Genomic DNA, 112,435 nt, shown 5'->3' on the forward strand with positions numbered 1-112,435 from the left:
TAACTCTCCTGTTTTCAATACTCCAGCACCCTCCCACTGTGAGGATAACGACACTGAGCCTTTCTCTCAAATGTTTTATGAGATTGGAGATCACATTGGGAGGGATCTTAGACCAACTTAGTTATCTTTTTGAGATTTGTTGTATTACTTGTTAAACAAAATCTCTTTCTCTGAGCAAATGTATTAGTATAAAATAATATAATTTTCACCCAAACAATTGCATACAATATAGCTCAGGATTGGTATAATTTATTTTATAGTCTTTTTTGCTCATTTTTATCAAGGGAGACAATAATTTGACCTGACTGTATGTCTTTTGATGCAGAAGGAACAAGAATGAATATGTCACGACTTCCTCCGAAACTGCCTCCTCTCCTTGTTCGGGCAGGCTTCGGCGTTCGTCGTCACCGCCCTTCTAGCCACTGCCGCTCCATATCTCATCATTCCATTTGTCTTGTCTTGTCTTGTTACACACACCTACCACATCCCCTCATTAGTACGTGTATAAGTGTTCCCTCTGCCCCCCTTGTCCTTGTGGGTGATTGTTTATTGTGAGGAGTAGTAGCGCGGTTGAGCTCAGTGTATGTTGTATTGCCGGGGTATATTTTCCCTGTGTGCCTGTTTTGTTCCAGTGCGCCTGTTTTGCGCACTGGACTGGTTGACGCTATTCTGCGTAACGCTGTATTACGGAATAAACTCTGTATTCTGTGATTTACCCTCCTGCGCCTGACTCCTTCAACTCACGCATCACAGAATACAGTGATGCAGAATTTGTACCTAAATAATCCAGGTTTTTGGAGTAATGTGTGAAACACATAGTTTCTTTCATTAATTCTTGCTCTACTGTCTTCCTCAGACCAATTTGCATCCCTTGCACCAAGGAAACAAGTGGTGCTTTAAGATTGGTGGGAGAGGAAATCACCTGCAAGCAACAAGGTGCAATTACAGCACACAGCCTATTCATCAAGATACACATAACCTAGAAAGGTTCAATTAGGCACTGTATGTTACCTTGTCTCATATATTTCTCTCCTTGCAGAAGAGCTCTTGTTAAAAAATCATTTTGAAGAAGTCAGTTTCATGTCACATGATAAGGACAGGGAAAGTAGTAAGGATCAGCGGAGCGATGCCAAACTTAAGCTCCAGGATCAGGTGAGTGCTTGTATGATGTCTGACCAAACAGACAGACAGTCAGACAGACAGACAGACCCACCCACCAATGGATGATTCATGTACAGTACCAGTCAAAAGTTTGGACACACCTACTCATTCAAGGGTTTTTCTTTATTTGTACTATTTTCTACATTGTAAAATAATAGTGAAGACATCAAAACTATGAAATAACAAATATGGAATCATGTAGTAACAAACAAAGTGTTCAACAAATGAAAATATACTTTATATTTGAGATTCTTCAAATAGCCACCCTTTGCCTTTATGACAGCTTTGCACACTCTTGGCATTCTCTCAACCAGCTTCACCTGGAATGCTTTTCCAACAGTCTTGAAGGAGTTCCCACATATGCTGAGCACTTGTTGGCTGCTTCTCCTTCACTCTGCCGTCCGACTCATCCCAAACCATCTCAATTTGGTTGAGGTCGGGGGATTGTGGAGGCCAGGTCATCTGATGCAGCACTCCATCACTCTCCTTCTTGGTAAAAATAGTCCTTACACAGCCTGGATATGTGTTGGGTCATTGTCCTGTTGAAAAACAAATGATAGTCCCACTAAGCCCAAACCAGATGGGATGGCGTATCGCTGTAGAATGCTGTGGTGGCCATGCTGGATAAGTGTGCCTTGAATTCTAAATAAATCACAGACAGTGTCACCAGCAAGGCACCCCCACACCATTACACCCCCTCCTCCATGCTTTATGGTGTGAACAACACATGCAGAGATCATCAGTTCACCCACACCTCGTCTCACAAAGACACGGCGGTTGGAACCAAAAATCTCAAATTTGGACTCCAGACCAATGGACAAATTTCCACCGGTCTAATGTCCATTGCTCATGTTTCTTTCCCCAAGCAGGTCTCTTCTTCTTATTGGTGTCCTTTAGCAGTGGTTTCTTTGCAGCAATTCGACCATGAAGGCCTGATTCACACAGTTCCCTCTGAACAATTGATGTTGAGATGTGTCTGTGACCTGAACTCTGTGAAGCATTTATTTGGGCTGCAATTTCTGAGGCTGGTAACTCTAATGAACTTATCCTCTGCAGCAGAGGTAACTCTGGGTCTTCCATTCCTGAGAGCCAGTTTCATCATAGCGCTTGATGGTTTTTGCAACTGCACTTGAAGAAACTTTCAAAGTTCTTGAAATGTTCCGTATTGACTGACCTTCATGTCTTAAAGTAATGATGGACTGTCGTTTCTCTTTGCTTATTTGAGCTGTTCTTGCCATAATATGGACTTGGTCTTTTACCAAATATGGCTATCTTCTGTATACCCCCCCTACCTTGTCACAACACAATTGATTGGCTCAAACGCATTAAGAAGGAAATAAATTCCACAAATTAACTTTTAAGAAGGCACACCTGTTAGTTGAAATGCATTCCAGGTGACTACTTTGTGAAGCTGGTTGAGAGAATGCCAAGTGTGTGCAAAGCTGTCATCAAGGCAAAGGGTGGCTATTTGAAGAATCTCAAATATAAAATAGATTTTGATTTGTTTAACCCACTTTTTGGTTACTAGATGATTCCATGTGTTATTTCATAGTTTTGATGTCTTCACTATTATTCTACAATTTAGAAAATATAAAAAAATAAAGAAAAACCCTGGAATGAGTATGTGTGTCTAAACTTTTGACTGGTACTGTATGTGCCCCTCTCTCTCTAATTTTTTGTCTCTTGCAGAGGGAAAATTGTATTAGCTTGGCTACTAAGGTAGATGGCATAACATCAGATAATCTGAAGGATGTTGTGACTGAAAACTTCCTATGCTCGGGTGGGCGTCAACCTACTAGAGATAATGTTGCCTGTAAAGGTATGTTTAATATATCATGGAACATTGGATGATGCACTCACTGTCTAAGTGTGTCTTTTATCTTTCAATGGATTGAGAAAATCTCTAGTTTTGATATATTTGTTTTTAATTTTCAAAAGGAAAAGGGTCCTATTACTTGGTCTTACATTAACACTTAATTTTGTGTATGTGTATGTGTGCACAGGTGACTCCGGTGGTGCTCTGTTTAAGAACTATGATGATTACCGCACAATCCAGGTTAGAGACATTCAGGGCATCTATTTACATCAGATAAATAGGCACTAGGCACTACCTACAGAGGGGAGCAGTAAGAGAGTGGTAACTTTCTGTGCATTTCCCTCATACTTTTTGCTCTATGCTTTTTTGTACATGGAATTTTACATATTTATTTATGTAAAAATGTATTTGTAAACATCTGGGGTCTTTGTAATCTACAGTTAATGCACATTAATTAGTACTGACACCGCATCCATTCTTCAAAGGTTGGATTGATCAGCTGGGGCACCAAAAATCTGTGCCCTGATGGTAACAACGACGTCAAACAGGAGTCTGACGATGACTCCAGAGATTTCCACATCAACCTTTTTAAAGTTGTGCCATTTCTGAAGAAGTATTTGGGCGATGACACACGAGATTATGCACCTCTTCAGTTTTTAGACAAATAGAGACAGTGATAAAGATGTGTGTTTTAACAAAGTTTTATGATTATGTAATTACTGCGCTGAACATGATCATGTGTCTGAAAAATAGTTTGTTGAACTATAGTGAAAGTGTGTTCTTTACAAGTGCTGATAATAAACTCATTAACTGAATTTGAATCATTTCCTTTCTGTAGTCCTTGAATAACGCCAGCTCTGAAATACCCTTTTCTCTGTATCCCTTCTGTGTTGGCCATACTGCATACATATGGTATTGTCAGTCAGATCTACAAACACCAAAGCAGCAGCAGGATCTGGGTGAAGATTATGGTTTGTAGTTTTACAGGTCAGAAGTTTCCTTATAGCCCTTCCCAGGTCAGGGGGGTTGACATGTTTTTTGTTGTTGTTGTTTTTTGACAGAGAAATCACCATGGTTCCAAAACTAGAGGAGACATCATACTCAAACGTTTAATTAAAGACATGTCAGACTTCCCTCTGTTGAAGGCAACCTTATATTCTGGGTTATATGATGGGATAAACAGTTCAACTAAACTCATGATGCATTTTTTTGTGATATTCTTCATGAAACAATGGGTAATGTATATGCCACCATTATTATGTAAATGTCAAAGATGGAGACATCACAGACGTTGAAGATAACAATACGTGGACCTTTAAAGCAGAACTCTTTATGATAGTCGCGTTTGTTGAGGAATCTTTTCTCCGTTGCTCCTGTAGCCAAAACCACTGCTGTAACAAAAACAAATTGCATCACAGGATGTCATTGCAATATTAATTGAGGAATATTGTACTGGTCATGTCTTAAGTCGCAGAGATGAAAGAAAAGTAAGTAAAGCTAGCTAGCTAACTCAAACCTTAAGCTAACTTGAACATTACCTCAAGCAAGCAAGCCATCACCCAGCCTGGTCTCATAGACTAGACGTAACATAGTAAAAGTAAATCCGGGACACTTAAATTAGTATGATATATTATGTTTGGTATGGTTACATAAGACAGAATGTTACTTAAAAGTGGAATGGAAAGACTTTAGGAAGTACAGCTAAGCAAAGAGATGTATTCAATCCACTAATACTAAACATGTGCATTTCCACTAATACTAAACATGTGCATTTAACATAGAAACATCACTATTTTTAGGATTTTGATCTTGAACAATGTTCATTAGCGGTATGGGTAGTGCCATCTTGAATTGCCATAGTAAAGACTGATGCCAATGTGTCATTGGCAGGATTAAGCAAATTGTGAGTTTTGGTGAAGGGACTGAAAGTGAATCTGCCACCCGGAGCCGCCTTGCCTCTACTGGCCCTGAAAGATTTCTCACAAATTTGACACTGCTCTGTCATTGTGATCAGGACAACAAAACTGTATACAATTCATTTTTATGTTGCTAATTATAATATTGATATTTTAGAGTATTGATGAGTCTGTGAAATGAACTTTTGATAACAAGCTGAATAGACAGTTAGCCAAAACAAGACATGGTAGCTAGCTAGCTAGCCTACTTGATTTAGCTCTTCTCTTGTCTTTTTAATGTTTTAATGTTTTCTTTGAAAGCTGTACAACATAACATTCTTATATTGACAATTTGAAGATCATTTGTCATTAGGCATTATTCAGAGCTAAAACGAACTGGCTAGTGATTTGATATGTAGCTAGTGTGGTATCTGAGGAATTTATGACTTTGCTAATGGTTTCAAATGGTTTTAGAGGATGTTGACTCAGCTTAAAGGGAGCATCTGGGGAGTAGTTCTATAGGGGCACCCTAAAGCCAAGGAAGTCTGTTAGGTGGAGTCCTGGGATTGGTCTGTAGGGAAAACACCCATATTATGTTACATAGGTCATAGGAAATAAATACCACGGTTAAAACAAAGGAGGGGGAGAATAACATATTACAGATTGGGGTCCGGTTATTCTCCAGATGTCTGCAGATATCTGTAAATTGACGCTGGAATACTTTGATATAAATAAACCTTTATAATCAAAGTACAGTGTCAGCGGAATTCTTGTTCTCACAGCATCTCAGCATAGTTTTCTCGACACCACACTAGCCAGCCAGAGAAGGCTGCTGTAGGATTGCTCTATTTTACTAGTAAAATGTAGCTAGCTAGCTATGATCCCCATAGCTATAATTATCTCATTAGGTGTCTGTTTATCTGTGATATGTCATATGATTCCTAGAAAATAATAGCTAAGCCTGCTGCTGTTGATTGTAATAAGCCTGAAGCCTAGCTAGCTAGATAATTACTTTTGAAAGCTTAGGCTGGTAGTCAGCTTGGTAACTAAATCATCCTGGTCTAGCTGGTTTTGTGACGTTGCTACTTACAGGTATACATTGTCACATTTCAGTTATGGACTATCAGATATGAAATTATGTTACATGTTTTCTCAAATGTTAGAGTGAAAGGCCGATTGATAACTAACTACACAATAGCTAGCTACACAATTCCCTTCCATTCATGATTCCCTTTTTTATGTGCTGAAGGTTCATCGCTACTCGGTGAAGACGAGGAAGAACACGATGAGATTGAACTGGGGGAGCCGAGAATGCCAAGTCACAACACAACTGATTGGCTCAAACGCATTAAGAAGGAAAGAAATTCCACAAATTAACTTTTAACAAGGCACACCTGTTAATTGAAATGCATTCCAGGTGACTACCTCATGAAGCTGGTTGAGAGAATGCCAAGAGTGTGCAAAGCTGTCATCAAGGCAAAGGGTGGCTACTTTGAAGAATCTCAAATATAACATATATTTTGATTTGTTTAACACTTTTTTGGTTACTAGATGATTCCATATGTGTTATTTCATAGTTTTGATGTCTTTACTATTATTCTACAATGTAGAAAATAGTAAAAATAAAGAAAAACCCTTGAATGAGTAGGTGTGTCCAAACTTTTGACTGGTCAAAAGTTTGGACCAACATATAAACTACTAGTCAAAAGTTTGGACGCAACTACTCATTCCAGGGTTTTTCTTTATTCTTACTATATAGAATAATAGAGATTCATCAAAGTAGCCACTCTTTGCCTTGATGACAGCTTTGCACACTCTTTTCAAGGTAGGCTATAAAGTACCACAGTATGTGACATAATACCCATAAAAACAGGGAAATAGTTATAATTGTTTTTCCACCATTCATTTTTCCTATAGGGGATTTTAGAAAATAAGGGCTGTGTTTGATGTAGGCTTACCCTTGCGTGATGTTTTGATAACCGTGTAAATCTCTCTTGGACAAGGTGACTTTTATCAACACTCGTTTTTTTACTGTAGAGCCAGCCTGTCAAACTAACAATTACTTTACCATCTATGTAGAGCTCTCTTTCTAGACTGTAAGAGAGACCTTATCCATTACAAGTTCAAGTTAAACAATAGCTGCAGGAACCAGAGTCATCAGGTTTGTCATTCCAGTTAATATTGTCTGCAGGTATGTTATCTTGCATCTCCCAGTATCAGGTTACACACTGTAACCCCAGAGCACAATGATAACAAAGTAGAAGAAATGGCAAGATAACACACCTGCAACTCAATAGCAGCTATAGGTAATAAGACATCTACTGTCATTATGAGCATTGCAAGAGATATACACTGAAAAAAATATAAACACAACATTTAAAGTGTTGATCCCATGTTTCATGAGCTGAAGTAAAAGATCCCAGTGTTCTATATGCACAAAGCTTCTTTCTCTCAAATTTTGTGCACAAATTTGTTTACATACCTGTTAGTGAGCATTTCTCCTTTGCCAAGATAATCCATCCACCTGACAAGTGTGGCATGTCAAGAAGCTGATTAAACAGCATGATCGTTACAGAGGTGCACCGTTACTGGGGACAATAAAAGGCCACTCTAAAATGTGCAGTTTTGTCACACAACACAATGCCACAGATGTCTCAAGTTTTGAGAGCGCGTGCAATTGGCATGCTGACTCCAGGAATGTCCACCAGAGCTGTTGCCAGATAATTGAATGTTCATTTCTCTCCCATAAACTGCCTCTAACGTCGTTTTAGAGAATTTGGCAGTACGTCCAACCGGCCTCACAACCGCAGACCACGTGTAACCATGCCAGCCCAGGACCTCCACATCCAGCTTCTTCACCTGCGGGATCATCTGAGACCAGCCACCCGGACAGCTGATGAAACTGGGGAGTATTTCTGTCTGTAATAAAGCCCCTTTGTGGGGAAAAACTCAGTCTGATTGGCTGGGCCTGGCTCCCCAGTCCAAACGGCCTCACAACCGCAGACCACATGGCGTCGTGTTGGCGAGCGGTTTGCTGATGTCAACGTTGTGAACAGAGTGCCCCATGGTGGCATTGGGCTTATGGTATAAGCTACGGACAATGAACACAATTGCATTTTATCAATGGCAATTTGAATGCACAGAGATACCATGACGAGATCCTGAGGCCCATTGTCGCGCCATAACCTCATGTTTCAGCATGATAATGCACAGCCCCATGTCGCAAGGATCTGTACACAATTCCTGGAAGCTGAAAATGTCCCAGTTCTTCCATGGCCTTCATACTCTCCAGACATGTCACCCATTGAGCATGTTTGGGATGCTCTGGATCGACATGTATGACAACGTGTTCCAGTTTCCACCAATATCCAGGAACTTCGCACAGCCATTGAAGTGTGACAACATTCCACAGGCCACAATCAACAGCCTGATCAACTTTATGCAAAGGAGATGTGATGTGCTGCATGAGGCGAATGGTGGTCACAGCAGATACTGACTGGTTTTCTGATACACGCCTGATCCCTTACCTTGTTTTTAAGGTATCTGTGACCAACAGATGCATATCTGTATTCCCAGTCATGTGAAACCCATAGATTAGAACCTAATGAATGTATTTCAGTTGACTGATTTCCTTATATGAACTGTAACTCAGTAAAATCTTTGAAATAGTTGCATGTTGTGTTTATATTTTTGTTCAGTGTAATAATGAGTAGGATACCTTGATATTCCAAGGGACAACTCTGCTGGTACCTCTGAGAGGCTCGCGTTACAATAATAGCACTCTATCACTGTGTGTGTGTGTGTGTTTGAGTGTTTGAGAGAGGGAGTGGGTGTGACAGACAGAGAGAGAGACAGAGAGAGAGAGAGAGAGAGAGAGAGAGAGAGAGAGAGAGCGAGCACGCACACAACACACCATATGCACCTGCTGTGACGCTCTGACTCTCACATTATTATTGTTGAGAGATTGTACTAGTAAAGAGTGCGTCTTTAACGAGAGGCGTAGCTATTCTCTTGTGCTCCCTGGAGGGCAAGTTCCGCTTCCTGCTATTAAAAACATCGCACTTGAGAGCGTATCACATCAACTGTGGGCTGCAGAACAGAAAAGCATAAATACAAGCAAGAAGGCATGGAATTCTGTGGATATGAAAGCGCAATTTGAAGCTTCAGGGTGTGATGAAAATATCCGCATGCACAAGTCAGGAAGCTGAATGACAGAAGGTATTTTTCTTCCACACCCAAAACACCTACAGTATGTCGGAGAGAGGGGGTCTCCCGCGGACTGGGGGCACACCATCTCCACAAATGCAGCCGTCCAAGACCGTCACCATCGTCCCGAACCGTCCGGTTCAAATGAACCTGTATGCGACCTGGGAAATTGATCGCTCATCTCCAAGCTGTGTGCCCAGGTATGGCCGCCTAAACACCATGGCTAGTTCTGACAGTCGAGGTTTCCAGTCGGGATCAGATCACATTATTATTACGTTTCTACATATAGGCTATCGGCTTCTGCGGTCAGATGTAGGCTTAGGGATGCTATTGAATCAGGGTGAAGAAGTCACCTGTTTTCCCCTCAAGATAAGTTAAATAGGAAGTTAGAATAAAAGGTACAATAAAAGTTCTAAAAATGTATGCGTTAATGAAAAGAACATTCAATAATATTATTAAAGTTGAAATAAATAGCATACTTCTGTATTTGCCTTTGAATAATGCACATTTTGCACTGCTGCAATTTACTGTAAATATGACAGCTATTTTTGTTTTAAACCATCAGGTCAGGTGATTGCAACTGTAAATTACGGTGTGCTAGTCACATAGATAGACTTAGCCTGTAGTGATAGATTAGTGCTGATGGTAGTGAATATTAGGGAGTGTCTTTAAAGGGGCAATCTGTAGTTCAAACAATGATTTCCCCTTTAAAAGGAAGAGATCATTCAACTCTACAATGAAAAACAATATTTGGAGGACCATGGTTATGAAGAAGGAGCATCATGAAGTGCAAGATCATGACTGACCAGGATGTAAAGGTTCCAAATCAACATATCCCTGAGCAGTTGGGGAAACAGGCAGGGTGCCATAGACAGCTGCTCCTAAACCCCACAGGAAAACAACATGCTGTCAGAATAAATAATGATACAGCGCAGTATATACTTAGAAGCAAGAGATTTGCTAATACTTATATGCCGGTATACATACGCCTACGGACTGTTGCTAATCAGGGCCTACTCCTCCATTATGACTTTTAACAGATTATAGCAATGTTACATTTTTTAATATTGTTCAAATGTAGCTGATACTGCTTTTTGTCTTCCTCGGAATTGTTAGGTGTTCGATGTAGGCTAGCAATAGAAAAGAGGGGGCAGGAGTGGGGGTGGGGGTGGATTCTAGAAGGACCCCTGTAAAGGCTGCCTGCGGGGGTGCTCTCTCTGGCAGGGAAAAGGGAGAGAGGACGTGGGTGGATTTGAAGAAGAGCTGGTTGAAAATGATTTGATCCTCTTAAAGTGGTCCACACACTGTGGTGAGCTCTGAAAATAGTATGTTGACAACTTTTTCTTTCTTTCATGTATGGAAAACATGAAGCTGGGCTTTTGGCCTTGACGGTGGGGGATCTCTTGTTTCCTCCCTCTGATTATAATAATGATTTGGTGGGTGCTTAAATTTTTTCTATTTCACACGTTTTTCACCTTGTCAGCGCAGGGATTCAAACTAGCAACCTTTCAATTACTGGCCCAACGATCTAACCGCAAGGCTACCTGCCACCCATTTTTAATTCTCAGAAAAGTCCTTATTTAAAGGAGAATGCACCTCATCATATGTTATCTATTTGTACAAATGCAATTAAAAAGGAGCCTGGTTGGCTTATAATCCCTTTAGATACACTATATACAGTGCATTCGGAAAGTATTCAGACCCCTTGACTTTGTCCACATTTTGTTACGTTACAGCCTTATTCTAAAATTGATTAAATAAAAAATTGTCCTCATCAATCTACACACAATACCCCATAATTACAAAGTGAAAACAGGTTTTTAGAAATATTAGCACATAAATAAAAAATACATTATTTACATAAGTATTCAGACCCTTTGCTATTAGTCGCAAAATTGAGCTCAGGTGCATCCTGTTTCCATTGATCATCCTTGAGATGTTTCTACAACTTGATTGGAGTCCACCTGTGGTAAATCCAAATCATGTCCAATCAATTGAAAAGGCACACACCTGTCTATATAAGGTCCCACAGTTGACAGTGCATGTCAGAGCAAAAACCAAACCATGAGGTCGAAGGAATTGTCCGTAGAGCTCCGAGACAGGATTGTGTCGAGGCACAGATCTGGGGAAGGGTACCAAAAAATGTCTGCAGCATTGAAGGTCCGCAAGAACAGAGTGACCTCCATCATTCTTAAATGGAAGAAGTTTGGAACCACCAAGACTCTTCCTAGAGCTGGCCACCCGGCCAAACTGAGCAATCGGGGGAGAAGGGCCTTGGTCAGGGAGGTGACCAAGAACCCGATGGTCTCTGACAGAAATCTAGAGTTCCTCTGTGGAGATGGGAGAACCTTCCAGAAGGACAACCATCTCTGCAGCACTCCACCAATCAGGGCTTTATGGTAGAGTGGCCAGACGGAAGCCACTCCTCAGTAAAAGGCACATGACAGCCCGCTTGGAGTTTGCCAAAAGGCACTTAAAGACTCTCAGACCATGATAAATAAGATTCTCTGGTCTGATGAAACCAAGATTGAACTCTTTGGCCTGAATGCCAAGTGTCACGTCTGGAGGAAACCTGGCACCATCCCTACGGGGAAGCATGGTGGTGGCAGCATCATGCTGTGGGGATGTTTTTCAGTGGCAGGGACTGGGAGACTAGTCAGGATCGAGGGAAAGATGAACGGAGCAAAGTACAGAGAGATCCTTGATGAAAACCTGCTCCAGAGCGCTCAGGACCTCAGACTGGGTCGAAGGTTCACCTTCCAACAGGACAACGACCCTAAGCACACAGCCAAGACAACACAGGAGTGGCTTCGGGACAAGTCTCTGAATGTCCTTGAATGGCCCAGCCAGAGCCCGGATTTGAACCCGATCTAACATCTCTGGAGAGACCTGAAAATATATGTGCAACCTGACAGAGATTGAGAGGATCTGCAGAGAAGAATGGGAGAAACTCTTGTACTTACAGGTGTGCCAAGCTTGTAGCGTCATACTCAAGAAGACTCGAGGCTGTAATCGCTGCCAAAGGTGCTTCAACAAAGTACTCAGTAAAGGGTCTGAATACCTATGTAAATGTGTAAAAACCTGTTTTTGCTTTGTCATTATTGTGTGTAGATTGATGAGGAGAAAGAAAAAAGTTTTGTCCATTTCAGAATAACAACATGTGGAAAAGGTTAAGGGGTCTGAATACTTTCTGAATGCACTGTTTATATACAAAAGTATGTGGACATATCTTCAAATTAATGAATTTGGCTATTTCAGCCACACCTGTTGCTGACAGATGTATAAAATCAAGCACACAGCCATGCAATCTCCATAGACAAACATTGGCAGTAGAATGGCCTTACTGAAGAGCTCAGTGACTTTCAACGTGGCACTGTTATAAGATGCCACCTTTCCAACAAGTCAGTTCGTCAAATTTCTGCCCTACTAGAGCTGCCCAGGTCAACTGTAAGTGCTGTTATTGTGAAGTGGAAACGTCTAGGAGCAACAACGGCTCAGCCACGAAGTGGTAGGTCACACAAGCTCACAGAACGGGACCGCCGAGTGCTGAAGCGCGTAGCTCATAATAATTGTCTGTCCTCACTACCGAGTTCCAAACTGCCTCTGGAAGCAATGTCAGCACAAGAACTGTTAGTCGGGAGCTTCATGAAATGGGTTTCCATGGCCGAGCAGCCGCACGCAAGCCTAAGATCACCAGGTGCAATGCCAAGCATCGGCTGGAGTGGTGTAAAGCTCACCGCCATTGAACTCTGGAGCAACTGTAAAGTTTGGTGGAGGAGGAATAATGGTTCCAGTGAAGGGAAATCTTAACACTGCAGCATACAATTTACATTCTAGACGATTCTGTGCTTCCAACTTTGTGGCAACAGTTTGGGGAAGGCCCTTTCCTGTTTCAGCCTGACAATGCCCTCGTACACAAAGCGAGGTCCATACAGAAATGGTTTGTCGAGATCGGTGTGGAAGAACTTGACTGGCATGCACAGAGCCCTGACCTCAACCCCATCGAACACCTTTGGGATGAATTGTGACGCCGACTGCGAGCCAGGCCTAATTGCCTAACATCAGTGCCCGACCACACTAATGCTCTTGTGGCTGAATGGAAGCAAGTCCCCGCAGCAATGTTCCAACATCTAGTGGAAAGCCTTCCCAGAAGACTGGAGGCTGTTATAGCAGCAAAGGGGGGACCAACTCCATATTAACGCCCATGATTTTGGATGAGCAGGTGTCTACATACTTTTGGTAATGCAGTGTATTTCTATTTAGCCTATAGTGCCATATCTGTTTGGCATTTGGCTTTTAGTGAGTATATACATTATTACCCAGAAATCTCCTAACCCAATCAGCTGTTCTCTGGTAGCCCTTTCCAGTCCCTCTCTCTCACTAATGGTGTAGTGAGTAGAGAGGCCAAGGTTTGTAGGGAATTTTATATTTAATTAGGGAGGAACAGCAGATAAGGCTTTTGATGAAGGGTCAAAGCGTAGTATATTTTTAACACAAGTCACCCTCTCCTATTACCCAATATTTGTGACTTGAGGCTAAGAATCAACAATGAGGCTGTAGACCTAGTTGTGTGTTTGGAGGCCATAGTGGCTTCTACCTCGAGAGGACGACAATCTTTAGTTTCTCCTTGAATGTTCTGTCTGGCTGGCTCTCATCTACACAGATGAATCCCAGCCAGCCAATCTGTCTCTGCTCTGTCCAAAAAGAAGTACTTCGAACCACTAACGGCCCTGATCTGTGATTTATGTCCAGAGCCTAATATTCCTAAAGTGCTTTTGTTGGCCACAAACCTCACCGAACGATTCCCGCTTACAATTTGCAATACAAATCTAGGGTGATACCCTACCAGTCTCAGCCAACATTTGTAAAAGATTTGTCATTGTCAAGGACTAGACTGATACTTTCTCCGCTCATGTTGTTGGTTCCTATTCACTGAATTCACAGACTAAACAGAGAAATATGAATATCCCCTTTTCTCCCCTTAAACCCAGGCTCTTCACAGTTACTCTGAAGAAGCTGGTGATGCTTCAGGAGCTGGACAGAGACCTAACCTCTGTTGTCATCGCAGTCAAACTCCAGGTGACGCTCTTCACACACACCCTTCCCTCTTCACAAAGTATACATAGATATAGCTAGCTACAGTAGTAGGACGTTTTGCAGAAGTACATTCTTTAGTTTTTATCACTCATTATAAACTGGGTGGTTTGAGCCCTGAATGCTGATTGGCTGAAATGGGTATGACAAAACATTTATTTTTACTGCTCTAATTACGTTGATAACCAGTTTATAATAGCAATAAGGCACCTTGGGGGTTTATGGAATATGGCCAATATACCACGGCTAAGGGCTGTGTCCAGGCACTTCGCGTTGCGTCGTGCATAAGAACAGCCCTTAGCCGTGGTATATTGGCCATATACCACACCCCCTCAGGCCTTATTGCTTAAATACACTAGTGACTAATCAGAACCTTTTTATCTGTAATCCATGGATAATATATGCAGGATATAGATGTATAACGTGTGTGGAATATCCTCTTAGGGATCAAAGCGCATTTTACGGTCCAATGAAATCCTGTTGTCATCGCCTGGACTTACTGAGACTGATCTTCAGCTAACGTTCTCCTTGCAAGTGAGTTACCATGGGGAGTTTGCACAGACAGTTATGTGTATGCAAATGGCCAGTGGATGAGAGGCAGACGCTTTTTAAAATGTTCTAGAGATTCTATTTTTAGTGCATGATTTAAGTGCCTTTCTGATTCTGTCAACCTCGCCATCTCTCATCTTTACTTCCTCCAGTATCCACATTTTTTGAAGCGAGATGCCAACAGACTGCAGATCATGCTGCAGAGGAGGAAGAGGTACAAGAACCGTACCATCCTGGGCTATAAGACCCTGGCACTGGGCCTCATCAACATGGCAGAGGTAAGGCCGTCATTGTAGGCTGTCATTGTAAATAAGAATTTGTTCTTAACTGACTTGCCAAGTTAAATAAAAAATCAAAGTAAGTGGGCGACACCTCACCGCAGCTGTTAACTGCAATGATTACGATCATTCAGGCTTTTGTTTGTATAACACGCCATTCAGCATCTGTACTCCTGTCTCTCTTTTGTCTCCTGTCCTTTCCCTCTCTCTCTCTCTCTCTTGCAATTGTCGCCCCCAATCTCTCTCGCTCCCTTTCTCTCTCTGACCCCCCTTCCTCTCTCTCCTCCCCAGGTGATGCAGCACCCCAGTGAGGGAGCCCGTGTGTTGGGTCTCCACACCACTGTGAAGGACACGGCTGTGCCTGTGGCTGAGATGAGGGTCTACTCGCTCTCCAGCCAGCCCATCGACCACGAGGTGTCCAAGGCCAAGATGTCTGGTAAGTGAGACACAGAGTGAGAGACAAGGGGACAGGCTCGAGGAAGATAAGGCCTTGAACAGGGAATCAGAACAGTTTTTTAAATATTGGGGAATGTGCTTATATGGAATTGTCTGTAAATATCCAGAATATCAGTGTATTGAACAGTTCAACATGTACATGCCACACCATGGTCGGGCAGTGGAATCATCCATGTTTTGAGAGAGTCATCCACTGCTTTGCCCATATGACACAAGGTTTAAATAGTCTTCTCATCATACTGTATCTTCCCCCATCCCACACCAATACATAACACATCTCCTCTCTGGCTCCCTGGAACTCACAGACCGCTCCCCTGACATCGACAACTACTCGGAGGAAGACGAGGAGAGCTATTCATCAGAGCAGGACGGGAGTGATGACCCTGCTCACAGCCAGGTATGGAGGAGGAGGAGAGGGGGAGTGACGCTCAGAAAGATACCACACTGCTTCAATACAAGCATTTGAGCCGGTTTACAGTAGAGTGGATGGAGAGTTTGTCCGGTTTGAGCACGAAGTTGATCCACTCTCTGTTTTCAGTATCTGTTCGACGAAGAGGATGACATGAGGAAGAAGAAGCACAGACACAAACTCACCTCTGCAGCCTCCATCACCAGAGCTCATGTAAGCATTCAGTCTACTGATCTGTCTGTCTCTGTGCCGTTGGGACTACCTGCCTCTCTCCTAGTCAACCGGTTTTATATGTGTGTGTTCCTTTAACTCAGCAGCCCAACATCAAGCAGAAGTTTGTGGCCTTGTTGAAGAGGTTTAAGGTGTCTGATGAGGTGGACTTTGGCCTGGAGCACGTGTCCCAGGAGCACATTCGGGATGTGGAGGAGGATCTGGATGAGCTCTATGACAGTCTGGAGATGTACAACCCCAATGACAGCGGACCAGAGATGGAGGAGACGGACAGCGTCCTCAGCACACCCAAACCCAAACTCAGGTCATGAGAAGTCGGACTTATCTGTAGGTAACAGAAATGTATGTTCTGACAAACATCCACTTAACAGAACTCTGGGCAATCTCTCCTCTCTCTGAATGTTCAGGCCCTTCTTTGAGGGCATGTCCCAGTCCAGCTCGCAGACCGAGTTTGGCAGTCTGAACAGCAGGTGCAGTCTGCCCAGAGACACCCTGAGCCCAGTGAGTAGAGTAGAGTAGAGTACAGTATAGGAGGATGGCTGGCCTTCTAAGTCCAGATGTCCCCCTGCACTCCCTCTGACCACTGTTTTCCTGCTGTCTGACTTGTAGCAAGGAGAGCAGCCCCCATCAGGCAAGATGAAACGCACTCGCTCTCGCAACGTGGACGACTCTGAGACAGACACCCTGGTGAGACCCTCTAACTCCCCCCACACACACACACACGTGTATTTCAGTGTTTTGAGGCCTGTGCAGTGTTAGGATGTGTTTCTGTCTGGCTGTCTGTTGGTGTGTTTAGGAGCTGACTGATCCGGAGATGTTTCTGGACACGACCCCCTGCATCACAGTCTCTGTCCCAGAGCAGCTACCCAGGACCCCAATGAGAGAACTAAGGAGTAGTAAGAGTGAGAGCCACACCAGCATGCCCCACACCACCATGCCCTCCCCCAGGTCAGTCGAACACACACACACACACCTTAAAACACACACACACAAAACCGTGACAAGGCAAAAATCTGTTGTTCTGCCCATGAGCAAGGCAGTTAACCCACTGTTCTCCGGGTACCGATGACGTGGATGTGGATTAAGGCAGCCCCCCCGGCACCTCTCTGATTCAGAGGGGTTGGGTTAAATGTGGAAGACACATTTCAGTTGAATGTATTCAGTTGTATCCCCCTTTCCCGTCCCCTTTCAGTGCTACACATGCACTCCTCCACTTTCTGCCATAGTCATATTTTCTGTGTGGGCACTGACTCAGTCAGTGAGTAGGTGTGTGTGTTTTTTCCAGGTTGGATGGTGGGCACACACCCAGGCAGAGACGTGGGACACCAATGAAGGAGAGGCGAGCGCTGTCCAAACCACTAAGCGAACGCACCAACAGCTCTGACAGTGAAAGGTCACCAGAGCTCAGCCACACCCCACAGGTGACCCCTCACCCTAACCAGAGCTAGTCCGTACCCATACTAACCATGTAGCTGAGACTGGTCTTTAAATGTGGATGCTTTGTTTGCAGAGGGTGATCCTGAGTGGTGGTGATCCTGTTGCAGGTGCCCCCCCCCCATCCCCTCCAGCTTGCGGGCAAAACATTTAGTCGACCCCCTCTTGGCAGTGGAGAAATGAATGTGCAGCTTTAAAGCTAACACACATTTTGCCATGGGGCGAAGAGAAAATGTTGCGGTTTTAAAATACATTTTCTGCAATTTACACATTTTGCCATACGACAGAGAGAAGATTTAGCAGTTTTAAAGCTAATTCCCTGCAATTCTACACATTCAGTCATGGGGGTGGAGATTTCTTTTGCAGTTTTAAAGCTAATTTCCAGCAATTCTACACATTCTGCCATTACATGACAGGTTTATATGATCTCTGAGTGAGACTGACTAACAAAATCAATGGGGGCCCTCAGGAGGTCAGGGCCACTGGCCTCGTGCCTTGCGCGCCCGGTCAGTAATTCAGCCATGACATACTACATACTAACGTTTATATAGCTGGCTAGACTAACTTACCTAGCAATCTTTAAAATGTGAGCTGACATGGGCTAATGGTGTGACTCAGTGACTGACATTACAAGAGGAAAACTATTCTTACTCTCAACAGGAAGTTAAGACCCCCAATTGACTCCTCGCTACAGCTGCGTACAGGCACAGCACTCTCCTGTTGTGTTGATCTATTTCATTGAAGCATGTGTGTGTCCAGTTTGTGACTATGTATGCCAATATTTGACTTGTGTTCGACGCGTGTGTCTGTGTGTGTGCGGGCGTGTTGGTAGGTGCCCAGGAAGGCTGTATATGACCAGCTGAATCAGATCTTCTCCTCAGACACTACCCTCCCAGACAGCCTGGTCCTGGTCAACACCAGCGACTGGCAGGGACAGGTAATCTTCACTCCTCCTTCCTTTCTATCTTCACCACCATTATCTCACTCCTCCACTCCCTGTGTACATATTTACTTGCGTATGTGTGTTAATCTGTGTCTATATGTTTGTGGTAAACATGTGCGTAGTATGTGTCCGAGGTGCTGCTGTCCCAGAAGCAGCCAGTAGTGTGTACCTGCTGTGGGGTGGAGATTCAGGCTGTCCTCACCACCCTCCTCACGCGCATCCAAAAGTTGTGAGTAGCCAAAGACTCAATACTCGCTGGTTGAAGTTATTGTGTAGTAATGAAGGTGACCTATGATGAGCCTGTTCTATTGTGCTCCACTAACCTGCCCTCCCCTCCCCTCAGCTGTAACTGTAACTCGTCCACTCCGCGGCCGGTCAAGGTGGTGGTGGCAGGGGGACAGAGCTACCTGGGGGCCATCCTGCACTTCTTTGTCACTCAGCTGGCCAACAAAACATCTGATTGGCTCAGCCTAATCCGCTTCCTGGTGGTCCCCCTGGGTGAGAGAGAGACAGGTTCAGGTTCCTAGAGCAGTAATATATGCCATTTTACTAGAAGATAAGTATTATACAATGTGACTGCTGTAAGATGCATCCCACTGGGCACACCACGTCATTTCAACGTGGATAATTGGGTAATATTTGGTTGAGATGTTGATCAATGAGATTACAACCTACAGTATATTCACCCACTCAAAATTACAGCCAAAAAGTTAGTTCAATTTCCAATGTGTTATCACTATGATTTCAACCATCTAAAAGCACAACCACATTCCAATGGATAAACAATGTCAGATTTTTGGTTTAGTTGTCACCCAAAGGTCTATCACTTCGCTTTCAACCATTTAAAAGCACAGCAAAGTTCAAATGGGAATACAATGTCAGATATTTTGTTTATTTATACAACAGATTAATGTGTTATCACTGTGCTTCATACAATAGCCGAACCAAATGACCAGGATTGCAGTTGAGATTACATTAAAAGTACATGATGCAAGTGATCAATGCCGTTTGAGATTCTGCACAGATTATTACAGCAATTGTGAAGATCTCCACCGACTGTGATGACCTATATGCATGCTATCTTGGAACATGCACACTATAGGATTACATAAGAAGACATTTATTTTTACAGTCATCTCAGGCCATGGATGTGTTACTCATTTTAAGGTTGAACGTTACATTAGTTTGTAAAATAGCCTTAACTTTAGGCTATTTACTGGATTACAAAAGTAATATTGAATTGTGTTTGGTTGTCAACGCAACCAAATATCAACATTTTAAACTGATGTATCTTCTGCTTGGATAGTTCAATCTGTGCCACTGACTTAGTCTGGCATTAATTCCATTTTGTCTACAAATTAATAATTGATATGTTGTATTCACGTCTCCATCTCAACCAAAAATCACGTAGATTCCACATTCCAATATGTTGACAAATTACGTTGAAACAACCTTGATTCAACCAGTTTGTGCCCAGTGGGATATTATGGGACATATCTAGCATGGTTATGTAATGCTTATATATAAGCCTCTTCAGCTGAAGCATAAACAAAGATTTACAAAAACACCCACTCTCATGTTCTGTTACCTCCTCCTGACAATGAGTTGCTCCAGTCATTACGTCACATGCAGCTGAAGTGAAGTACAGTAGAGCTGCTCTGCTCAGAGCTGCTGTACTGAGTGGGTTGGGTGTGTGTGATCCGTGACTCACTGTGGCTTCCTCTACTCTGCCTCCAGGCTGTCACCCCGTAGCCAAGCACCTGGCTTCCCTGGACCCTCGCTACAGCGCCGTGTTCCTGGACAATGCCTGGAGAGACCTGTTCAGCCGCCTGGAGCCCCCTCACTCTAGTAAACACCACACTGCTCTCTCTCTCTTTCTCTCTCTCGCTCTCTCTCTCTCTCTCTCTCTCTGTGACCATGCGAGCTCTCTACTGCTCTCTCGTCACATCAACCTACCCTTCTCCATTTCCCATGAGCACCAAGTACAAACATTTCCATTTAAACTTATGAGTGCGCAATTCGTTTGTGCTATTAGCGGCAACACAGACTGAAGGACTATTTCATTTCAGTTATTAAAAACAATATTTATTTATTATTTTATTTCACCTTTATTTAACCAGGTAGGCCAGTCGAGAACAAGTTCTCATTTACAACTGCGACCTGGCCAAGATAAAGCAAAGCAGTGCGATAAAAACAACAACACAGAGTTACATATGGGGTAAAACAAAACATAAAGTCAAAAATACAACAGAAAATATATATACAGTGTGTGCAAATGTAGCAAGTTATGGAGGTAAGGCAATAAATAGGCCATAGTGCAAAATAATTACAATTAGTATTAACACTGGAATGATAGATGTGCAAGAGATGATGTGCAAATAGAGATACTGGGGTGCAAATGAGCAAAATAAATAACAATATGGGGATGAGGTAGTTGGGTGGGCTAATTTCAGATGGGCTGTGTACAGTTGCAGTGATCGGTAAGCTGCTCTGACAACTGATGCTTAAAGTTAGTGAGGGAGATAAGAGTCTCCAACTTCAGAGATTTTTGCAGTTCGTTCCAGTCATTGGCAGCAGAGAACTGGAAGGAATGGCGGCCAAAGGAGGTGTTGGCTTTGGGGATGACCAGTGAGATATACCTGCTGGAGCGCATACTACGAGTGGGTGTTGCTATGGTGACCAATGAGCTAAGATAAGGCAGGGATTTGCCTAGCAGTGATTTATAGATGGCCTGGAGCCAGTGGGTTTGGCGACGAATATGTAGTGAGGACCAGCCAACAAGAGCGTACAGGTTACAGTGGTGGGTAGTATATGGGGCTTTGGAGACAAAACGGATGGCACTGTGATAGACTACATCCAATTTGCTGAGTAGAGTGTTGGAGGCTATTTTGTAAATGACATCGCCAAAGTCAAGGATCGGTAGGATAGTAAGTTTTACGAGGGCATGTTTGGCAGCATGAGTGAAAGAGGCTTTGTTGCGAAATAGGAAACCGATTCTAGATTTAACTTTGGATTGGAGATTCTTAATGTGAGTCTGGAAGGAGAGTTTACAGTCTAACCAGACAAAATATGCTTTATTTTACAAATGTAATTAATTATACATTTCTCTCTCCCTCTCTCTACACACATTTAAAACTACACAACACTTCTACTGAGCTGGTAGCATTCGAGCATGTGTCTTTGGGAACTTGATCTGCCTTGATCAGCATATGAATGGTATTTGACTAGAACACTCTCTCTCTGCAAGCTACCCCATATCTTCTTTAGTTAGGGGGTTAGCCAGTTCAGATCCAGTCAGCCTTGCTCTCCCTACAGATTGACTCAGGCTTAACGTCTGTTCCCCTCCCCTCCCAGCGGCCCCAGCTGTAGATGGTGTCGACGTGGCAGCGAGGATCAGCCAGTACATCAGCAGTGTCTCTGTCACACACCAGCTGCCTATCGCTGAGGCCATGCTCACCTGCAAGTACAAGACGTGAGTGGGAGTGGCCTGCATGGCTAATTTACACTGAGTGGACAAAACATTATGAACATGACAGACTGACCAGGTGAATCCAGGTGAAAGATATGATCCCCTTGTTGATGTCACTTGTTAAATCCACTTCAATGGGTGTATGGGGTGCAACTCAAAATTAGGAAGGTGTTCTTAATGTTTTCTACACTCAGTTTATATGACGTCAATGTTAATCAGGTATGTTTTAGGAAGACAAACATTTTATTGGCCACCCATTATTTCCACCCTTCCAGATACGACGAAGACTCTTACCAGAAATTTGTTCCCTTTGTTGGGGTAAGTAAGTCAGTACTGATGGTTTTCATCAATGCTGATGTTGAGGCAGTCAATTTGGCAAACGCCTCTATCATAATTATTGCTTCAATGTAAACCGACAGACGAGGGCTATCCAAACTATTCCCAAGTACAACCCTGGAGTGTAAGGCTGATACTGACTAACTGATCCCTGTGTGTGAAACAGGTGGTGAAAGTAGGGTTGATTGAACCGAATCTGGCGTATTCAGGTGGGTTCATATTTCTGGACTACCTATTGTCTGTTAACGTTCACCTTTCTCTCTCCAGGCTGTCCCTGGGCAGTGTTAAGGACTGTGTTGATTTGGGCCTACAGGTGGAGACACTGAGGAGCCTGTTAGTGTTACCTTGGCTGTTCCCTCCACCTCCCCACCTGCCCATGGATCTCCCACAGGGATGACCAGAGAGGCTGTCACCCCACCCCCGTCTCCCTCCCTGAGCAGCGGTCTGGGGTAAGACAACCACAGTGTACAACAGTCTTTCATGACAAGTTCATTCCCATCCCCGCAGTTACACACATTTCTGAGTACATTGTTGAGCAATAGTTGTTTTTGGTACACTGTCTGCCACACTCTCTCTCTCTCTCTCTCTCTCTCTCTCTCTCTCTCTCTCTCTCTCTCTCTCTCTCTCTCTCTCTCTCTCTCTCTCTCTCTCTCTCTCTCTCTCTCTCTCTCTCTCTCTCTCTCTCTCTCTCTCTCTCTCTCTCTCTCTCTCTCTCTCTCTCTCTTTCTCACAGGAGCCCTAATATGTCCCATGGGGTGGACACCATTGGGCTGACGGTGGATTACTGGGTAGCAACATGCTCAGAGCGGAAAAAGGAGGGGGAGCGGTGTGACAAGGGCTCCAAGAACACCCTGAAGAGTGCCTTCCTCTCCTTGCAGGTCAGCAGGCTGCCAGGAGGGGGCTCCACTGAGAACCAGCCCCAGGCCAACACCATGTCCATGACCGTGGTCACCAAGGAGAAGAACAAGAAAGGTGAGGAGGTCGGCTGGACTAGGAGTGGGGAAATAGTGGACTGTCCACCACATGCAGTTTGTCCAGCAACTCATTTGGGGTAATAACTAAATAAATGTACTAACTGGAATGAGAACCATGCAATGGATGCATGCTGTTAAGTGTTTTGGTTTGAACCCTCTCTGTGTGCTCATCTGCTCCGTATCCAAAGTCTCCACCATATTCCTGGGAAAGAAGCCCAGAGAGAGGGATGTAGACTGTAAAAGCCAGGTGGTTGAGGGCATCACCAGACTCATCTGTTCTACCAAGCAGCAGCAGACCAGCCTAAAAGGTACACCCCTCTGGGCACACCACATCATTTCAACGTGGACATTTGGGTAATATTTGGTTGAGACATTGATCAATGAGATTTCAACCTTTATTCACCCACTCAAAAAGACAGACAGAAGTTTGTTGAATTGTGTTGTCACTATTCTTTCAACAATCTAAAAGCACAAATGGGAATACAATGACAGATATTTTGTTTATTTATACAACAATGTAATGTGTTATCACTGTGCTTCATCTAATAGCACAACCAAATGACCAGGATTGCAGTTGAGTTTACATTGAAAGTACATAGTGCAAGTAATCAATGCTGTTAGAGACTCTGTGCAGATTAAAATAGCAATTGTGAAGATCTCTACAGACCTGCAACCTTTGCATGCTATCTTGAACATGCACGCCTTCTATGATTACAGAATACTTTTATAGTTACAGCAACCTCAATGTGGCCATGGATTTTAAGGTTGAATAAATACTGTTACATTAGTTTCTAAGATAGCCTTAACTTGTGGGCTTTTTACAGTATTGCAAAAGTTGTATTTAATTGTTTGGTTGTCTACGCCACCAAATATCAACATTTGAAGGAGATGTATTTTTTGTGCCACTGACTTAGTCTGGCTTTAATTCCAGTTTGTCTACAAATTAATAATTAATATGTTGGCTTCACGTCTCCATCTGAACCAAAAATCTAAGTTAAAGAATAGGACTAAATCAAATCAAACTTGATTTAAAGTGCATTTAAAATTTGATTTGATTTAGTCCTATTCTTTAACTTAGATTTTTGGTTGAGATGGAGACGTGAAGCCAACATATCAATTATTAATTTGTAGACAACTTGAAGATTACATTTGAAATCAACTAAAGGTTAAAACCCTAGCCCTATATGTATTATCTATTTTAAGTTGAATCCTGGGTTGAATTGAAACAATAGCTGTTGATGACTTCGCAAATACTACATACAGTGGGGAGAACAAGTATTTGATACACTGCCGATTTTGCAGGTTTTCCTTCTTACAAAGCATGTAGAGGTCTGTAATTTTTATCATAGGTACACTTCAACTGTGAGAGACGGAATCTAAAACAAAAATCCAGAAAATCACATTGTATGATTTTTAAGTAATTAATTTGCATTTTATTGCATGACATAAGTATTTGATGCATCAGAAAAGCAGAACTTAATATTTGGTACAGAAACCTTTGTTTGCAATTACAGAGATCATACGTTTCCTGTAGGTCTTGACCAGGATTGCACACACTGCAGCAGGGATTTTGGCCCACTCCTCCATACAGACCTTCTCCAGATCCTTCAGGTTTCGGGGCTGTCGCTGGGCAAGACGGACTTTCAGCTCCCTCCAAAGATTTTCTATTGGGTTCAGGTCTGGAGACTGGCTAGGCCACTCCAGCACCTTGAGATGCTTCTTACGGAGCCACTCCTTAGTTGCCCTGGCTGTGTGTTTCGGGTCGTTGTCATGCTGGAAGACCCAGCCACGACCCATCTTCAATGCTCTTACTGAGGGAAGGAGGTTGTTGGCCAAGATCTCGCGATACATGGCCCCATCCATCCTCCCCTCAATACGGTGCAGTCGTCCTGTCCCCTTTGCAGAAAAGCATCCCCAAAGAATGATGTTTCCACCTCCATACTTCACGGTTGGGATGGTGTTCTTGGGGTTGTACTCATCCTTCTTCTTCCTCCAAACACGGCGAGTGGAGTTTAGACCAAAAAGCTATATTTTTGTCTCATCAGACCACATGACCTTCTCCCATTCCTCCTCTGGATCATCCAGATGGTCATTGGCAAACTTCAGACGGGCCTGGACATGCGCTGGCTTGAGCAGGGGGACCTTGCGTGCGCTGCAGGATTTTAATCCATGACGGCGTAGTGTGTTACTAATGGTTTTCTTTGAGACTGTGGTCCCAGCTCTCTTCAGGTCATTGACCAGGTCCTGCCGTGTAGTTCTGGGCTGATCCCTCACCTTCCTCATGATCATTGATGCCCCACGAGGTGAGATCTTGCATGGAGCCCCAGACCGAGGGTGATTGACCGTCATCTTGAACTTCTTCCATTTTCTAATAATTGCGCCAACAGTTGTTGCCTTCTCACCAAGCTGCTTGCCTATTGTCCTGTAGCCCATCCCAGCCTTGTGCAGGTCTACAATGTTATCCCTGATGTCCTTACACAGCTCTCTGGTCTTGGCCATTGTGGAGAGGTTGGAGTCTGTTTGATTGAGTGTGTGGACAGGTGTCTTTTATACAGGTAATGAGTTCAAACAGGTGCAGTTAATACAGGTAATGAGTGGAGAACAGGAGGGCTTCTTAAAGAAAAACTAACAGGTCTGTGAGACCCAGAATTCTTACTGGTTGGTAGGTGATCAAATACTTATGTCATACAATAAAATGCAAATTAATTACTTAAAAATCATACAATGTGATTTTCTGGATTATTTTTTTTTCCACCAACGTCATGATTTCCCACAGTTGAAGTGTACCTATCATAATAATTACAGACCTCTACATGCTTTGTAAGTAGGAAAACCTGCAAAATCGGCAGTGTATCAAATACTTGTTCTCCCCACTGTATAGGCCTAAATAGTATCATTGATGATATAGGACATAAAGTATGGTTACATTTCATTTGCTCTGTTAAATCTTCCCTTTGGAATGACTTCGATAGCAACAGTGAATCTATTTAGTTATTAAGAGATCTCTCAATAATCATTCTCACGATTGCACATTGGTAGAAGTCATTGACAAATATCAAAGCTAAGCAGTGCTGGGCACCCTTGGTGAGTAGACCAAAGTGATAGCTGTAGATAGATCAACTCTCCTGTAGGAGGTGCTGCCCAGGTTTGTCTATGTTAAATTGGTTACCATTAAATTTCCCCCTCAACTTCAAATCCAGTGTATTTCCCACGTAGATTCCACGTCACAATATGTTGACAAAATACTTTGAAACAACGTTGATTCAACCAGTTTGTGCCCAGTGGGACTGAGCCCGCCTACTGTAGGTTCAGATTTAACATGATTGGTTATTTTTAGGTGCTTGTAGATGGGAGTCATGAAACTATTGGTTATTTTTCAGTGTCTGTGGACGGCGTGGAGTGGACTGATGTGAAGTTCTTCCAGCTGGCTGCCCAGTGGCCCACCCATGTGAAGTACCTGCCAGTGGGGCTGTTTGGGTACAACAAGACCTCCACCTAGAGGCCAAACCAGACATGGTCACTCACTCTGTGCTTCCTGGGCACCAAGGTTATTATAGTTTTGTGTTTTTTATATACATTTTAATTTCTGTTCGTTTTTAGATTTTTGTTTGAAATTCAGTTTAGTTTCAGTTCGTTTTCAGACCTGATATACTAGTTTTATTTATTTATTATTTAATTTTTATATTATTTATTTTAGTGTTAGTAGCAGATTTCTTCCTTGTTAGCTAGTGATAACTAGTGATAGTGATGAACAAGCTAGGCCTATTTGAAACCTCACCATCCACTGGCAGCACTTACCTGCCATGTTCAGAAGCTTGAAAACCCCATTAGAAGAAAACATTATTTTAATTTTTTTTGCCCAAAGTTTAGAAGAAAAAAAACCTCAAACTAAACATTATTTATGATGGCTTTTATTTTATTTTAGTACATTTTGGAGTCAAAGATAATAGTTTCAGTAGTTTTAGTTTTCAAACGGGTTTGTTAATTCTTTTATTTCATTTTATGAAATAGTTTTTTCATGTTTTCGTATTTTGTTTTTACTACAATAACCTTGCTGGGCACCATATCAGCTGTCTAAAATGGAGGTCACTGGACAGAAAGCCATTGATTAAAGATGATTATTACATGACTAAGGAGAGTTGTTACATGTCTAAGGAGAGTTGTTACATGACGACATGGATTGACAGCAGTAATGGATTGGGGCCATAGATTTAATACTTGCCATGTTCCTATTTTCTAAGGTGGGTTCACCTGACAAAATAACTAGTTGCCCTCGTTTGAGATGTTTTTCCTCTTTCATATCCTTTATATGTGGCTTCCTTCAGTGGCTTGGCAAGGTTAACTCCAGCTGTTCTTGTGGCTGTGTTGTACTGTTGTACTTATTTTTTTCAAGCAGAGTGTTATGTGAAGCAAACTTCAGTGGTCATTGATATTATTGATATCATTTCCCTCAGTGGTGTTATTCTAATAAGTGCACTAAAAAAATATGCTGTTTAAAAGTCAGTTTTGTGAAAGTGATATAAATTGATTATCTTATTTACAGAAATGTATTGTGATAATTGGACCTGTTTTCGCAAAAGCCTTACTTTCTTTTCATTTAGTATTTTTCTGGGAGGTACTGTTACTTTTGTGAGTGTGTTTGTTTGTTTGTGTGTGCACGCCTGTGTGAGAACCCCAAATGCTTGTGGATTTGTGTGTATAGCATGGGTTGTCATACTAGAAGTAAATGCTTAAAACACTACAGAAATCTAGAATATTTGCAGACTCGTCTACATCAAAGCTTGTGGTTGTCAAGCAAGTACTATAATTTGTGCACCGCAGATACACTTTTGTCCCAATGATGTGCTTGAAATGAAGCTTCAGTGTCATCCATAATTTACGGTCATCTTATTTATATTTGTTTTAAAGATTGTTAGAGGAGATTAAATACTTTATTTTCTGTTTTGTCATTAAAGCGTAAAAGACAGAAACATACAAGAAGTTCAAGACAAGGATTTTTTTTTAAATCACATCAATAAATCAAATGAAAACTCAAGTGTATCTGTAACAAAATGTATCCTTATATCAACTTGTCTGATGACAAGTGGGGTGGAGGACACGGTTAGGGTGGGACGACATCTTCAGAGCCAAATGCGTCATGCTCTTGTTTAAACCTTGCGCCAGATGACTCATGACCTTTCCACGCTATCTTCAGGAGACTGAGGAGTTTTTGGGGGGCCTGTAAGCTGTTGTACCAAAGATTCAAAGAGTACCACCAAATATCAATGTCAGGTCTAACTGTTAAAGAGAAATGAAGATTGCGAAAGATGGTAGGAGGAAAGCTGTAGAGAAGGGTATACAAGCATGGGTTGGGAAAATTGAAGTTATTGTAAAAGTGGGAGATTATGGGCAACTCACAATAAGGACATCAACTCAGAAACAGGAGAACATGAGGACAGTTGAACTCGAGCACTTTATTCAGTTGAGATAAGTGTCTGAGATGTCTTTCTACTATCCCCTCCAACCTTCTCCTCATCCTCGCAAACATCCAAATCATACATTCCACATGCTACTTGGCATGCATATGACACTAACATGTGTTCATTAACCGAGGACATTCCAATGCATATGCATTATCTCATTGTCTCTCTATACCCTGTCACTTCCTAATACAGTCATGTTCTACCGCATGCTGAACCTCAACTTAAGAAGAAATTGGATGTAGTGATTTGACCCCAACCCTGACATTGACGTCGATGACCTCCAAGCTCATTAGGACAGGAGATTTGGATGGAACTAGTGACATAAAATAGCATGCATCAGCACCATTCGCAATCAGCGACATCTGACACCAAGTTCCTTCCTTAAAGTACTTTATTTATTTCCTTCTCCAAAACAAAAGTCGCCTGAGTGATTATGAGGGAAGCTTTGCTCCTAGTGCCCTAGTCAATGAGAATAAAAAACACTTTTTAAAGGTCCTGATACAAGTGCCTTAGTTTAACTACTCACAGTCTACAGTGGCCTTGTTGGGCCAAACATTGCAAATCCTAAACTGCAGACAGTGATGACTATAAGAATCCTGATATTGTGAAAGTTCATATTTGCTCTCTCAAGGGCTGAGTTCTTGCTTGACATGACCAGACACGGTTACTAATGAAGTCCAGGGCATCGGAGCAAAGCCTCCCAGTGAGTTGGGCGGGTGATCTTGGAGTTGGGTGGGTTGGGGTTTTTGGGGGGACGTGTGTGTACAGTATGTGGGTATGGATGGGACAGGGTAAGGGGAACAGAACAGTAGGGGGTCTGGGTTGTGTTTATAAGTCGCTCTCTCCGTACAGGGCACTGGAGAAGGAGATGTAGTCCAGCGCGCCTGGGGGCACGTCGCTGCCGATGTACTTGGTCATGCGGCTGATGCAGTAGTCGGCCTGCTCTGGTGGCAGCTCCCTGCGCAGTTCTTCCACTGTGATGTATGTCTGGGAGGGGAGGACACAGGTCAACTAGGGTCATCAAGGGTCACACCACGGACATCACAACACAACCAAAATCAATGGCTCCATGTGACTGAGTTCGCAGAAGAATAGGTGCAATAAGGGTGCCGCCCAACTCACCTTGTCTGAGGCCAGGATCTTGAATGAGGCCATGACCTGATCGGCGGTGTCTGTCTCGGCCGTCTCGCGGGTCATGAAGTCTATGAAGGCCTGGAAGGTGACCACACCTGTGTTGTTGGAATCCACCAACGTCATGATGCGGGCAAACTCCACCTCACCCTGAGGGACACAGAGAGAGAAAGAGAGGGGAAGGAAGAAATTATTATTCAAGTACAACAAATAATTACTCACACAGAGAAACCAAGTGACGGGGTCCTGAACAGTGTTGCCAACAATTTCTGTGAGATCCGCTATTGACTACTTGATTTGTCTCTAGATGAATTCACAGCACCAATTTGCCTTGCAAAAGCTGTGGTCACTGACATAGTGTTTTCACCCCCTCTGCCGCTGCACACCCCCTCCCCTTGTGCTTCTCATCCTGTGTGTGTGCCGTTGCTGTGACTGCTGTTGCACAAACAGCATCTCCCACTCTCATTTGCGGCAGAATTGAGTGGGAAAAGTCATCAAATGCTATCAAAACCATAGAAACCCTCAGTGTCAAAACTCCCTAAAGGCAGCCTGAAAAGTAGCTGAATTTGACGCTAGAATCTTTTACCAATAAAAGTCACTGGAGGGGTCTGAAAAGTCACTAAGCTGTTAAAACTGTTCCTGAAGCAGTCCTACTCACCAGATCGTAGCCCATGGAGATGAGACAGGCACGGAAGTCGTCTGGGTCCATCATACCATTTCTCTTCTACATAAGGAAAAACAAAGATCACTAAGCCACATGGCCAGGAAAGAGATGTAACATTAAAAGGTAACTGATACCTAGCTCAAGCTCTGTCTTACCCTGTCAAAGTGGTTGAAGGAGGCTCTGAACTCGTTGAGCTGCTCCTGGCTGATGCCCTTGGCATCTCGGGTCAGGATCTGGTTCTCCACCTCGTTAATGGTGCGGGCGATGGTGGTGAGGAGCTGCTCCCAGCCCACACGCACATGCTGAGAGGAAGAGTGAGGAGAATACAGGATTAGAATCTGAAGACTGTACAGGGGGGTAGGGGGAGAGCGAGGGCGGGTGGGGGGGTGAGAGAGCCCAGCGGCAGTACCTCCATGGTGTAGTTGGTGTGCTTGTTGTCGAAGATGAGGGACTCCTGGCTGAGCTGGTGGTCTCCCTCCAGTTTGTCAATGTTACACTTGTAGTTGATGATGTTCTGCTCGTACTGCTTCAGGTTGCTCATCTGTTCCTCCAGGGAGCCGGCGATGTCCACAGACACATGGCTGATCTCCTACAGGAGGAGAGATGGGCTGTGTTAGAGTACAGTGACAGTTCATCACCATTCATTCATTTGATTTGATTTATTCAGCCAGAATAGCCACTGTTTCCATAGAATCACACAAAACATACACATCACATAAAAGTTGTGTTAATACCAGGATTCGTTGACTTTGTCTTGAGAGGATACGCTTCAACACTTATAAAACAGATTTGGAATAATCTAATGAAGATGTGAGTTTGAGTGGGAGCTGTGGGGTGTTAGTTACCTCCATCTTGGTCTGGATCCAGGGTCCAATGATGTTGGCCTGGGCAGCAAACTGGCGCCTCAGCCTCTCATTGGACTGCTGCCTGGCCACCTCCTCCTGCAGCATCTGGTCCCTGAGGGGCACCAGGTGTTTCACCTACACACAGTAGATAAAGGATAGGCAAAGTTGAAGTACAAAGTTGATGACTCGACCTGGAGCTTGATGACTCCTGATGGATCAGTGTTAAAGTTTGAATGATGACCAAAGAATCGTTGCATTGAGTTTGTTTAATGCTTGTCTTTAGAACGAGAGGGGTCATCTCACTCCCTGAGTAGACAATATCAAAGAGATGGACATGTACTCACAGCATCCCATTTGTTGGTGATGTCCTGGGGGGACAGAACGGTGTAGGGGTTGACTCCTGACAGCTTGATGCCGTAGGTCTGAGCGATCTTCACGATCTCATTCTGGATGCCCATGGTTGCAATGCGCTCCTTATCAGCCTCTGGTAGGGTGGCCTTGAACTGGTCATGGGCTGTGATCAGACTCTGAGGAGGAGGTGAAGAAGAGACGAAGAATAGGATGAGCCAGGAAAAGAGGCCTAGGCAAATGAAGAGGAGGAACACAGGGAATGATGAAGAGGAGAAAGTGAAGGAAGGAGGAATTATACATGGATGTAAAGAGGATGTCCCAAACTAGCTCCCCCCTCTCCCCCCTACCTATCATGCCCCCTCCCTCTCTCTGCCTCCTACCTGGATCTCCTCAATGCTGTGAACAATGAACATGTCCTGTAAGTCCTCCATGGCTCCATCCATCCAGTTGTTGAAGGGGGCTGCTCTCTTGGCAAACTCCAGGTACAGCTGGTCAATGGTCTCCCACAGCTTCTCCACACGCTGAAAAACACACATAAGCCAGTCTGTGTTATCACCTGGGAATTGAGGTCATCCCAGACTTGTATGGAGATCTGAAGCCTATTTACTGTAAGTAGCGTAGGTTATATAGTATGGAGGACTAAAAGTGCCACAATTAAATAAATAAATACACCATTAAATAATTACTTAAATGTGTCATTAATTAATTAAAATTAGAATTAAATACATAAATGTGTTATTAAATGTGTCATTAATTAATTCAAATACCGATTCATTTTATGTAAAATACATATATAATAATTTCACTATTTACATTTACATTTCATGGTCCTGCGTTGGAGTGCTTCCTGAATTACTTAAAACTGTCAAACTGACCCATCAAAAGTTGGTAGGCGGAACCTAACGCCTGATTGGTTACCCTCTGCATCAAGCCAAGACAAATCAATTCCGGATAATGTCAGCAGGTCCTGCTTCTACATCCTCTGCTAAATTTAAAATGTCTCTAACCAACTCCCTGGAAAGTTCACGGAGATCCTCCATTGTCTCTATCCAGGTTGGCCTACTCTACTTCAGACCAAAGCAATGGATCAGACTAGATTCGCGTTAGCCCCGCCCACTGACTTTGATGGGTCAGTTTGACAGTTTTAAGTAATTCATGAATCACTGCAATGCAGGATCATGAAATGTAAATGTAAATAGTGAAATAATTATATATGTATTTTACATAAAATGAATCGGTATTTGAATTAATTAATGATACATTTAATTACACATTTATGTATTTAATTCTAATTTTAATTAATTAATGACACATTTAAGTAATTATTTAATGGTGTATTTATTTATTTAATTGTGGCACTTTTAGTCCTCCATAATATAGAGGGTAGGAAGGCACAGTGTTGTGGGGGTTAGAAATAGGGTCATGTATGTCTGTCTCCAGGGTACCTCCAGTGAGTCTCTCCTCTTCTGGGTCAGAGTGCCCAGGTTGTCCCACTGGTCACAAATGCCCTGGCAGCGGGCATTGATGGTGACAGCATCATGATAGTCCAGCTCACTAGGACATTAAGAATATGAGATTGGAGCTAGCATCCCCTCTGAGTCATTTCAGACCAAAAGAGGAAGGGAGATTTTCTTCCTTTTCTCACTCTCTCATTCTCCCCATCTTTATCATTCGATCAGTCTCTCTTTCAGTCTCTGTTACTCTCTCTGCCTGTCTCTCCTTTCCCCTCTCTCTCTCCTTACTTGAGCTCCTGGGCGATGGCAGCAATCTGCTCCACTCTGTCCTGGTGGGCGGCCAGGTCGCTCTCAAACGCCTCGTGCTTCCTCATCAGGGCACGGATTTCCATCAGAGAGGCAGACTCATAGTCCTTCATGGACAGCAGCTCCACCTTACCTGAAGGCCACAGAGACACACACTGACTAAAACGCAAGTAGAAATCCATTACATCTACTACACAAAGTTCAGAGCAGGGTTTTTACAACCTTCTTAACAAACACAAACCCTCCACTTGATTTTAGATCATTGAGAGTCTCCCTTCCGCCGTTTCTATCCCCATCTCCCATACCTGAGGTCCAGGACTCGTGCAGAGAACACTTCTGCTTGAACTTCTCAGCCAGGTGGTCCAGTCTCTCCAGGCGGCGGATCTCAGTGAGCAGCCACTCCTCATAACCCTTCTCTACCTGCTCCAGACCCTTCCAGGCATTAGCAATGTCCTGAGGGGAGACGAGTCCAAGACAAACCAGGGGCTCAGTGAATGAGAACATGACAGACTAGACCAGATGACGGTAATGAGAGTAAAAGTCAGAGTCAATGGGAGGGGTGGCTGTGGGGGACGTACCGACACCATCTTGCCCTCAGAAGGCATGAAGGCGGGCCTGTTGCTCAGCCTCAGCTTGGTCTGCAGGGTGTTGAAGTTGATCTCCAGCTGACACTTCTCCTGCACCTTGGGAGGCTTGTGGACACGACGGTAGTCACGGAAGTCCTCCAGCTTCTGCTGCATGGCGCGCATGGTCTGCTCCGCCACACGGTTCTCCAGCCAGGGGATGGTGCGACGGATCCACTCCAGCAGCTAAGGGGAGAGGGTAGTATAAAGATGTATCCACTGAAGCCATCTTAACACAGAGTATTTGGAATGGACCAAGGTCAATCTAAAGGGTGCCCACCCACCTCACTGGCCAGCTTCTCATACTCCTCCATGAGCTTCTCGTTCTCCTGGTTGACAGCCAGCACCTTGCAGATCCTATTGGCAGCTGTCTCGGCCTATGACACAAGAACAGAGGTCAGGGAGGATGTCCAGGCTGGATGTCTAAGGGGAAAGGCTATGTAGAATGGTGGTCAGTAGGGAAACCTCACCTGCTCTGCTCCAGCAAAGGCATGATAGAAGCAGGACACATAGGTCATGATGGCTTTCTCATCGGGCTTTGGGGTGTTCACAATATCTGAAATGGAAAGAAAAAGTCAAAATGATTGCCATAGATATCCAGAGAAATCATTTGTTCCTCATTTTGGTTCAGACAATATGAGCGCTTATGAAAATGTGTGCTTTTTTTTCAGTAGCTAAGCACCATCTTAATAATGCTATATCTTTGATTTTTGGAGTCCTGTAAGAAAGGTTGTTCACCTTCTGCATCCAACATCTTGGGGATGTCCAGGTACTTCTCTGCCACCTCGAAGGCCGTGTTGAGGTTACCCATGGGGTCATCCTACAGACGCACACACAAGACATGACTCGGTGAGTAAGAGGCTACAGACTAGTACCAGTTGGAGCAGACAGGATGCACTCATGGCCATGCTGAACTATGTAGGTAGCTCTCTTTACATTCACCATGAGAGAAATATTGTTTGAACCATGGTTTGTTCAAAAGAAGACGTTGTATCATTGTACTCCCAGACGAAAGCCATGCTGCCGAAACGTGTCAGAGTTTTCACATTTCTGTTCCATTGAACATAATAATTGTAATAATAAGCTGTTTAATTATATGAATAGTGTCTTGGTCCTTGTTTTTTTTATGACATTTAAAGATAATAATAGAACTAAGATATTGAATTAGTTATCATCATAGTCCACCAAATTCACATCACTTCTGAAGCCACTCCATGCATTATTGCTATTTTAGTCATTTTATCCTTAAGAAGATGATGCTGGATCATTTTAAGGTCTTTTTTTAGTGTCAATTCATATAAAACATGCACTGTTTTCAAGAATAGAAAACTGAACCAACTCGAACAGGTATTCGATTGTTACTTCAAACCAGTGCTTTAACAGAATCGGTCTGTCAGTAATGTTAGCCACAGCACAGTTCAGTTCTCTATGCCAGTTCCTCCATCCTCACCACTGATCATTTACAGAACAAAGAGCCTTTAGAAGAATCAAAAATACCAAGAAATACATTACAAAGATTCAGAGTAGACTATGGGCGTGAACAATGGTGTGGGCTGTTTGAGTGATGTTTGTGTGGGCAAATGGAGAGACTGGCTGAGTGTGGACCAGGGAGGTGTGGACCAATCATGCTGGGATGTGGGTGGGAAGAGTGACAGCACCTTGCGCAGTTTGGAGTAGTCAATGAGGTCAGGTCTGTGTCTGTGGATGAGGGCACACAGTGCCAGGCCATCCTTCCAGCTGAGACACAGACCCAGGGAGAGAGATAGATGGAAGGAATGATATACAAATCAATCAAAGATGAAAAGGAGGAAAAAAGAGATGAATGCATAGTATCTGTGAAAAAGAGGTAAACACAGGATGTGTGAAGCAGAGAAAAGGAGAAAACGTGAAAGTGTAACAGCGAAACAATGAGATGACGAATGGGAGAATCTCCTGTAACAACTTTGCAGATTGAGATCATTCAGGATTTAAACCATGGCTAAAACACATATCAGTGACTACAGAACGTATGTGATATGTTGTGATATGTTGTGATATGTTGTGAGCCAGCTATGTGACCAGAACAGGGTAGTGGCTGCTCACCTGATGTGGAAGTTCTGCACATTGACATTCCTGTAGGGGGCAGTCTTCCTCTGGCACCACAGCAACAGACCCTCCTTCGCAGAGGTCTCTGAACACACACAATGACATTAGGTAGGAATTTGTTTTTTTAAAAGCCCTTTATAGCATAGAAATAACCCTAACCATGAGAAATGCCTATTACATATGTTGCATATATGAATGAGGAATTGTAAGGTGCTCTGAGAGGGTTTTGCTGTGTGTCTTTGAAGAGTTCTCACCCTCTACAGAGATGTCCTGGATGGCGAAACGCAGAATGATGGTCCAGATCATCCCCAGGGTCATCTTCACATTACCATCCACAATCTCTGCCGAGGTCAAGGGTCAGTTAGATCGGAGGATAGAGACATAAGATGTGAAAATACATTTACTGGAAGTAGATGAGTAATATGAGAAGATAAGAGTTTCTCACCCTCAGCACCGATGGACACCAGCTTGACTCCCTTGCTGCAGATGAAATCCAGGGCCTTGTTCACGTTGGCGATTCTGTGGAAACGCATTTTGCCTTTGTCTGGCTTGGGAAGCCTTTCACCTGCACATTCACAAACACACACAACAAGGACACGCTAGTTAGCATTCATGTAAGTGAATGGAAATTGTGAAATGAAGTTAGAATTTTACCATGCAGAAAAGAGTGAAACGTCAATGTTCAACAGCATTTGAGCCCTCTGCCTGTGGTGCCCAACTACCTGAGATGACCTCCAACAGCAACATGAGTTTGAGTCCATTCCTGAAGTCCTCCTCAATGTTCTCAATCTGTGTGCCCGCTTTACGCAGGTGAGAGTTGCACCAGGCGGTGAAGGTCTAAGAGAGAGAGAGACAGAGAGAGTGTGTTAGAATACTGCATAAAAATGTAGCCAAAATGCATTATGCTTCACTTATGAAACACCTTTAACAGGATAGCGCAATGTGTCTTTTCAGGGTTTATGGGTCAATATATCTAGGTTACTACTGGATCCTACTTTGGTTACTTCAAATTCTAGAAAAATAATCAACTTGAAACCTGCAGTACACAATGATCTCATACAAATGAGACATAATCTGTCATAACCAATGTAGACTGTGTATAACAGCTTGTGCAAAAAAATATTTTAGCATCATCATGAATGTTATTACACAAAGACATAGGGTAAACTATGCTGCATAAAATTCAAGATAGTTGGGAACATATTTTCGATGTCCCAATACCATGGCATCAGGTTTATGAACTGATATACAAAACAGCATCAATTCGTTATTTTCAATTGAAGCTATTATATAAAATTCTCGCTATAAAAAGAATGCTCAGTATATGGGGCATTGGACCGTCAGAGCGGTGCAGACTCTGCCACGCAGAAACAGAATCAATAGAGCATCTGCGGGAAGGACTGAACCTAGAGTGAAGCTGTTGGAAGTTGCGAAGATCAATTTGTTTGTATTTATCGATGGGCTTAAGAAATAGATAAAAACACAGCATGTGCTGTTTTCCATAAACTGGAGCAGAGTGAGAGATCATGAGAGGGAAAGAGAGGGCGAAATGGAGAGAGACTGAAGAATGCTCAGGCCCAATGTAATTTGATTTAAGGCTGGAAGAGGAGACTCTTCCGCAGCAGGTGTCTAAACCTCAAATCACCCCCTACTGCCATAGATGCCCAATTTTAGACCGGGTTGGGGGAGGGGGGCGAAGGAGGAGCAGGGAGGCGGAGGAGTGGGTGAAGGAGGCTATATCGGGTAGCCAGGGGACAGCTGACAGCACAGCATTCCTGCAGGAGACACTCTCAGCCAACAGTGTGGGGAAAGGGAATGCTGGGAAAAAGAGAGGAGGTGATCTCTTTGAACAACTCTCCATGTTAGCTTTTCAGTAACACCTTTATCCTGCCCACTGGTGATTTGGGATGGGATAATACAATTATTAACCATTTATCCTTTTTCATCAGTGAAAGGCAGTGACCACTCTTGCAAAACCACTTTATTACCAGTGAATTAATGAAAATGAAATACCTTAATGTGTTAAACTGATACTTAAGGATGATAGACCAATTCATAATGATCATCATAATGTTTAATTGACTTGTAAAATGAATATCAAAATGCCCAAGAACTCTGGAAAGAATGATAACATGGAATGGATCTCTTGTGTATGACACAGGTAAAGAAAACATCAGCAAGAATTGAGGAAATGAACAAGAAACAGACTTGGACAAAAGAGGCATTCATACTGCTATAACAATGACCTATCCCTACCTACTAGACTAATGCATAACCAGTGTTGAACTACAACTTTACTGAGTAGTGTTCTGAGCTAGCTGGGGGTAATTCATGTCCAAATATCTATTGCACATAAAGCCAGAATAACAAACAAGGCCTTACTACAAAATTCATGTCTCAATGACCTGTTTCTAAAGCTGAACCAATAACATTACATTAACTCACATAACACAAATTCCCATACCGGCATACCACACCACACCATTCAGTAATTGAGCAACTCTTTCTCTAGCTGAGAGTTACTGTACCAAGCCATGATTATATTACTATCACTTGTATTAATGCTAAGGTGTTCATCCAACTTCCAGGCTAAAGCATCCTTCAGAAAAATGCTAAACTGAGCATTGAAGCAAAGAAACTCCACCTGAAACGATGCTTGTTGCCGTCACTGAGGGCAATAGCTTCTCCAACGTATTACCTCAAACCAGAGTGAACTATGGGATAAATACAGTGGCTATCATTGTGGAGCCCTGTTGGTAATATAGCAGGTCTGGGGCTATAGTCCTGCCATGTCTTCCTTCCAAGTCTCGTTCATCACTTGAATGTGAGGAAGCCTGGGAAACGAGGCTAGGTTTAAGGCCAGTGAGAGACTGTGGCCCTTAGCCTGGCACTCCCAGGGAGTTGTGAGAGACTGTGGCCCTTAGCCTGGCACTCCCAGGGAGTTGTGAGAGACTGTGGCCCTTAGCCTGGCACTCCCAGGGAGTTGTGAGAGACTGTGGCCCTTAGCCTGGCCCTCCCATTCAGGGGGCTGTGAGAAACTGTGGCCCTGGGCCTGGCACTCCAAGGGGCTGGGCTGGCACTGGGATTAGCACCCTCCACAGGCATGCAGGCCTGAGTCACTGGGTCATCTGGCAGGAGCCCACCTGCTCTCTACTAACCATTGTTGTTAGTGGGGGCATTTCCATGAGCACTAACATGTGAAGTTCATAGGAGCATGTCAAATTTGGTGTCAAATGAAAGCTAGGAGTCCATATTGTTGAGAAATTAAGGCATATATACATTTTCCAACAATTTTCCATCCAAAAAATGTGGAATAAGCAAAGGCTTTGATTTCTGGTCAACAGAAGGAAAAGGGGTCTTAGAAAACATCTACCAGAAAAAGTCTTAAAAGGTATTAGATTATACATAAAAACACAATAATGTTGAAGTAAAGACCCCTGACAACTAATGTCAACATTTATATTTATTTTTGCAGAAATCATTTGCCTTATGTAAATTTAAGAAATATAGCCTAGTGTCTTATCATTCTGTTACCAAAAACCCACATATCTTCAGGATATTTTCTAATTTCTCTCCCTCATGAGGGAGGATAGTGAAAGTTCACAGAAGTAACAAGGTAGACATACCAATTAGTTACAGTGTTTTTACTGATAACAATTATTATTATTATTATTATTATATATTTTTATTTTTTTAGGGGGTACTGATAACTGTTTGGTTTATGACGCATTAAGTGATTAAAACGCGTCATTCTGTTAGCAAATCGGTATTAGAATGACAAAAAAAAAATCTGTAACAGAATGACTGCAACTGAATTGGCTACAATGGGAATTCGTAGTAGTCTCAAACCACAGTTGGGTCACCTGCTACTGTCCTCCCTCCACTGGCATACTGTTATGTCCAGCTCATAACTGATTTATTTTGCTTTCTGTCGCGTGGTGGTCAAAGCAAGAGTGTGAAAACAGTCTGGACAACCCCTCCACTTAATGTCACCTCTCACGGCTCATACTGACACCTACCCTCTTTCCATTTACTGTAACAAACCCTCTGACCGAACTGAGCACCGACTGACACCAGACATCCATGGACGTTGAAAAGTAGTTGTAAAGACTTGGTCTGCTCCGGACCAACCAAATTTGGTCTTGTTTGGGGAAGGAGCTCATTAGAATAATAGCAAGTGTGTAAAATAATACTCAAACATACGAAGAAGGATATAAAACATTTCTACCTTTGTGTACCTATTCAGGATACATCACCATGAAGAGAATGATATTCACATCTATAATTATGCATTTCTATATAGTACAGATCAGGGACCCATGATGTAATTCCTTTACCATAATTCCGTCACCGGATGTAAATCCACTTCACCTACTGTAGTTCAATAACCATAATATGTTTGTTTCAAACTCAAGGTGTCATGTCATAGCTGACACCCCATTCTTTCTACCAGACATCTTTGAATCTTCATTCGGTTTAGATATTTAACCAAGTTTTGGTCAAACGTGGTCACATAAAAACTAAGGTAGATTTCACCGTCATTCTGTTACCAAACTTTACATCTGCACTGTTCTTCGAGTAAATTTGTTTTTGTACAATTTTCAGTGGAAATTGTTAAAAGTAGTCCTTGTGCATAGAGTTGCATGGTTTGTTTAACTTTGCAATCAATCGTTTTTGTTTGGTATACTTTTAAAGTTCAAAATCGGAGTCTCAGCATCATTCTGTTACTGTGGAATTACCCTGGGAAAGAATATGGGACCTGCACCCTTAACACAGTGGGATGGCACAAGCAAGCCTGAGGGCTTAGACAGAGGAAACAGGCAGGCATCTGCACGTGGACACACAAACGTGTGCACACACAAAGAAAACATGAGCACACACAAACACTCATGAATATCTACAACACACAACATAGACTCAACATAGACTCATACACATTATGTTGTTTAGGTCTACTGTACACACACACACACACACCTAAAATTGATTTCCATTCAAAATCATATTTTCCCTAACCCTAACTCTTACCCTAAACCTAACCCCTAGACCTAAACCCTAACCCTAACAGCTAGCCTTTGTCCTCGTGGGGACGTGGGAAATGCCCACGAAGGAGAATTGTCCTAGTTTTACTATCCTTTTGGGGATTTCTGGTACTCACAACGATAGTAATACAAGCCCACACACGAAAAAAGTAACATGTGCTTTTACCAAAACACTTTCACAATGTTTTATATCATATTAAGAGCAACAAAATATACTTTTGAGTCTGGCATTTAGCTAAATAACAGCGGTGTCACCAAATCCAAACGGTCCAAATGTCAAAACTCCCATCATGCAAGAAATAAAAGAGGACCGTTACACATCAGCATCAATATTTCAATTTTTTTTTCTTGTATGTACTGCCACCATTTCCATGATTACCTCTGAGTTGCCACCGTATAATGAACGCTTGGTTGCCAGTCCCTTACTGCTTGAATTGCTTTGCTAGTCCTACTTTAATCCACAATCCTCTATTTCTGCCACAGCCCAGATCAGTTTAAGAATTAGAATCCTTGTCTATGGTATTTTTTCAATAATAATACACAACATTGCAGTATGTTTGTGTTTACTATGTGTTTTACACATCAGTGTAAATAACTATGGTTATATATAGTACATTCGGAAAGTATTCAGACCCCTTGACTTTTTCCACATTTTGTTACGTTACAACCTTTTTCTAAAATGGATTAAGTTGTTTTTTTCCCCCTCATCAATCTACACACAACACCCCATAATGACAAAGCAAAAACAGGTTTCTATAATTTTTTGCAAATGTATTAAAAATAAACAACTGAAATATCACATTTACATAAGTATTCAGACCCTTTACTCAGTACTTTATTGAAGCACCTTTGGCAGCGATTACAGACTCAAGTCTTCTTGGGTATGACCCTACAAGCTTGGCACACCTGTATTTGGGTTCTCCCATTCTTCTCTGCAGATCTTCTCAAGCTCTGTCAGGTTGGATGGGGAGCGTCGCTGCACAGCTATTTTCAGGTCTCTCCAGAGATGTTCGATCGGGTTTAAGTCTGGGCTCTGGCTGGGCCACTCAAGGACATTCAGAGACTTGTCCCAAAGCCACTCCAGCGTTGTCTTGGCTGTGTACTTAGGGTCGTTGTCCTGTTGGAAGGTGAACCTTCGCCCCAGTCTGAGGTCCTGAGCGCTCTGGAGTAGGTTTTTATCAAGGATCTCTCTGTACTTTGCTCCGTTCATCTTTCCCTCGAGCCAGACTAGTCTCCCAGTCCCTGCTGCTGAAAAACATCCCCACAGCATGATGCTGCCACCACCATGCTTCACCGTAGGGATGGTGCTAGGTTTCCTCCAGACGTGACACTTGGCATTCAGGCCAAAGAGTTTCATCAGAACAGATAATCTTGTTTCTCATGGTCTGAGAGTCCTTTAGGTGCCTTTTGGCAAACTCCAAGTCGTGCCTTTTACTGAGGAGTGGCTTCCGTCTGGCCACTCTACCATAAAGGCCTGATTGGTGGAGTGCTGCAGACATGGTTGTCCTTCTGGAAGGTTCTCCCATCTCCACAGAGGAACTCTGGAGCTCTGTCAGAGTGACCATCGGGTTCTTGGTCACGTCCCTGACCAAGGCCCTTCTCCCTCAATTGCTCAGTTTGGCCGGGCGGCCAGCTCTAAGAAGAGTCTTGGTGGTTCCAAAATTCTTCCATTTACAAATGATGGAGGCCACTGTGTTATTGGGGACCTTCAAATGCTGCAGAAATGTTTTGGTACCCTTCCCCAGATCTGTGCCTCGACACAATCCTGTCTCGGAACTCTACGGACAATTCCTTCAACCTCATGGCTTGGTTTTTGCTCTGACATGCACTGTCAACTGTGGGACCTTATAGACAGGTGTGTGCCTTTCCAAATCATGTCCAATCAATTGAATTTACCACAAGTGGACTCCAATCAAGTTGTAGAAACATCTCAAGGATGATCAATGGAAACAGGATGCACCTGAGCTCAATTTCGAGTCTCATAGCAAAGGGTCTGAATACTTATGTAAATTTGTTTTTTATATATACATTTGCAGACATTTCTAAAACCTGTTTTCGCTTTTTCATTATGGGGTATTTTGTGTAGATTGATGAGGATTTGTATTTATTTAATCCATTTTAGAATAAGGCTGTAACGTAACAACATGTTGAAAAAGTCAAGGGGTCTGAATACTTTCCGAATGCACTGTAACCACAATAGTCACAAGAGATGATTACTCACACTCTTAGCTCCTCACCAAAGGATTTGGCAAGGTTTGTAACTAGACTGAACATAAACAATGTACATCCTTCCACTCGAGATGAAAGTGTAGGAGCCATAATCATTTACTTTTACATTTTAGTCATTTAGCAGACACTCTTATCCAGAGCGACTTACAGTTAGTGAGTGCATACATTTTTCATAACCTAAAGCACCAAACAATCACGTCAAAGCAAGGGTTGAATCAAAACAAAATCCACAAACGCTTTTCTAAAAATATAATAAAAACGGTACTGTATTTCCAGCCACTTCGCTCCATACCAGTTATGTTTTGTACATGACATAAATCTTTATATTTGTTTATTTTATCTCCATCGCTAAGTTAAATGTAATACATCATTTAGGTGTACAGCAAAAAGCATGCATGGAATATTGTTTTGTTTGCAGCAGTAAAGGGCTACGAGTAGAAGTCTGTGTTATGTTGGTACCACAGTGTCATCTCAAAGGAAAGAATGAGGACGTCCCCAAAACATGCAAAATGGTGCCCATTGTTACTTCCCTCCTGGCATGGCATACCTGTGTAAGCCTTTGAGGTGAGTTGTTGAATGGTTATAGTTGCTGTTCCACACCACTTCTTGTATAGGTTTGGTTAATGTTATAATAAACCCATTCTATAGACTGAGTACCAAGCACCAAGTGACTATCAAAATGCAACTGAAATCCTCTATCCTGTCTGCATCTCCAAGGAATGATCATTTCAAAAAACTTGGGGGAGGGCAGCGCCCATTACTGCTATAACGATAATCCCATCCCTACAAAGTTATACTATAACACATTACATGTCAGACCATACACAAGAGGTTTAATTTCTCGTGGACAGACTACGCAATCGAGCAACTGACCAAATTGTGTGAGTTTTTAGTTCTGAGATAAATGGCTAACAAAGGTAACCACCTACGAGTGCCAGTCTGTTTGTGCCATCATGCCAACTCCCTGTCACTCATTGTTATGTTTGGCTTGACAATGACAGCAATGGCGTTGACAAGAGCACAAACAGATCTGGGACCAGGCTAGTTACTACCGCATAATGACTTACAACATGTCAACTAGTGATGCGCCCCGTCAGCTCATTGAGTTAATGGCCACCGCATGTATGTCTGCCAGCATTTGAGAGGGCTGCAGAAACTCCACTGACTATTAATAACTGCTAAAGGGCTAACATCATCAGCATAATTTGTAGGCCCTGGTGTCGAAAGTACAGTGAGTCTTATAAGACTGTACCGACAGATATTGAGGCTTACATGCAGTTATGGATGATGCAACATGGTATCTATTAAAAGACACAAGGATTTATAAATGCCGCTTACTAACAAAACAGATTAACCAAAAGCATTATGCAATAACGTAGCATTGGTACTACTACATATAGCTTATGTACATTATCATCTCATTAGACAGAAAACTCACAAATACAATACTAATACATTCTGGCATTTACGATTATGGAAGACAACATTTGTGAACGAGACATTTACATTTTAGTCATTTAGCAGACGCTCTTATCCAGAGCGACTTACAGTTAGTGAGTGCATACATTTTTTCATACTGGCCCCCTGTGGGAATCGAACCCACAACCCTGGCGTTGCAAGAGCCATGCTCTACCAACTGAGCTACACGAGACAGTGAGAATTTATGACACCTGTCCCGCACCTGCCATATTTTAAGAGTGAGGATCCAATTTCAGTCCTAACAGAGAAGGACCTCCCCTCTCCCTAAAACACCTAGGACATCAATCATGCCCCATTTCCCAAATCCCACCACTGGCCACTGCTAAAGCAGCGAACATAGCTGTAATAATTACATCATCATGGTCTATTCACAGTGACATTGTTACCCTCTCGTGTCCCACGTATGTACAAAGACCTTGTTTCCTTTACACAGGAAGTTTCATTTGATCTCATTTTGTCCAGTTTGGAGCAGCGGGTCAACAGAGATCTTTTGGTCAAAGATAATTGATTTATCATAAAGATACCTTTACCTGAATCTGATGGATTTTCACAGACTATTTAATCAATAATGATATCAGTAATGACAGTTCATTATATGGGGCATTGGAGACAGTTAGGCCTACACCTATACAATATAATTAATTTGCATGACATTAGCTAAATTGAGCACATTTACAGTGTTTTGGAATACAGGAGACACTCGTAAGAACAGGTTACAACAGAATTCTGTGTAGACCCTTGACTGGTATTTGGGGGGCGGAAGAGTACGTTGGAAATGCTAGCACCAAGCAAGCTTGGGATTTTTTTTATTGGGGCTCTTCTCTGCCATCGTGAGTTATGTCACATTAAGTCACCATTCTGGACACTTGCCTAGTGTAAAGTAAGGCCTTTGCCATGTACACTTGCCTAGTGTAAAGCAAAATGTATAAATGGGGTCATCAGAATTACCTGCGTGACCGCAACTCCTGACACCGATAACGCCCCACCACCGTTGGCCTACTGGGCCACACCAGGCAGTTTATAGAAGCTGCCCTACAAGGACACCTCTTCTGGAATAGCAACTGCCATTTGATCATACTGATGGCTTTCTCAGCCTCCCTCCCTCTACAGCCTGTAAAAGGCTCCCCCATCTTGCCCTCTCTCTCTCCCGACAGATTCAGCCACCATAATTCCCTGATCTCCAAAACCAAAGAGTTGTACCTTAACTTACCTGCTAATCTTTCAGAATGTAGAAAAACGGCTCAAATGAATGTATTGAATGATTTCACAGTCACATAGTTTAAGTTACCCTTATGAGAAAATAAATAGATATGACAGGTGAACTAGGTGAGACAAGATACACCTGCTGTTATAATAATTTCTACAAGTGAATAATAGATCATGCTGACCATAGGAAGTTGTAATTGGTGTATTTGGCTGTAGTTCATTGCTAGCCAGGCTTGTAGTTCATTGCAAACCGGTGTTGAAACTGAGTCAGGACCACCCAAAAGCATTAACTGCATTCCATCATACTGTATCAGGGTGTTAAAATGTTCAATGACCATGCAGTGGAAAGCCAATCAATAACTACGCAATAAGACATTGAGATAGTATGGTTTTAGAGGCTGGTATTTTTTGCACAGCATTTAGTGGACCAGAATACACACAGCACACTGGTTCATGTGCTGGAAAAAGATACAAGTGATAGAAACTTGATAAGAACATTTCAGCAGTTGTGGTTTCATCACTCATCACTGACAAACATCCATACAACAAAATGTTTCAAGTTTCATGTATTACGTTTTAATGTCACGTGCACAAGTACCGTGAAATGACTTTCTTGCAAGCTCTAAAATGTCTGTGTATTTGTAACAATATTGTGTGAGCAAAGCAATATAATGTAACTCCTTCAGAGATGCTTAAAGGAGTAGTTCACTATTTTACAACTTGATGTTAGTTGGTTCTTCACCCTGAATGTAGTCTTTGGGACCATAGAAACTGTAATCCATGGTTCAGTTCTTTAAAACAGCCACTACAAACTTCAGCTAACTTTAGCCACCACAAGCTAACAATCAATGGAAGTGATGGGAGCATGTGAGCATGTTCTTTTTAAATGGCCAAATTACCTTTAAAGATGAACTATGCAGAAATCGCTCAGCCATTTCCTGGTTGCTACAATTCTAATAGTTTGCCTAATTTTAGTTTATGTGACAAAACAAGCAGTCATTGTGTAGAGAATCATTGTACCATCTAAACTGCTGTGAAATATATTTTCCTTATCCAAAAATATTGTATTTTCAGCTGTTTGAAGCTGGTGTACAAAACCGAAAGTAAAAGACACAAAAACGAAACTTAAGTACGGGAAGCATAGAAATAGCGCACATAGAACAGATACCGCTTCTTAGACTTGCTTTCAATGAGAATGAAAGATCTAACACACATTTCTATGTGCATTTGGTCAGGTCGCCTAACAAGTTATATACTGTAGCTTTAAGTAACATCAAACAAAATATAGAGTTGATTTGAATTGATTTCAGGTGATTTGGACATTCTTTTTTTTTTTTTACATGCTCACATGCCCCCATCACTTCCATTGATTGTTAGCTTGTAGTGGCCGTTTAAAGAACTGAACCATGGATTAGTTTCTATTGGCCCATAGAATACTTTCAAAGTGAGAAACCATCTAACATCAAGTTGTAAAATAGTGAACTACTCCTTTAAGTGGGTATAAGTGGGTATAATATATATAACAATCCAGCAATCCCTCTGTGAGGCAGAGCATGTCACCTGTGAGCCTGATGCATGTGGAGTGGTGTAAAACTGGTACCTTGCCTAGGCTGCTGCATCCAACAATCTATGTAGCAACTGATGGAGGCCAAACAGAGTGCTAACAGGTGGTAGACAGACAGACAGACCGACCGACCTATGGTAGTCAGGGCCCAGAGACCAGAGGTAGGATCAGACAGCCCTCCATAAACATTGATTAGGCCTAATCCCTAAACTACACCCTGAGCCAGGGGAACACCCAACCACATGTTACAGCATTAACCGTAAACCTAAGAAGATAGTTAAAGGTGTAGATATGAAATACATAGTATAATACAGGAATATATAATCCCAATTGTTATTTTTGCAGGTAAATCCTGGACGCAAACACCATTGCGAAAGGTGACCATACTCGATGCAATAAATTCTCAAATGCCACAAAAGAGGGTCCCTAGGCATCTATTGAGTGCAGTGCAACATAATCTGAGCTGACCTGATCATAGTCTCGCGTCATAGCCTTAACATTATTAACTGATTGGGTTCTAGGTGCCATGATTAATGCATTTTTATCTGAACATCCCGACTATGCCACTGGTAGCAAGCAACAAACACAGAAATCACAAGGCCCTCTACGACAAGAATTTCGGTAGGCTTATGTGAAGTAAGTTAGTGTGTACAGTCATCACATTTGTTCTTAAGTGTTTGGCGCAAACTGTCCCTAAGGACTTGAATAGGACCTTCTGGTCAGATGCCTGCACCCCAAAATCGTCAATTCAGCATGGAGGTTGTTCCAGTGTATTAAAGCCTTAAAGCCTATCTTGCTGTGATCCTGACAAAAGTACAACGGCACAGTGAGCACAAGTCAAAAGAATGGTGAGGTTCTAGAGGTTTTTACTTAAAAAATTGAGGGCCCTTAATGGATACGTCTACCATGGTGTACTCTCATAAACCCCCAGAGAATGATGAACAAGCAAAGTGCTTGCAGTAGCAGTGGGATTGATGGGCTGAAGGGACATGATAGAAGGGTTGAGGTACAGGTTAAGTATTTATAGTTCATTAGTCTATTTAGGGGTCTGAAACGCAGCAAGCTCTCTTGCCACTTCTATGTCTCCCTGTCTTGGTGTTGCCATCTGTTGCGGTCTCTCACTGTTGCGGTCTCGGCAATATAGAAACTGTAAGAGACTGATGTGAAACCAATGTAGCCTAACCCGGTCAATGACAACTATCAGACATCCCAAGTATCCAGTGCTATCTGGGATACTTGGGACTATCTGGGATACTTGGGACGTCCCTACCCCCCATTGAAGTTGACATTTAAAATGGTTAAGGTAAGGGTTAAGGTTTGGTAGGGGTTATGGTTGAAGTATAAACTGGTATAATTATGTGCAATCAATCTTCCCAAATCTAACAGGTGAATGAATGACCAGTATTGAATTAGATCAGTGAGACTGTTACCCATTCCCAAAATGTTATTGTGCATGCAATCATTTAATCAATAAGTTCACTGACAACTCATTACATATCCACAGAGATCACACTAACAATGTTACTCCCTGTAGGCTACATAGGCCCCTGTTATGAATATTGAGAAAGAAGAGTCTGTTAACGTGAGATAAAGATTGTGAAATGTAATTTTCCATAATGCATCGCAACCTTTGTGGGCCCTCCTACTTAGTATGACTCGGTAAAGACTATTACCTTGCGCTGCTGTTTCTCCCAGGCGGGGTCCAACAGAAGGTCTCTGTCCCAATCATCCTCTTGGTTCATGTAGACTTGCTCGGAAGTCATGTAGGAGCCATATTGCACCTGAGTTTCGATTGCTGTCATTTCGCTGTCTCCTTTGGGAGATGCTTATCCCCTCGACCTAATTAATTTAATTTGCACCTTTCAACTCCTAAGCCCGCAAATTTGTAGGGACACTTTCTGTGGCAGAGAAAGCTGCGCCCGATTTCAGATTCCTGCCTACAGATGCTACTCCAACCGCACGAAGTAAAGACGGCACTCCAACCCCTGGTCAGAGGCGACACACGTGACAGCAACCGGTTAAATACAAGTGACACACCAACAAGGCTATAGGCGTAACTACAGGATGTCCAGACGTGCATATCAGTTTCATTACGCCTTTTGCAGATGCACCAATCTATTCTACACTGAACCAAAATATAAACGCAACATGTAAAGTGTTGGTCCCATGTTTCATGAGCTGAAATAAAAGATCCCAGAAATGTTCCATAAACACAAAAAGGTTATTTCTCTCAAATGTTGTGCACAAATTTGTTTACATCCCTGTTAGTGAGCATTTATCCTTTGCAAACAATTATCCATCCACCTGGCGTTGTGGGCGAGCGGGTTGCTGATGTCAACGTTGTGAACAGAGTGCCCCATGGTGGCATGGTATGGCAGGCATTAGCTACAGACAACAAACACAATTGCAATTTTAATGCACGAAAATACCGTGACGAGATCCTGAGGCCCATTTTTTAAAAAGGCATCCTGACCAACAATCTGTATTCCCAGGCATGTGAAATCCATAGATAGGGCCAAATGAATTTATTTCAATTTACTGATTTCCTCATATGAACTGTAACTCAGTAACATCTTTAAAATTGCTGCATGTTGTGTTTATATTTTTGTTCAGTAAAGAATGCATGACTTCTCTACAGATCAATGGGCGGCAGGTAGCTTAGTGGGTAAGAGCATTGTGCCAGTAACCGAAAGGTCGCTGGTTCTAATCCCCGAGCCGACTAGGTGAAAAACCTGTCGATGTGCCCTTGAGCAAGGCACTTAACCCTAATTGCTCCTGTAAGTCGCTCTGGATAAGAGCGTCTGCTAAATGACCAATTTATTTTTTATTTTTTTATTTATCAATATGGGTCACTATGGCTGCATTTACACAGGCAGCCCAATTTTTAACCCCCCCCCCCCCCCCCCCCCCCCCCCCACTTTCAGTAAACATGTCCCTCCATGCCCGTAAAAAAGTATGCTATCCAAAGCAAATTAGTTGTTTCAATGTCATTTATTGAGTCTTACAAATAACATAGTACAATGTGTCTTAATTGAACTAATATGACAATAAAAAATTAAACATTTATCACTAAGCATTTCAGGTGATTATTATTTTTATATTTCAAATAAATGGTTCTGCAATCAACCTGTATTTCATTTTCTGTAATGGACAAATAACCATAATCTACAGATTTACAGTATTTTCCCTGATTTCTAATAAAGCTTGATCTTACATATATTTTCCATCTTAATCCACATGAGCTCAAACAAGTCTCTTTGTAAAAATATGTTGTCAGGAGTTCCAATGCACAAAAGATTGAGAAGGGGGAACTGGAGAACAATTGTTTAGTAGTATGTTGTTAGTGCTGATTTAGAACCTGAATGTAACAGATGAGTAAGGGAACTTTGATTCAAACTGTGCAAGGTGTACCGTAAACCGATATACACTGAGTGTACAAAAAAATTAGGAACACCTTAATATTGAGTTGCACCCCCTTTTACCCTCAGAACAGCCTCAATTCATTTGGGCATGGTACAAGGTGTCGGAAGGGTTCCACAGGGATGCTGGTCCATGTTGACTCCATTGTTTCCCACAGTTGTGTCAAGTTGACTGGATGTCCTTTGGGTGGTGGACCATTCTTGATACGCACGGGAAACTGTTGAGCATGAAAAACCCAGCAGCGTTGCAGTTCTTGACACACTCAAACTGATGCGCCTGGCACCTACTACTATACCTTGTTCAAAGGCACTTAAATCTTTTGTCTTGCCCATTCGCCCTCTGAATGGCGCACGCACACACACACACACAATACATGTCTCAATTGTCTCAAGGCTTAAAAATCCGTCTTTAACTGGTCTCCTCCACTTCATCTACACTGATTGAAGTGGATTTAACAAGTTACATCAATAAGGGATCATTGCTTTCCCCTGGATTCACCTGGTCAGTCTGTCATGGAAAGAGCAGGTGTTCCTAATGTTTTGTACACAGTGTAGTCCGACCTCAGTCAAAAGACCAATTAGTGTCAAAAGATCAGAATTGCACTGCCTGTGTAAACGCAGCCTAAGAAATCTTAACGGGATACTTCAGGATTTTGGCAATGAAGCCCTTTATCTACTTCCCCAGAGTAAGATGAACTCGTGGATACAATTTTTATGTTTCTGCGTGCAGTTTGAAGGAAGTCGCCAACTGGTGTTTGCACAATTGCTATCTAGTATTAGCGCATGCTAGTAGATACCATTAACTTCAATTGTGCCAACGCTAGCTAGCATTGGCTCGAGAAACATACTGGATGCAGAGACATAAAAATGGTATCCATGAGTTCATCTGACTCTGAGGAAGTAGATAAAAGGGCTTCATTGCCAAAATCCCAAAGTATTCCTTTAAATCAACCACACGATAACATTAAGGTTCCCAATCAAGGTGTCCAAATTGTAATTAGACAATTTAACAGGGCGATTAGGAACTGTAGAATTGACTTTGCAAAGTAACAAGACAGGGGAGGTACAATACTGAATGGTGTCCTCTTGGCATCCATATCTTCTAAGCTAACGCAGCTGTGGAATGTATTCTCTAGGCGATGGTGTTGTAGGCCTGTAGATGTTTTGGTTATGGGATAAGAGTGAGAGGGTTGGGCGTTGTGTTGCGGATTGAAGGGGGGGGGGGTGGGTAGGTGGATTTGAGCCGGTCAGTGGTGCATTGGTTACTCACCCAACATGCGTGGGACACAGTTGTCGATAGCCCTACCTCCCTCCGTTCATCTGGCCTTTTGCGTACCACTGCGTCCTTAGCCGTTCAAAGCACAGCTGGAACACCTCAGTTTTGAGAGTGAATGCACGTCTCGTCTCACTGGAAATACCTCAGAAAAATATGCCACAACACAAACATACGCAACATCTCCGGCAAACCCCAATCTGATCATCCTCAATTACAATAGGATAGTTTCCTAAATCTGTTTGAGTACAGGTTAAAAAAATAAAAAATAAAATCTGGAGGGATTACCTCAATAGTTATTGAATGACATTATATAGTGGTTAATTTCAATTTGGCTTAATACTTCCTTTAAAAATAAATAGAATTAAAGAAAATAAGACAAATCCATGACTACTGTAGATGGGTCATCTAATTCCCTTATGGAAAACGGCATCAGAAAGAGGCATGGAAAGGCTGGATTATTTCCAGGCACATCCAACAACAAACCCAGATCAGGTGGGACTGCAAAGGCTAGATAGTGTATGTGCCATGGTGTGCCATAGTGTGGGTTCACTAACCCGTTGGACATGGCCCGACATTCAGGCCCCTATGTCTGTGAACTGGGTGTCTTGTTATAGTTTCTTGGGCTTCCAGCATCACAGATCTCAAATAAACAATAAGATGGGGTGCCTCGTTGTGCAGGAGTGTGGTCAATGAGGGAAGTGTATGGTCGAAGTGCAGGCGTGGTCGGGGGCAGAGGGCTTTACCTTTCTGGGGACTGCGTCCACGGCATTGCGCGACTAATTCTCTTCCCCGTCACACGCAACATGGCATCCAGGAGCCCAGGAGCCATTTTAGCTGTAATAATTAGCGAGAAGGGAAAACGTGGCTGGAAGTGCAGTAAGAGCAACAAGGTCATGCACTACAGTTTTAACACATCACAAAAAGCCATGTCAAGGAATATATGTGCAATAAGCAGGTGTAGTATAGAATGTGCATGTTGTCATGGGAACCAAACACAATGAGATATAACAATTCATATTTTCCTAACAGAAATCAAAAGTGATCCATAACCAACTGTAGTCTACAGCCCACTCCTACATCCAAATACTGTGAAGCAGCAAGGCTACACAAATATTAATGTTATAATGATAGAGGGACAGTTGAAGGCCTTCCCAACACCCGCAGTTGACATGAGGTTTGTTGAGTGTTCTGAGGTACACTATATATACAAAAGTATGTGGACACCCTTTCAAATTAGTGGATTCTGCTATTTCAGCCACACCCATTGCTGACAGGTGTATAAAATCGAGCACACTGCCATGAAATCTCCATAGACAAACATTGGCAGTAGAATGGCCTTACTGAAGAGCTCAGTGATTTCAACGTGGTACCGTCATAGGATGCCACCTTTCCAACAAGTCAGTTTGTCAAATTTCTGCCCTGCTAGAGCTGCCCTGGTCAACTGTAAGTACTGTTATTGTGAAGTGGAAACGTCTAGGAGCAACAATGCCGTGAAGTGGTAGGCCACACAAGCTCACAGAACAGGACCACCGAGTGCTGAAGCGCGTAGCGATTAAAAATAGCCTGTCCTCGGTTGCAACACTCACTACCGAGTTCCATACTGCCTCTGGAAGCAACATCAGCACAATAATTGTTTGTCGGGAGCTTCATGAAATGGGTTTCCATGGCCGAGCAGCCGCACACAACCCTAAGATCAACATGCGCAATGCCAAGTGTCGGCTGGAGTGTGTAAAGCTCGCCGCAGTGGAAACGCGTTCTCTGGCGTGATGAATCACACTTCACCATCTGGCAGTCAGACGGACAAATATGGGTTTGGCGGATGCCAGGAGAACGCTACCTGCCCGAATGCATAGTGCCAACTGTAAAGTTAGGTGGCAACAGTTTGGGGAAGGCCCTTTCCTGTTTCAGTATGACAATGCCCCCATGCACAAAGCGAGGTCCATACAGAAATGGTTTGTCGAGATCGGTGTGGAAGAACTTGTCTGGCCTTCACAGAGCCCTGACCTCAACCCCATCAAACACTTTTGGGATGAATTGGAAAGCCGACTGCAAGCCAGGCCTAATCGCCCAACATCACTAATGCTCATGGCTGAATGGAAGCAAGTCCCCGCAGCAATGTCCAACATCTAGTGGAAAGCCTTCCCAGAAGAGTGGAGGCGGTTATAGCAGTAAAGAGGGGACCAACTCCATATTAATGCCCACGATTTTGGAACGAGATATTCGACAAGCAGGTGTCCACATACTTTTGGTCATGTAGTGTAGGTGTAATGAAGACTGAAGTGGTAGAGCCCAATTAAGACCGGTTGGAAATGATCATGTCACAGTTCATAGAAATGGAATAATCAAGAACGTAAGAGTAGCAACTTCTCGTCTTTGAACAAATTGTTTCTATTTAGACGTGCAAGGTTGAAACAATTAGTAAATATTTTGAAAAAACATGGAAACGATTTTATAGCAAGTTTAATCGCATGTCTAATAATTAAGCCGATGGGGCTAACATTTCCCATTTTAATTTAGAAAAATTACAGTCGCATGGTGCCGTTTTATTCTCAAACCAAATCACTCCTACTTTCATTACTTAAGCTTGAGTGGTAACGTTTCAATAATAGGAACAAATATGTTTCGCTCAAACCTGGGGAGCCTAATGGCTCCACATTCCATTTGAGACAGTTCATGAATTTGATGGTCCAATTTAAGTAAATACGCTTACAGAATATGACTACCACGATCGCACAGAAAATTCACTTCAACCAACAGAAAACAAAGAAAAATAAAACCGTCAAATGTTTGTCCTGTACACAGTCAAAACCACACAATGTACTGTGTGTGAAAAGCCCACTAGTTTTTATCCTTTGGAGAAAAGAAGGTGAGGCCCAAAATGGCAGTTGAATGCCCTCAGATCCTGAAAGGCATGCTTGAAGGAAGCCTTCTGCATGCACTTGCCACCAGCAGGGCTTTCCACATCTCCATTTTACGTTTAGACCAGTTAAAAGTCACTAGGATAGTATTCATGGTATAACAGCAGAGGAAAGCATTCACGTATCACTGTCTGCAAATAAAAAACTAGTTCCCCAAGAAAATGTGAGTTAGACTGTCAGATACTAAAATGGTCTGCTTTGTTGGTCTTTCTATCTGATAGGTTTGATCAGATCTAACAGAAGGTAATGTGAGACATGGGGAAGAACTACATTCCCAGAGGCTGACTGTGTGCAAGGAAAACGGGAGTTTTGCTTATCACTCTAGCAGACTTGTCATTTTGGTGCAGTAAAGCGCCCGAGCGTCTCTCCCAAAGCCCCACACTTTATGGAGAGAAAGTCTTATGACTGAGGTCTATGTGTTCCTGTGATTGTTATAAAAAATGCTTCCATTGTTCCCCTAGATTGTTTACACATGTCCACACGTACATATATGCACTCACTCACACCGGTCCTTATGTAAAGCTACTTTGCCCCTTGCTTTAAATCTTTTAAAAACACAATAACCACTTTATTACCCAGAAATCTACATATGCTGGAACATTTGACTTTTCATATGAAGTCTTCGATGAAGGCAATACAAATTAAAAAACGAAATCTGGAAAACGGAAAAATTAAGTTATCCTCTATACATGTGAACTAATGGTTAATATGGACGAGCCAAAGTCACCTCGAGGACAGAGGCAAGGGCCTGCTAACAAAATGCATGGATCGATTTGGGCTTTTCCTTTCTATGTCCACATATACACAAACTTATTTTACTCAATATTTCAGCTAGGCTTTTAACAAGGCACTCCTCTGGTGTGGATTAATATTTTTGCAAATTTGACCATTTCTGTTTTGCTAAACTAAATGTAGGGGTTGAATAAGGATTACTTGTCGTTATAGAGCACCCAGTACGCAACACAATCATGAAGACACTTACTACCATAACGACTTCCCAATACAAATTACTGTCTTGTGGGGCAGCTTTCTTATCAAGACCAGGCCTACAATAAAGTAAAATTAACTAGTTAGAAATGTGTTCAGAAACAAAAAGCTGCAGAACAGGAGATTTATAAAATGGGCAAACTTGCAGTGATGCACATTCGGACCAGAACTACAGCATTCAAAACCCACACACACACACGATCGCATACACACGGCAATCTAAAGGGTTATCGGTAGGGGGGCTCTGGCATGTGAAGGTGGGAGTAGTCAGGGCGGCGGAGGAGGGGCTCCTTGTGTGATGGAGGCGGCTCATACGCTCTAGCTGGGGCGTAGGTGGCAGGCGCTGGGGGTGGGGCCTCCGTCGGGGGCGGGGCCTGCATGGGCATCTGGTGGGTGGGCATCTGGGTCGGGGCTGGAGGTGGGTAGCCATACTGGTACTGCTGGTACTGTTGTTGGTACTGCTGGTACTGTTGGTACTGCTGGACCTGCTGATAGTACTCTGCATAGCATCTGAAGTTGAGAAACATTATATTGTAATTACGCTTCAAAATATCAAAACTGCCTCAAAAGGTGCAAATATCAAGACTTGTCTCAGAGGTGCATCATGTACCTGGCAATGGGGTCTCCGTCAGCAGCAGCAGGGTCCTCTGGTCGGCCGGGTGGCGTTGGGAGGAGGGCACGGCGTTTGGGGCGTGCCTGGGGGAAGGGCTGGGGCACGGGGTCAGGCAGCAGTGGGGTGGAGCGCCGCACTGGGCTACGGTCCCTGTCCCCTGACTTAGTCCCCATCTGCTGCTCAGCTAGAACCTGCTGGCCCTGCTGGAAGAAGCGGGCCCGTGCTGCCTCAAAGATGGCCTGGGCACTGGGGTCTGCGCCCCCCATGGAGCCATAGGCTGACGATGCCTCTCCAGCGGTGGTGTCGTACTGGTTATTGTAGCCTGCTGCGTCCGGTGTGGCTGAATTATGATAGCTGGAGGCCTGGTTCGCTATAGAGTCGTATACCTGATCTGCTACAGAGCCGTACACCTGGCTGGCGAGGGCACCATAGACCGCAGGGCTCACTGGGGTACCATCTGTGGCGCTGGCTGCTGTCATGCCCTTAAGCGCAGCGTAAGTGGGATCAAAGCTTGTTGTGTTGTAGACAGAGTTGTGCAAGCTCTGCTGCACCTGAAGAGGCAGACCTGCAGCTGCAGCAACTGCAGCAGCCAGTACAGCAGCCTGACTCTGGTGGTGCTCCATATGGGGCTTGATGGAGAGGCTTTCAGTGGCATAGTGACTCATGATGGGGACCTTGGCTGTAGTTGTGGTGGGTTTACTGGGCTGCACATTGGAGAGCTCAACAGAGAGCGGTCTGCCTTTGAAGGTGGTACCATGGAGAGCCTCAATAGCCTGCAGCGCATCCTCCTTACGCTCCATGTGCACAAAGGCATAGCCCGCCGAGGAAGAGAGCCTCGCTGTAAACAAGCACAGGATGACAAGACAGTGAGCTAATGAATTTAACCACCAAACTATGTTTCCATTCAATTATTTGTATGAGAGTAAAGTACCTGTTGGATAATAAAAAAAACTCACGATAGGCCTGATGGAAACAGTTAATTGTCTGTACACTTTCCTAAATGTTGACAAAACAAAATACATTCGACAGGGTTTAATAATATTTGGGGGAACTAAAATATCATGTGTGCGACAAATGTCGGTGGATTAACTTTTTTTGAAATTGTTGGTAGAATAACTATCATATCGAAGCAAACTTCCACTCACGCGATACTATGTTGTGTGGTCCTACTACGAGGTGAAAAAGCATGCCGTTTATTAGGCTACAGATTGAATAAATGATGAACATCAGTGTGGTGAAAGTGCACAGTGATGAGCTTGAGGCTTATTTCCATTAAATATCCAGGGTCTTCATTTGAATGCTGGTGATATGATGATCGGTGCTTGGCTGCCAATTACATTTACATCAAGATACTCTTGACAAATTGACCAATAAAAATGATCCTGCTCTTCTCCATAATCTCATCATGTACCCTCTGGACTTTATCTGTGAGCTGTTGGCTAGAGCAGATATGCCAAGACCAGAGTTGGCAAATGTGTTGTTTATTGCAAGAGTTTTTGTCCCAAAACCATCAACAGAGTTAAAAATGGGCTGGCGACACTGTTATTTTATTTGGCTTTTTACGTACACTATGTCATTACGCACAGCTTTTTATCCGCAACAAGCCAGTTTGATGGAAACAGCTCTGCCGGTAAAATGTGCATATCTTTTGGTGCGAATATTAGCATATTTGCTTGAAAATCTTTCGACAAGTGTATGGAAACCTTAGTCATTTAGTCGATTTACTAAACTGAAGTTGCGCTGTATGCGCACAAAGTCAATGCATGAAAAGGCGGGGGAAACGACATGGCTCACCTTTGACCTTATCACACTCCAGAACTTTCCCAAAGGTCTGAAAGAGCTCCTGTAGGTCCTCAGCAGAACACATGGCACTAAGGTTCCCAACAAACACCTTGGTGGAGTGCAGGGGCCGTCCGCGGGACTCTTCAACCACCAGGTTGCGGCCATGGAACTCCCGTCCATTCAGTTCTCTTATGGCTCGATCAGCAGCACCATCTCCTTGGAGGTGGATGAAGGCAAACTGCCTGAGTAAACTACAGGTGACCACCTGTCCGTATGGTCCAAAGAGCTGTGTCAGGTCCTCCTGAGAGGTGTCCAACGCCAGGTTCCCCACAAATAGCTTTATAGCATTGTTCTTATCTGTCGACTCCATGGCTGGGCACACCTGGGGAAAGAACAGGAGGGTGTCACTGACCTAGCTAAGTTAGTTTATCTTTCAGCTGATGACAGAACTGAAAAGGGACGTGTAATCTATAGGCAAATCATGAATATAGTAGTTTAATAAAATGTGACGTGTAACTAACAATATTGTAAAGCATGAAGCTAAACTAGTCCATGGTCAAACCTGCTGGCAATGATTCAGTTAATTAGCTTACATTTGCAAAGCTAGCTAGCTAATATTTGCAACGCTAAGTTAGCTAACTACTGTTAGTTCCCCCCCACCAGATCGGGAAACATGTGATTTTCATAGAATCACTCGAAATTGCTGTATTTTACAAACATAAATTGGCCGAGGTGTAATCAGATTTATCTTGGCTCGCTAGCTAGCTAAAATGATAAATTCGGCGCGGATTGGAGTTAGCTACAGTAGCTAGCTAAACTAGCAATCTTACGTTATGTTGAGTGTTCAGAAGCAGTTACATATATTTGCAACAATTTAGAGAATACTGTAAATTTTTAACATCCAATTGTGTATTCATAACAATTGCTGAGTTAAACAAAAATGACAATAGTTTTACTCAAACAAAAAAATAACTTAGCACACTGTGCTTCCATCTTACCTAACGCGGTGCAATATTTTCAATGACCACATCCGGTTCCGATCTTTGAGCGTGTGACATTTCCAAAAGATTTGAGCTGAACTCGTTTATTTAGGCTGGCTACAATATTTTGCTACAATGTAACTGAGCACGTTGTTTGAGTGGCGTGTACAAATAGGCTACCACTTAGTGTTTCAACCATTAGGTCCTTCTTATTGTTACATTTTACATAGTAAACTATATCTATCGAAGTCTCCATTGCAGAAGTGTATACCAAATGAAACAGACATTTATTTTGTGAAAATCTTTAAATGTATCATGATTGCTGCATAATGTAGTTACAATGGTGATGATGACCACTCAGAAGTTTAGAAATAATTTATGCAGATTAATTATGTAACCCTCTTTCACAAAATACAGAATAAACAATAGATTTGAATTATGTTTTAGTGGCGGTTTTCCCACTGACAATACTGTATTTAGCACATTTTCACAAGGTGGTGACGGGCGCATGCGTATATAGCCTTGGTCCAAACAGGTTTGTTTCTCTGCAAAGTGTGAATGGAAAATATAAGGAAGACAGAGCAGAGGAGTGCGAGGAACTTCTGAATCACAACTTCACAGAGAGGTCTCTGCCTGGACAGTCCAGACAGCGCCAGCATGGCATGTCCATATATCTAGGTCTATTACAGTTTTCTATACTTTAGACGTTTCAATGGCATTTGGAAATTCAGGGACCAAGTGGAATTTACAGTAGGCTATTCAGCATAACCTCTCACACGACAGGGGATCGGGAGATTAAGGTGAATTCTGTAATGTTGCCATTAATTTTAAAGTGTCAAATAAGAAACAGTTGAATCTTTGTTTGATTACTGAAGTCACGAGACCTGGCACCGATTAACTGAAGGTATGTAAAAATAGTACATATCAAGGAAGTTAGCCTCTTACAGAGTTACAGAACGTGGCAGTGATAAAACGTGTGGAGTACGTTGGAGGCCCATACCATGTCCACAAATATGATGGTGTAATTTTATTATTAGAATAAAAAATATACCAAATCTTTTTCTATTTACTGAAATAACCTTTGGTCTGTTGTTACAGTATAGTCCATGTTTAATTATGCCTATATTTTTCATCACTGGTTCCCCAACATAAAAACAACTTTATACCTCCAGTAATAACCCAATTCTCAGTATCACAATAGTCTCATGAGGTTCAAAAGTGGGCTCTGGTATAGGCTATTCATTCTGGACATTTTGTTGCATTGTTATGTGGTCCTCTGTAGCTCAATTGGTAGAGCATGGCGCTTGTAACGCCAGGGTAGTGGGTTCGATCCCCGGGACCACCCATACGTAAAAATGTATGCGCACATGACTGTAAGTCGCTTTGGATAAAAGCATCTGCTAAATGGCATATTATATTATTATGAATGCAAATTTAAGACACTGCCTTACATTTTAGACTTGAACCTCTCAGTTGTTTACAGGGTTAGATTTGCATTTTCACACACTGCTCAGTAGGTTTGGAGAGTGTTTTCAGTGCTTGTCTCTACCAGCTCACCAAGTCTAGACTTGCCAAACTTCAAGCGAGAAGTTGGGCAGCCAGCTCCACCACCCTTTCTCTCAGATATTGTGTTGGGCTCAGGGCTGTCTTATATAGCAGCAGCCAATCCCTGGAGGGAAGTTGGAGGAATAGACATCCTGTCATTTTCCATAATAACAGCCTGTGTATATAAACCACCTCTGTCAAAATATAGCCTCACCTTCTCATATTCAAAGGGTTTAACAAGCTAACACAAAATGTTTACTTCAGTCCTAGCAAGTTCACTGTTGAGGGTAGGATCCTTAGGATATGCACACGTTAGAACACTTTACAATTGTGGTGAGTCTTACTCTGATGACATACTCCCTCCAGATTACTCAGTGAGAGGAAGGAATATGGTGTGGGAGTTTCCCAAAATTATGGAGAAGTAGTGGTCATCACAGAACACAGGGCACATCATGCCATGATGCCTGCTAGCATTACCAGAAGGGAAGAGGAAGAGTCTTGATTCCAAAATAATTAGTATGATGAATAGCAGAATGGGAAGCATCACTGTGGCAACTTAGACTTGTGTATACTCTGTTCCCCAGATGCAGGAGGACCCGGTGTATGATTTCCCTGAGCCGGTAGGGGGGGAGCCGGTAGGAGAGAGGCGGGCTTGTCCTCAGCGTGGCTCCCTGAAGAACATCAGTGTGCTTGACCGTCTGCTTCTCACACACCCCGTCTGGCTGCAGCTGTCCATTAACTCTGCCACCGCTCTGCACATCCTACAGCGGGAGCCGCCTGGAGTGAGACACGCACGCACGCACACCGCACACACGCACACACAAAACACGACCTAAGTTTGTATATCTCTGCCTCTCTGTAGATCTTTCTGGTGCGCAAGTCCAACACCTCGCAGAAGAAAGTGCTGTGTGTCAGGCTTGCAGACGACAGCGTTCCCTCCTTTGTCAAACAATTTGTCATCCGCGAAGGGGACTCTAGTGAGTGATGAAAGAAAAAGACAGAGATGTTCTATCTAAAGCCTGTTGATATGAATAAAGAGGGTTTTTACTAATGATCTTATTCTTGCTTCCCCGTCTCCCTTCCATTCACAGCCTTCTCTTTGGAGAGAGCGGCTATCGGTTTCCCTGACCTCTTCCGGCTCATTGCCTTCTACTGTGTTAGCCGGTATGGGCCTTTTACTTGGCTTCACAGTTCAAAAGGCACTCGCACATCTGAGCTATCTTTGTTGCAGGTGCATGGTAACAGTTGAGAAAAAAGAAGAAACCCGCACACTGCTCTGACTAGGCCGATACATAAAGCTTAATAAAGAGCAGTGATACTTGGCTTCACTGTAAAATAGGTTTAGGACATTTAGACAACTAATGTCTACTAGTGTTATCCATCTAGATCTAAATTATCTCTCATTATTGGTCCAAATCATATCCTACTAACTTAATTAGACCTGTCTATAAAACGTATGTGCTGTCTATTTCAGGGATGTGTTGCCCTTCCCACTGGAGCTCCCTGAGGCCATAGTCAAGGCTTCATCCCACAAACAGCTGGAGTCCATCTCACACATGGGCGTGGGTAGGTACCACAGTGTGGCTCAGAGGTCTGATCTACCAAGATGTTGGCAATCGTTGTAATGCTAGCTGCCATTGTGTACCGTACACAACTCATCAAGGATAGCGTTGAGGAAGTATGCAGACACAGTTTTGCTTCTTTTTCATTCAGAGTTCTGGAGCTCCCAGCTGAACTTCAGAGGTCCACGCAATGGGCCCCCACCAGTCGAGGAGGCACCGCTGCCACCTAGCCCCACCCCTGAGGACTGTGCCACGCCACAGGAGAGCCCCACCCTGTTCCAGGAGTTCTGCCCCATCCAAACACGCAGCCCCCGGGAGCTGAACTGTGGGGCAGCAGGCCAAGGGGCTCTCTGTTTCATCAACCCACTCTTCCTGCAATCCCAGCCTGCACTGCACAAACGCCTCCAGTTCAAGCGCAGCCTCAAGGTGCGTGTCTCCACTGAGAACTCTAGCTCCTTGTCCCCACCAGTTGCCCCTCCCCCTCCCCCACCTCTGCTGGCCAAGAAAAATATTAAAAGCAAGGTCCAGCAGGCCAGTAGAGCAGTGGAGGGTGAGAGAGGGACAGCACCCGTCCAGGAGGACTCAGACTATTTGCATCCATGCTTGGTTCTTCCATTTCTTCCGCAGAAGATCAGGGTCACACCCACACTGTCTCCCACTGCAGAGGAGGACTACCATGTGCCCTTAGCTCTCCTGCAGGGACCGGCCCAGGAGAAAGGAGGTGAGGAGGTGGGTCTCCTGCTGGAGCAGAGATATGCTCCCTCCCTGAGTGAGCTGGACAGCAGTAGTTCCCTCAGCAGCCTGGAGGAGGCAGAGGAGAGCTCAGAGCGACCTCCCCTCACCAGGGGCACCAGTAACCCCTCACCCCCATGCACCTTGCCCCCACGCCAGCCCGTCTCAGTCCTGCGCAAGCTGAGTGCAGCCTTTGTGTCCTTCTTTATGCCAGAGAAGCACGTGGCAAAGCTGGTGGAGGACCTGTCCCGTGACAGGAGGACTGTGTTTGGTGTCCTGGTGCAGGACTTCCTCAGGCAGCAGCGAGAGGCGATCAAGCCTCAGTGCCAGAGATCTGGCGTAGAGCTACTGCAGGGCATCCGCCTCTTCCTCTCCCAGGCCAAGACCTTCCTGCTGGACTGTGGAGAACTAGAGCCCCCCATTGAGACCATGGTGCCTGATGATGAGAAAGGTACAGCAACATTGATCCCCAATGCAAACAGCAGGCATTAGTCAAATAAACAGTAGAAATATGCTCAGTCATTTTATATACAACCAGTACGACCATGTTTCCCTCTACTGATAATGACATGTGACCTTATGAATGTGTGTTTGTGTGCAGACCTGGTGCTGGAGAAAGCCATGTTCCGCTGTGTGCTGAAACCTCTGAAGGGACAGATAGACAGGACACTGAAAACTCTGCATGAGCGAGATGGCTCCACCCAAAGCATGGCAGAGAGCCTGGCTGTGGTCAGGGGAAAGACCCCGTTGGAGTGTTTTGGAGTGCGGGTGGGAGTGCCGGATGCTGCCGGTGTGGAGAAGGTGCGGCAGAAGTTAGCTCTCATGAGGCGGGCTTACTCTCCCATTGACAAGGTTGCTGTGCTCCTGCAGGTCTGCAAGCTCATCTATAAAGCCATGACGGGCAATTCAGGTGAGGGCTTTTTTATGAGAGAACATGGTAAAGAAATAAACCTTACAGAAGCAACAGCTGCTATCCCTCCCATCCATGGTCTTTTCAAGACTTGTGTCATGTGTTAACATGGTAGAGTTGTCTTGTCTCCATGAGCAGGCCAGGAATTCGGTGCAGATGACTTCCTACCAGCCCTGTCCTATGTCATCGTACAGTGTAACATGCCAGAGCTGTCTGTGGAGGTGGAGTACATGATGGAGCTGCTGGAGTCATCATGGCTGACAGGGGAGGGTAAGGCTGACAGAAAACGATCAAACCGTTAACCCCAACTATATACAAGTATTTAGGCTTTAAATGTGAAATATTTCAAATAATTTAGTATATGATGCCAAATAGCCATCATAATCCATAGTGTTGCAATGTTTGTACCAGGTGGGTACTACCTGACCAGTGTGTATGCCAGCCTGTGCCTGATCCAGAGCCAGCCTGAAGAAATGCCCTCTAGCGGGCTGACCCAGGAGGCCAGAGACTCCCTGAAAGACTGGAGCCAACGCCGGAGCAGCCAGGCTCAGAGCCAGAAAAACATACAACAGCAACTGGTACGACTCAATTGATTTATTAGCACCAATACTGTATAGAATAACACACCTACCACTAATACTAAACAGAAATCAACACATACCTAAGGTATGTGGAATAATATGCCTCAGTTGGAAATCCCTGTACCCCAGTGACCAGTAGGAATGCTCAATATGAACTGTTCTCATGGGAAACTTTTTTTTAAAAATTGTTTGTTGTAGAGGTGTGTCAAGGTTCTGTTTCAAGATGGAGAAAGCAGTTGTATGAAAACCCTGCAATGGAGGGCAGGAGTTAGTGGGGAGGCCCTGACCCAGCTCTGTGCTGCTAAGTTTGGTGTGGACAACCCAGGACTGTACAAGCTGTACTGGCGGAGTGAGGGGGAGATTCAAGCCCTCCCAGCCCAGGGCCAGATCCAGGACCTACAGGGCCAAGGCACCAGCGGAACACCCCTCATATACCAGCTAGCCAACCAGGATGGACTCAAGACTTGCAAACTAACAAGAGAGGAGGCTGTGGACCTTGTGGAATCACCTGGAGTATCCACACGTTAAGGAACAGTTTTCTTAAACCCCTCGACTACAATAAGGACTTGCTTTGTGATTTATTCTTAAAATAAATGTCTGCTGGAGATTGCAAAGTACTGAAGACATTCTATTAAACAACATCTAAGTGTAAATTATATTTCAATGTATATCAGTTCATGCAGCTCATTACACAAGTTCCCCGAGATACCTTTAATAATGCATAAGAAACAAACTGAACAGACATTGGTATTAAAAGAAAATCCAATTAATTTTTGTATAGGCTGTTTCTTACCAACCTAAGCAAGAGAGAATTTGCAGTACTGTGTACCCTTTCACAATGGCTTTGACCATGTCACAGTAGTGGCTTTAAGTTTCCTGGACACAAGGGACAAAGAGCTTACCCTATGATTCATATTATTCGAAGGAGTTCTTTAAAAAAGAACATTGTCAATCTTTCTAAGACAAACAGCAATTGAAATGTGTCAACATAAAAAAGGGTAATATTGTGGTTTAGATTTGATTGACAGATTAGTTGATGGTGAACTGTGTATGGTACCCTTGAGTCACTTTTTGTTTCTATACTCTGGCCTTGTTTCAAACTGACTCCAAGCTCCTACCACAGGGCACTGAGTTCTTTTAGCTGTCAAATTTGTATGACATTGCTTACACTGTTCCTATCCTTCCTAATATTAAAGGGGGAATGAATTACTGCATAATGATTGGGGCTTAACGTAGTTTCAAACTGTGCCTCTGGGGTGAATGTCTCGAGTTTCATAATCACAGCCATAACCACCTGTGCATTCCACTCACGACTGATTTGTAAAGGCATTTGACAGTGCATGGAAAGATCAGTTCCTATGACAGGTCCAGGCGTGTCTCAGTCAGGAGCAGGCGTGGGCAGTGCAGCAGCATGTCTGGGTCTTAGCACTGCTTTGGCTGTGTATCTGCACTGTTCACTCAGAACCAGCAGGGGGCATCCCTCTTGTTCAGCTCTAGCAGGTGGGCCTCCACCTCCTCGGCGTCGTCATCTGCAAACCGTTCTGTGAAGGAGCGGATCAGTCCAGCCGCACTGCCCTCGTATTCCACCAGCTCTACACTGTCACCTGCATCAGACAATACACAAGTCTTTGGATTCCAATGACACGTGGGCCAGTAAAATGGTTTAGGGTGATACTGTCTTTACATGAAGGTAGATCACTTAGTAGGACGATGATAAACATATGAAGAGCCATGCCATGTAAATGTAGATATTCATCTTGGCATTAAAGACTAACCTTTGACCCTTGTGTTGGCTTGAACAAACATCTTGCGAGCCTCTTTGCGCTGGAGAACAGTCTCCCGCAGGCACAGGAAGTTGTGAGAACCACTGTCGGACACGGCCGAGTATCCCTCATACAGAGCTCTGCCTCCCTCCACATCGGCTGTGGACTTGAGGACCTGCAGGGACAAAGATAATAATGTGTCAAATAGGAGATTTGAGTCGACTTTTATTGTGACATTTATCCCGGTAATCCCAGCCATAATCAAGACATTTCCAAGCCTTCTACAGCTGTACCTGCAGTTTGCATAGGAACCTCTCGATGGCAGCCTTGCCCACAGTGTGGATCTTGCTGCGGTCCAGCGTTATAAGGGCATCTGGGCGCCCATCCTTTCCTGTGCTCTCCTTCAGGGTCACCAGCCCCTCGCCAGCCTCCAGGAGTACCCGCAAGATCACAAAGCGAGCTTGCATGTGGGCCTGAGCCAGAGAGAACAGGATGTTTAGTTAAAGTGGGGAAGAGATTCAATGAGCAATAGAGTTAGAAAGATAGCATGATCAACTAAATTGAGGCTTGATGTACTTTATAAATGATTGAACTTTAGTGCAGCTGACCTGTCTCCAGCTCTTGCTCTCGGGGGTGTAGAACTCCAGGCCCAGCAGGCCAGCTCGGACCATGTTGAGCCAGTTGATATACACCACCTCCTCTGCATCCTCGCCCTCATGGCCAAAGATACTGCAAACCCAGGGACAACATCCTCGTTAGAGCATCCTGACCCACGTAAGATCACTGTTAATACATTCTGCTTTGATATTAATGTAGGTTTAGTGATTACAGAGTGTGTGTACACACACACACACACACACACACACACACGAGTATGGATAAACAGACCTGAGCACGTGCTTGTTGAGGCAGAGGTAGAGCCCCACACACTCGGCCCTGCACTCTTCATAGGAGCAAGAAATGGTGGAGAATTTGCTGTCCCATGTTTCGTTGCCTTTGTACCAGGTGGTGATCTGAAGCACAGAAACCATACTTTACACAATACTCACTTAAACCAAAAGTATGTGGACACCTGCTCGTCGAACATCTTATTCCAAAATCATGGGCATTAATATGGAGTTGGTCCCTGCTTTGCTGCTAAAACAGCCTCCACTATTCTGGGAAGGCTTTCCACTAGATGTTGGAACATTGCTGCGGGGACTTGCTTTCATTTAGCCACAAGAGCATTGGTGAGGTCGGGCACTGATGTTTGGCATTTAGGCCTGGCTCGCACTCAGCGTTCCAATTCATCCCAAAGTTGTTCAATGGGGTTGAGGTCAGGGATCTGTGCAGGCCAGTCAAGTTCTTCCACACCGATCTAGACAAACCATTTCTGTATGGACCTCACTTTGTGCACGGGGGCATTGTCATGCTGAAACAGGAAAGGGCCTTCCCCAAACTGTTGCCACAAAGTTGGAAGCACAGAATCATCTAGAATGTAATTGTATGCTGTAGCGTTAAGATTTCCCTTCACTGGAACTAAGGGGCCTACCCCGAACCATGAAAAACAGCCCCAGACCATTATTCCTTCTCCACCAATCTTTACAGTTGGCACTATGCATTCGGGCAGGTAGCGTTCTCCTGGCATCCGCCAAACCCAAATTCGTCCGTCGGACTACCAGATGGTGAAGCGTGATTCGTCACTTCAGAGAACGCGTTTCCACTGCTCCAGAGTCCAATGGCGGCGAGCTTTACACCCCTCCAGCCAACGCTTGGCATTGCACATGATGATCTTAGGCTTGCGTGTGGCTGCTCGGCCATGGAAACCCATTTCATGAAGCTCCCGACTAACAGTTCTTGTGCTGACGTTGCTTCCAGAGGCAGCTTGGAACTCTGTAGTGAGTGTTGCAACCGAGGACAGACGATTTTTACCCGCTACACGCTTCAGCACTCGGCGGTCACGTTCTGTGAGCTTGTGTGGCCTACCACTTCACGGCTGAGCCGTTGTTGCTCCTAGACGTTTCCACTTCACAATAACAGCACTTACAGTTGACCAGGGCAGCTCTAGCAGGGCAGAAATTTGACGAACTGACTTGGAAAGGTGGCATCCTATGAAGGTGCCACATTGAAAGTCACTGAGCTCTTCAGTAAGGTCATTCTACTGCCAATGTTTGTCCATGGAGAGTGCATGGCTGTGTGCTTGATTTTATACACCTGTCAGCAACAGGTGTTGCTGAAATAGCCGAATCCACTCATTTGAAGGGGTGTCCACATACTTTTTTATATATAGTGTATATAGACTCACCTTTTCTCCAGTCTCAGGATTGCGAACATTATCTATCTCGAAGTTGAAAGTTCCCTTCTCATCCTGTACACATGACAACACATAATAAAACACTAAAATCAGTCACAAAGCACTGTGCATCCCCCATTCAGACTACATAAACAGTAAAAACAATGGATTTTACTATAAACCAGACATTTAGACATTAAAGGGGCAATCTGCAGTTCAAATAATAAAGCGGTGGTGCCCCGCCACTGTTGTGGTAAACAGCTGGGGGACTGAGCTGGAGAAACGTAAACACTCAAATCCATAGACAGGGCTATGGATGCAAGGACTGACCATGCATGACATGAACATGAACGGAGATGCCTCTCTCACCTGGACAAAGAGCTTCCCACTGCCATGGCCCAGCAGTTCATGGAGGCCAACCTGCACCTCGAAGGAGGGCCCCTTCCACTTAATGTACACATCCTGAAAGAAACAGACAGGGACCATTGAAGGAAACAAAAGATCTGACAGGCATAAATATATCCCCCACCCTCCCCTTCAGTCTTGGTGCTTATTTGGTAAGGCACGGCGGGCATAGTTAGAAAGTTGATTACCTTGTCATCTTCATCCAGGAATGTGAGCTTGTCCTTCTGGGTAGCGTAGGCCACAGCCAGAACATTACCCAGGGAGACGTTCTTAAAGCCCTCCGACTGTCTGATGTCGTCATCTAAACAAAGACAGACACATAATCAGAGATTACAGGGCTATCCCACGATAACGGAATTACGCTGCGACTCAGATTTCTCACTTTAAAATGTCAAACAAAAAATATTGATGTCAAAGTTTAACAAACCATAAAACTATGCACTAGGACTACTTTGAACAACGTACACGGAAATGTTCTCAAAAACACATTTACTGGAAGAACTGTGCAGATGCAAAGTTTGGTAACAGAATGACGGTTAAACTTTTTACGCGACTACGCTTTCCAAAAACTGTTTAACATACACTCCGAAATAAGATTCACAGAGGTCTGCAGAAATAATGAGGTGTCAGCTATGATATGACACCTTGAGTTTGAAAAAATATATTTTGGTTATTAAACTACAGGAAGTGAAGGGTATTTACACCTGGTAACGGAATTACATTATGGGTCCCTGATCTGTACTACACATAAATGCATAATTTTGGATATAAATGTCACTCTCTTCATGGTGATGTATCCTGAATAGGTACACAAAGGTAGAAATATACAATATTATCCTTTGCATATATTGGTATTATTCTACACACTGGCTATTATTCAAATGATCTCCGCCCCCAAACAAGACCAAACTTGGTTGGTCTGGACCAAATCTGAACCAATCATAGATGTCGGTTTCAGAAGTCTGGACATCACAGTACAGTAAAGTTCAGTACATTATATAGTACTCTACTTTTCTTTACTGTACTCTGTTTCACTGTGCTGTCCAAAGTTGTGAAAAATAGACATCTATGACTGGACCAAATCTGAACCAATCATAGACGTCTATGTTTGGGCCAAATCAAGGCCGGACCAAAAATGTATATCTGTGGACGTAGTGAAATCAAGGCCAGGGCGGACTGACCTAATTTAAAATACTTTTCAACGTCCGTGGATGCTGGTTACAGCAAATGGAACGAGAGGGGGCTCATGGGTAGGTGTCAGTAAGAGCCGGGAGAGGTAACAACTGGAGAGAGAAGAGAGGGAGGGGGTTTGTCCAGACTGCCTTCACACGTGCTTTGACCACCACGCAACAGAAAGAGAAAGAAAACACTGAGCTGAACATAACAGTATGCCAGTGGAGGAGGACAGTAGAAGGTGACCCAACTGTGGTTTGGGACTATGATTTCCTATTGCAGCCAATTTAGTTGCAGTAATTCTGTTACCGATTTGATTATGTTACCGATTTAGAAACAGAATGAGTTTTAATCACTTAATAATTCATAAACAATAATGTATATCAGTAAAAACAGTAATTGGTAGGTCTACCTTCACTTGTTACTTCTGTGAACTTTCATTGAGAAATTAGAAAATATCTTCAAGATGTGGGTTTTTGGTAATGGAATTTCTCACAGAAGGGAAATAATTTCTCAAACTAAATATAAGTGTTGACATTAGTTGTCAGGGGTCTTTACTTCAACATTGTGTTTTGATGTATTTCTAATCCCTTTTAAGACTTTCTCTGGTGGATGTTTTCTAAGACCCCTTTTCCATCTGTTTGACCAGAAATCAAAACGACTATTTATGCCAAATTTTTTTAGATGGAAAATTGTGGAAAAATGTATCTATGACTTCATTTCCCCAAAATATAGACTCAGCTTTTATTTGACACCCAATTTGATATGTGCCTATGAACTTCACATATTGGTGCTCATGGGTCCTTTCACATGGAAATGACCAACATTAAGCTGAAGTCATTAGAGACTTAAGACCTGAACCAGTCGTGTCAATATTAACTGAATTAAGAGTCAGTCGGACGTGGCACTCACAGTTGGGAATATTAATGCCAGCTGGAATGCCACTGCCAGCGAACGTCAGCACGTCCAGGGAGGTGAAGTCTGGCAGGAGGAAGCGGTCCTTCTCAAAGTCTTTTGGCCATGGCAGCTCTGGCAGAAGCACCTCGGCTGAGCTCACCAGCTTAGCAAAGCGTTCACTCATCGCCTTGTTCACCACGGCAACAAAGCCTGAGGAGAGAAGAGACAAACCCCAATATGATAACAAAGGAGTCTTCAAAAACACGTAATGATAATAGGGGTGCTTTGCCTCTGAATTTGTACCTTCAAACTCTCCCCTGGAACCAAAGGGATCCCTGTAGCTCTCGATAAAGCCAATATAACTAGAGAGAAGGGAAAAGAAAACTAACATCAAGTTGCTACTTCTTTCATCCACAGACTGGAAGGCCAAATCTGGAAGGCAGTACACTCTCACCTCTCCACAATGGGTCCCTTGTCTTTGATCCAGAAACGAGAGCCTTCCTTGTGCGCCTCCACGGACCCAAAGGTGAAACTCCGTGAATATTCCTCCAGCATTCGTTTCTGGTTCTCATTGGCTGCATGGTCCTGTCATTAAAGAGAAGACGTTCATGAGACCAAACTTGAATTTTAAGACGCATTAGTAGTTTTGAATCACATACTTTAATTGATAAGGGATAAACATACATTTGAATTAGGATACTGTTTGAACTAACCTTAGCTTTCTCCAGATTTTCACTCACTTTCTTCATGAGGTGAGCGTAGTCTCCCCTCGAAACAGTGAAGACACAGTCCTCAAAGTCATATCTGCCACACCCGGTCTCCCCCTCCCCATCCACTGCACAGTCTTGAGCAATGACAGAGAAAATTATTTAATAAAAAGAGAATTCATTACTGACATCAACCCTTTACACTTGTGGGAATTGACCTATATGGATAGGGCTAAATTGAAATGTTTCTTACAGAAGAAATATGAACGGCATAAACATGGTAGCAATTGAAAGGGAACAGTTGAGATTATCCTCAGACCAAAGTTGAGGACACAACAGTTCACCTGACAAGACTGAATCCAAACACTACACTTGATTTTATGTGCATTTTATATTTACTGTACTTTTTGCCGCATTTGTTGTAAACAAAATCTGAATATACTCTGCATACATTCAGTAACATGAGAATATTCCTGGAAAATGTGTGCAACATAAGACAAAAAAAATGACAAGCGTTTGAGTGTGAGGACGAACTGGTGTCTCCGAGGGCCACACACCTCTCCAAAGTGTGCACAGTTCCTAAGTAACTTCAATGCACTTATGACTCAAATAAGAGTCTTCAAATATAAGGTGCTTTTTCAGATCTCCTAGCTGTGCCGTTGAGGAACTAGAGCAAGCACACTTGTAGTCGTTTTGTTTGTAACACAACCCTGCATCCCCGCCATTACACAATTACTGCCGTTTACACAATCCAAAAACGTACCATTACAAAATCGCAATCTGGGTCAGGTGGGCATAATATGAATGTTTGTTCTATTGCCAACATGACCAGCTAAGTTATAAAATAGGATCATACAGTGTTAGGCTTTCACAGGGCAATTCAGAGAAACAGATCGTCATTTTGGTGGGCATAGAAAAGAATAAAGGGTGCAGTCAGGTGCGTGTTCCGTGGTAAATGTTCTTCCCAATAGACAAACATAGGCTCATTCTGTTCAGAACAACCCAGGGTATGACGCCATGTCATCTTGTAACTGTACATCAAACATAGATGAGTTTTACGATATGGAAATGTGAAGTGCACAGTTGGGTGTTTGGTTTGCATGTAAGACACCAAATAGGTATTTATTATAATCCTCAACGTCTCATCTTTCAAAATACAGTGGGGAAAAAAAGTATTTAGTCAGCCACCAATTGTGCAAGTTCTCCCACTTAAAAAGATGAGAGAGGCCTGTCATTTTCATCATAGGTACACGTCAACTATGACAGACAAATTGAGGAAAAAAAATCCAGAAAATCACATTGTAGGATTTTTTATGAATTTATTTGCAAATTATGGTGGAAAATAAGTATTTGGTCACCTACAAACAAGCAAGATTTCTGGCTCTCACAGACCTGTAACTTCTTCTTTAAGAGGCTCCTCTGTCCTCCACTCGTTACCTGTATTAATGGCACCTGTTTGAACTTGTTATCAGTATAAAAGACACCTGTCCACAACCTCAAACAGTCACACTCCAAACTCCACTATGGTCAAGACCAAAGAGCTGTCAAAGGACACCAGAAACAAAATTGTAGACCTGCACCAGGCTGGGAAGACTGAATCTGCAATAGGTAAGCAGCTTGGTTTGAAGAAATCAACTGTGGGAGCAATTATTAGGAAATGGAAGACATACAAGACCACTGATAATCTCCCTCGATCTGGGGCTCCACGCAAGATCTCACCCCGTGGGGTCAAAATGATCACAAGAACGGTGAGCAAAAATCTCAGAACCACACGGGGGGACCTAGTGAATGACCTGCAGAGAGCTGGGACCAAAGTAACAAAGCCTACCATCAGTAACACACTACGCCGCCAGGGACTCAAATCCTGCAGTGCCAGACGTGTCCCCCTGCTTAAGCCAGTACATGTCCAGGCCCGTCTGAAGTTTGCTAGAGTGCATTTGGATGATCCAGAAGAGGATTGGGAGAATGTCATATGGTCAGATGAAACCAAAATATAACTTTTTGGTAAAAACTCAACTCATCGTGTTTGGAGGTCAAAGAATGCTGAGTTGCATCCAAAGAACACCATACCTACTGTGAAGCATGGGGGTGGAAACTTCATGCTTTGGGGCTGTTTTTCTGCAAAGGGACCAGGACGACTGATCCGTGTAAAGGAAAGAATGAATGGGGCCATGTATCGTGAGATTTTGAGTGAAAACCTCCTTCCATCAGCAAGGGCATTGAAGATGAAACGTGGCTGGGGTTTTTAGCATGACAATGATCCCAAACACACCTCCCGGGCAACGAAGGAGTGGCTTCGTAAGAAGCATTTCAAGGTCCTGGAGTGGCCTAGCCAGTCTCCAGATCTCAACCCCATAGAAAATCTTTGGAGGGAGTTGAAAGTCCGTGTTGCCCAGCGACAGCCCCAAAACATCACTGCTCTAGAGGAGATCTGCATGGAGGAATGGGCCAAAATACCAGCAACAGTATGTGAAAACCTTGTGAAGACTTACAGAAAACGTTTGACCTGTGTCATTGCCAACAAGGGGTATATAACAAAGTATTGAGAAACTTTTGTTATTGACCAAATACTTATTTTCCACCATAATTTGCAAATAAATTCATTAAAAATCCTACAATGTGATTTTCTGGATTTTTTTTTCTAATTTTGTCTGTCATAGTTTACATGTACCTATGATGAAAATTACAGGCCTCTCATCTTTTTAAGTGGGAGAACTTGCACAATTGGTGGCTGACTAAATACTTTTTTTCCCCACTGTACATCGAGTCCTCTTAATTCACAACATTTCCCTCACGCTGACCAAATAAGGTGCTAAAGTTGCCCAATTACCGGGAGAGATGGGGGCATATTCTTGTCGCGTGCAGTGCTCAAGTTCAGAATGGCTGTCAGTCAAAAACCATACAGAGCTGTGAAGCTCAGAGCCTGAGCTCTGACGTCATTTATAGCACGTCTTTATTAGCATAGCTTTCAAAAGGACAAGGCACTCTCACCCTTCTGCACAGCAGACGCAAGGCGCACCTCATAGCTGGTCTTCCCTTCTGATTTATTTTTGAACAGTCGCGTGTTGTAGGCACTCAGGTTCTGTAAGGGAGACAGCTCTTTAAGTCCTGCAATACTAACAATATGGACATAAGACAAACTTTAATACATGAATAAACACCTTTGAATCCAAGAATTTCTGAGCCAACTCTGCATCCTCCAAACAACAGTTCCCTGAGAAGTATGTGGTGATTCCCTGAGGACAAGAAATAAAGCAAAATCATTATCAACACCTACAGTACACAGTATTTATTTAAGGGGACCCAACATCACATAAGGCATAAGTGGATGAGCGCTTGGCATCAGGAAGTCTCACCTTGTCCCCCAAGCCCAGCTGTTTCTGTTTGTCCTCAAGGGAGAAGAGGAGGGTGGAGCAGCTGTCCCACAGGGCCTCCATCTCACTGGGACTGTCCTGGAAGGCCTGGCTCTGCCACACAAGGGCCTTCAGCTTCTCCTAAACCACAATGTGTGGTCATTAGAGGACATAACCATTCTGTCAAGGCTTTTATTATTTAGATATAAAAGTGAGGATTATCTACCTTGGGGAGGTTGGGAATGAACTTGGTGTCTCCAAATGACTTGTAGTTTCCCATGTTGGCATAGAGGCCAGCAGCATAAACAAGAAAGGCCTGCCAACAGAGATGAAAATAGCTATTATTATCTGTCAGAAGACTCCTGTTTATTACAACAGGCTCACTATGCACTTTGTGTTCGGTCACCTGATAGATCTCTGAGCCTGTACCATCTGTGTGTGGTTATACATTCTAATTATATGGTGTACACATTGTTTGACTCAGTCTTTCTCCAAGGCTCTGTAGGTAGGTGTATTACCTGGTACTCCTCAGGACTGAGTCCAGCTGCAGTGGCCACATTCCCCAGCTGTGCTGGTGGCTGCTTGCGGAACAGCCGCTGTAAGAGCACATAGATGGAAGCTGACTCAGGCGAGGTCTGCAGCAGCACAGCCAGTCCTCCGTACCAGGCAGACCTGGAGAGGTAGTGCGCATAGAGCTGTTCTCTAGGGGACAGCAGGCGAAATGCTTCTGTACAGTCCAGCGCAGAGATCCCAATGTCATTGGGGAGGTAATACTGAGAATCGACCATGGTGAACAACAGTCTGGATGCTTGCGGCTTCCTTTTCAACACAACGCTCACAGCTGAGAATTTGTAGCTAGATGTTAACAAAAAGGCATGATATTATTAGCACCAACTAAGAAATATTTGTAGTTGCATGGTTAGATTTACACACAGGTTACTTCTCAAGTCATCAAGTGATACATTTCGAGAATATTTCCTAGTTGCAACTAAACACATTGCATGATGTAGCAATCAAAACTAACTAGACATCTGGTCTGGCTAGCATGTCTGTTACAGTAGTTAGCCATCTATATATCCAGTGGGAGCGAAAGCCAGGTTAGTTCAATTAAACTTTCCAGCTAGCTAAGGTAGGAGAAGCTGCAGATTTAGCAGTATAGCTTGCCGCACGTAGAAAATTCGTAACTAACGTTACCTACAAAATCAAGTGTTTTCGACGAGGCTAGCTAACAGCTACTATTAGTCAGTCGGCAAGCTAGCTAACGCTTTGTGAGTTCCTATGTAGCTTGCTTGCTACCGTTAGCTTGCTAGACATTTACATAAATGTGTAGCTACCTCTTCCAAATACGCAAGCCTTGAATCACGTTACAACGAAACATCCAGCAGTGATTATGGTATATTTAGTGATGGGACGATTGATACCGGAGCTCCGATTACGTTTTCAAAGCACTACTGATCCGACACAATGTACTGACGCTCGTGTCAAAGTAACATTTTCACATGATCAATTACGTCCAAAGCTCAGTTTGATCACGTGGTTTTTCAAACGCGAGATCTCATCGATTTCGCCGCGGTTCGGGTGCTTTGCTTTCAAAGACCGACCTCTTCTTCTTCTTCATTGGGGTTTATCAGCGGTTGGCATCCAACGTTATGGTGCCTTACCGCCACCTACCGTACTGGAGTGTGGGCCAGCGACAGGGATAAACTAAATCTTACCTGCCAACCCCGTTTCTCTTAAAAAAGATAACAAAATATTTCTAATGACGCTCTACTCAATATACTCTTTAAACTAATTTCCTATCCTCTTCTCCCTCATACTAAATCTCATCCTCTCTCTTCCCCTCTGATACTGCCCACACTGTAGCAATACATGCTCCACAGTCTCTTTTTTTCCGGACAATAATCACACTTTCCTGATGGATGCTTTCCTATCACGTTTAATTTACATTTTACATTTTAGTCATTTAACAGTTAGTGAGTGCATATTTCAACTGGCTGTGTCCCACCCTTAATCTTCTGTCCCTTCCTGCCGTCCTCCCCTCCCCGACTTTCCTCTGTACTTGAAATAAATGCCTTCCCTTAATATTTCTATTCCACTGCTCCTGCCATCTCTTCACCATCACTGTATATATCAGTCTTTTTGCCTCTGCCTTGCTCATTGACACTTCAACATCAACATCCCCACTACTAAGTACTTATTTAGGCTGTTCATCTACCGCCTCGTTTTCCTCCATCCCCACATGGGCTGGAACCCAAGTAAATCTTATCTGAATACCCATCTGTTTAATCCTGCCATGGGTTTGTAGCACCTCATAAAGCAGGTCTTGTCAGCTACGTGAGCTAAAGGACTGGAGACTTATTAACACTGCACATGAATCAGAGCAAATAACTACTCTGTCTTGTTTGACTTCCTCCACCCACTGCAAGGCCAACAGTATGCCCATCAGCTCCGCCTTATATACAGCCAGATGATCTGTAATACGTTTCCTGACTTCCACCCCACATTCCTGCACTACAAATGCTGACCCAGTACGTCCTGTCCTTGGATCCTTTGAACCATCTGTGTAAATGGCCACAAAATCCTGATACACAGTTTCCAGACGTCTCTTAAACAAATCAGCTGGATCAACACCCTCCCTATCTTTCCGTAGTCTCGCCAACACTTCTAGATCAACTACTGGAGGTGGGAGTAGCCATGGTGGATTTACAGGGATAACTACCGTTGGACTAAACTCCCTTCCATACAGTCCCATCTCCTTCGCCTGGGTATTACTCACCCACCCAAAACTCGTGTTCGGTCTTCGCTCATGAACACCGACCTCTACTGGACACCTTACAATTTAGTTAGGATTCTTTCATATAGTGTCACCTGAATTGTAGCCCAGTAGCGTTTGGGTTTCAGGGACTACAACCAGGGAATAGGGTTGAATTAAGATTAAGGCATATTATTTTGAGATACCTACTGCAGCCCTCATCCTCCACATACAACACCCGTTCTGACAGTCACATTCTGTTAAAGGTCCCCAAATCACGCACATCCCTGGGTCGCTCCAGCTAGCGACTGGAACGAGCTGCCAAAAACACTCAAACTGGACAGTTTTATCTCCATCTCTTCATTCAAAGACTCAATCATGGACAATTTTACTGACAGTTGTGGCTGCTTCACGTGATGTATTGTTGTCTCTACCTTCTTGCCCTTTGTGCTGTTATCGGGGCCCACTAATGTTTGTACCATGTTTTGTGCTGCTGCCATATTTGCGTTGCTACCATGTTGTTGTCATGCTGTGTTGCTACCAGGCTATGTTGTTGTCTTAGGTCTCTCTTTATGTAGTGTTGTGGTGTCTCTCTTGTCGTGATGTGTGTTTTGAACTCTATTTTATTTTTATTTTATTGTATTTATTTCTAATCCCAGCCCGTCCCCGCAGGAGGCCTTTTGACTTTTGGTAGGCCATCCTTGTAAATAAGAATCAGTTCTTATTGATTTGCCTGGTCAAACAAAGGTTAAATAAAATTTAAATTATGTGAAACTACACTTTCAGCACATTGTTGTTCAAACAATTCGTTTTATTTAGTAAAGTATACTTAATATACTCCTTTAGTCAGATTCAAATGTAAACTCTGATCCCTACAGGCTCTGGGGCCTGAGAAGGAACCGGGCACTACAGGGAATGGGAACTTGATTTCACGCACATAGTTGCAACACCGTACAGTGAGGGAAAAAAGTATTTGATCCCCTGCTGATTTTGTATGTTTGCCCACTAACAAAGAAATGATCAGTCTATAATTTTAATGGTAGGTTTATTTGAACAGTGAGAGACAGAATAACAAACAAACAAATTCAGAAAAACGCATGTCAAAAATGTTATAAATTGATTTGCATTTTAATGAGGGAAATAAGTATTTCACCCCCTCTCAATCAGAAAGATTTCTGGCTCCCAGGTGTCTTTTATACAGGTAACGACCTGAGATTAGGAGCACACTCTTAAAGGTAGTGCTCCTAATCTCAGTTTGTTACCTTTATAAAAGACACCTGTCCACAGAAGCAATCAATGAATCAGATTCCAAACTCTCCACCATGGCCAAGACCAAAGAGCTCTCCAAGGATGTTAGGGACAAGATTGTAGACCTACACAAGGCTAGAATGGGCTACAAGACCATCGCCAAGCAGCTTGGTGAGAAGGTGACAACAGTTGGTGTGATTATTCGCAAATGGAAGAAACACAAAAGAACTGTCAATATCCCTCAGCCTGGGGCTCCATGCAAGATCTCAACTCGTGGAGTTGCAATGATCATGAGAACGGTGAGGAATCAGCCCAGAACCACACGGGAGGATCTTGTCAATGATCTCAAGGCAGCTGGGACCATAGTCACCAAGAAAACAATTGGTAACACACTACGCCGTGAAGGACTGAAATCCTGCAGCGTCCGCAAGGTCCCCCTGCTCAAGAAAGCACATATACAGGCCCGTCTGAAGTTTGCCAATGAACATCTGAATGATTCAGAGGAGAACTGGGTGAAAGTGTTGTGGTCAGATGAGACCAAAATGGAGCTCTTTGGCATCAACTCAACTCGCCGTGTTTGGAGGAGGAGGAATGCTGCCTATGACCCCAAGAACACCATCCCCACCATCAAACATGGAGGTGGAAACATTATGCTTTGGGGGTGTTTTTCTGCTAAGGGGACAGGACAACTTCACCGCATCAAAGGGACGATGGACGGGGCTATGTACCGTCAAATCTTGGGTGAGAACCTCCTTCCCTCAGCCAGGGCATTGAAAATGGGTCGTGGATGGGTATTCCAGCATGACAATGACCCAAAATACACGGCCAAGGCAACAAAGGAGTGGCTCAAGAAGAAGCACATTAAGGTCCTGGAGTGGCCTAGCCAGTCTCCAGACCTTAATCCCATAGAAAATCTGTGGAGGGAGCTGAAGGTTTCGAGTTGCCAAACGTCAGCCTCGAAACCTTAATGACTTGGAGAAGATCTGCAAAGAGGAGTGGGACAAAATCCCTCCTGAGATGTGTGCAAACCTGGTGGCCAACTACAAGAAACGTCTGACCTCTGTGATTGCCAACAAGGGTTTTGCCACCAAGTACTAAGTCATGTTTTGCAGAGGGGTCAAATACTTATTTCCCTCATTAAAATGCAAATCAATTTATAACATTTTTGACATGCGTTTTTCTGGATTTTGTTGTTGTTATTCTGTCTGTCACTGTTCAAATAAACCTACCATTAAAATTATAGACTGATCATGTCTTTGTCAGTGGGCAAACATACAAAATCAGCAGGGGATCAAATACTTTTTTCCCTCACTGTATATCCTCAGATTCTTCAACAACATTCCTTCGGCACACACTTGATACATGATAGGAGACACACAAGCCAGCCCTTTCTCTTGCCACCTATGTCTCCTTCACCCACCACAATTGCAACATACAATTCATTACCAAAAGTATGTGGACAACTGCTCGTCGAACATCTCATTCCAAAATTATGAGCATTAATATGGAGTTGGTGCCCCCTTTGCTGCTATAACAGCCTCCACTCTTCTGCTTGATGTTGGAACATTGCTGCCGGAATTTGCTTCCATTCAGCCACAAGAGCATTAGTGAGGTCGGGCATGGATGTTGGGCGATTAGGCCTGGCTCGCAGTCAGCGTTACAATTCATCCCAAAGGTGTTCGATGGGGTTGAGGTCAGGGCTTTGTGCAGGCCAGTCAAGTTCTTCCACACCGATCTCGACAAACAATTTCTGTATGGACGTTGCTTTGTGCACGGGGGCATTTTCATGCTGAAACAGGAAAGGGCCTTCCCCAAACTGTTACCACAAAGTTGGAAGCACAGAATCATCTAGAATGTCATTGTATGCTGTAGTGTTAAGATTTCCCTTCACTGGAACCATGAAAAACAGCACCAGACCATTATTCCTCCTCCACCAAACTTTACAGTTGGCACTATGCCTTGGGGCAGGTAGCGTTCTAATGGCATCTGCCAAACCCTGATTCGTCCGTCGGACTGCCAGATGGTGAAGCGTGATTCATCACTCCATAAAATGCGTTTCCACTGCTCGAAGAGTACAATGGAGGCAAGCTTTACACCACTCCAGCCGACGCTTGGCATTGCGCATGGTGATTTTAGGCTTGTGTGCGGCTGCTCGGCCATGGAAACCCATTTCATGAAGCTCCCGACTAATAGTTATTGTGCTGAAGTTGCTTCCAGAGGCAGTTTGGAACTCGGTAGTGAGTGTTGCAACCGAGGACAGACACTCTGTGATCCCATTCTTTGAGCTTCTGTGTCCTACCACTTCGCGGCTGAGCCGTTGTTGCTCTTAGACGTTTCCACTTAACAATAACAGCACTTACAATTGACAGGGCAGCTCTAGCAGGGTAGAAATTTGACGAACTGACTCGTTGGAAAGGTGGCATCCTATGACGGTGCCACGTTGAAAGTCACTGAGCTCTTCAGTAAGGCCATTCTACTGCCAAATGTTTGTCTATGGAGATTGCATGGCGGTGTGCTCGATTTTATACACCTGTCAGTAACGGGTGTGGCTGAAATAGCTGAATCCACTAATTTGAAGGGGTGTCCACATACTTTTGTGTATAGTGTATAACCTCCGCTGGCAATTCGATACTCTTCCCATTGGCATTTACTTGCCACATGTCTATTCTAGGCTTGGATTTCACCACGCCTTTACTTCATGTTTCCTTTCTTTTTTGCCACTACAACCCACTCATTCTCACTATCTGTGCTCTCATCTTTACCCTGACACTCCGTCATGTTTCAAACAGAATATCCATTTCCGTCATCTTGTAAAACCCATCCAAGTCCACTCTCACCCACCTGTCTCAATCAAGGAGAGAAGATTTGAAATAAACAAGATGGTGGCATTGGATTACTTAATGAAGCAAAACATTGATTTAATGTAATAACGGAGCATTTTCTAAATTCAAACGAACCCCCTGCAACTAGACATGGAAGTTTAGAAGACGTGTTGTCTTCCAAGTCGGGAATTGAGGAAGTATCGCCAAGTAAAGGTTGTCGAGAATTCTCTGTGCTATGCTTTACACTACCTACTGTGTAATGGCTGTATGGAACCATTCACATATCACCACCATTTCATAGTGTAGCTAACCAGAGCTGTGAGTCACCTCAAATCATGGGTTAATCTGGGTTCAAATGTTTTACGTTAACACAAACATTGATTGTTAATATCACTAGTATATTCTGACCATGTTAAATTGATATGTGATCATGTGTCCGGGAAAGTGCTCTATAAGAGCCAGGCTACAATGGGCAAGTACCGTCTGCTGCTGAAAGGTGGTGGTGGTTATGTGTGGGCAGAGACGGATGCATCGGTGTTGTCCAACAACCTGACTGGGAAGCCCCAGTGTTGTCTGCATCAACTACATTCTCAGGTGAGAAGTGATTCTGGGGTGGGGGTCCAATGAAAGCATCTAATCAATGGCAACTCTTACCAAGACTGTGTGGATAGGAGGTTAGTTAGACTAGATACTGTATCTGTTCTGCTGATTACAAGTAAAATCCCTTGTGCCCTGTGCTGCCTAATTGTATGGATCGTATCTGGTGTAAAGCTATTTTCTTTCTGTACCTGTCCCTCTGCCCTATCTCACCACAGTGATGTGGCGCTAGATGGCGTTCTGGCTGCAGCAAACAGGACCGCTACTGAGGCTCTGAAACCCTGAAATTGAGGTGGGGCACACCCTGCAGAATGGGCAGAGGCCCTTATTAACTACGCAACACAACAATACCAGCTCCAGGTCCGTCCTTTCAGCTGACAATTAGCCATAAAGAGAAAAAGATTTGCATCCAACAGAAGAGGTGTTAAGGGACTTGTGACATTGAATTGTTATGTTCGTCCCAATCTGATCTAGAACACTACGATGAGATCCAAACCTATGAGGGCTATGCAGAGTTTGACCTAGAGGATCAAATGAACATGAACCCCCACTCGGTAAGTAGACCTATCTCTTTGCTCATGGTAAAACCTGGGCTAAAATGGATAGCATCAACTGTGATGTTAGGGTCTTTTTCAATTACTTTTTTAATTGCATATTCCCTCCCTGCAGGAATTATGTGATCTGGACCTGGATTCATTGGCTCCATACATCCCCATGGATGGAGAAGACATCCTCCTCCTTTAGGGGTCAGAGATCACCTCCTCCTGGATGATACTTCACAACCTGGGGCACGAATCAGCTCTCAAACCAACATGCCCATGTGTATGCATCCAGACCAGCTATTGAAGTCAGCACTGGCACATGGACGTTGTAAACTGAATGGATAACTTGAACTTCATCCTGCTAACACTATTGTTTATTCTGGAACAAATGTTACCTGGAAACCCGAAGTTGATTTGCATTGATGTGTGGTTGGTCCTTTAGGCGGTAGGAATGTGAGGCAATATATACACAGGATGGAAAGTATAATTACATCAACTTTTCAAAGCGCTGGTAGTGCGTTCAAATTTATATCACCCGAAGCATGCGCAGAACCATTTAAACACTTGCAGCTTGATCTCGGCAAGTATGTATGCGTCTCCTCTCGTGCATATATTTTTATATTGTGCGCATGCTTCAGGTGATATAAATCTGAACGCATTACCAGCACTTTGAAATGTTGATGTAATTATACATTCCTGCGGACATTCGCTCATTCTTACAGCCAAAAGGACCAACCGCACGGACAACCGGTAGTACATTAAAATAAAAATGTATACAACATTCTGGCTTGTAGAGGTCATGAGAGAAAATTACCTCTATTAAAAAAACAAGTTAAGATTTGAACATACTGAACTTCTTTACGACCTTAGCTAATATAATTTAAAGCTAGCTAGCATTTCCGTCAAATGTTTCGCTCCCGCCTGTCTGTCACACCGCACACTGGCAGCTGACTGAGATGAGGGACTACTTTTCGCACCTCAGCATGTTGTATAAATCTAAAGCAACGTGTGAAATGTTAGCTTCATTACAGTAGCTAATATACTGATGCAAAGAAATCGAAGAGCTGCTAAGCAGTGAAGCTTTTTTAGCTATATATAAACGGATCTTTTTCTGCGGTGATTTCAACTGACGAGGTGGCCGAGTGGTTAAGGCGATGGACTGCTAATCCATTGTGCTCTGCACGCGTGGGTTCGAATCCCATCCTCGTCGACAAATATTTTTTCAACCATTACTTTTGCAAGTGTTGTGACTCTGCAAAAAGTGCTTTACATTATGAATTATAACAGCATTTATTTCTATTATGAATTACAAAAGCAAGACATAGGCGAAGACTTTATACAGCCTGGTCATTTAGGCTAGTACTGGGCATGCTGCATTTCAATGTAAAAAGTACTAAATCAAATCAAATGTTATTGGTCACATACACATATTTAGCAGATGTTAAATCAGCTAACGTGAAGTTGATAGGAGCACATAACATTTGGTGTCAAATGAAAGCTAAAATTCTATAGTGAAATCTTGCACAAAGTAGCCTACACAATATATATTCACATGCGCACCGCTCACAGCCTAGTTTTAGCCGAATAGCATCTGCAGGCAGCAAGAGCGCGCAGCTCTCAACTGGTTTTGGCATGGAGCAGCTCACAGAAGAATATAATCGGTAGCGGTAGTGTAGGTAGGAAAGACGTTTCAATTTATGATATCTACCAGTAAATGCTAACTAAGGCAACAATGGGTATGCAAACCAGGTATTGAAAAAGTTTGGCCCTTAGTCTTGGTTAGTAGGCTATTTGTGATGGCAATTCAGTCATCATGAGCTGATTGAATCAGGGGTGTAGGCATGAGTGGCCTGGGTGTACACAGGCCCACCCAAACAGATTGAGCAAAAACAATACATTATTATTACAAAAAACACAGTTCCACTAGCCAGGTGATGATAATTTGAAACAACCCTTTCCTGCCGTCAATGACCAAAAGCGCCCTCTTTGTCCTCATGGGTGGAAGGTTATTAATAATTTTCATAATTTCATAATTAATAAAGATTATTTCCAAAAACCTGACGAAAATCCAGTGTTTCTATGTCAAACAGTTTTGTTATATTTCAGTCTTCTGCGATGTTTAAATAAAGTAGCATATTGGGATGCAAACAATTTTTTTTATACATTTCAACTCTATATCTGACATGGTACAGGTGTCTTTTTTTAAGCCCATAACCATGTGTGTGAGGTGTATACTTTTGTTGTGTGACCCTGATTCAGCCCACTGCAGTATAAGGTTAACTTCTTGTCGAAAGTTATTCTTGAAAAGGGAGAAGCTAACAAATTAGCAACAACATCCTCTTCGATAACACGTGCTGCAGCCGCTGCAAACTAGCCTACAACAAAAAATAGCTAGCTAGACTGTGGGAAAAACTACTGCTCACTATTGTGCAGTAACCTGTTGACCTTTGAGAAGGCAGAAGTTTCCATTAGTTTTTTGTAAAAATGGTCCCAACCATTACAAGTCAAAATGTGATTGGTTGTTTCCACTGTCACTCCAAAATGTTGCCCTAATACAGGGCAGATGCCTTCTATCTAGCTTCTGATGGCCTAGCCAATGGCTGACATAGGTAGCTAGATTTATCTCCCCAGCTCCTGATTGAATCTTTTTTTATCTTCAGTGTTAACCCTTTCCTTTAAAAAAAAAACTGAAGAGATTAAATCAAAACATCATTGAAAATAATAGTATAATAATTATAATAATAATAGTTATTATTATTGTATAAATCCTTAGCCCTTCTCTGAAGGCGTAGAAGGCCCATTTTTCCCCACTGTGTTTGGGTTAGTGATCATTTGTAGAGTGGCTCTATTTAGCCTCAGCATGCATTTTTTCACCATTCTGAATGACTAAAGAATTCCTATGTTCTTCTGAAATATAAACACAGAAATACTGGACATTTTGAACTCTTATTATGGTGCCGATTTGACAAAATTACAATCATGGTCTTGAATTGGACTCGCATTTTTCTAGTCTCGGTGTTGATTCGGTCTCGGACCCCTTGTCCCCCTCCCGGTTTCGGCCTTGACTCGGTTTCGGCTTGCTTTAGGTGGTCTCGAACACAACACTGTTTAGTTTAGCATAAATTATTTGCCTTCTGTAAATTTAAGAAATATTGACTAGAGTGTGCAAAGCTGTCATCAAGGCAAAGGGTGGCTATTTGAAGAATCTCAAATATTAAATATATTTTGATTTGTTTAACACTTTTTTGCTTACTACATGATTCCTTATGTGTTATTTCATAGTTTTGATGTCTTCACTATTATTCTACAATGTAAATAATAGTAAAAAATAAAGAAAAACCCTTGAATAAGTAGGTGTGTCCTAACTTTTGACTGGTACTGTATATTGTACTGTACTGTACTGTACTATACTCTATTGTACTGTACTCTACTTTACTGTACTAAACTATACTCTACTGTACTCAACTGTACTCTACTGTGCTGTACTGTGATGTCCCAACTTGTGAAATATAGTGGTCTATGATTAGTACAGATTTGGTCCAGTCCTGACTAATCAAATGTGGTCTTCTTTGGGGCCGGAGCTCATTACAATAATAGCCAATGTGTAGAATAATATCCAAACATACAATTTTCTACCTTTGTGTACCTATTCAGGATACATCACCATGAAGAGAATGCCATTCATAATTAGGCTATGCATTTCTGTTTAGTACAGATCAGGGACCCATGATGTCATTGTGTTACCATCATTCTGTTACCGGGTGTTAATCCACTTCACTTATTGTAGATCAATAACCAAAATAGATTGTTTCAAACCCAAGGTGTCATATCATAGCTGACACCCAATTCTTTCTGCAGACATCTTTGAATCTTAATTCGAAGTAGATATATAACTGAGATTTAGAAAAACATGGTCACATAAAAAACTGAGGGAGATTTTACCGCCATCCTTGAGTAAATGTGTTTTAGTAAAAATGTATGTGGAAATTGTTAAAAGTAGTCCTTGTATGGTTTGTTTAACTTAGCAATCAATGGTTTTTGTTTGGCATACTTTGAAAGTGAAGAATCAGAGTCTTCGCGTCATACTCTTAACGTGGAATAGCCCTTCTCTCTAATGCATGCATATCATACTGAATTATAAAATATACTAATGCATTATAAAGAGGGTATTCATAGGAAGTGTTACCAAAATTAGGAAAAATAAGTATATGGATATGATAAGCTATTATAGTACTATTACTTATTATAAGCTGAGTAAAAGTACTGATCATTGTTTTGACCTAATAGTTAGAGACTTAATGAGAAGAGAACCCCACATGTTTGGTTAGTGAAAGTGATATAGTTGTAAATCTGCTTGGGGGCGCTGTTTCCTAATAAAAGGCAAAAGAGGCAGATAAAACAAAAATATGAATTCCTCTTGGTGCACAATATTCATAATCATTTTCCCGGTATGTGGTATATCAATCAAACAAAACAGCAATGGTTGATTGATTTTATTAAATTCCAATGCATATTCAGTGCAAAGTATCTAGAAGGACATCATTCAATTAGGCCTAACTAATATACGTGGGTACACATTACAAACTGCAACACATTTATTTTCACCTCCATACAATTAATGTTATGGGATTGTTTCTCATCTGGGTTTCTTAAATTAGTACTCTGAAGTTTATTCTGTTTATTATGAGCAACCTCAATAACGAGATCTACACTACATAATGTTGTTAACTTTAGCACCTGTTGAATTAACAATTGTTTAAGACATTTTCTGATGGTGGTCAAAAAAGCACCAGCAGTGAAATAGGAACCACTTCCTCTCGGCAACGTCATATCCCCTGTCCTCATGACCATTTATCAGATCTTTACAACATCTAAAAAAAACACCACTTCATTTAAAAGTGGTTATGATTTTTGTAGTACCAAAACAAGCATTATTCCTACATGGACTTCAGAGACACTAGAATGTTCCACAGGAGTATGCAGGGGTCCAGTTTCACAGTGATAACGGCAGAGGCTATCAGATGGGCGGTCTGGATCCTGTCAGTGTCCTTTATTCAACCCTGTCCCTTATTCATCCTCCTCTTTCAGAACTGTTCACTAAAAAGTCAGTATCCCCTCTATTGGTCAAGCACGAGATTTCGCCTTGTTTTTTCCATCTGACTTGGAGGTGATGATCCAGCGGTAACAGTCAGTGATGCTCTTGTTTTGTTCTACAGCACAGCTAGTGCAGTACACAATACCCAGAGCCAGCATCACCACAATGAAAACACACAGGGGCACCAGGAGTGCTACTAGAAGCCAGCTCTTGTCATGCTTCCTTTTGCCTTTACTCTCAGGCCGCTCAGCCCCTGAGGCAAACGCTGTTGTTTGGGCTGGAGGTGGGACTCTGAGTGTGGTGGTGGTGGCCTTAACATCAGAGTCAATGTCTGGGGTTTCTACCACTCTCCCAGCCCCCCTGTCAATCTGGACTGTTGGGCGTTGGCTGTCACGAACCCTGGACACCACTAAGGGATCACCTGCTTGGCTTTGAGTGTCATCATCTTCCTGGGAGGAGGAGCTGGGTGAGGGTGTGACAGTGCTCTGAGCGGGCTTTCTCCGTGTGAGGACATCCCAATGTGAGTTATGGTCATCCGACGGCCTGGGAGGAACCAGTGTAGTGGTTGTCTCCTCCTGTGGGGCCTCTGTAAACCAGCCCAGGTCAGTCGGAAGCCTCTCAAGGATTGTCTGCTCTGTCAGCCACTCCAAAGGTGTGGTGTCTGTAACCCAGTCTTGGAATTTGGGGACCCAGGAGGAGGTTTGGTAGGATGAGGTGGCTGTGGATGAATACTCATCATCACCTTCTGGAATGGCCATACAGGAGTACTGGTCTGACTGCAGCTCGTACCCTGCCTCACAATAGCACTCAAACCCACCCATATAGTTGAGACACTTCTGGTGGCAGCTTGTGGAGGTTTGGCACTCATCTATGTCCTGGCATAAGCCTGGATCATCAGGCAGCTCGGTGTAGCCTTGGCGGCAGTGGCAGGCAAAGGAACCAGGTGTGTTCTCACATCTGTGTTCACAGCTACTGGAATCTTTGCATTCATCAACATCCACACACTCGCCATCTTCATCAGGCTCATAGCCCTCATTACAGCGGCACTCAAATGTCCCAGGAGCATTGACACATATATGAAGGCAGGGTGCCTGGAGACACTCATCAACATCCAGGCAGTTGTGACCATCAGGTGCCAGCAGGTATCCATTTGGACATTTGCAGCGGAATCCCTTAGCGGTCTCCTCACACTCAAACTCACAGTTGGCGGTGCCACAGGAATGGTTCGGCTGGCAGGTCAGGCCGTCCTCTGTCAGTGTGAAGCCTTCAGAGCACTCGCAGTAATAGTGTGTGTCAGCATTCTGACAGAAATGCTCACAGCCACCATTTTCCTCTTCACACCAGTCCTGGGGGCCCTCAGAGCAGAGGGGGGCATCCTTTGACCAGCCCACACTCCCATCCTCCCTCAGCATGCAAAGAACAGACTGGTCTCCTACGCTGTCCTCATTATCTGGGCAGGGAAGGGTGGCCACTGAGCCAAAGGGGATGTGAGTGAGGATGGTGCTGAGCAGGCTGAAAGGGGTGGTATACAGGGCAGGTCCCCCTCCCTCACTCTTCAGAGATGGGCACATCCCCCTGTAGGTGTAGTGACACATTAATCCATCCACAGCCAAAGAGCAGGAGCCATCCAGCCACTTGAAGTTGTCGTGGTGCTCCCGGGTGTCAGCAGCAGTGTTGACACTCATGACGACACAGCGGGGCGCGGCACAGGTACTTGGTGAGTCCGCTCTCAGCCAGTTGGTGTACTGCGTGTCCTGTTCACCTGTGATCCATTGGAATCCCCTGAGTTGGCGTGTGGTAGAGCACTGCCTGGGCTGGCGATGGAGCCCAATCCACAGTCTGACCCTGACCCGTGGGCCGCGCTGCTCCACAGACGACAGTAGCTCATGGACCACAGCCGCCTCCTCAGAACTCTTTAGGGTTGCCAGGGAACCACCTTTGTCCTTGCAGAACCTTGCAGATTCCCGAAAGGTCTTGCGTTGGAAATAGATGGCGTAGCAGCCATCTGCAGTACAGAGAGAATCTTGCTCCTGCAGCTCTTGTCCCAGAGTACAGGGAGGCCAGCAGGCACACAGCACCGCCAAAAGCGCAAAGGAGCGCAAGGCACAGATCATCTCCCCCATCTGTACCATCATCTTTTTTTCCACCAACCTACACCTCTCTCCAAGTAAAAAAAAAAAAAAGTTTATTTCAGCTTTGTTTGAATATTCCACCACTTTTCCCCAAACAAAACGCTTTTCTTACATTTAGTCAGAGGTCTTCTCCTGAGTTCCCTGCTTTTCTACCTCTGCCTTGGTAGCAGCATTCTAACTGATCTGCAGGAGAATGAAAAGAGAGGGGAGGGAGGAAAGAGGGAGGGTACGTAAAGGAAAAAGGATTGTATGTTTTTGGAAGAGGGGGCGGGGAATGACTGAGTGTGTGGAGCAGGGGGGCTGCTGTGCTGGACGGTGGTTTTCCCTTGTGCCATATGGTTTTCATAACTTTAAGGGAATGTCTCGCAACCCTGCTACCAACCACCCCCACCCACATCAACTACTTCAGCTCCATCCACAATAATGGAAACTGTTTCATTTCCCCAGTTTCTCAGACGAATGAAGAGTGCCAACTCAGATAAATCATTGTCTTTGTTCTAGCCACTGATCTTTCCTATATTCTTGTCGTTTAGACATTTTTTTCCCATTCTCTTTCTGATGTATATTCAACCGTGAGACACTCCATCACGGGTACTGAATTCCATGTCTAGCTTCTTGTAAACATCTGATCTCTTTTTTAAAGGTCTGTTGGCTGTGACATTTAGAAAGTTTATGTGTGGCTGGATTTATTCATAATATATGAATATAGTTCATCCTCTGCACTCTCCTGACGCCTGAAAATGTGAAAAGACTGGAGGGACAAAATTAATTATGACATTGGTAGAGTGTTGGATGATTGGACCAAGATGTGCGACTACGCAGGTTTACAAAATCTGAGGGAAATTGAAAAGTATGCAGACAAATCTTTTTTTCGTGTACAGAGCTTTTTAGGGTCAGGATGAAAAGGAGCAAGGAAGTTAATTGTGGCTTTCCCAATACAAGTAGGAACTGTACCAGTGTACAGGTCATCCAGCAGTCACAGTTCAAGCAATGGCTGTTATTGTTCTCTGAATCTATTCTCTTATAGTCTGTAAATTAAGTATACCTTTTGTTTTTGATGCTTTGGGGCCCACTATTGCATAACTCTTGCAGCAGATAGCCTAGCTTGCTTTTTTTGGCCATCCCCGGGGCAAAATACAGTATGTTTCAAACAGTCCAAAATCTTACTGGTCTTTTCCAAGTCAAACAATTTGGGTTCAGGATAATGTCCTTTCAGATGGCTACCTGATCATGTTTTCCATAATGCTAGTCAGTTAGATACAGTACCATGCTGAGGGCTTAGTATACTACACATATAGAGGAATGAGTCTTCCTGCTGTTGATATCTGGTTGAATTTGTATTGTAGGTTATTTCAGGCACATGACCTTCAGCGTCATCAATTCATTTTCATTTTGGAATGACCAATGTGAAGGTCAGGTTAGCCCTTGCCCTTATCTGTTGACATAGTGGTGGGAAACAACACTTTGGTCTGCTCCTCTATGTATGTCTGTATAATATGTAAGGGCATCTGCTCAGGAAGTTCCAGGTGTGTATCAGATTGACCTGCTCCACTGGCTGGAGTTTCAATGCAAACAAATAGGAAACTTTAGCTGTATGAGGTCACTTCCTGCAGGCCAACTCTGCAGATCTTATCAAGCATGAAATCCCTTTAATCTCACTTTTTCTTCTCCTTTTTTACAATACATTTTCTACAATTTCACCTCTTGATTATTTTTTGTCAAAGCCATGCATACATCCATTCTACAGCTTGAGCTTCCTCCACCTGGTGTTGATGAACACATGACCAAAAATGAAATAACTAACTTATAATAACTTAATCCTAACTAAATAAATAACTTCTGTTAATTTTACTAATAGAATGGTTTCTTTCACTGATCTGGCAACACTGAATAATTTATCTTTGCATAGTTTGAAAGTGCAGTTCACATTGAAGAGCATGGCATTTGCAACGCCAGGGTTGTGGGTTCGATTCCCACGGGGGGCCAGTATGAAAAAAAAAATGTATGCACTCACTAACTGTAAGTCGCTCTGGAGAAGAGCGTCTGCTAAATGACTAAAATGTAAATGTAAAATGTAAGTTATGTTAACACTGGCTTTGGATCTGTCACGATCGTCATAATGATTGGACCAAGGCGCAGCGTGATATGCGTACATCTCTTAAATAGTGTACTAGCAACACGATACAAAATACAAAACAACAAAACAACAAAACGAAACGTGACGTCCTCGGTCATGAACCCAAACCAACACGGAACACAATCCCACAAAACACAAGTGCACAACAGGCTGCCTAAGTATGGTTCCCAATCAGAGACAACAAGCAACAGCTGATTCTCGTTGCCTCTGATTGAGAACCACCCCGGCAAACATAGAAACACATAACCTAGAACAGAACATAGAAAACGAAACATAGACACTACACAAAGAAACTAACACCCTGGCTCAACATACAAGAGTCCCCAGAGCCAGGGCGTGACAGGATCATTCTGTTCTTTGGGATTTGTTTAGCTTGGCTGACATGGCGTACACAATTTCACAACGTCAGCAACATGTATCCCTGTTATGTAATACCAGTGATCCAGTACCAGCAAAAATGTGTGTCGGCCAAAAAAAAGCAGCTAACTTCCTGCAATTTTACACATTTTGCCATGGGGCAAAGAGGAACATTTGCAATCATTTTTTCCCCATTGAAATAACACCATTCTCCATGCATTTTAATTTACAAATTGATAAGAGCTATTGATAAGAGCTAGGTAAATTAGTAATCCATGTGAAACAGTCAAATGTGAAACAGTCATATGGCAGCAAACTGAAGCATATCAACATATTAACTTTCCCACAGTAAATTTAATGAAATGCTGTGCCATTATGCAGAATTACAATTGTAAGACCTTTTAACTTGCAGTAATGGGCACTCTCAAATTTCTTAATTATAGGCTACCCTGACTTTCTCTGTTTCCTATTTCTATCATGTTAAATATTAGCCACTATCAGTATCGACCGTCAGTAGGCCTAATAACAACACATATTAAACTGCCAATTTACTGTTAGTTAGTTCCCTTCAGTTGGTATAACCTACATTATCATTCCATTTAATTCCATTGTTTCGTTTACCTTCATTTGCTTCCTCTGTAAATTCTGTCATGTTCGTGTTGTTGCTGCTGAGGATCATTTGTAACAGTTGATAATATATATATATATATATATATACAGTGAGGGAAAAAAGTATTTGATCCCCTGCTGATTTTTTACGTTTGCCTACTGACAAAGAAATGATCAGTCTATAATTTTAATGGTATGTATATTGGAACAGTGAGAGACAGAATCCAGAAAAATGCATGTAAAAAATGTTATAAATTGATTTGCATTTTAATGAGGGAAATAAGTATTTGACCCCCTCTCAATCAGAAAGATTTCTGGCTCCCAGGTGTCTTTTATACAGGTAACGAGCTGAGATTAGGAGCACACTCTTAAAGTGAGTGCTCCTAATCTCAGCTTGTTACCTGTATAAAAGACACCTGTCCACAGAAGCAATCAATCAATCAGATTCCAAACTCTCCACCATGGCCAATACCAAAGAGCTCTCCAAGGATGTCAGGGACAAGATTGTAGACCTACACAAGGCTGGAATGGGCTACAAGACCATCGCCAAGCAGCTTGGTGAAAAGGTGACAACAGTTGGTGCGATTATTCACAAATGGAAGAAACACAAAAGAACTGTCAATCTCCCTCGGCCTGGGGCTCCATGCAAGATCTCACCTCATGGAGTTGCAATGATCATGAGAACGGTGAGGAATCAGCCCAGAACTACACAGGAGAATCTTGTTAATGATCTCAAGGCAGCTGGGACCATAGTCACCAAGAAAACAATTGGTAACACACTATGCCGTGAAGGACTGAAATCCTGCAGCGCCCGCAAGGTCCCCCTGCTCAAGAAAGCACATATACAGGGCCGTCTGAAGTTTGTCAATGAACATCTGAATGATTCAGAGGAGAACTGGGTGAAAGTGTTGTGGTCAGATGAGACCAAAATCGAGCTCTTTGGCATCAACTCAACTCACCGTGTTTGGAGGAGGAGGAATGCTGCCTATGACCCCAAGAACACCATCCCCACCGTCAAACATGGAGGTGGAAACATTATGCTTTGGGGGTGTTTTTCTGCTAAGGGGACAGGACAACTTCACTGCATCAAAGGGACGATGGACAGGGCCATGTACCATCAAATCTTGGGTGAGAACCTCCTTCCCTCAGCCAGGGCATTGAAAATGGGTCGTGGATAGGTATTCCAGCATGACAATGACCGAAAACACACGGCCAAGGCAACAAAGGAGTGGCTCAAGAAGAAGCACATTAAGGTCCTGGAGTGGCCTAGCCAGTCTCCAGACCTAATCCCATAGAAAATCTGTGGAGGGAGCTGAAGGTTCGAGTTGCCAAACGTCAGCCTCGAAACCTTAATGACTTGGAGAAGATCTGCAAAGAGGAGTGGAACAAAATCCCTCCTGAGATGTGTGCAAACCTGGTGGCCAACTACAAGAAACGTCTGACCTCTGTGATTGCCAACAAGGGTTTTGCCACCAAGTACTAAGTCATGTTTTGCAGAGGGGTCAAATACTTATTTCCCTCTTTAAAATGCAAATCAATTTATAACATTTTTGACATGCGTTTTTCTGGAATCTTTTGTTGTTATTCTGTCTCTCACTGTTCAAATAAACCTACCATTAAAATTATAGTCTGATCATGTCTTTGTCAGTGGGAAAACGTACAAAATCAGCAGGGCATCAAATACTTTTTTCCCTCACTGTATACATAAAAGACATGTAGGCTAATTAAATCATCATGGAAGCGCAGAACAAGCCGGAACAGTTTCAACCCGATGCATGGCGCAATACTTGGCCGTGTCATCACACAGTTCCATGGGTAGTGCAGGCAATAGACGAGGGTATAGCCTACTATTGTACACCGTTCTCCCTATTATAATTATATGTACACTAACCTTCCAACATTACAATGGGTTGAAGAATGAATCATACCACCGTTTTCAGGCTCTCCAAACCTGTTTTTTATTATTCATAAATACTTTCCTCAACCTAAATCATCTACAAGATCAGAATATAAATCGACCAATTGGTGCTGAAACGGAGACGAATATGCTTATATTTAGATGGCTTTCTTTAATTGATCCCTAATATTCTGAACCCGTTCTCCACATATATTCTAGTGAGTCTGTCAACAAAATTCTAACTAAAAGGTTCACCGTATTTAAAGGGATGGCTTAAGATAAATGTACTGAAAACCCTATTGAATGAAAAATTCACAAAAAAAGGGTTTTCAGTGATTGAATGAAATGTATTCAGAGCACACAATTCAGGGCACGCAAGGTAGCTACACCTGCAGAGCACATTACGTGACTGAATAAGGTAAGTCTGAATACCAAATACTGAGAAGTGCACAGGAAAGGCATGGGTAGGAAAGGCATACATTTCTAAGGCTGAATCGGCCCTCTAAATTAACATATGAAATAGGCAGTGGCATGGTGCATATAGCCATTGAAGCATGGTGACATATGCCTCAATGCAGTCATATTCATGGCTTATTGGGGGTGTGGATTTCAGTTAGTTATTTTTGGCAACCCATCCCGTGAGAGTGAATGTCATTCCAGTTAATCTGTTCTGTTATATTTCATAAAATCTGACTAACCCAGTGCACTGCTTGCTATGTATTCTATCTGATGGTGTTTGCATGTTTAGGTAAAAAGACAAATAATGTCCCGTTTAGAACACAGACGTGCAAAGGGCATTGCTCAATCTGATTGGGTGGGCCTGGCCCACCCGTGCCTACGCCTCTGAGTCACAGTGGTTAATATTTTTAAAATTCAGTACATCTCATTTTGTAAACTTGGTGTTTCCATGTTGGAATGGTATGTAGGCTACAGTGTGTGGCGATAAGTTTTAGTCCTTTTTTAGTCACCAGACCTGTTTTCCCCCCAAACTCGGCTATCAAAACTTGGATCAATCTATGAATCAACTAGGCAACCAATAGGAATGGTAAAACAAAGAAAACCACTGAGAGCAGACATCTGCCCAAGTACACACTAGACTAGACTATCTATCTCTAACCCTCTGGGACACTGACGGAAAATGCAGGGGTGTTCAGCCCCACATCTCTCCTCCTGACCTTGTACTAGCAGCCGGGAGGACGCCAGGACATTATAAATCTGACCAGCTCAAAGACAGAGCCCAGAGACCCATACGGACCTCTCTGGTGCAGCTCTCAGACGGAGGAAAGAAAGATTGTCTGTGGCTGGCTCTTTCTCTTTCTCTTTCTCTTTCTCTTTCTCTTTCTCTTTCTCTTTCTCCTTCTCCTTCTCCTTCTCCTTCTCCTTCTCCTTCTCCTTCTCTTTCTCTTTCTCTTTCTCTTTCTCTTTCTCTTTCTCTTTCTCTTTCTCTTTCTCCTTCTCCTTCTCCTTCTCCTTCTCCTTCTCCTTCTCATTCTCCTTCTCCTTCTCCTTCTCCTTCTCCTTCACCTTCTCCTTCTCTTTCTCTTTCTCTTTCTCTTTCTCTTTCTCTTTCTCTTTCTCTTTCTCTTTCTCCTTCTCTTTCTCTTTCTCTTTCTCTTTCTCTTTCTCTTTCTCTTTCTCCTTCTCCTTCTCCTTCTCCTTCTCCTTCTCTTTCTCTTTCTCTTTCTCTTTCTCTTTCTCTTTCTCTTTCTCTTTCTCTTTCTCTTTCTCTTTCTCTTTCTCATTCTCATTCTCATTCTCCTTCTCCTTCTCATTCTCTTTCTCTTTCTCGTTCTCCCTCTCTCTCTCTTTCTCTTTCTCTTTCTCTTTCCCTTCTCCTTCTCCTTCTCCTTCTCCTTCTCCTTCTCCTTCTCTTTCTCTTTCTCTTTCTCTTTCTCCTTCTCCTTCTCCTTCTCCTTCTCCTTCTCTTTCTCTTTCTCTTTCTCTTTCTCTTTCTCTTTCTCTTTCTCTTTCTCCTTCTCCTTCTCCTTCTCCTTCTCCTTCTCCTTCTCTTTCTCTTTCTCTCTCTCTTTCTCTTTCTCTTTCTCTTTCTCTTTCTCCTTCTCCTTCTCTGCTTTTCAATTAGTCTGCATGAGAGTCTCAGATCTGTTAGCTCCTCCTGCTTCCAAATTTAGCCAGAATCCAGCCTTTGCCTTTTTCAGCAAGGAGTTCTGGAGTTGCATATTAGAATTGCAATAGATAGAACAGATATGGTTATCCACTCAACATTGAAGATAATCCATTCCATACAAAATATACTAGAATCACTGGGGTCCCCCTCGGATTAAATAGCATTGGGCTTCCTCAAAACGTTATGGCCATTTACACTATGGCCATTGCGTTTTCTGACACATATACAGTATGTGTATATTCCTCTTCTATGTACAGTAAATATGCTGAGACGTATCATCCTATTGAATAGGTCCCAGGTGGAGTATAGACTGCCATGACCTCTCTTACCCCCCTCATCCTCTTTCGCTCCTCCCCACTGATGCATATAGCATGTTATTGCTGCTTATGTGTAAACCATGTGCTGCCTCCGTCTCCATGGACCAGGCAGCCAGTTTCCACATACCTCAGACCTTGTCTGGTGTGCAGTGCAGTGCAAAGGCACAATAGATGAAATAGATTTCTGGCTGGTTGTCTTGCCTTTGTCTAGCTAATCCTACTGTATGAAGGGACCCTGGAGATATTAAAATAGCGCAGGTACTCAGTCCCAGTCTGTTTTTAGTTGCTCAGTAGACCTACTCTGAGTCACAGTACTACTTTACGTATCCTCTTGTTCCTAGATTTTTCTGACAAAGGACAAAGTTGATGCCCAAATTCACACATCTTGTATCGATGTAAACCGTAGTGCTGTTTGCTTGTGTTGGTCAGACCACCCATACCCTCGTCCATGTCCTTCACATTGGCTTCCAGGCACCATGCATCAGCCGCCAGGCAGGGTTGGGTAGGTTACTTTTTTAAATGTAATCCGTTACAGTTACTAGTTATCTGTCCAAAATTGTAATCAGTAATGTATCTTTTAGATTACCCAAACTCAGTAACGTCATCTGATTACTTTCCCCTTGTTTTTATTTATTTGTATTTATTTATTTTCACATAAGAAAATACAAAACAATATAATAAAAGTTTAAAAGTTAGACAAAAATAATGTGCAGGAGAGGTAAGAAACCCAGAGAGGCTTGTAGTACCCCCTTTCAATGTTTATAAAACTAAAGCATACAAAAAACATCATCCGATTTTTAAGAGAGATATAAACACATGATTCGAGATTTACACAAAGAAGAAGGAAAACATGGTGCATTTTACCAAAAATTCAAATAAAATGCATAATCGAAATAAAAGGCTTGTAGGTATAGAAGTTTTTGGGATGAGGCGTTAAGTTATATGTCCCTTAAAGGCCCAGTGCAGTCAAAATTCTGTTTTTCTTGTGTTTATATCATATTGTACAACAGCTGATGAACTGTAAAAGTGTGAAAAAATGTGGCCAGTGTTATTTCCTGATAGCTTCTGGTTGAAAATACAATCTACACCTTCTAATCAGCAGATTTGCATGGGCGGGAGTTTCGGCTTTCCATGGTGACATAACCATGCAGTAAATTGGTTAACGATCAATAACAAAGAGAGTCCAAACCTCTCTGCCAATAATAGTAGTTTTCAGTTTTCCCCTCCCTACTCAGACCACTCCCAGACAGCCCTAGCAAAATTATTGCTTGAGAAATAGTTGGAAAGCAATTTTTTCCAATTTTAATGGACATCTATTAGAGTAAGGTACTTAATTGTTACCAAGATATGATTTGATATTGATATAAAAAACAGCTGCATTGGGCCTTTAATAAGAGGCATTAGAAGAACACAAAAAGGATCCATCAAACACATTTGGTGTGTCATCATACTGGTCTCAGATTTGTGGTCAGACTCGCTCAGGAGGAACAAACACCTTTTTTCAAAGCTGAATTGAATGTCATTGAGAAAACAGAAATGTATCAATGTATATTTTCATCCTTTCTGAATAAAAAGTAATCCAAGAAGTAATCATCTAGTTTTTCAAAAGTATTTGTAATCTTATTACAATATTTTAGCTGGTAATGCAACTGATTACAGTTAATCAGATTCCATGTAACTGATTCCATGTAAACAGTAACTCCCCAACCCTGCCGCTGGGGACTCCCATTAGACATACTGAAACAGTTAACTAAAGCCATGTGGTCAACTAATGGAAGGGAACAAATTCCCATTGATTTTGGTATGGAGTAAAGGAAAAATAAAATAATTATATACACGTCTTATACTCCCCCTGTCTCAAACAGTTTGCAATTCAAAAGCAAATCTTTCCAGGGAATCACTCTTTCAACAAACAATAATTCCACATTCAGATTCAAAAATTAAAAGTCACCAAGCACTCATTCAACATTGAAACCTTGACCATGAACAGAAGTTTCAGGGAGTCGTGTCCATTGTGGAATTACCTGTTTATTACCCCGGGTCCTACTGCTAATGACGGGGGCTTAGACGTCCCATCAGGGTGGAGTGTCAACATAATAGAGCTATAATGAGCTCCCTAATAGAACCCTATTTATCACTATGGGAAATGTCCACACCATAGAATGACAAATAAATGATAGGATCTCTATGGTACACACAGCTACCTAAGGCTGCAGACATAGCCTAGTGTGAGAGCACAAATAAATGTAGTCCAGCTACAGTGGGGTTAAAGCCTCCTGGGTTCTTGCTAGAAGAGATGAGTGGAGGCTATATCTGCCTATAAAGGACGACCATATTATAGTGTAATTAGACATGTGTTTATGTTTTGAGTGCTGAGATGACAGCTACCAGAATGGCAGATGTTGTCCTCCAGTCTTAACTCTGTTCAATCTCAATTCTTGCAAAAAGAGGGGGAAATGGAGAACCTCCTCTACTTGCAGTGCTTAATACTTCCCAGATAGTTTGAGTGCTTTTTTAACAGGGGAAAAGACTCAGATTCCTGGCCAACACTGAAATCTCTGTCCAACACATTAAGATATATCTGTTTCCTTCATCAACATTTTTTAGGCTAGCTATTAAGACTTATCTTTGGTGGGATATTATGTAATGCTTTATCTGTGTTTGTGTATCAGTGGGTGGCTAAGATTTATAAAGATTGTCCTACTTGAGCAGCAAACCCATAGAGACTGATTTGTTCTGTCTTTCAAACTTTCACCCATGAAGAGTTCATTTACATTTCTGATGATCATCACAACCTCTTTTCAATACAGGACTTTGCCATAACATTTGAGATAGGGCTCTTGCTGAAGTTTTAATCTAATCTTTATAGTTCTGTACATTCTTTACTCACAGTTGCACATATTTTATTTCACAACACTACAGTATGATGCCTAGATGAATGCATTGTGTACTGGAAAGAGTTTAGAGATGTATCATTCCAGTGAGTTACAATAAATCCAGTAATACAGATTTCCATGTCCAAATGATTACAGTTGTAAGCAGCAGCAGTAACAGCTTCTGTTGCTGTGCTTTCCAAAGGGCTATCATTATTCCTCTCTTAAGTAATGTTGAAAGGAATCATTGTAGTAAGAGAATATTCTGGGTACAAAATGACTCATAGATCATTCATTTACCAGATGAGAGTCTCAGCTTTTCCATATTTCACACTCATCAATGTGTCTGTCTCTGCCTTTCTGAGGGCTGGAAGAAAAGGCAAAAAGGACTATGTGAAGGCCTATAAAAGGACTATGTGAAGGTCTATAAAAGGATTATGTGAAGGCCTATTAAAGGACTATGTGAAGGACTATAAAAGGACTATGTGAAGGACTATAAAAGGACTATGTGAAGGACTATAAAAGGACTATGTGAAGGACTATAAAAGGATTATGTGAAGGCCTATAAAAGGACTATGTGAAGGACTATAAAAGGACTATGTGAAGGACTATAAAAGGACTATGTGGAGGACTATAAAAGGACTATGTGAAGGACTATAAAAGGACTATGTGAATGGATCATGGTAAATGCATTAACAATAGGAGGTGAAAAGGGAATGCCACATTAAAGCTTTACGGGAATCACAGACTTTCTCTCAAAAGGAGAGGGTGGATGGTGCCCTTGATACTGGTTACCCTGGGAGATGCAAAAGGACCATGTTCATGCTCTACACTGTTCTCCTGTCGAAATGCTTCATATTTCCGTAACAGATTATTGAGCATCCTGTGTGGCTCAGTTGGTAGCGCATGACGCTTGCAACGCCAGGGTTGTGGGTTCGATTCCCATGGGGGGCCAGTATGAAAATGTATGCACTCATTACTGTAAGTCGTTCTGGACAAGAGCATCTTCTAAGTGACTAAATGGTTGGTTCTGGAATAATATGCAATGGACCTTGAGCATAATGAAACCTTTCTGCCTATAGTTGATTTTGAGTATATATTGTGCTAGCTTTGCATAATTATATCCAAGTGATTCAACATTCTAGATTTTTAAACATTCCCGATGATTATTTTATTGTTTGACAGTGGTTAACAGAGCTCTCTTGATTTAATTGACAGTTCTCTCTTGATTTGTTTAGCATCTGTATGCCTCTTAACCTCACTCACTCTCTCTCTCTCTTTCTCTCTCTCTCTTTTATTCATATAATAGGGAAGGGACAATTTATTTATATGGCAAAATATATGTATTTTTTACAAAAACTCATGCACAGAGAAGCATGCACATGCTCACATACACACCCCACTGATCTCTGCTTGTGGTCCTGAACCCTCTGCCTGTGGGTCACTGGGATGTCTCTGGGGGCCCTTGGCCTGTGGACTGGTTATTAGTGGGACTTTAGCTCGACGGTTGCCATATGTTAATAAACTCCAGGCAGTCTCCAGTTACTGCTCTGTGATGCGGCGTCTTTGAACTTGTACTGTTTCCACAGTGCCTCACGAGGACGCTGGAATGAAAGTTTCCTGGACCTTGAGTCTTCCTGAGTGGCCTCTCTGAGCCAGGTTCTCTCAAAACTGAGAAAACAGAGAGAATGGAAATAAGACTAGTTTTCAGGCTGAAACCATCTTAAACCAATGCTTCTAAGACCATTCAGAGAGCTTTATAGACATTCAAAACATATTTCTGAAAAATGTACATGGCACAGGGTCAGTGTACAGCAGCCTTTGTGCATTGTACTGGAGAGTAGGGATTCCAATAGCACAATACACAGGAAATATTTTCACACATTCAGGAAATGTCTGCTCTTGCACAGCTGGGATGTTATTGCTCTGTATAATACTCCACATTTGAGTGTCTTTTCAATAAAACATCTTTCTGGTGGCTGATATTCTACCCAGCATTGCTTTGATTAATTTACACTGGGACACAAATAAAATGTGCAGCTCCTGTGGCCCTCCAGGACCAAGACGGGACTGGGACGCAGTGGTTTAGGGGGGTGTAGGGGCAGACATCTACAACTGGAGAACCATTTTAGGGCTGCAAAGCTAGTATTCACAGTCAGTTTCGGCAACTTAAGGCAATCTAGGTTATAAAACGATTTAGCCATTGATCTTAGTATTGTCTCTCTCTAAGAGTTTACGAGAGTATGATTTATGGAATGACACCTCCCTCTGTGCTAAAGCGGTGATAAAAACTCTGTCCCCTGTTCAGACAGTAAAACCTTACATTGTTCCCCACTAAAGTGTGTCAGGGGAATGCACCAACAACCATATGTGTGAAACAGCTACTGAACCAGCTGAATATATTTGTTATTGGCATTTAAAATACTCTGGAGACAAAACATAAATATTCCAAGTAGAAAACAGTTGTTTTCTTTTCTTTTTTGAGCAAAGTCATGCTGGGAGCTGGATTACAAATGAGCATGTGTATAGTTTTAACATCATAATGGGCTAAACTCACTAGTACATTTCAGTGGAATATGAGGCCACATAGGATGGAGATTGTAGAAATTGTTTTGGACTGTCTGACTCAAGAACCGCAAAGGGAAACATTAAGATTCTAACAAAGAAAAGGGAGCATGCAAGATGTAGATTCAGAAACCAGCCTAGCTGTCTCTCACTGCGAACATACAAGACTGCACTCACTGAGAAGCATGTTGGTAAGGAGCTGATGGTGGCATCAGGAGCATAAAGTGTGTGAGCCAGGTGCTAGGCTGCAGATGGATGCTATGCCATAGAAGAAATGGTCAGTTAGAGGGAAGAGGAGGATCAGAAAGAGGACTGCACCAAGCAGCGCTGTGGGTACTCCAGGGCTGAGCCCATGGGAGGGAGGAGTGGCACAGCACTGGGCCCACCAAATGGCCTGAAGAGAGAGACCAAAAACACACCAAAATGGACCAATGTAACAGTGTGACAGAGAGGGAAAACAGGGGTATAGACATTCTGATTCAAATTCAAAGAAGTCCTATGTTCAAGAGTTTTAGTAGCTATGGTCACTGGCCAGTCACCAAACATTCAGTATGAAAGGTAAAGGTATATATACAGTTGAAGTCGGAAGTTTACATACACCTTAGCCAAATACATTTAAACTCTGTTTTTCACAATTCCTGACATTTAATCCAAGTAAAAAGTTCCTGTCTTAGGTCAGTTAGGATCACCACTTTATTTTAAGAATGTGAAATGTCAGAATAATAGTAGTATTTATTTCAGCTTTTATTTCTTTCAACACATTCCCAGTGGGTCAGAAGTTTACATACACTCAATTAGTATTTGGTAGCATTGCCTTTAAATTGTTTAACTTGGGTCAAACGTTTCGGGTACAAAAAGTTGGGTGAATTTTGGCCCATTCCTCCTGACAGAGATGGTGTAACTGAGTCAGGTTTGTAGGCCTCCTTGCTCGCACACACTTTTTCAGTTCTGCCCACAAATTGTCTATAGGATTGAGGTCAGGGCTTTGTGATGGCCACTCCAATACCTTGACTTTGTTGTCCTTAAGCCATTTTGCCACAACTTTGGAAGTATGCTTGGGGTCATTGTCCATTTGGAAGACTTCCTGACTGATGTCTTGAGATGTTGCTTCAATATATCCACATAATTTTCCTTCCTCATGATGCCATCTATTTTGTGAAGTGCACCAGTCCCTCCTGCAGCAAAGCACCCCCACAGCATGATGCTGCCACCCCCGTGCTTCACGGTTGGGATGGTGTTCTTCGGCTTGCAAGGCACCCACTTTTTCCTTCAAACATAGCGATGGTCATTATGGGCAAACAGTTCTATTTTTGTTTCATCAGACCAGAGGACATTTCTCCAAAAAGTACGATATTTGTCCCCATGTGTAGTTGCAAACCGTAATCTGGCTTTTTTATGGCGGTTTTGGAGCAGTGGCTTCTTCCTTGCTGAGTGGCCTTTCAGGTTATGTCGATATATGACTCATTTTACTGTGGAAATAGATACTTTTGTACCTTTGTCCTCCAGCATCTTCATTTTAGTCATTTAGCAGATGCTCTTATCCAGAGCGACTTACAGTTAGTGAGTGCATTTTTTTTTTCTTTCGCCATACTGGCCCCCCGTGGGAATCAAACCCACAACCCTGGCGTTGCAAGCGTACACAAGGTCCTTTGCTGTTGTTCTGGGATTGATTTGCACTTTTCGCACCAAAGTACGTTAATCTCTAGGAGACAGAACGCGTCTCCTTCCTGAGTGGTATGACGGCTGCATGGTCCCATGGTGTTTATACTTGCGTACTATTGTTTGTGCAGATGAATGTGGTACCTTTAGGCGTGTGGAAATTGCTCCCAAGGATGAACCAGACTGAATTTTTTTTCTGAGGTCTTGGCTGATTTCTTTTGATTTTCCCATGATGTCAAGCAAAGAGGCACACACACACACTCACCTGTCCTGATGAATATGAAGGCTGTGTAGACACAAGATTTCAAGCTTAAATGAAGGGGTGGGGTATATCTGTATGTTGAAGTGTATGCGTGTATTACACGTGTCTGGTTTCAAGGCTTCTGTAACTGTATGCCTCACGTGCAGAGAGCAGGATTACTGCCAGAGTGTCTTCTCTGAGGTGCAGCTGTTCAATAACATGGTGGAAACGGGCTGCAATGGTTGATGGGAGACAGAGATGCCTACAGTAATAATGGTGGAAATGGGCTGCAACGGTCGATGGGAGACAGAGATGGCCACAGTAATAATGGTGGAAATGGGCTGCAACGGTCGATGGGAGACAGAGATGGCCACAGTAATAATGGTGGAAATGGGCTGCAACGGTTGATGGGAGACAGAGATGGCCACAGTAATAATGGTGGAAATGGGCTGCAACGGTTGATGGGAGACAGAGATGGACACAGTAATAATGGTGGAAATGGGCTGCAATGGTTGATGGGAGACAGAGATGGCCACAGTAATAATGGTGGAGATGGGCTGCAACGGTTGATGGGAGACAGAGATGGCCACAGTAATAATGGTGGAAATGTCAAGCAGTCTACTAATGTCTATAAGCTGCATTGTTCTACCCACGCCAAAGAAGAGAGGAGCGATGAAGATGGCAGTGGTGGGTCCAGTGTAGGGCACTAGCATGGGCATCATACAGGCCCGGAACACCAGTTCCTCAGTCAGTGGTGCCACCACCTGGTTCCTCAGCCACACCAGGTCCCCCCCACACACCATCCAGGACCTGGGGGTCTACAGCAGGGTGAGTATCGTGATGGGTACAACAAACACATGCACTCATGCTCATGTCAACACCCACCCACACTGCACAGACGGACTAACACCAGACCATCTCTGGAGAACGTACCCACCAACACTAACAGGAGCATGCTAACAGACATTTTGACACGTATACATGCTTGATCAAACTTACCAAGGCCTGATTTAATTTCTGTGGGTTATCCATAGCTGACTGGGTCAGGGAACCAAGAAGAAGACATTTAGAATTGAACTTGAGGGATCAAAATGCAGTTGAGAATTGCATAGGCTACAGCAGATCCTACTGTACCAGTAAATATCACCCTGAATAATGTTTTATATATTTATATTTTAGTCATTTAGCAGACGCTCTTATCCAGAGCAATTAGGGTTAAGTGCCTTGCTCAAGGGCACATCGACAGATTTTTCACCTAGTCGGCTCGGGGGTTAGAACCAGCGACCTTTTGGGTACTGGCACAACGCTCTTAACCACTAAGCTACCTGCCAACATTTAGAATGTTGTAAAATGGCATGGTTTCATACTTTCATAGTGTGGGAAGTACAATATAAAACATGCTCACTGCTATGGTGAGGATGGGCTCTTCCTGGGGCTTACATCTATACGCCTACATTATAACAAATATATACGATTTAGCTAAATGCATATAGAGGAAACACTGACTACTACACAATATTACACTATGGACAGACAACTGTGACCCAGTACACACAGGTACCAGTTGGTACTGTAGCTTGCTACGCTATATACAGGTAGATGCCATAATAAAGGAAACACCAACATAAAGTGTCTTAATAAGGCGTTGGGCCACCACGAGCCAGAACAGCTTCAGCCTTGGCATAGATTCTACAAGTGTCTGGAACTCTATTGGAGGGATGCGACTTTCTTCCACGAGAAATTCCACCATTTGGTGTTTTGTTGATGGTGGTGGAAAACGCTGTCTCAGGCGCCGCTCCATAATCTCCCATTAGTGTTCCATTGGGTTGAGATCCGGTGACTGAGACACACACAGACACACACTTTAAACCTCCTATACTCACTTGAGACCCCCCTTTCAAAGTAACTGAGACATCTTCTTCTAGCCATGTTAGCCAAAATAATGGACAACTGGGCATTTTTATACATGACCCTAAGCAGGATGGGATGTTAACTGCTTAATTAACTCAGGAACCACACCTATGTGGAAGCACCTGCTTTCAATATACTTTGTATCCCTCATTTACTCAAGTGTTTCCTTTATTTTGGCAGTTACTTGTATATAAGCTCCCAATGTAAGAACAGGCTAGAAGTAAACAGGACAGAATGGACACCCTGCACACTCTATCCAGCATCAACAAACTATCATAACATTATCATCCTTGTGGCATACGTGTGTTGAGATTATGCTGTTTTTAAGTCATCCCCTGACATGAGGATGACCTATGAGAGCTAGGTGAATAACAAGAGCATGCACATGGGTTATTTCAGTCAATTCTCTTATGTCAGATGGTGTAAAACTCAAGCGGATTATCAGAAGCCTATAATAGCATAAGATGAGCTACTGTCCAGGTACTGTTTCTGTGCTGACTCTGACCTCTACTGGTCATTACAGGTATCACATAAATCTGAAATATGTACAAAACAGATACACAGTGAACACACAATAATGGCAACTATAACAATATACTTTATTACTATGGACTCCCAATATCTTCTGGGCATTAAGAGCATGTTACATTGTCCACAGTAAAGAAGAAATAACCATCATCCTCACAATCTTTCCATTATATCCCTCCCCTGACCAAAAGATTGAATTAGGGAATAGAAATTAACTATTTGTCATTTAAAGGGGAAATGTAAACCTGATAGAATATATTAAGGAAGCCTCATCGGTCTGCTAACTATTCAAATGGGACAAATTTCACTAAATTAAAAACCCAGCAACCTTTTCCTGGTGTTTACCATCCAACCGTAAGATACTTCATTATCAAAAAGGCAAGGATATCAATGGTGATGCTTAAAGGAGTGGAATTCTCAGACAGTCATCAGCTCTACAGTATTTACCCAGGAAAGCAAAAGTGTTCCTCTTGTTTGAAATCCCATACTAATTTGAGATGCTGGTGATTTTTCTCTGGGGTCCTTTCTCTCTTTCCCCCGATCATGTCATTAGAATAGACATATCTGCAACTAAAGTTTGAGCAAGCGGTTAAACATGGAAACAATACACTCAAAAGCGAACTGTGGTAGGCTATGTATGTGACATACTCTCCCAAAAATATTTTCTAACAAAAAATCTAAACCTTCATGTAATGCTGGATCATGGTGACTAATGGCATGGTTGAACCAGTACTGAAATAATACATGTTACCTGTTACCTTATCATCAACCAGAGGTTGTCCATTCAGTATTATAGTGAGCATGTAAAGGTCTGATGGTACTGGAACAGAAGCAGTGTGACTTGAGATGAGGTCAAACTAAACGCTAAAGGATTGGACATGCCTGAAAACCCCCATGTTTATAGCCAGCTACCACGCCAGACAGAAAGAACCATATGCCGTTCGCCTTCGGTTATGCTCTCATTCATCAAACAGCAATAACATACTTATTGATTACACACTTCCTAGATTAGAAAACAGAGAATGAAAACAAACCAAAATCACTGTAATAAAACCACCGTGTAATAATATTATATATTATGATGTATTACATAACAATGATTAAAACAGACATTAAAGATGTGGACACCATGATTGTAGATTTCCATTCGCCATGTTGTCCCCACTTTCTGAACATTGTTTTGATGGAAAGCCTGTTATTTACTTCACCCTTATCTTTCTTCCCAGCAGCAACCCTATTACTACCTATATATAGTCTTTATGTGTATGGGCCCAATGACAACTTACAAATCTGAATCTAAATTCCGCTAGACAGATGATACAAATTGAGCTTGTCTTCACTATTTTTCCTCTGGGGTGTGTCCATAAAGCCTCTGGTTTAACTGTCACAATGATCCTCTTATTTCACATTCACACCATCAATGATCAGCAGTCATAAAGGATAGTTATATAGTCATCCATAGTTGAAATAACATCCATGATTTCTTTCAACCACTTATGTATGTATTGTGTGTATGTGTTTAAACAGCCTGTGCTACAAATAGATACATGTCTGTGTGAGAGACGGAAAGTGCTAGATTAGCTAAAAACATTTTTTATGCCTTGCAATGCCAACCACATTTTTCAATGAAGATGTTTCCAATTCTGTGCATATTGGTGAATAAAAAGAGAGTGTTTGGGGGGAAAAACTACTCCTTGGGCACAAACCCTTCTCACTCACTAAATTATGGGCATAGGTCAAGATGAAAAAAAAAATGTCAGTCAGTTCTTGAAGATCCCACCACCTCCATCACCATAGTTTCCTGTTCTGTCAGCTCCACCCTAATACTGTCACTCTACCCCTGGGCCTCTGGAGGTGAGAGGAGAGGGCAGGGCAGTCCTAACAGCATCCTCCCCCAGACTGCCTTACTGGGGTGCTGTCAATCTTCAGGTTGGGCTTGTCACCTCCTGCCGTGGCCCCGGGCCCCATGCGCTTCTTAATCTCGGCCGCCATGGTCATGAAGGATTGCTCCACGTTGGTTGCGTTCTTAGCACTGGTCTCGAGGAAGGGGATGGATAGGGAGTCAGCAAATTCCTGTTTGAGGAGGGTGAGACAGAGGTCAATAACCAGTCTGACTGCGGTAGTAGAGTGCTTCCATTGCAAGTAAAACACAGTGTGTCCTAAGAGTTGATAATTCACCATGTCGACTAGTACAAAGGCTAGAGTATACTTTATACAAATACTGTGGTTAATCTGTATCCGATTCCACATGTTTCCTGTTGACTCACCTTGGCTGTTGTGTAGTCTACAACTTTCTTGGTGGTGAGGTCACACTTGTTACCCACCAGCAGCTTGTTGACATTTTCGCTGGCATAGCGGTCGATTTCCTGCAGCCACTGCTTTATATTGTTGTAAGACTCCTAGAAAAGAGAGAAAATACCTCAGTTACGTGTTGTCAATAAATAAATGTTTAACTCATAGATGTTAATGAATCTTCTTTGTGGTGGGGTGTCACTAACCTGATCTGTTACATCATAAACAATGATGATACCATGGGCTCCTCTGTAATAGCTGGAGGTGATGGTGCGAAACCGCTCCTGACCAGCAGTGTCCCACTACAGACATAAGACAAGAAAAACAATTCGTTAATTAGCTAAAACACTACATGGCTGCAAGCATGAACTGCAATGACACTTTCCGACAGCTGCCAGGAGTGATGGATTCAACTCACAATCTGTAGTTTGATAGTCTTGCCGTCCAATTCAATAGTTCGGATTTTGAAGTCCACGCCGATGGTGCTTATGTAACTTTCCGTGTAGGTGTCATCCTGAAATGCATAATTTAAAAAACATATATATCAACAAACTCGGACAGACACACAGTATCCAAACGTTGATTGAAAGCTGAACACTGATCAACATGCCAATAACACTGATAGTTTTTACCGCAAATCGAAGCAGGAGGCAAGACTTGCCCACCCCTGAATCGCCAATCAGAAGCAGCTTGAACAGGTAGTCACTAGGGGGAAAACCAGGTTAGAGGCAATCAAATAATGGTTAGAGACTAACAAATCTGTTCTATCAAACCGCCAGCATTGACTTTCATTTGTGTCTCAGACGAGTTAGGCCAGTTTATACGCAATGCTGTCATTTCCATCGGAAATTATGTTAATAGAATGTATAGCTAAATACAGCTGCAAGGATGTGCAATGAAATGTCCAAGAGGAAAACGTGAAAGAGAATGGTGACGAGACCCATATCTCAACTCCAAATGGCTCATCCAACAAACTAGCTAACTAACGTTAGATCAACAATCTTATGCAATTTGATGTCAACATAGCTGTTGCTATGATCATGACAACATTGTAGCTACCATGTAAAACAACCCGATATCACAGCAGATGTTCCGCACAAATAGAGCGTACTAGTATGTAAACAAGTGATGACGCAAGATATTGTTACCCGTTAGAGTTAGCTAGCTACATCTCGTCATCCGCTGTTACTGGATCTGGAGCTATCAAAAACAACTAAATATCACAAACTTTACTCACTATTCAGGATTCATGGTGTGTTCGTAATACGTGTTTTCTCGGCTCTTGTCTGGGTCACACGCGTATCTTCTTGGTAGCTAGCTGCGTTGCTAACGCGTAAGAAGAAAGAATACTTGTTGCTAACGTTAGCTAGCTCGCCAAACCGCGTTTGGCAAACTGTTCTGCAATTTCACGAGCCAAAAGGCTGTGTATAGTTTGTTGGTTAGGTGAGTAAGTGTTCAGCGATTAACCAATTTTGGTAGAATTAGTTTTGTTGATAGATACACATTCCTTTCTTTAGCGTGTTGTTTTCCCCTCTGTCTCCCTTTTTACTCGTCTTCCCTAGTCTTTTGCGCACTGTGTGTCTGTGCGCAGGTGTCAGCGAGTGATGACGTCAAATCGTTGTCCTACACAGGTGGGAAATGTAGTTCAGCCAAAAGCCCTTCTAATCTTATCTGGTTCAGCTGGCTCCGGGGATTCAACTATGGCCTGTACCAGTACACTGACACATTTTCTTACCAAATGAGGCTTATTTATTCATCATGCACAAATGTAATAAATATAAACACAACATGTAAAGCAGTGGTTCCCAACCCTTTTCAGTTACTGTACCACCAACTGTATTTTGCTCTGCCTGCAATACCCCTTAAGTACCTCCTCGTGCATTTTACCAGTAAGCCTATGGTCTCACGAGTATTCTCAAGTACCCCCTATGGATAGGCCAAGTACCCCCAGGGGTCCTAGTACCCCTGGTTGGGAACCACTGATGTAAAGTGTTGGTCCCATGTTTCATGAGCTGAAATAAAAGATCCAAGAAAATTTCCATAAGCACAAAAAGCTTATTTCTCTCTAATTTTGTGCACACATTTGTTTACATCCCTGTTAGTGAGCATTTATCCTTTGATAAGATAATCCATTCACCTGGCATGTGTGGCATATCAAGAAGCTGA

The 112,435-nt window shown here is 42.9% G+C and overlaps 8 protein-coding genes across 14 annotated transcripts in view; 3 read left to right on the forward strand and 5 right to left on the reverse strand.

Moving 5' to 3' along the window:
• LOC311142760 (complement factor B-like) overlaps nucleotides 1-3,798 on the forward strand; it is an 18,104-nt gene extending 14,306 nt beyond the window's left edge. The window contains exons 14-18 of the mRNA XM_084178432.1: nucleotides 857-936; nucleotides 1,040-1,152; nucleotides 2,851-2,980; nucleotides 3,165-3,217; nucleotides 3,463-3,798. Coding sequence (XP_084034558.1) covers nucleotides 857-936; nucleotides 1,040-1,152; nucleotides 2,851-2,980; nucleotides 3,165-3,217; nucleotides 3,463-3,645 — 559 coding nt within the window. The 3' untranslated portion in view covers nucleotides 3,646-3,798. The remainder of the gene's footprint in view (nucleotides 1-856; nucleotides 937-1,039; nucleotides 1,153-2,850; nucleotides 2,981-3,164; nucleotides 3,218-3,462) is intronic.
• Nucleotides 3,799-8,899: 5,101 nt separating this feature from the next.
• On the forward strand, nucleotides 8,900-28,250 carry LOC311142931 (phosphofurin acidic cluster sorting protein 1-like). Its single transcript, XM_084178684.1, has 23 exons — nucleotides 8,900-9,278; nucleotides 14,070-14,157; nucleotides 14,617-14,706; nucleotides 14,874-14,999; nucleotides 15,291-15,435; nucleotides 15,761-15,852; nucleotides 15,994-16,077; nucleotides 16,179-16,399; nucleotides 16,503-16,596; nucleotides 16,705-16,782; nucleotides 16,892-17,043; nucleotides 17,381-17,516; nucleotides 18,362-18,466; nucleotides 18,595-18,701; nucleotides 18,816-18,970; nucleotides 20,210-20,320; nucleotides 21,827-21,944; nucleotides 22,217-22,259; nucleotides 22,444-22,486; nucleotides 22,591-22,726; nucleotides 23,011-23,249; nucleotides 23,440-23,559; nucleotides 26,632-28,250. Exons 1-23 carry the CDS (start codon nucleotides 9,124-9,126, stop codon nucleotides 26,748-26,750), a joined length of 2,757 nt encoding a protein of 918 aa, XP_084034810.1. The 5' UTR covers nucleotides 8,900-9,123; the 3' UTR covers nucleotides 26,751-28,250.
• A 1,291-nt stretch (nucleotides 28,251-29,541) lies between these two features.
• Nucleotides 29,542-49,494, reverse strand: LOC311142693 (alpha-actinin-3; the record flags this gene model as incomplete). Of its 5 annotated transcripts, none has more annotated exons than XM_084178347.1 (21): nucleotides 29,542-29,700; nucleotides 29,836-29,994; nucleotides 30,503-30,568; nucleotides 30,664-30,810; nucleotides 30,918-31,097; nucleotides 31,354-31,488; nucleotides 31,698-31,880; nucleotides 32,085-32,225; nucleotides 33,150-33,258; nucleotides 33,447-33,597; nucleotides 33,770-33,917; nucleotides 34,043-34,273; nucleotides 34,372-34,464; nucleotides 34,558-34,643; nucleotides 34,826-34,907; nucleotides 35,746-35,824; nucleotides 36,170-36,257; nucleotides 36,427-36,513; nucleotides 36,618-36,737; nucleotides 36,895-37,009; nucleotides 49,366-49,494. In XM_084178347.1, 21 exons carry the CDS (start codon nucleotides 49,492-49,494, stop codon nucleotides 29,542-29,544), a joined length of 2,688 nt encoding a protein of 895 aa, XP_084034473.1. The 5 variants fall into 5 exon arrangements, with proteins under 5 accessions (XP_084034473.1, XP_084034472.1, XP_084034474.1 ...); XM_084178346.1 differs by having other exon boundaries at nucleotides 29,542-29,724; nucleotides 29,764-29,994; XM_084178348.1 differs by lacking the exon at nucleotides 30,503-30,568 and having other exon boundaries at nucleotides 49,366-49,437.
• A 5,335-nt stretch (nucleotides 49,495-54,829) lies between these two features.
• LOC311142140 (uncharacterized protein) lies at nucleotides 54,830-59,713 on the reverse strand. Its single transcript, XM_084177732.1, has 4 exons — nucleotides 59,686-59,713; nucleotides 58,700-59,069; nucleotides 56,903-57,743; nucleotides 54,830-56,802 (listed from the first exon to the last, which is right to left on the reverse strand). Exons 2-4 carry the CDS (start codon nucleotides 59,055-59,057, stop codon nucleotides 56,520-56,522), a joined length of 1,482 nt encoding a protein of 493 aa, XP_084033858.1. The 5' UTR covers nucleotides 59,058-59,069; nucleotides 59,686-59,713; the 3' UTR covers nucleotides 54,830-56,519.
• Nucleotides 59,714-60,223: 510 nt separating this feature from the next.
• On the forward strand, nucleotides 60,224-66,210 carry LOC311142723 (ras and Rab interactor 2-like). 3 transcript variants are annotated; one of them, XM_084178382.1, is made up of 10 exons: nucleotides 60,224-60,467; nucleotides 61,797-61,994; nucleotides 62,075-62,189; nucleotides 62,304-62,376; nucleotides 62,687-62,778; nucleotides 62,926-63,957; nucleotides 64,108-64,416; nucleotides 64,555-64,686; nucleotides 64,828-64,994; nucleotides 65,196-66,210. In XM_084178382.1, exons 2-10 carry the CDS (start codon nucleotides 61,797-61,799, stop codon nucleotides 65,523-65,525), a joined length of 2,448 nt encoding a protein of 815 aa, XP_084034508.1. In that variant the 5' UTR covers nucleotides 60,224-60,467; the 3' UTR covers nucleotides 65,526-66,210. The 3 variants fall into 3 exon arrangements, with proteins under 3 accessions (XP_084034508.1, XP_084034509.1, XP_084034507.1); XM_084178383.1 differs by having other exon boundaries at nucleotides 60,224-60,345; XM_084178381.1 differs by having other exon boundaries at nucleotides 60,225-60,571.
• On the reverse strand, nucleotides 65,746-77,085 carry LOC311142725 (dipeptidyl peptidase 3-like). The gene is made up of 18 exons (XM_084178384.1): nucleotides 76,902-77,085; nucleotides 76,086-76,422; nucleotides 75,794-75,883; nucleotides 75,571-75,708; nucleotides 75,376-75,450; nucleotides 75,206-75,296; nucleotides 72,221-72,351; nucleotides 71,962-72,092; nucleotides 71,811-71,869; nucleotides 71,523-71,717; nucleotides 69,626-69,738; nucleotides 69,402-69,494; nucleotides 69,045-69,107; nucleotides 67,649-67,773; nucleotides 67,369-67,489; nucleotides 67,054-67,233; nucleotides 66,773-66,935; nucleotides 65,746-66,601 (listed from the first exon to the last, which is right to left on the reverse strand). Exons 1-18 carry the CDS (start codon nucleotides 76,943-76,945, stop codon nucleotides 66,456-66,458), a joined length of 2,295 nt encoding a protein of 764 aa, XP_084034510.1. The 5' UTR covers nucleotides 76,946-77,085; the 3' UTR covers nucleotides 65,746-66,455.
• An 11,567-nt stretch (nucleotides 77,086-88,652) lies between these two features.
• Nucleotides 88,653-90,755, reverse strand: LOC311142177 (uncharacterized protein; the record flags this gene model as incomplete). Its single annotated transcript, XM_084177770.1, has 1 exon — nucleotides 88,653-90,755. The coding sequence occupies one exon, from the start codon at nucleotides 90,753-90,755 to the stop codon at nucleotides 88,653-88,655; it is 2,103 nt and encodes a 700-aa protein (XP_084033896.1).
• Nucleotides 90,756-108,029: 17,274 nt separating this feature from the next.
• Nucleotides 108,030-111,852, reverse strand: LOC311142963 (ras-related protein Rab-1A-like). Its single transcript, XM_084178735.1, has 6 exons — nucleotides 111,507-111,852; nucleotides 110,902-110,974; nucleotides 110,688-110,783; nucleotides 110,476-110,571; nucleotides 110,245-110,376; nucleotides 108,030-110,050 (listed from the first exon to the last, which is right to left on the reverse strand). Exons 1-6 carry the CDS (start codon nucleotides 111,518-111,520, stop codon nucleotides 109,856-109,858), a joined length of 606 nt encoding a protein of 201 aa, XP_084034861.1. The 5' UTR covers nucleotides 111,521-111,852; the 3' UTR covers nucleotides 108,030-109,855.
• Between the last annotated feature and the right edge of the window lie 583 nt (nucleotides 111,853-112,435).

Source organism: Coregonus lavaretus (genome assembly GCF_964263955.1).
Source record: "Coregonus lavaretus genome assembly, chromosome: 15".
Taxonomy (NCBI): Eukaryota; Metazoa; Chordata; class Actinopteri; order Salmoniformes; family Salmonidae; genus Coregonus; species Coregonus lavaretus.

Bases quoted from the DNA above. Each gene is read 5' to 3' on its own strand.
- LOC311142931 (XM_084178684.1), top strand. From the start codon at position 9,124: ATGTCGGAGAGAGGGGGTCTCCCGCGGACTGGGGGCACACCATCTCCA. The intron at 15,436-15,760 runs GTAAGTGAGACA...TGGAACTCACAG, and splicing joins GTCCAAGGCCAAGATGTCTG to ACCGCTCCCCTGACATCGAC. The intron at 16,400-16,502 runs GTCATGAGAAGT...CTGAATGTTCAG, and splicing joins ACACCCAAACCCAAACTCAG to GCCCTTCTTTGAGGGCATGT.
- LOC311142963 (XM_084178735.1), bottom strand. The intron at 110,784-110,901 runs GTAAAAACTATC...TATGCATTTCAG, and splicing joins GCCTCCTGCTTCGATTTGCG to GATGACACCTACACGGAAAG. The intron at 110,572-110,687 runs GTGAGTTGAATC...TTATGTCTGTAG, and splicing joins AGACTATCAAACTACAGATT to TGGGACACTGCTGGTCAGGA.
- LOC311142140 (XM_084177732.1), bottom strand. From the start codon at position 59,057: ATGGAGTCGACAGATAAGAACAATGCTATAAAGCTATTTGTGGGGAAC. The intron at 57,744-58,699 runs GTGAGCCATGTC...GCTTGTTTACAG, and splicing joins GGAGTGTGATAAGGTCAAAG to CGAGGCTCTCTTCCTCGGCG. The intron at 56,803-56,902 runs GTACATGATGCA...TCTCAACTTCAG, and splicing joins GACGGAGACCCCATTGCCAG to ATGCTATGCAGAGTACTATC.
- LOC311142723 (XM_084178382.1), top strand. From the start codon at position 61,797: ATGCAGGAGGACCCGGTGTATGATTTCCCTGAGCCGGTAGGGGGGGAG. The intron at 62,190-62,303 runs GTGAGTGATGAA...TTCCATTCACAG, and splicing joins CATCCGCGAAGGGGACTCTA to CCTTCTCTTTGGAGAGAGCG. The intron at 64,687-64,827 runs GTAAGGCTGACA...TGTTTGTACCAG, and splicing joins ATCATGGCTGACAGGGGAGG to GTGGGTACTACCTGACCAGT.
- LOC311142725 (XM_084178384.1), bottom strand. From the start codon at position 76,945: ATGTTTCGTTGTAACGTGATTCAAGGCTTGCGTATTTGGAAGAG. The intron at 71,718-71,810 runs GTACAAATTCAG...TTCTCTCCTCAG, and splicing joins TTCCAGGGGAGAGTTTGAAG to GCTTTGTTGCCGTGGTGAAC. The intron at 67,774-69,044 runs GTGAGTCTATAT...TCTGTGCTTCAG, and splicing joins ATCCTGAGACTGGAGAAAAG to ATCACCACCTGGTACAAAGG.